General features: G+C 41.9%; 3 protein-coding genes across 5 annotated transcripts; 1 reads left to right on the plus strand and 2 right to left on the minus strand.

The window, feature by feature from the left end:
• The first annotated feature begins 55989 nt into the window (after positions 1-55989).
• MRPS22 (mitochondrial ribosomal protein S22) lies at positions 55990-63183 on the plus strand. Its single transcript, XM_066557015.1, has 8 exons — positions 55990-56089; positions 56299-56459; positions 57204-57368; positions 59289-59432; positions 59901-59984; positions 61128-61273; positions 62669-62777; positions 63008-63183. The coding sequence occupies exons 1-8, from the start codon at positions 55990-55992 to the stop codon at positions 63098-63100; spliced, it is 1002 nt and encodes a 333-aa protein (XP_066413112.1). The 3' UTR covers positions 63101-63183.
• A 535-nt stretch (positions 63184-63718) lies between these two features.
• COPB2 (COPI coat complex subunit beta 2) lies at positions 63719-77509 on the minus strand. 3 transcript variants are annotated; one of them, XM_066557013.1, is made up of 22 exons: positions 77405-77509; positions 75975-76112; positions 75679-75765; positions 74700-74826; positions 74024-74172; positions 72775-72921; positions 71636-71735; positions 71364-71506; positions 70947-71146; positions 70546-70656; positions 70204-70292; positions 70021-70127; positions 69590-69733; positions 68815-68945; positions 68317-68524; positions 67977-68087; positions 66973-67187; positions 66603-66695; positions 66343-66523; positions 66161-66229; positions 64445-64534; positions 63719-64076 (listed from the first exon to the last, which is right to left on the minus strand). In XM_066557013.1, exons 1-22 carry the CDS (start codon positions 77405-77407, stop codon positions 63981-63983), a joined length of 2739 nt encoding a protein of 912 aa, XP_066413110.1. In that variant the 5' UTR covers positions 77408-77509; the 3' UTR covers positions 63719-63980. The 3 variants fall into 3 exon arrangements, with proteins under 3 accessions (XP_066413110.1, XP_066413109.1, XP_066413111.1); XM_066557012.1 differs by having other exon boundaries at positions 64445-64537; XM_066557014.1 differs by lacking the exon at positions 64445-64534.
• An 18578-nt stretch (positions 77510-96087) lies between these two features.
• RBP2 (retinol binding protein 2) lies at positions 96088-105106 on the minus strand. Its single transcript, XM_066556826.1, has 4 exons — positions 105034-105106; positions 102271-102449; positions 97868-97969; positions 96088-96141 (listed from the first exon to the last, which is right to left on the minus strand). The coding sequence occupies exons 1-4, from the start codon at positions 105104-105106 to the stop codon at positions 96088-96090; spliced, it is 408 nt and encodes a 135-aa protein (XP_066412923.1).
• Between the last annotated feature and the right edge of the window lie 16026 nt (positions 105107-121132).

A 121132-nucleotide genomic window follows, 5' to 3' on the forward strand; every position in this document is an offset into this window, starting at 1 on the left:
TGGCCTGAAACAGGCTGGGAATGGAGATGGGAACCCCAGAATTGGCTCACACAGGTCTGTGAGTCCTGAGGAGCAAATGCAATGGAGGAAAAGCTCCCACAGGTGCCAGGAGGAGAAGCTTAGGAGGGATTTGGAGCTTCTGGTGCTTTGCTTGGTGCCTCAGGCAAGAACCACCCTCCAAAGATTGACACATCAGGGGGTGAGGACACCAAACAACCACACCAACACTCTGGCAGTGCTGGAGTTCAGATGAGCTCTGGGGTCACAGACATCTTTTATGAAAAATCCTTTCCTTAGGATTGTTCCTCCTGAGAAGCTGAGAGGCCTCAGGAACAAAATGTACCCAATGGTTATCTGCGGCTGTGGAATGCAACAGGTGCAGCTGGGATTGGGCTCATGGGGTTGTTTCTAATTCATGGCCAATCCACTCAGCTGGCTCAGACTCCCTGTCCCAGACACAAACCTTTGTTATCATTCCTTCTTTTTCTATTCTTAGCCAGCCTTCTGATGAAATCCTTTCTTCTATTCTTTTAGTATAGTTTTAACATAATATATATCATAAAATAATAAATCAAGCCTTCTGAAACATGGAGTCAGATCCTCATCTCTTCCCTCATCCTCACACCCCTGTGAACACGGTCACACCCTGGGCTGAGGAGCTGCTCAGCACAAACCCAGCACTGAGTGCACACTCCCAGGAGCATTCTGAATCCTGCTCAAGTTATTATCTGCACTTGTACCTGGCAGTGGATGTGGTGCTGCAGCCAGGGACATTCAAGGCTGGGTTTTCCATGCACCAAAACCAGGAGCTGATTTCTTGTAACAAAAGTCACTGACCAAACAAAACAGTGTTCTTACTAATTCTCAATACATTTTGTAGACATGTAGCTGAAGATCCTTGCACTTTCTAAAGCTGTTTAGAACTCAGAAAAACTCTACCAGGGAGTAAGGGGAGACAGGCACCTGAACTAACTCTCTTAACTTCAGTCATTGTGGGTGCTATCCTTTATCTTAAGTAGGATTTACCACCTATGCCTACATTCCCTTCCAGTTTTAGTCCAAATTCAGCAAATATTTACAAGCCTGGGTTGCTTGACTCACATGAGTAATCTTATTGATCTCAGTGGAGTTGTACATATGGATAGAGCCATTTGCAGATGCAAACAGGATGCACCCTTAAGCCTGAATTTCAGCTAGAGGTTGGAAACTAAATGAGCATAGCAGCCTCTTGCAGCATTTGAAATGGATTGAATTTGATTTTTCATCAGTTCCATACACAAAGCACGGGACAAAAAAAAGGAAGAGAATTTTATATTATCATAAATATTATAATATATATATTATAACATTATAATATTATATAATAATATATAATTATCAATCGATAATATAATTATTATCAATAATTATTAATATTATATAATAATATTAGTATATAATATATAATAATATAATTATATGATATATAATATATATAATATAATTACATATATAATAATATATAATATATAATATATAATATATATTATTATATATAAAATATTAATATAGAATACATATAATATATAAATAATAATATAATTGTATATAATATATATAAAATATATAATATATAATATAATTATATATAATAATATATAATATATATACTATATTATATATATTATATATAATGATATATATATACATTATAATATAATAATATTGTAATATATATTATAATATAATGTATATATTATATAATATATATAAAATATATAAAATATATAATATTATACTATATAATATTATAATATTCTTATTCTTGCATGGTGCACTGCCAAGAGGAGCAAGGTGCAGCACAAATTCAAACTCTTACAAATCCACTTGAGGCCAAACACAGCAGAACTCATACAGCACAGGTGGATGAGAGGAAGGACAATGGAAGTGGCCACTGCAGCGGTGGCACAGGGATGGACATCCAGGACAAGGCTGCCTGGGGCCCAGCCCTGCAGAGCTGCCAGCAGCAAGGCCTTGAGGAAAGGCAGAGGCTGAGGCTGTGATCCAGGGGTACCCAGTGAAAATTCCCAGTGTCCAGAAATCAATGGATAAAGAGCTCCCAGGGCTGAAGTCAGCACTTTGACCAGATGCCACTCATGATTGTCCTCCTCAAACCTTTATAGTTCCATTTTGAGACTCTGTTTTACTCCTAAACATCTGATGGTTACAAATTCTATTGTACAGTTATTAACTTCATGAAAAAGGGGACCATTTTTTGTCTTAAATCTATTGTCAAAATCACCTGGCAGCACATAAGTCTGACTTTGGGAGAAACAATGAATACACATTCCTAACTCTCCTCATTCATAGTATTTATTTGATATTATTATGATTTTTCTATGAACTTCTGTCATATCTAATGTCTGTCCACAGATTATCTCTTTCAGGAGAGAATTCTACTCTGTTTTGCCCCTCTTCTGCCTTTGGTAATCCTTGTGGCACTATTCCACGCCTTTTCTGAGTCTGCCTCACATTTTTGAGCTGGAATGCCCAAACCTGCATGCACAGTTTAAGAAGGGACCTTATCAGATCAGTAAAATTTCTCTCTTTTGGTCATTATTTCCTTGCTTGGTTGGCAATTGTCCATTGAGTTCCAGCCCAAGCTTCTCCTCTCCCTCTTTACTAAACAAGCACATCCTCCTTTCTCTCTGCTCCCATGGCAGGACAAAGGTTTTAATGATGCTTGGAAGTTAAAATGGCAACTGTCTTTGCTACTTCAGTGCCCCAGCTCTCAAGATGATTCTAATACAATTTATAATGTCAAAGTGGGTGTAGGACTAACAGATTACAGAACTGAAACAAAAATGTATATGAAAGTAATGCTATCAAGGCTGCAAATCCCTCCTCTTTCCATAGTCAGAAAGTTTAGAAAATGGTTAGAAGGGTTTTGCTACAGATTACTGTCTCCTAATCTAACTGCCCAGGATAGAAATTGGGAAAAACAGCAAAATAAATATGAAAAAAGAAGATATCTTGGGCATTATTCCTGTTACTGGACTCAGTGGCATAAAAGAGGGACAAAATATTTTGAAAATTCTGAAGATTTTAAAGACAAATCTTTTCCATTATAAAATAACACCAAGGAAAAATTCAGATGAGATTTAGTCTTTGTGTAATAGAAACAGCTCTGCAATTTAAAAATGCTAGACTAAGTAACTGTTTACTGGTTTTAAGCACTTACATAACTGAGGGTGTTAGATGGGAGCCTCTTGTCTCTGAAAAAGTAGATGTAATGTAGGTAATAAAACACAAAATGGATGAAAAAATAACCACCTCTCACCCAAATGAATCATTCCTAATCCAATCTGAGCCACAGAATTCTTAAGTAATTCTAGGCAAATCACTTAAACCATAGATTTCCCAGAGGATCTCTTGTTTATAGTCTTGCACAAACTCTCTGTGGCTCGAGACAACAGAACAGTTATTGGAACCTGCTTTTCTCAAACTGAATGTTTTTCTTCTTTCTTAGCTGCTTTTTAAGTTTTCAAAGATCTGTGATTTCCTTCTGTTGTTCCTGGGCTTTTTAATCCAATTGGAGGGGAGCAGTCATTGTAGGATTAACATCTTTACCTGCTTTTGAAGCCCAACTTTTTCCAATCTGATAGAGACATAAAATTTGTCACTGAATATGCATGGTTCAGTAGACTCATGTATACAGATTTAGCAGACTAATTCCTCTCTGACCAAAAATCATTTCAGACTTCTACTTCAAACAAAGAAAAAAAGAAGTAAATCTGTCATATTAATTTGGTGCCCTGATGGATCCCTCAGGGAAAGGGCCAGCATTGCTTTTATTTTAAAAGCTCCTAAGATGTGTTTAATTTGGTTCTGTAGTTATTTGTTCAGTATGCAGTGCAAATTTTTCTGGCTGCAGACATGGGATATGGTAAACCTTTGCCTGGATAAATGTCCAACCTCTTTTAAGTTGGGGAGAAAGTTACTCTCTCATAAAGTTCAGACCTGCCAGACTCAATAACTCTACAAAAATGTTCAGATGAAAATTGCTTCAAGCAATCCTAGTAGAAAGCCAGCACCTCACCCCTAGTTTAAAGTTATGATCCTTATCATAATTAATTCAATAAAGAAGTAATGTACTTCAACCTAGGCATAGAGAATAATTTTCTGTCCTGACTGGTATAAACTTTCAGCTAGGGACGTTTAAACTCTGGACCTGATCTTATGGAGCAAATAATAAATTACAGACCTAGAGCCTGCAGATTATAGCTGAAGCTGAACCATCACAAATATGTCACTCTCAAATGAAAAGGTACACTGGGTAGGAGTGATAAAAAGTATAATACTATTTATAAGTATAAGAAAGATGTTCTTTTACTGACAAATTAAACACTAATGATATTTTTGATCTGTGAATGCATTGAAGAGTAGGAATTTCTATGTGATTCTTGTAAACTGACATACCTTGCATCTTAAATTTATGATCAACATTTTCCTGCTGGTGAAATACAGAACTAATTCTCTGTCAAACAAACCGAGATGTTTGAAAGACCCCACCTCAAATGACTGAAGTGTTGAATGGATTCCCTGTACTTCTGCCTCAGTTTCTGCTCTGCTGTCCCAGCGTTTCCTTGCCCTGCTGGCAGAGGCAGGTCCTGCACACAGAGCAGACTTTGCTGCCTGCCCACCGGAGCCGCTCCATCCTTCACTCTGGAGAGGAACATGCCCTGGGCAGAGGTGAGAGCTCAGGGAGCACACCACAAACACCCTGCCCTTGCTCACTGCTGTTTTCTCTTCCCGCTGCTGTTTCCACACGTGCATGCAGCAGCAAGGAGGCAGAGGCTGGGTTTGGACACTGCCCTGGGTGCTCTTTTTTGGGATATGTTAAAGCAAATGGCCATTTGTTTGAACAGCACAGATGCCATGGTAAAGCTGAGTGTGTACTTCTTTAAACGTTAGCTTTGATTTTATCAGCTCATCTCACATTCCACCGCAGTGCATTCGGTCTGTGCTGCAGTGTGACACAGCTTGCTGCAGTGTTAACAGTTCCAAAACACAGAAATTGCTTTTCCAAGACATCTTGTCCAAAACAAATATCCCCTTCTCACTAATTTAGTTTGATAGATAGATAATCTTTATGAGACATACTTAAAATACACATACTACTTTAATCCCATGTAAGAAATGTATTTTTATCCCAGTATGCAAGGATTTGTCTGCTGTTTCTACTGTTTGTTCTTACTGTTACCTACATCTATTTATATTCCATTCTCTCAGTTCTTATTCAATAAAGATTAACCATCTCTCTACCTTTAAAATAATGAGAGGTGCAAATTGCAGAGCTACTAGGGAGCATTTTTGACTCGAGATTTCAATTATATTCAAGCACAAACACATTATAAATTACAACTGCATGTGTGGTTACAACAAGAGAATATGTGTGGTACTCTGACTTGCAAATGCTCACTGAAATGAAAAATTCCCAGTGACTGGGAGGATTCATTTTGTTTTACTGAATGAGGGAGAGTTTGTGGCATTTTAACTCATAAAAACCTCTCTTAACCATACCATTATATTAAAGCAGGAAAAGGAAACAAAAAAAAAATCTTTAAAAGATGCTTTGAGTAGATTTTAAATTAAATATTTTTTCACGGAGATTTCCTGACTCAAAACTGCTGCTGTGGGCCTGGCAGGATAAAACAAAACCACTTTATTCAGCTTTAGGAGCACTTCTCACTTCCATTCTCTGTTGCAGCAGAGAATGTTCCTTATTGTGTTGTAAATTACCTTTCCTCCACTGAGTAGCCTTTACACTGTGTATTTTCTGTCACAGGAATTACAACTCTCAAGCTTTCTTGTGTGCATGATCAGGCTTAGATAACGTCAGTAGGTGTTACCCTTTAGAAATATATGTGTACACTTTTGCTGTTTTGAAAGTAACACCGTATGAGATTTCAGGCTCTTTTACGCTAAATTACCTCCACTCTGGAAGTGTCTTCAATGAATTCAAGCTCACATTTGTGTCCATACAACCACATCTTCTACAAATTTAGCCTGCAATTAAAGCCCTGAGAGCAGCTGAACTGATTGATCAGTTATTTACAGCGTGCACAAACCCAGGGCTGGAGGAAGGAAGTCAACACACAGAGATTGGTTGCTGTTACAACAAATCCCTTTTTGCCAGAATGTTTGACCAACACTTGCAACCCTGCACCCCCACCCCCTTGGAGTCCCCCTTGGATTGATTAAATTGGCTCAAGATGACACCAATAATTGGCTCAAGATGCCGCTTCGACAGACCCAATGATCCATATCTTTGCATTCCCTAAAATCAGCCCTTTCAGCTCTGTGTTAGATTTAGGATGGTTTACATTGGCTCTGTCACAAACATTTTAATAAAGTCCCAGAGAAACCTCAAACTGGTGACATCATTGGATGGTGTTAAAAAAAAGTTCCACTTTGCTGGTTAGTTGTTAGCCTTTATAATCCAATCAGAACCTTTTTTTCCACTATATTTTGTCATTCCTTTATAACTGTCTGCAATTAGGACCATGGTATTAAAAAGAAAAAAAAAATTAATATTAGCTATAAGGAGAAAACAATTATAAGTATTTTGACATCAAGTAGTAAAATGAAAAAAGCCAAGCTTAAACATTTACTGTATCTTAATGGCAGGAGCCTGAAACTGCTGGGTGTATTAGTTTTGAAATATTAGATGAATTAATTACAATGAAACTATTGGCTGTTCTCATGAGACTGTTGTATAAAATAAATAATGTCATCAAGCTCACTGGAAAGGCTAATACTCATTTCAGTACTGGTAGAAAATAAGTTGCAAATTCTCCAGCGTGTCCCAGGACTGTGCATGTGCCTGGTTCAGAGAGCAGGGCTGGCTCTGCTGTACTTGTGTGCATACAAGGGCAGAGAATCTCACCTCCACCACAGCAGCAATGCCAGGCTGGGGCCTGGGGCTGCTCAGAACCCTTCCCAAGCCTGTTGTCTGTATTTCCTGAATGCACAGGTTTTTAACAATTAGGGTTTGCCTCGTTAATTCCCATCCACCTCAAGAACGGAGCTGCCCCACGCAGCATTCCTTTTATCTGATAGCCAGGCTCCCTGAGCTCTCCAGTTCTTTGAGTTTAAACAGATGACAGTCCTTGTGTCATCAGATGTTATTACTTAATTACTTCTAGCAGTGGACTTTATATAAAAAGGATACTCTGAGTATTTTTTTCCACAACAGGCTGGAAAATTTGACGTGCTCTTTTCCTTTTTGAACTCAAAGGCTGATTTCATGTCCTGAATATCCATACAATTGTCCTTGAAGAGATGAAAATCCCAAATAAATGAGAACTGAAGTCTACACCCAATTTAAAGCACAGGAACAGCCTGCCTTGCTGTGATGCCAGGATTTCCTGTGAAATCTTATTTATAAAGCAGTAGCACCCTGACCCTACAGCACAGTCTGACAGCCTCTGTGCTAAAAGCTGTGCTGATCTGAGGGTGATGGCCCAAGCCCTCATCCCACCCTCCATAACTGGAACCCAAACCAGAGCAGGGCAGCAGAAGAGGGAGCAAAGGGATAGGGAATTACTGCTTTGAGGTCATCAGCAGAGGCAGCATCTGAACCCTGGGCTCTCCTCTTTATGGTGGGACATCATCAGCAAATTTCCTGCCCCACATATGGCAGACCTGGCTGTCCCTGCCACGGGCCAGGGGACACTCAGAGGGTCACAGGCACAGAGAGGAGCCCACAGGCACTCCCTGAGCTGCCTCCTGCTCCCGGCTCCTTCACACACAAGGCGCAGAGCAGCAGGTCTGGGGCTTGCCTTGCTCCTTCCTAAGGCAAACCCTGTGTCCAGATGCTTGGCTGGTGCTCAGCACAGCCTCATCCTCAATTTCCACTCCTCACCCAGCACATCCTCATGCTCAATTTCCACTCCTCACCCAGCACATCCTCATCCTCAATTTCCACTCCTCACCCAGCACATCCTCATCCTCAATTTCTTCTCTTTACCCAGCACATCCTCATCCTCAATTTCCACTCCTCACCCAGCACATCCTCATCCTCAATTTCTTCTCTTTACCCAGCACATCCTCATCCTCAATTTCTTCTCTTTACCCAGCACATCCTCATCCTCAATTTCTTCTCTTTACCCAGCACATCCTCATCCTCATCCTCAATTTCCACTCCTCACCCAGCACAGCCTCATCCTCAATTTCCACTCCTCACCCAGCACATCCTCATCCTCAGTTCCCACTCCTCACCCAGCACATCCTCATGCTCAATTTCCACTCCTCACCCAGCACATCCTCATCTTCAATTTCTTCTCTTTACCCAGCACATCCTCATCCTCAATTTCCACTCCTCACTGAGGAAAAGGCAGCCTGCCTGATTCCTCCAGCCACTCCAAGCTCCTTCAAAAGTCAAGCACACAGAAAAGGGCTTTCCTATCAAAACATAGAAATATTTATTTTTAACACGTTGTTAAAAACTCGATGGCATGCTTTAGTCATCTAAAAAATAAACTGGCTTTCAAAACTAAATCAGCTTGCCCAACATATAATGCTTACAACCAGTGTAAGACCATCATGATGCTGCTACACAAATATTAGGGAATTACAATGTTTTATCATTCTGGTTTTTTTCAGCATTCTTTACAACACTGAGGTAAAATACAAATACTTTTTAAAAAGCCTATTTTCTAGAAATATTTCTAGTAAATCTGAAAAGCCTTCCTCTTTTTTTTCTTTTGGTTTTGGTGGGCTTTTTTTTTTTTTCTTGGTAAGAAAAAACACACCAGGATAACTGCAAGCATATTTCCAAAATAAAACAAAAAAGGTGATTTTCCAGGTTTCAATATGTAACAGCTTTTTAAATTATCCAATACGCTGCCTTGATTCTGTACAAATGTTCCCTTCCTTCAAAGAGACAAAAAAGCTTGTACTGCCAGATCTGATTGTATGTTGAGAGTGGATCTGATCCCCTTGTCACTAAGGTTACTAATCAAATTTCCATCCAATATGCTCATGCAGGATTTCCTGATCAAACACTTAAATCTGCCCCCTCTGCACCCCCATTAGCTAACATGTTTTATATGTAGCGGGGTCATCAAAAGTGTAATTCCCTTAAAGAAACCTAATCCTGCCCCCTTGTCAACCAGCAGATAGCTAATAACACTCTCCATCCTACACTTTTTGAACATCAAGAGCATATACCAGAAATTAAAGTCTTATTTTAGTCTCACAGCAAACGTTGAAAACAAAGTTATTGCATCCGTGCATGACATGTATTTAAAAACCATCAGGTGAAGAAATAAGGAAGTTTCAAGTAAGACGAGCTGGGGGCTTGCCAGAAAAATGCCAGGCAGGTTCTTTTTTCTGTTTGGGCTGGGTAAGTGTCCTGCAGAACCCCACAAGAGAAGGTTCCATGGCGTAATTCCCCTGCTGAAGTGACTCTCTGGGGAGCTGTGGAGGCAGCGTGGGGCTGTTCTGGTGGCGCTCACAGCTCCCGTGCTCACCCTCACTTCCCATCCTGCCTGGATTCCTACAGCTTTCTCCTCTGAAGCCTTGAGATGTGTTAGCTAGCGCTGCTTTTCTCTGCTATGAGGAAAAAACCCCAACCTAAAGCAAACTATGAAAACTCTCACATCGATTTCACTGCAAACAGGATTCAGTCCTGTCAGTGAAAGTGGTTTTCATTCTCAAGACCACTTTTTAAATTGTTAATACTAAAATCAAACCTTGATGATTTGGTTCAAGATTTTTCCTCTTGGAAATTCATTTTTAACAGGTTGAATAAAAATTTGCACTAAAGAAATAGAATTCCATGACAATCCTTTTGGAGGCCTGGGTGTGGGTGTATTTTTTCCCTTTCTCTGTTTTTCTCTGAGCAATGGCCACAATCAGAGCAGAAGAAGTGGGTCAGGAAATTTAACCTGACTGGTCGAACTCTGGGCTGAGTCTGGAAGGTCTGCAAGGCCTGCCTTTGTCAGAGCCCTGTGGATTGCATACATCTGAGTGGCAAAACAGATTTAAAATGCTGTCCATTTCTACTTAACATTTGCCCCAGACATTGCTGCATTTCCATGAGCACCAACCCCGCTGCCTCAGCTCTCGCAGCCACCGCTGCTGCTATAAAGTGAAATTGCTAATTGCACGTGTGGCAGGGAATTTTTCTTCTCTGACACACTCTTCTTTAACAAATTTTTCATTTGTGAAGAGAACAAGTGCCATGTGATCCTGGTGCTTTCAGTTTTAGTTAGTGGCATTTTATGAAGCCAATTTCTAATGCTGACAGATCTGAATAATACTGCACGAGGAATTCCGTGGGACCCTTTTGAAATATTTTAAGTGTAACTGAATCATTTCAACTACTGTATATGGTAAGAAAATGTATTTTAAGCATATAAATACCGTTTTGAAAAAAAGTCTGTTGAGTTTCAGGATTTATATTGATTTTAAAATGACTTATTGAATAGAGTTAAAGAAAAAGAGCAGAAAGGGGTGATTTAATTTACTTCATATTTTTCTGTACAATATCTCTAATGGAAAACAAGTGGATGGCTTTTGCTTTAAGTAGACAAAATTTAATATAGTAGTGTGTGGGAACAAATTCAACAGCAAAACTAGCACTTTAAAAAAGAAAATACTTGTTACGCTGAAAATTAATTTTCTTTTTCCAAACAATATTTTTTCAGGTTCTTTCTCTGACGTCTCAGAGCTATTTCTCTGGTATGCATATTTTTAGACACTAAAATGATAATAATTTTCTAGGTGGTGTCTGAAGATGTTTAAACGAACAGCTAACATTTTAGTTCCAGAAACTTAAGAAAGGATTCAGAAGAACTGTTTTAATAGAACAAATTAAATAGCAAGAAAATAAAGTGGGCACTGTAAATTCTTATTTTTATGTATAGAAAAAGAATTTGTTTACTTGTCAACTCAGAATTTTCAGTTTGTGTCCTAGCCTGAGATCTTCCATTTGATACGAATAACACTCTAATTCAATATCTATTATCATCTTCAGCTTTTTTTTTTTTTATTCCCAGCATATTAATGTGCTTCAAAGTTTGAAAAGGAAAGAGCTGAGTAACTTTCCAAACAGTAACATGAGCCTTGCCGAGAGGTTTCAAGTGAAACCAGCGATGAGTTACGCAAACGCAGCTGATCTTGCATCATTCTCTCAAATCTTCTCCAAATTAGCTCCATGGCAGAGGATTCTGCTGGGAGAATGGCTTCTTGTGGAAGTGGGTCAGATTAAAAAGCATTACAATAATATCAGTTTACTGTAAAATCATTACATTTCATTGCAGTGAGCAAAGATTTTAAGTTTTTGGTCGTTTCATTTTCAAGCTGTAGCTCAATTTGATATATTACTTTTAAGAATTGCTTTCCCGATTTTTTCCAACACAAAGCATTTTCTGAGTTTAGTGCACCATGAGCTATAGATATCAGCAGACCTTGCCCAGGTGGCAGACACTTGGAGTGCTCCCAGAAGGAGCAGTTCTTTCATATGAGCTGTGTTAGAATTCCTGAAGTGATTCCAGTTTCTGCACAGGGATGGAGAGGGACGCCAGGCAAACACTGCATGTCACCAAGAGTGTCTGTGACTGAATGGAAATACAACAGAGGGACTCACCACAGACATTTGACAGAACAAATTGCACCTCTTTGGAGTGTTCCTGCTCATAAACTGTTGGAAAATATCAACAAGGTGAGTCTCAGACTTAGTGCAAGTTTTGGAATATGATTGCGCAGTCGAGAAGGCACCACTGGGTTAATGAAGCTCTGCAGTATTTAATCAGTTGCCAACACAACAGACCATAAAAATCAGCCAAAATGATGAACATTAGCAAGAGTTCAGTTCTAACTCAGCTAGAGAACAGACCTAAGAGGTGCAGAAGAAAACCCCTCACCAGGGCTTTGTGTGACGGGCTGTATATGGCTACAGCACTGCAGGGACTGAACTGAGGAGCAGGAAAATGACTTGGATGTAACGGATACACAGAGAGAGAGAGAGAGTATCAAATTCATATTAGAAAAGTTGTGTGTGCATATGTACCTTTGGCTTACGTTTTTGTGTTTCTGTAGATGAGTTTCATAGGCAAGGAATGAATTTTAGATTATACATGCAACCTTTTAAATTATTTTGCAATAACAAAGACATAGCAGTGCAATATAATGATATAGAATATACAATTGAAATGATCTTCAGGAAAGCTTGCTGTGGTTATGCCCTGACCCTGGGAAGGTGTGGGGATGAGGGACACTCATCCCCACAAACCACAGCAGGAAAAGAGCACTGTTACTTCTCTCTAAGCCTTTCCTCCTCTGCCCACCTTAGTCTTTAAAACAAAAAAATAAATCTGCAAACCCCTAAGTATTTAATGTACCTGTAACTCATCCTTACAGGCAGAGCAAGGAGCATTTATTCAGAAGGGCCATCTGCTGAAATGAAACTCAACCCAACTCTCAGGCTGCCTGAAAATTGAACTCAGAGTTTTCTGCTGCACCCTGAAGTGAAATAGAAGCTGCAACCTTTGACTTTTCTTGTGGTGCTGCTGCTGTGTATATTTGTTCATTATTGGAGCTTTCCATATCCAGAAAAACCACGCCCTGGCAGAGGACACAGGGCAGAAGGAGCAGGAAGGGCAGACCACAGCTCTGTGTGTCACTGGAACACTTTTCCTTTGGAAGAAAACAGAGACTGAAAAAAAAGGTGGCACTTAACAAGCACTTGCATCTCAAAATTCCTTGCTCTCTCCTCTTGCACATTGGACATGTAGAGTACACATTTCAAACCTCCTTCCTCACACCCACAGCTACATCAGCCTAAAAAAAGAGGCTTAAAATGCAAATATTCAAGAGTAAAATGCAAGATGGTAAAATGCAAAGATTTCTTGGGAAAGCTGTGAAGAACTCAGTGTCACAGTTCTGTATCTCCTATTCCAGGCCAAAAGGGAAATATTTCTTGTTTGTTGATTATGATTAGAGAACTGAAGGCTTCATACCAGTAGTCTCACATGTTTGGTTTAGACAGGAATATTTTGATTGTGAAGAGGGAGGTTTTGGTACTTGCTGTTAATTGTTTAAAAACAGGCAGGCGGTAGAGTCAGTAGAGAATAAAAACAAAGGAAATTTTCTTCTCTAAACAAGCTTTCCTTTATTTTCTACTTGTTTTGTTCACTGCAAATGACAGGATTTATAATGGATTTTCTTTTCTTGTTTGGCTGTGTCTTGATCAGAAATAGCTGCCTGGCTAATAAACTTTATATTATATAGTTAAACTTTATAGTATATAGTTTAGTATAGTTATATATATAGTATATAGTTATACATTACAGTTATATATTATAGTATATATATATAATAGTTATATATAATATATATTATATATATTATATATCATATATTATATATAATGTATTATATATTATATATATTATATATAATATATATAATATCTATTATATAGATATAATATATATAACTATATATATATATATATATAAAATAGTTATATATTATAGTATAGTTAAATTTTATAGTATAAAGTTAAAAAAAAACAAAACACCAAAACATCTTTAAGAAGTCTCCTATTTTATGTCTAAGGAAACAGACAATTTTTGTTAGTGTTTGTGGAGTAACAATCTTAATATATTTGCTTAGACATTTTCCTAAAAATTTATAAAAACCAAAAATTACCAAAATACAAATACAGAAGAAAAAAGAGAGAAATCTAATCCTGAAATCTCTAATCAAAGAATAACTTTTTTTTTTACATACTGACACTATGGCTTCAGGGAAAACATAATTTATGTTTTGTCAATTACTGCATTTTCCCCACATTTGCTTTTTTAATGGTTGAAATTAAATTAGTCAAATTAGACATTCTGTTACTCCATAAGAAACAAGGTAGAAAGCAGTCTAGCTTCAGTTACAAAATACACAATCAAATCTACTTGTTCTGCCTCATATCATAAATATGGCCACAGGGCACTACGAATGGGCTCCGTGTTGAAAAGAAAAAATAGTAGAAATACTGAGAAATGTGACTCTAGAAAAATAATAATATTCATGTTCCTTCTCAATGGGACTTTCATCGAAGCAAAATCTGTGAATTTCAGCCTTTGCTGCAGCCCTGCAGCATGTGGACATTCAGAGCACACTGAAAACTCCCATCCATGATACCATTGTCAGAAAACCTAAATTGAAATGAAGGTGAAATGAGCAGGGCACCTTGGCTAGGGAGGAATTGCAGGTTCCCTTCAGCAAACACCACCAAGGGTGTCAGGGTGGTGGCAATGAGCAAATTCAAAGCAGGGGAGATCCCACTGGAAAATCTGCCACGAGGCAAGAGGCACTCATGGAACTTAACCCCATCTCTCAGTGCAGAATCATCTCTTGGAGAGAGACAGGAGGAGACAATTCCACATCTGCCTGTGCAAACCTGGATTTGCTGAAGCTCCTTGCCTGCAGAGGGGAGGCACAGGGGTGGTTCCAGCCCCTTGTGGTGCTCAGAGCAATGGCTGAGCTCACAGCTAGGCAGGGAAATGGTTGTGATTCTTTCACTGGCAACTGCTGGACACTGAGCTTTGAAAATGGGGCTCACTGTGCACTCTGCTGCTCCCAAAAGCACTGAACCACTTCATGCTGCTGCAGTTTCAGGCATTTGCATGGAGTGCTGCATGTGTGCTGTATGCAACACCATACATTGCACACAGGAGGTGGGAGCTTTGCCAAATATTCTTCTTTCCTGCCAAAAACTCTGACCCAGCAGTGGCAGAATGGAAATGAATAAACAAGTTACTGAAGACAATTATTAATGTATGTGCTGCAGCTTCACTTCCAATCCAAACTCCCTGTGTTTGGAAGGCGGAGAATTGGAGTTTGGCTCTTTGCTCCTGAAAGCCAATGTGCAACAAGCAGTGATGCTGCTGCACATTGATGCTGCAAACACACAGTGACTCTCTTTTGGTAATGCTTCCATCTGTGCCAACGCCAAAATGAGCTTTGATTTCAGCATTGTGACTTCCCAGCTGCACTGAAGTGTGATGCAGGGACACATCCAGGTCACAAGGGGGGCTGAGGTGCTGTGCAATGAGGGACCCCAAGCACTTTCATTTGAAGTGCGCCTACCTGAGGCACACCCAGCTGAAGAGATGGGATTTATTGATATCATTATTGCTGCAGTAGCTGCTTAGCAGGACCCTAGCCAGAAAGCTTTCCCAAGAGAGAACACTGCTGCCTGTGCAGGGCAGGAACTGCTCAAGATGACAAAATCTTGATCCACGCAGCAGCAGTCCCCAGGAACCATTACTGTGCTTCCTTTAATTCCCTCTGTAGATGAGCTCTTGCTCACTGAAGCCCAGGGGTCTCTCCTCTGTCTCTCATTTCACAGGCAGGGAGGTCCTTTCAATCTCTTCCATGAGCTGAGTGCCAAGGAAGGGCTCAGCCATTTGCTAAAATGTGTGGTTCAATCATCACTCCCTGCTTTTTGCTTTCTGAAGAGGATTTGGGAGAAAGAAGGGCAGTGGAATAAGAAGAGATTGGAAAAGGGAGCAGAGGAGAACAGGAGAACAATCACTGAGCAGTTCTAGGAGGAAAGTGTTTCAGGAGAGGGAGCACCTGATGCTGTATTACTCTCTGAAAAAAGTCAGATGAGTGGTTTTTAAATGGTATTTATAGTCAAGGAGAGGGAAGAAGATGAAGAAAGCTGTTTGCCAATAGGCACTCTCTGAATTCCTCAGTGCAGGGGCTGCAAACCTTCTCCAGGGGATGGACAGGGGGCCAAACCCTGGTACACTGGGTATGAAGGTCCTGATTAGGACAACTCCATCATCCTGCCTTGTGGGAGCTTGGAGCCTTTTCCAATGGGCTCTGAAAACCGAGTCTGTTATACAACATAAAAGTGGGGAGCACAGAGAGCAGCAGCTCTGCCTGAGGAATGATCCTGGGAAATGGACTTTGGCAGTTCTAACACACATTACAGCAGCATCTTTCTAACAGCTATGAAAATCTATTTATTATTAGGCATAGCCACAAAGAAGCATGGAAATATCTTCCATATTCCTGTATTAAATGTTATTTATTGATTTTTTTCTTCATTTAAGGCTTTGGTTTTTCTTTATGGCAGCTAACAGTTTTCATTTTTTTCTTTTTAAAATGAGAACCACACCAAACAGAGTCACGTTGACTGTCAAAGACAATTTGCGTATGCTATAAAAAAGCAGAAATCCTTTTATTGATTAATCATAAACCTAATATTGTAGGTTTCTGCCTAAAAAACAGCTCAACATACCCAGAGGTCAGAAAAAAATCTGACAAAAAAGAGTATGGAAAAAAGGCATACATCTATCTATATCTATCTATTTATATCTATCTATCTAGATACATATATCTATATCTAGATCTAAATCTAAATCATCTATATATATCTATATCTATATATAGATCTATCTATATCTATATCTCTATATCTATCTATATCTATATCTATATTTATATCTGTATCTATATCTAATCTATATCTATATATTTATATCTATATCTATATCTATATATCTATATCTATATCTATATCTATATCTAATCTGTATCTATATATCTATATCTATATCTAATCTATATCTATATCTATCTATATCTATATATCTATATCTATATCTATATATCTATATCTATATCTATATCTATATCTATATCTAATCTATATCTATATCTATCTATATCTATCTCTCCAAAACCAGTTAGGAAATACAGTGGGTATTGGAAACCAAGTCTCTTCTAGAAAGCCAACCATTCATAATTCTGTAGAAATGTCCAAAATGGATAGTTATTATGGGATCTTACAACAGTATTTGATCAATTTATCTCAATAAACACCATCCTGAGGCTTTTTAAAGAACATTTATCTGGTCAGTAACACCTTAGGTCAAGCCCTGCAAAAGCACAAGGTTACTAAAGGGCTCATCCCATTCTGACCCCAAGAAATTCTTGTGACCTGAGATATGTTCCTGCTTAATTCCTTACCAGGAACATCCTGTGAAATGCCAGAGCTGGGTCTGCTCAGTTCCCCACGCTGCCTCACCTGCCCATGAGGTGCTGAAATGTGTTTTATGGGTAAATTGCACAGCACACAGAGCCACAGCACCTCACTCATGTTCTGCCTGGTTCTAACTGCTCTGCTCATGTTTCTTTCTTTCACACTTTAGCTGTAAGGCCTCTGGGACCATGACCAGGGAATACTTTACTCATTATAATTATGAGCAATGAATCATGAATGTTCTGCTCCTAAAAATAATTAGCATTTCTGGTAACAAATGAGAGATCTCCCATCGATTTCAGCAAAGCCTGTCTCTGCCTCTCTTCAGCCTCACTCTGCATTTCTGTCTGAGCACCTGATTGACTGATGCTCCCCACGTCCCTCCCCTCTGGCATTTCATAGCAGAAGGAAGAAACACAGCTTTTCAAACTAAAAATATGCAAATGAGAACAGCTTTGCCTCAGTCTGCTCAGATTTCTCGGGCCTCCTTTTTTTTTTTTTTTTTTTTTTTAGTGACAGCCTGTATTTTTATTTTTTTCTGGGGAGTGTAAAGCTGCAAAACCTCATTGCAGAACTATTGCAATAAAAACAAATAACGTGGCAATTGAGATAGCAATTCTGGCAGCAATCTCTCCTGCCCTGTTAAGTGCAGAATTAAGCACTTTGTGCTGCAAGTGGGACAGGCCTTCAAACGGGCAGATGGCAGAGAACCAAAATGATTCTTTCCTGCTTGACAAATTGTTTGCTTATACAGGCATAAGATGTTATGCTGGAAGCTCTTTAATGGTAGTGTTGAACAAGTGTCTGCTGCTCATCAAAGGCTGAGTGAGGCTGCATTCCACGCTGAGAAAAAGCATTTGAATGTGTCCTTTGGTAGAACAGGCAGGGACACTTCCAGCTCTGTAAGCTGTGGTTCTGGGAAAGGATTTACCCACAAAGAGGCCTGTGGTATTCCAGAGGATCCCTCAGGTACATTCAAACAGGCTGAATTGCACTTCCACTTCCACCTTGGGAAGTTTTTCACTCATTGTGGTTGACAATATCCAGATTTTCTGATCATCCCCTTCCATGCTGTGTTCAGGGAAGCTTTGTGCATGATCAGAAACCATCCTAGCAGAACGAGCTGACCAATGAAAATACACATCCCTACTCCATCTAGGAGATTTCATGTCAGCTCTTACAGACATGATGAAACCTGTAATTATTTAATGAATTTAGCCTATACAGTTCTTTGCTGAGACAGCCAATATTATTATAATTGCTGAAGTAGTATTTACATCAGTCACACAGAAGAACAAGGGGATGTTTCCACTCACTGGAATATCACAAACTGACATTTCAAATGGCCTAGAACCTGCATTTCCACTTCCAATAATCATGGGATTTCACTCTGGCAATTCAATATAAGCATAAAAGATCCTCTTTCTCTGAATTAAGCCTTATCTATCTACATAAACCCTCTACACAAGTGCTCCTGTGACTAAATAAGCACACACAGCTTTAGGAGCTGTTTGCACATTTAGTGAATAGCTGATATGTGTTTATTTTGGGGTGGAATTCTGGACTGCACAGGTCACAAGACAGGGAAGCAGAGGATGAAAAGGCTGCTTATGTCCTCTGAATTAGCAAACAAGAATTTGGTTGTATCAAATGTAGCTCGTGACAGATATGCTTTAATTTTTTATAATTGTTGCAATAAATTCTGCTAAAAAAAGTTATATTTCTATAATTATTGAAAGTAACCTCAGTGAGGATTGAATTTGATTGAAAATACATGACCCTCATTTCAATAGCCACCCTGTCCATGAGAGTTGGAGCAAGAAAATCATTTGTGTAGCATAAATCCCACTTGTGAAGATACTTTAAGTCTTCAGGCCACTTGTGGTTATCTGTGTGGGTGGGAAGTGACTTTAATCCCTGGCTCCCAACATTGCTGCGAAGTGTGGTCCAGGCAGATGTCACTGTCACAGAGCAGCCAGCTGGGTTTGGTTGAATCCAAGTTCATAATTGAAATCTAAGCAGTTTGTTTGGAAAATGATCTTTAGGAAAGGGAGAACTTTTAAGAGAGCTTGGTAGACAGCAATGCTCAGTCTATCTGATCAGGGATAGCCACATTTTGAAAATTTAAACTTTTGATTGTTTGCACTATAAAGAGGCATGGGAGGCCTATGGAGAAGAAAAAAGTCTAAACTCCTCTCTGGGAATCCTGCATTGACATCAGACCTGTGAGATGGAGAAAAAACCTGCAATGTTCACCATACCCCATGCAGATGGAGAAGTTCAGGTGTGCATGGGCTTCATTAAGTCAATAGGAAAGGATTGCAAAATATTTTTTTTTTCCACTTTTAAAGGATATAAGAAAACCTCATACCAAAGGCTGCTGGTGGGAAAAAACAGATCCTGAAGTGCACATGCTTTCCCAGTTTTCTGAAGCCAAGAAGTAACAACATATTTCCTGGTCCAGCCCCTAAACAGCACCAGCATCAGCATGGGATCCTGTTCAAAAAGGTTGTTGGAGCCCAAAAAACATGAAAGTGATGATTTCCCTGACCCCAGCAGAGCAGTGCATTTCAGACTCCCTTCAATGCAGACATCACATAAATTCTGAGAACATCAAAATGGAATTCTCTGTGCACTGTTATGAAATGTGAGAATAGCAACAGGGAAGTGTTACATTTCTGTTGTGCAGTGCTTAAGTGAATGCTTATAAAATAAACCCTGGAGTTTCTCCTGTCACATGTCTGTGTACCAGCTTGTTGTTTCCATAAGGTTTCTTGCCTACAGTTTATGACAAGCTGTGCCTGTGATGCCACTTTAGGCATAAACATGAATATTTTTCTTGAATTGCTTTCATTGCTTCTGCCCCACATCTGCTGGAAGAATTTCATGGACTCATGGATGTGTGGTAATGAAAGGTCCCAAAGTTCTGTTCCATTGTGTTTAACACTTTTGCTGTCAATGTGATTGTAGCTGCATACCTGTGCAGCATTCCCTGCTGGATTAAGGAGTGCTCTGTGTCCACACACACTGACACAAGTTTCTTTCTCAGAAATGTGGGGGGGTTATAGGTTTTTAAAATGCAGAGAAATATCCTTCCTCCACAAATATCCCAAGTGGGATGGAACAGGTGAACTCCTCTGGCCATTTCTCTGCACTGATTGCAGGAAACCCCCAGGCATGAGAAGGAAGCAGCACCAAATGGATCAGCCATCCACACACCCCAGTGCTGCATCCTCCCAGTGCCCAGGTGGGAGGGCACAGCACCAATTCCACCTTTCCTCGAGGTGCAGAACTCGGCCTGAGGTGGATGTGGAGCTCAGCCAGTGCTGGTGGCACAGAGAGGCTCAGGGGCCCAATCTGAGTGTGCATTCACACTTTAGTGCACAACAGGCCTTGAGATGGCCAAAGTTTGACTCTGAACACCTGTCCTGGCTTGGGCAGACGCTTTGGGACAGTGATGTCTGAGATTATAATAGGAATATTTTTAAGAGTGATACAGGTATATGCAACTGGTTCCCACCCCTGAAAGATTTAAGACCAGATTCATTCCTCCTGAAATTTTTTGTAGCCTTTGCATTGATTACAACAGGATTTCAGGGGGGCAGGAGGACCAGCAAAACCATCCAAGGCATTGGTTTTGTACTTTTTATGAACTAACATGCACATGTAAAAATCCATGTCTGAAAGAGCTTTACATGATTTGAAAATCCACGCCCTCTGCAGTCCTTCCAGTCTGTGCTTCTTTACACTGGATATTGCACAGATTTAGCATTAAGACCTAGAAATAATTCAAAAGAAGAAAATTGAAAAAAAAAATAAATCTGTAGAGAATGGCTCCACATCCCAAAGCAGTCTGTGTGGTCTTTGCTCTCAGAGAAGGCATTGCAGATAGAAACATGCAGCCCAACCCATTTCTGAATTCCATATTCCTGCGAATGCATTTTAAAACTACACCTTAAAGAGCCACTTGGAATGATTCTTCTTTTCTCTTTCACAATAACTTTGCAAACAGGGGAAAGAAGTATTCATGACCAATTGTATTGCTAATTCTTCAGTGTCCAGCTGTTTATCTTTATTGCCCTTTGTTTCAGATCTAGTTAACTGCATGTTTTACAAATGAGTGGGTGGACTGGATTCAAGCAAATATTTTAATGTCTTGTTGCAAGTCATTTTTGCTTTCTCTTTTTTAATCCTGCATCTATTACTTTCCACAAGAAAGTCTTCCCAGAAAGAAGAATTTCCTTATGATGAAAAAGATTTCTTTTATTTACTACTCATTATTTTATTCTGCATGGCAAGAACAGGAGATTTCTGTCCTCCAAGGGAGCCAGTTGGAGTTGCACATTCCAGCTCATGAGGCAATTATGGCTAAGTGAAGAGGAAGTTAATAGCAATGTTGTATTTGGGGTGGCTCCAAGCATGCTTTCACAGCTTTGATAGCTGACACAGAGATGGCCATTTTATGCAAGACAAAATCCATTTACCACTGAGGTTCCCCTGCCAGAATTTTCACGCTGTCTCTGGTAATGAGCGAACGTAGAAATGAACGCCGTTATTAAACAATAAGCCCTGGTTAAATCCATGTCTTCTCCACCAGAAATCACATCAGAAATCACAATGCTGGTGCCTCTGAGCCGGGGTCAGCCCCAGGTCCCTGTCAGGCAGAGCTGCTGCTGCCCACAGGAGATGGGCACAGCTCGGGTGCTGCACGGGCGCCGTCCTTCCAGGCACCCCAAGAGACCTGAGGCAGGCAGGGTGGACTGGAACTGGGTACAGAGGGCCCTCGGGTTTTGGTTGTAAATTGCTGCCCTGAGATGTGCAGGGTGTCTCTGCTTCAGCCCGCACAACTGAAGAACGAGTCTGGACTCTTCACTTTTCAGTCTTGAGGTTGTTTATTAATTCTCATCTATAAAATTTTCTTTCTGCCCAGCAGAGATCTGCTCAGCAGGGCAGCCACAGGCACTCTGACCGCCCCTGAGGCAGTGTTGTCCTTTTATACTACAAACTACATATTACATATTTACACTGAATTCCCAATACCTATCACCCATGTTAGACAGTGCACTTCTACTCTAAACCAACCCCAAAGTGCCAACATCACTGCAGAAAATGGAGAACAAGAAGAAGAAGAAGAAGAAGAAGAAAGGCTGACACACCCAACTTCCTCCATCTTGTCCCCACAACCCCCTTACCAAAAATCCTAAAATCTACATTTTCACCCTGTGATAATTTTATTATTACACCATTCAAACCTCTGTGACTTTCAGGTCTTCATACAAAGCTGGTAACTTGCTCCAAGGGTCAAAATCAAATCCCCAGGTGTTCTGGGCTGTGTGCCAGGGTCTCCGAGCCCCCCAACGGGGTCCTTGGCAACTCTGGACACCCAGAGGGATGCACTGAGTTCTGACAGAGAGGGATCACAAAGATTTGTAACTTAGAATACCTGGCAAAGCTGCAAGGCAAGAGGCCAAGCCTTGGTTCCGGGGTCGCTTCATGGGGCTGGAATCTCTGACTGCAGTGAATCCTTACATATGGTTGCCTTTACTGCTCCTACTGATCCTCTTTCCCATGCACTCACTGACCCCTCTGACTTTCTGAATAAATCTAATAGTGGGACTGTCCAAAGATATCCTTGGAAACTTGCAATCTAGTGACACCAGAGGGATATGTTTCCAAATACTGAGACAGTTATCCCTAAGGATACTTCCTATTCCAGGCCTGGCAAGTGTGGAAGCTGCTGTGGTCTTTTTTTATGCTCAGAAAAAATGGCCAAGAAGTGAAGGAACTGGTGCCAAAAATATGCCTTAAAAATTAGAGAATGACAGAGTTAATAATAAGCTTTTGAGCTGGTGAAAAACCAGCTGAGATTCTGTTGCTCAGTGTGATAGTTGGAATGCAGGTTGGTGGATCACAAGAAAACTGGAAAACACACCTGAAAGATTTTTCAATGTCCACCTAAATGCAGACTCTTGGTGTCCAACAGAAATGAGTTCAACACACCAGGCATGAGAATTCCCTTATTTTCCACATAAGACTAACTGTAGGAAAAAGTAATTTTAACTGATAATATACACTCTAAGCAAAGCAGTTTTGTTCTTCTTTCTCTAAGTTTCTAAATTTGCTCCAAGCACAAGGTGTGGTGCATCAGTAGATGGAGAGGTGAAGGGAAACTGAGGCACAGAGCAGGGATGTGATTTCTCATGAAGGCACAGGGAACCAGTGGCAAAGTATTTGAGCTGACCAGTTATCCACATTATCGCTAACCAGGAACATAATTTACACTGATTTATTATGGAAAATTATTTTCCAAAGTTAACATCTGTGGACTTGCATGACTTTTGACTCCAGTGGGGCAAAAGATGTCAAACAAACTTGCAGCAAGATGTAGCAAGTTTAACAGAGTGCACTGGAAAGTGACACAGGCTCTGATGTCTAATCTGATTTTTCAGGCGACTTCAAACCAACCCATACAAAGACACAGAGCATTTGTCTCCCAGTTCCTGTCCTATGAAATACCACACTGGAGCCAAGAATATTAATAATTCCTAAGAACATGTCAGAAAGGATTGAGTTTTTGAGAAGGCATATTTCTGTAATTTGCAAGGACAGGAAGAGGATGAATCACTTTCTGACCAAAAATAAAGCCGAAGCTTTCCTGGAGTTCCACTTGCAAAGGGCTGATTTGTGTGTGGGTACAGCCTGGGATCCCTTGGGGGCTCTTCCCCTTCCCAGGTGTTCACCCCTGGGCCAATACCTCTGGTCTTTGGTCCCAAAGTTGCCTGTGAACAGGGATGTGCTCGCACTGTGATGGGCAATCCTCAACACTGAGAAACCACTGCACAACTGGGAGTCCTGAGGGTGGCATTTCCATGGCAATGCCATCCAAGATGCAACTGCACACACTCAGTGCAGCTCAGATCCTGCTCCAGGGAAAAGATCACCAAATAAATCTGTATATGAATACAGTATTCCCCTTAAATATAGTTTAAATGCTTTGTTTCAGAGCAGGAACATGACATTTTTCTCATGCAAAAGTTACTTCTAGGAAACACATATCAGCTTTAGCTAGAGCCTGACCTGTTATTTATTTCTAAGTTCACACCACCACCTTTGTTCATGTGATAGCCCAAGCTGAGTCAGAGCTCTAGGCTTTACTTAATCACAACACTTCAGAAATACAATTTAAAAAGGAGAAATTTAATTTTAAAAAAGGAAGAAAAAAATTGATCACTGTGATGTCCATAGCAGAAGAAAACATAATATTTAAGGAATATCTGGTACTGTCTGTATTTTCAGTAATTTGACATATATAGTTTGGTCTAATAAGCTCACTCTTAAATGGGCAAGCTATGCTTCCTCTGAAAATCAGAAAATTGAAACTACCTTGCAGAAGTTTATGAAAAATAGAAACTGTTTTGACTCTGTTTCACAAGAAAAGAATTCATTGCACCAAGCTGTCAGTCACTAACACTGAGCCACTCAATTTTCCTGCAAAAAAATGCACAAATGGCTTTCATTATATTTAGCTGCAGCTTTAAGAAAATTTAATCAACTTAAACTGTTTAGTCTTTTTCCCTGATGAGAATCATAAAGTCAAATTCACATTTAAACCTGTTTAAAGTGAAGCTCCTGTCAGCACCTCTGTTTATATTAAATCTATCGGCATGAAATGCATTAAAATAAGAATAATGATATAATGTCCTAAGTGTATAATGTTAACACAGGTCCCAGACAGAAAAGTGGGACAGACAGGCTGAACATTGTAAATTAATTTTTAATGTGTTATATTTATAGCTGTCAACTTTTTAAAATAGTTGCTCTTGTAGCTTTTACACATTCTACTTGTCCATCTGTCTCTGTTAGTCAATGTCTGTCCTCTGCCATCAGAATTTCAGCAGAAAATTGCTATTTCCACATTTCCAGAGTGGGTTGGCACACTGAGCTCTCCTGTGCTTGCTTTCAGGAACAACAATAACACTCACCCAGAATGGGAAACCTGAGATAGCCCAGGCCCTAAGAGAAATGCCAGTGCTCCTCCAACTCTTCAGTAGCCATGGGGCAATAAAAAGGGGAAAACTGCTAGGAAAATACTGGAATTTGTCTCTAACCTGTCTTTTTATGAGCTTCCATCTGATTGATCTCATGAATTTCCATCTGATCAGGAATAAACTACCCCAGAGGTCTCCAAAATTCACTTAAAACTTCGGGGTTTCTTTGGAGCATACTTAATGCTCCCTTAAAATACTGTAGCAAAAGTCCAGAAAACCCCAACTTTACCTACCCAAACCCCCAGAGGTGACATTGGAGACCTTTTTTTGGGCATTCCAGTCCCATTTTCAGTTCCTGGCTCAGGCTGGCTGGAGGGATGCATTGGTTATGGTGGCTCTGCCCAGCAGCTCCCAGGGGAGCACAATTCCTGCTGGTGTGAATATTGCAGTGCTGCTTCTGGGCATGGCCTGGGATTAGCATATCACACTAAGCAGCCCAAAGGGCTCTTTTTGCTTGAAAATTGAGGACAGGACAGTGGACATCAATTGGCCAACTACTGCATTCCAGACACGTCCAGCTTTTGCAGTGACTTTGCAAAAAAAATTTTTTAAAAAAAAAAGAGTTTTGGAAGATCAGGAACCCAGTTTTACATCTCTATTGACAGGGCCACAGCAATGCTTTCTGGAATTTGGAGCCCTGAATGCTCCCAAAGCTCAGTATTTTACAAGGCTTGTGATAAATGAGGCTGGATATGAGTTAAATAGTAGAGGTGCCTTTAAATCATGCTGCTAAAGAAACCAAAAACCTATTTTCTCACTTGCTGTACATAACAAGAAGGGTCAAACATCAGGATCCATGAGAGAAAAGTTCCTGATTCTCACACAGTCCATTTGTGGGAGCAAAAGATGCAATCAGTGCATCTATTTCCTTTCCCAATTAATCACTGGGCACAGTCATTCCTAATTCCTTTCCCAATTAAACACTGGGTTTGCTGGATTCTGACGACTCCTCTGGTCTGAAAAGGAATTTGTGTTTCTTTCTTGCAGAAGAAAAAACACACTGGATGTGGGCAAAGGGGCCTCTGAAGCAGGTAATGCAAAGGAGTGACCAAGACACCTGAGTTCTGTGCCTTGGTTTTGTTTCCAGGTACATTTGTGAGAGGTGCACTTTGAACTCCATACAGTGATACTCAGAATATCATGAATATTCTATGATTTAGCAAGGCTTACATTTAAATAACTTATCTCCCATAATATTGAAATGAAAGGAATTTTTGTCAAAGTCTTCGTAGCATAGCAAATCAGGAGAACACTTCACACTACATTTAATAATTTCAAATTGGAAAGCAAAACTTCTTTTATATGAGCATGCTTGAGATTTTTAATTTAATTTCATAATTTAATACTTTTATTTTTCATGTAAGAATTTCAAATTGGAAAGGAAAACTTCTTTTATATGAGCATGCTTGAACTTCTGTTATATGAGCATGCTTGAGATTCCAGCAATCCTCCCATGTGAAACTGAGATAGAAATTTGAGTTATTATATGCAGATTTTAAAGAATTTTGATTGAACCATTAGCTGTGAGAACAATTTCAAACTAAAAGAATGCTACCGGGTTTAGAAAATACCAAAATAGGCCTTTACAAGGTTTTTCAATTGAAAAGCAAATTTACAATTTATTATTTCGGATGTGTGTGTGTAGGCAGACACGTGGTTGCTGGTGTGCACATGCCAGTGTTGGTCTGAACATGTAAATTCACTCAGATTTCAAACACCTCTTCAGAACTAAAACCAGCTGAACTGTTATTTTCTGGACACACAATGCTCATTACCAGAGCCTGGGAAGGCACAGAGTTTGTAATGAAGATTATAAAACCTCTCATGTATGATAAAAGGTGCTGAAAATGAAACTCCCCTGGCTTTGCTTTTTGTTAAAATGCCTCCAATAAACTCTGACTGAAAATCCAAAGTTAGATCTCTGAGGCCACAGAAACTAAGAGTGGTCAAAGGATCAGTCTCCAAAGAACTTTAGCACTGATGTTAAAGTGATGTGCTTATTTAAGCTTTTATGCTCGTTTACAAATGACTCATTATGATTGGAACTAACAAAAATTTCATTTTGCATTCTCTAGATACCTTCTGCTAACAAATGAAGTAGAAGTAAAGGCCAAATAAATTACACATTTGAATAACTTTAAAATGCAGCAAACTTAATTCTCCAATGCCTTCCAAAGGCTTTATTACTCCTACACCATGTCAGTAACTCCACAGCCATGGAATCAGCAATCACACACCCATTTGAATGACACTCTTATCACTCTGATGGTTTGCTGTGCTACACATACTAGATTTTTCCCTTTTTTCATGTTTTTGGCATTTATATTAGGAACTGGATTTGTCTTCCAAGCCACACTACTTTCTCCTCTCTATTGACAACACATTCTCTGGAAAATTCCCATTTTCTTACACAGCCTGCCAATCTGACCACTAATGTGCTTAAATCTTTTCCCCCAGTCTTCAAGTAACAACTTTTTGTGCATGTTGAATTCCCTTTTCAATGGGATCAGATGTGACTCTCCTGAAACTCAGAATGCACCTCTTGAGTGTCCTTTCCCATTTTACACTCCTTAGTCCCTGTGAATCTTGGATTATTCTCCTGCACCCTTCAGTGCCCACCACCTTCGTGACCAGGCTATGGACCACATATTTAAATACATATGAGCCAGTGGAGCTCCATGGAGGTCACTGGAGCGAGAGTGATTTTAGATTTAGATCTAAAATTGTGATTTAGATCTAAAATTGTGATTTAGATCCAGTGCTCCTAGATTTACAGTTCAGTGTACAAGGAGTGATTTTACCAGTGTTCCCAGATTTACAGATTAATGTACAAGGCAATTCATCCCAGCAGAACTACAGTGAAAAGAAAGAGAGATGAAGCAGAACCTTGTAGTATTGATGACTGTGACTCAGCCATGACAATCAGTGATCTGCCACAGCTTGTGCAGTAACTTCACAAACTTGCAAAAACGTCAGCAGGTTCAGTGCAGGGTTTAAAAGACAGTAAAAAGGCCCAATATTGAGGAAGCTGTTTTTTTTCCTTTTGAACTCCCTGCTTATTTCCAAAAGAAGTAAACACTGCACACAGCACTAACTCAGCCAGCTCATCCTCCACATTCCACCACAGCATCTGCAATACAATTCTCGAGTCTGTTTGGTTCTCCCTTGCCTTGTAAATAGAAATTTCTTGTAAATAGAAAGGGAAAAAAAAAGACAGCAGAGCAGTTCAGCTTTCTGGAAGAGACAAAGAGGTGGGTCCATGCCACATCAGTGGGATCAGAATTCCAAAGAAGAAAGTCATGTCCCTTTTCCCCACATTATCAGTTGCTAACTCATCCCTTTTGGATTCACACAGGACTTAGGTCCAGGTTTTGTGCTGTGAATCTGACCTGCCCCAACTGCAATTTAGTTATCTCTATTCAGTTTTTTTTTTTTTTTCCCAATACAGTTTAATCTTCACTGTTTGTATTTTAATTGCCTGGCAGTGCCAAGTTGTTTTGGTTCAGTGGAACCATGGAGGCGACGTTTATCACAAGCCTTGCACTGGAACCAAGTTCAGTTCTCACCAAAAAGAACTGTTACTCCCAGCAGTGACTTTTTGTTCTGAAAACAAGGCTACTGATTTGGCTGAAGGGAACAAAACAGCCTTTCCCAGCCTGAGATAGCTGCAAGACTCATCTCAGCAGTGAAATGGAGGGGAGGTGCCACAGAACCAAGGATGTTGTGTTTCTGGAGGATCAGGTGCTGATAGAGAGGTTAAAGCACAGAGAAAGAGAGATGCTTCCTTTTCCAACCACTCCTTGTGGATAAAAAATTCAAAGTAAATTTCATTCAATGTGTTGGCCAGACGAAGCAAGTGTGAGGGAGATCCTGGTATTTTTGAGAAGGCAAAATCAATCAGGTCTCTGGTCACCCTGCATTCCCTGTCCTGCCAGTGACACTGGGAGCCATCAGCAGTTTGTCCTGCTCCTTGGACAGCACAGACAGGCTCCAAATCACCACAGCTATTGAATCAAATATCTGGATTGCTTCAATAGCTGTTGAAGAGTTTACTTCAGTTTCCTGTCACCTCAGAGAAAGGGGAAGTACAGCAGCTGTGTGCTGATCCTTGGGGGGGCCTTGTGCTGGGATTCCGTGTGTGAAGAGTGCAGGAAGATTTCCTTGGATCAGCTGTGCTCTGCCCTGAGGTCTGGGCCCAAAACTGGGCAATTTTGGAACTGCAGGACTCCTTGATTGACATCATGGGATGCAAAGATGAGCAACCATCTCTGAAAGGAGCAGGGCTCTGCTAAGCAGCAGTGAACGATGGTTTAAAGCCAGCAGCTAAGGAACATCAGAGGAAACAATGTTGGAGGGGGATTAAAGGGAGGTAGCATGTAATTATCCCAGTTGGAACCCGGCCTAGAGCTGCATTTCAAACTGCTTTTCCTTTTTCAAGAATAATTACAATGAAAACACTTAACCAACACTGTCAAAACAGATGTCAATATTCCATTCAAAATATGTAGGAGCTTTTCATTATTAAAGAGGAACAACACCAGAACAGCAGAAGTTACAGATTTTACACACCTCTTGTCTGTCAGTTCATCAACTGCAAGAAATAAAGTTAATGCTCAGACCCAGCTGCTTAGAAGGAAGAGGTTAAAGTCAGCTGTGGATGAGCAGTAATTAAAAAAATCTGAATAATGTGTGTTTATTCCTAACCAGAGCTCTGTGGCACCACTCAAGGCCTGGCTGTGCCCTTTGACACAAGTGAGGGAGCAGGGATTGCTGCAGAGCAAACTGCTGGAGCTGGAGGGGACACATTTCACCTCTGCCACTGCCACTGCTGAGCGTGCCTGGATCGCTGCTGGGATCCTGGGATCCCCACTGGTGCTGAAAAGCAAAGAGATGGGAGGTTAAAGTGAGGAGCTCAGTCTCTTTCAGCTTGGGAGTAGCTGAGCATGCCTACCACGTTACAGACAGGAGGATTTTCTGAGAAGTTAGTGTCCTCTAAGGGTTTATAGGAACGCCACAAAAGGTTTTTCATGTTCCTTTCAAGGAAAAGAGCAGCTCTGATAGCATCTACTCCTATTGAACTTTTTATTCATTCCAAATTTTCTTTTGTTCTCCAGGGTTGTTTTTTTTCTTGGCAAATACAGGGAATTTACTTGGGTACAGAAGTACATCTTGACCAAGTATTTGGAATTAAAAAAACCCCACTGTGACATTTCGCTATCCCAAAATTATTTCTACCATCTCAAAAGTTCTTCTATGCCAGGATAGGAAATAAAACATAATGGTTTTTGGGCACAGAGGGGGAGATGTATTTTGTTTATTTTTTTATTCTAAAGCAATGAGCTAAACATGAATCACAGCAAATAGGAAGTAAAATTTATCATAAACATCACCAGTGTCTGGGTGTCTGAAATAATAGGTGCTTTTATACTTTCAAGCAACCATTTGAACAGACCATTTCTGACCCACCTACTGGTGGGTTGGCACACACAAAGTCATTTAGAAAGGGATAATGCAAAAGTTAGCTCAAATTTGCACCAGTGGAAATTTCTTGCCATCAGCAGAGCTTGCTCCAGTACAAATTTGGCTTTAGAATCTGAGTTTTTTCCAGAATCAGTTTTCCAAACAGAACTAAATGAAAGAGCTGGATGCAGAGTGAACTCTTGGAAAGATGTCTTGATTATTAAAAGCTGAAACCAGAGAAGCAGCCTTCACAATTAATGGAATACTGATCCAAAGGCAATTAATTTTAACTCTGGATGAATAAGAATGAAATTTGCCAGACTTTAAAAGCTTGCTTTTCCCCATCCTGCCTGCTTTCCTCTCTGTAACTGACACCACACAGTTTGTCTCACACAAAAGCCTATATGGTTATTATGGCACATTGGGGGAAGTTTTACAGTTTGCTATCTATGAGAGAAAAGAGAACAGCTCTTCTCTGTCCTCCTGTGAATGAAATATGGCTGCTCTCAACTGCTGGATTCTGAATTCTGTGACTCAAGAAGTCCCCAGTTCATTTCAGTGCCCAAACTGCTTGCCCGTGGTGAATGGATTTTTAAACCTCAGACTTCCTCCCTACACCATGAGAAAGTTCCTTTTCAATTGCCAAGGAGCCAGGTGTGAGTTCTGCATGCAAAAGGAGCTGCAGGGAGCAGCAATAATGCAGTGCCCAGCCAAGCTGGCAGTGCCAGCAGCAGCTCACAACATCCCCAGAAATCAGCAATCCCAACTCCATTTCAACAAGCAGGTTTGTTCTGGCTGCCTAAGCACAGGCTTCCCTTTACACAGGACAAAGTCATGTTTAAATGCAGCAGTTTCCTTCACCTCTGCTCCAAAAGCAAGATTAGCTTTACAGATCAAGGCACTTTCTTCTAGAATAAGTGAAATGACTCTACTAACCTTAGCTTCACCCTGTTCTGGAAAAAGGGAAAAATTCTTTGAAAACATTTGATAAGCAATTTTAGGGGATCACCAAGCAGCACTGCCCACAGGCATGTCAATATTTGTGGGCATTCTTAAATTGCCCCAGGCATACCTGAACACTTCCTAAACTTTCATCTGATGACTGAAAAAAGGAGACTCAGTAACCACTTCCTTCTGCTGTTGGATTAAAACATTCAGCAAGCCTTAATTCCTTTTAGCTCAATTCTAAGCCAGTACAATTCAGCTGTTCTGGTGAATCTGAACTTGCCAACTTGGAGCCTTGCAATTCGCAAGATCAGGAACAGCTGGAGGCCAGGCAGACCCCAGTTCTTGAAACATGGGCACAATTCCATTCTCTTATCAGTTTGCAAATGCATCATGCAAATGAGATAATGAAAATCAAAATATAGGGTGAGCTAGTGTTGGGAAGGTTATTTTGGGTCTTCATTTTACTTAAGGGTGGCAGTTGTAAGAAGTATGCTCAATACCTGTTGATGAACCCTGACTTTTTATTATGCTGGATTTTTATAGAAAATTCTTTTTTTTTTTACACAGAATATTAATACAAGGAGTATTAGTGTATTAGCCTCATCTGAGATGAAGTGAATACATTTTTTACATGATTTTTATATCTTCATTTGCCTAAATAATTGATCGTCACTTTTTGATGAACCCTGACTTTTTATATACTGGTTTTTTTTAGAAAATTCTTTTTCTTTACGCAGAATATCAGTACAAGGAGTATTATTGTATTAGCCTCGTATGAGATGAACTTTTTATATCTTCATTTGCTTAAATAATTGATTGTCACTTTTTTTCATTTAACTGCTGTTTTTCCACTCAGTGACAATAGAATTCAACTGACATTAAAGTGAAAAATTGTGTGTTAAAGCATATTATAGACCAGATTAGCAACTCTATTCAGTGATCCTATTTTTATATTGTAGTTAATCACTTCTAAAAAAACTACAACTGCTTTCTTCTTCTCTTACTTGTGTGACTGTCAATATTAGCAGTTAGAGAAGTTTTAGAATTTTACCTGTTGTATCTGAACACCAGAAAGACATAACATGAAAAGTTTTTACTCTAGTAGTATTGTTTGATATGCTGACATTGAGTTTATATAACCTGGCCCAAACTTGCTCTTGCTGAAAGCTGTGGCAGATAATGTTTAAAAGTCTGCCTGGGACACAGGATACTTATATTGTATCCAGACTGAAAATGTGGGAGCCAGGTATTCAACTTAATCACAGTATAAGATCTTCCTTGTTTAATCCCTCTTGCCAACTGCCAAGCTGAGAAAAATTAGAAATAATGAAAATAGAAATATTGACTGAGTAATACTGACAAATCCAGTTACTAAATACTTCAGTACTGAAGGGAATGTCACAGGGAGTAAATATTAGGCAGGAATTCACCCTTCTCAGTTATCTGCTGAGGACTGTTCTCAGTACATTTGGTTCTCCAGTTGGCTCCTCTGCAGCCACAGAGATAGCAATTAATTGCTTCCCTTGATTAGAACTCACAGCTGCACCTACAGCAAGAAGGCTCCTTCTGAAATTAACTGAGCTATCAATCAGCAGAATAATTTGCTAGACTGAAAAGCAACTGGTCAGCTGTGCACTTATCAACAAAAGCAGCAAAGTTTCTCTGGGAAAACTCCTCATGTTTGATAAAACAATGCTATGCTGCTCTCCAGCCTTAAACATCAATATAAATCATTGCCCTCTGCACTTGAACTTTCACAACACTTTTGCCAGCTTTCTTGTCTGTGTGCTACTGTGTTTACAGAAGAAATCCTTTCAGGTTTCTCTAATGGATTTTAACATGCAGCACCAATCATGTGCAAGGCATCCAGAGAGACTTTCTGATTCCATTTCTGAATGACTTACTCAATAGAACGATAGGATGTTCTCTTTGGAAATTAGGCAAACCTGAAGTTAACAAGGACCTTGCTGCATTTTACACTAACTACTAACAAAGTTCAGGCTCCAAAGAAAGCAAGCATAAAAAAATTACCTGCTCTGAATATTTTGGAAGAAAAAGTTACATGAAACAGCTTACTACACTTATTGTTTCAGCCATTGCAGCCCACGGTGTACTTTGAGATTTTCTATCACCTGCCAGACAGCACATGCAGTCATTGAGGCCAAAGTTATTTTTAAGAGGAAACTCAAGCTTTTTCTGCTATAGGAAGCCTTGGATCTAACTACATTGGCTATGGTTACCCCTTTAGCTCAAATCCCAGCCTTCAAACAGATGTTCATCAGTTTTGCCTTGTTTATATTTGTTAATTCTGAACTAAGCTTCTTGATGCTGAATTATGATCACTGACAGGCTCTTCTTCCCCCTCAACCTGTGCACAGAAAAAACAAGTCAATCTCTTTTCTACAGAAAACCAAGTCCTCATTGCCTCTCATGTACCTTTCTGACCCTGGTGCCATAGGAGCAATTGCAAGAACATTTATCACAATTGTGTTTCTGCACATTTTCTAAAACCCATGCCTGTGTTGGCTGCTATCCTCTGGGCTATGCCCAGCAGGTAAGAATTTACAGGCTCTATTTCTGAAGTACTTGAAGACAGAGGATCAGCTGAGCTGTGCCCCAAGACCTTTGCAAAGTGATGTCTGGAGCCAGGTTGCTGAAACTATTTCCCAAGCTCACAAAGCTGACAGAACACTTGCAGCACAGAATCCATGCCAAAAGCTCTTCCCTCACATCTCACAGTCTCACATTTACAGCTTTACTATCAATTTAAACCTTAAACTGGTATTATTAAGATACCTATAAGTATTCTACTGTTAGATTTATAAGTAAAAGAGCAAATGCATAATAGCAAATATTTTTGTCTAATTTTATCTGATGACTCAGTGGGATTACTAATGTTTTCTATTTATGCACTTTGAAGGTATCCAGGACTTTGCAAAAGAAAAATGCTGCTATTCAAGGATTTAAAGGGCTGAATTGTGCCATTCAATAATGTGTCAATAATTTCTCCATGTCACACTGCATAAATATTAGTCAAGGGTTCAAGCTTTCGCGGCAGAGCAGGAGTTTGTCCAACATGATGTAGTGAATTTTTGGAGTCCAGTATGTGGTTGGCAAGTGAAATTCCTGCAACAAAGACAGAATTTTCCCTGAGTATCCCCTAAGTGTCAGGAGCTCCAGGTTCAGCCACAACTTCCTCAGCAGGAACATCACTGCCCTTTGAGCTGTGGGAAGGGGAGGCATTTTATTAAGTGCAATTAGAAGAGAGTTAAGCCAGAGATGAGCACATTATAAACCTCCCAAGTGTCTTTCTGTAAATAACTTGGACATTTTTATGTCCCAGGCATATTTTATGCATTATTTCTGGAGGTTACAAAGTACTTCCTGCCACACAAATGAATGCATACGATGCCATAGTGAGTATGCTTGCTGTAAGTCATGACTGTCAATTAAGAACAAAAGATCAGTCATCAGATTAACTTGTTTTAGCAATTAAAACTTCTGGTGTGTTAGAAGTCATTGTCTCCAGCAGTGACCTCCTTTGGGGTCCTCATGATGGAATTTAGAGTTCACAGAATAGACACTGGGCTAGAGCACGGAAATGCTGAAGTGCTTGTGCTTTGAGGAAATAAGAAAATGGAAGTGTAATTTCCTTTTTTTAGTGGAAGATTAACACCATATTTCCAGCAGCTCAAAAGCCAGGCATCCTATAGGCAAATTTTGGTATTATCAGCTCATTCCAAGACACAGCAATAAAACTGGTCTACATTAAATGGGTGTAAGGTGGAGAGCATAGTTAAGATTATCAAGAATCAGAACCAATCACAGGCAAAATATCAGCTCAGTCTATTTTGTACTATTATTGGTATGTTTCAAACAAGTTTGTTAATTCTTTTGACAAAGTAATTGGATGATGTTATGAAATATAAAGGTATTTTAAATTTTAGTTTTCTAAATTGTTTTCTGATCTGTCTTTCCTGCCACAGGGCAAAAGGTTCTGGTGCTACCATTCTCAGAAATATTTCTGTATTCCAGTTAAAGTAGACTTGGAATAACTGGACTCAAGGCAGATATTATAATTAGAAAACTGCATGTGTATAGACCTACATATTTTTGGACTGAAAATATACATCTCAATCCACTCAAAATCCATTTTCAGAGGTAAGAGAACCAAAAGAAATAAATGTTCTCTTTACAGGGCAACTGTAGCAGCAGTTAACTGATGTGAATGTCACTGCAAACTGTGTGTGCTGTATGTTTGAGCATTCCCCTAAAGCTGGAAGAACTTCCAAGAAGCTTCTGGACAGAGGGAAAACACTGCAGCAGGACAGGAATGACTGCAGCAAACATGCTGTGCTGTGAATTCCTTGTGATCAGACAGCCCACCAGGCTCTTCAGGAGCCTTGCAGCACTACCAAGATAAATTTTATTCCTTGGTTTCTTTTAGAATCGGGAATTTTAGCTGAAATCAATAAAGAAATACAGCATTGAATAAAAGACGATGATTGCTTGCCTACAGCTTGGTCTAGATGTTCATCAGGTTAAAAACAGCTTTTTGGGGTTTTAACTCTCGTGGCTTTGATTTGCATTCATTTTCTCCTGTGTTCCTTCACTAATTAAGGTTTTAGGAATGCTTTTTGGGAGCTCTGATCCAGCATCTCTGAGCACAGTACGAGTGAGCTTCCTGTAGGGTACTGACCCATAACTGTGAACAGATGTGCTGCTTTGAGGCAGACAGAGGTTACAGATGTTCTGCTGCCAGAAAAGCAACGCTGTTATTTCAGAGCAGCAAGAGCAGCTCAGAGCACCTTGACCCATCCAAGGAACACCTTACCCTTTGCTTTACTGTGCTGCCAGGTTTTGCTTCTTTTCATGCAATGTCGTGATGAAGCTTTCATGTGTGGGAGACAAGGCTATTGCTGTTTATCAGGCCCTTTGAAATGTCCAAAGGCATTGCCAGCACTGGGAAGCACAAGTTTTATTGAACTGACTCTGCAGTGAACTCTCTACACCAGGGTATTTTTGCTTCCCCCTCTCCAGCCCCCCCCAGTTGGTTTTCTAATAAAGCAGCAGCTGACTCAGCAGGTATGCCCTGCTCTTTTCATTATCATTTCAGGAAGCTTCGAGGACAGGGATGCTGTAGAAAGCAGCTTTTCCAGTAAAGGGGAATGATGGTTTTGGAGGAAGAACATATTAAAAAATCACTTTTTAGTAGCTTTGACTTGCATTGCTTCTGATCTGGTTTCTCCTTCACACTGAGGAGGCAGCAATGACAGCACTGAGGGCAGAAGGAGGATTAAGGGGTGACCCCCTCTGTTATTTACTGCTCCCATTCCCAAGGATATTCCCTGAGAATGCTGATTTTTAAGCCTACACAAATTCTGAGCTTGGTTCTAGACCAAGAAGGTTTCAGGAAGGTTTTTAAGATGGGGTGACTCTGCTAGAAATAACAAATGAGAAAATATCCACTGGAATGAAACTAAAAATGCTTTTTATGATTCCAAAGCATCAAGGAAAGCACAACAGCATTTCTTTTAAAACTGTAAATTAAAAATTAAAAAAAACACACAAATTTTTTTCTTCCCCAGTTCAATTATGTGTAAGGGCTGCTGCTTCCACGTGTGTGAAGATTAGAGAGAGCTTCATCTTTTGTTGTCTGTTTAAAGCATTTTGGGATACACCTGGCAATCTAAGCACTTCTACTCCATTTTTTACTGTCAAGTTCTACATTTATCTTTGCTCACTTTCTGAGAAAATAATGAAACTCTGTTTTCAAAGTGGCACAATAACAGATGTTTCTAGAAGGAGAGTGATTTCCTTTCCAGACAATACTGCACAATTGATTTTCAACATTAAAGCACTGAACACGGGTGGTTTGATAATAAATCCTTATAAAATCATGTAAGCGCAATGGTTAAAAATTCAACTTTAAAAATAATTATTAGAAAAAAGACGAATTAGAATAAAAATGATCAGCACCTGAGGGATGTTAGTACATATTGAGTGAAACACACCCATTTGAGGCAAAGCAATCCTACCACCAGCTTTGGATGATTGCTTTGCAGAGGTGCAGAACAGCCTGGATTATCTGGGGGGAAATATCACTGCAAGTCCATCCTGTCCATGCCATTAAGAATGTGAGGAATCTTCAACTGCAAGTGCTGACATATGAGCAACTTGGCAAACAAGAAACTCGACAAGAGGTGGAATATCAAGCCTTCTGATAAACGCTGGAGCTGCACTGCCTCCCTTGCTGCACACCTTCTCCACCAGCTCAGAGACTGCACCCACCTGCAGGCAGCAGAGCCTCACCTGGGACCTGCTGCTCTTCCCCAGGAGCTCTGCAGCAGGGAAAGCTGCTCTGGCAAAGTGGGGGTGCCCTTGCTGGGGGTGGCTCTGCAGCCCTTGCTTGGTTTGTGAAGCTGGGGTAGGTTTGGGTACACAGCTCCTGGGGTGAGCAACGGGTTCGTGTTTACTGTGGAAACCTGGTATAAACCAGCTCCTTCTTGCCTGGCAGAATTGGATCTGTAAATCAGGAAGGTATTAAGATAGGTCTGTGCTTATCCCTGAAATAGGCACTGAATGCACACAAAGGACAAACAGGAATCAGGAGGCAAAAAGAGCCATTTTAGGCAGTAAATGGAGAGTGGCTGTTGTGGTTCCTGGTGACCAGGTGCTTCCACAGACAACTACAATAAGAATTGAAGGTGGATGTTCTTCACCACTCATATAAAATTGAAATCCTGTGCCTGTGCTAAACGTCACTGATTACATTTTTATTGTCTTAATTGCTACTATTTTATGATATGCATTATTAATTATTTATGTAAATGCTCCATACAAAGCAGATAAGATTTGAGTTTTTCTCATATTTGCAAAGTGGGCATAGCTACATGATGGTTATAATTTTATCTTCAATCCTGAAAAGCATCAGTTAAGTTCCATTTGGGAAATTTAACTGAATTTAAAACATTTATTGACGTCTCAGATCAATGTAGAAAGGAACAATAGAAACCAATGAATGTAATGAGACAAAGAAAGAAACTATGGCTACAGAACTCTCCAGATGCAGCCAGCTGTTATTAGGGATATTCTAATCTTGCCATCAATCCTTAGTCTCATAGAACTAAACAGCTTTCTGACTTCAGAACTATGAGGTTTGTTGATTATGTCTTTGAACTCAGATAGTCCAAGTACAAAACAGCTGTTTTTCACCAAAAAAATGAGACTTACTAAAAACAGCAGCATGAAGATGGTTTCTGCTCACACCACTACTGCATGTAGCCTCATTAACCAGGCAAAACCATGGTAAGCAACTAGATTAAATAGAGGGTAAATTATGAAAAAGATAGAATATTCTGATTGAAGCTGGTTTATATTCTCTTTAACTTGTCTTAATTGCAATCAAAAGAGTGACATGAATTGCTAATCACATCACCTTGGATTCATAAGGCATGACAGAAGTAAGAACAACACTGCAGCTACAGAGACATGTAAGTATTTCTAAACTTCAAAGATAAAGGGGAGGCTAGAGACAACTGTCAAATGAACATGGAGCAGTTCAGCTCTGTGCTATTTAAGAACCACAGCATACTCTTTCTTAAAAGCATACTCAGACTGAAGTTTTACCTTTTGAGTGCTAACTCTCTTAATGCTTTGTAACAGTCTAAGAATTTGATAACCACCTGGGTTAAGACCCTTCCCCTTTACACTGATTTAAGCTGGAGCTCAGTATCTGCATCTGGCCATGCTGATCTCGTGTTCATTAAAGCTCTGTGAGGGAGATGTCATTCCCCTCACCACCATCCTCCAAATCTTCATCTTCATTATCCTTCTGCCTTGTAATAGGCTCAAGTGAACGGTGCCATTCCTCAATTTGATGTTTTCTGTTTTATTTTGCAGGGCAGTATGTGATAATATGTACTGATTCAGAATCAGTACAGATGTTACAGTGGTAGCACTCACCCCAAAGAGTAACTCTTCCCACAACAAAAAGTAATGAATTTTACATGAAAACTATTGTAATCCAGCTGGCTGTCCATGAATCCAGTGAATTGGGAAGGAGGACAGTAAAGGGAAAGGCATGGCTGAAATGGGAGCCAGGACAGTAAAGGGAAGCCATGGCTGAAATGGGAGCCAGGACAGTAAAGGGAAAGGCATGGCTGAAATGGGAGCCAGGACAGTAAAGGGAAGCCATGGCTGAAAGGGTGACCAGCCTGCATGGGGCACAGAGAGCTGTGTGGGGCCAGGCAAGGCCCACCAGGACAGTGGTGAGTGGGAGGGAACTCATCCTGCAGAGGAAAGGATTTCTGCACATTGGTGCTCGCTGCTCTTGGCTGTAGGAGGAACCAGGGGATGTGGAAAAGCACCTGCTCTCTTGTGGACCCACATCTGCTCCATGGAAAAAGCTTCTTGGGCCCAAGAATGCTGGGGAGAGTGCACCAGGCAGGTCTCCTTGGGTGTCCCTCGTGTCAGCACTGGTTGGGTTCCACTCAGAGCAGCTCCCTGCAGACTTGTGCATCAGTTTCTGTGCTGGAAATTAGGCTTTGGTTTTAAACATCTGTAGAGCACAAACCTTCAGCATCCCGCTTATGAGATTGCCCACTGAAGTCTAAAAGGTTTTGTATTCAAAACAATTACACCTTTAATAAGTGATCTAAATGTCATCTTATAAATTAAGAAGAGGGTGTTGTTCACACATAAAACTCATTTGTTCCCGTGTTTCTGTTCAGTTATTTAGCAACAAGAAGATGGAATGAAATGCCATAGCTGTACTGCATTAGAAATGCTGTCAAGACTGGCTGAAGATTACAGATTCTGCTTCAGTTGGAATTTGTACAAGTAATGTTATCTAAAGAAGAACCATATGACAGCAAATCGAGAAGCACAGAATGAAAACTATTAAAGTTTAACCCAGCGGCAAAATAATTAAAAAAAAAAAAAGAGACATTCAGCAATCCATGTGAACATCTAAGATACCCAAAGAGCAAAGCAAATTCCTCCAACTTCTCTTTATCAAGCCCTAGTAAAAGTCAAAGTATGTTCAGAGCATCTCATTTAGTTATAGATCCACTAGTTACTTTCCCTTGCTAGTGCTGCACCTGTTGATTTATAATTCATTGAAAAGGACCAAGGCTTGAGAACAACAGAACATGCCAATTTTACAAAGTGGCACATGCACAAAGGAAAACTACTTATTCAAATAATTTAACTCTATCAGTATGTATTATCTTAGCACAGGCAGTTATTATGTGATATGTACCAAACCTGCTTCTCTGAATGCTATTTAGATTAGAGGTATGAGCAGTTTAGTTTGAAGAGGGTCTCAGACAGTAAATTACCTTCACCTGCAAATACTCACTTTTATTGAGTTTTGCTTGTTTAAATGCTGGAGTAGTGGTACTCAGCATTACCACTACTCACCATACAACAGTGATACATGTTCCCTAAAATACAGCAAAAAAAGAGTCATGGGGTGAACAGTCACAGCCCAACACATGGCAGCAACTTGTGCAGTGAACTGGAGCGACAGCAAACCAGAAAAAGAAAGATATTACTGGACAGCACTTTCCTCAGCTAAGAAATTCTGGGCCTTGGAGTTCCAGCACAAGTGAAGGAGACAGGAAATCTGGGATTTATTCTGAGATCTGTCACAGATTTCCTGCATGGCTTTGAGAAAGTCCTGTGGGGTTAACTTCAGCCATGGGCTCTTGTTCCTGTGAGAGCAGCTCACACCCCTATCTCAACCCTCCTTTACAGTGTCAGCTAATTAACACTAAGGCAGGTGATATTGGTGCAGTTTTGTACAGAAGAAGCAGCAGAGCCGGCTCTAATGCAGGTGAAACTGTATGATCAAAGCAGCCTGGGCAATAATAGTCCAAACAGCAAGGCAGGCAACACCCCCCTGCCCAGGAGCTGGCAGGGAGGGAGCAAAAAGGATGTGCACTCCAGCCAGGGAGAGAGCAGCTGTGACACTACTGGAATCAGGAAACAGAAATTTATCTCCACTGGAAGCCAAGACTTCATTTCCCTACTTTCTTCCAAGCCTAAAAACTAAAGGGGAACATAGAGGGCTTCTCATTTCTTGAATGACACCTCCTTTCCAGTTGTCACACAGAGTACATTCTCCTGGTGCAATCCAGCTGTGGGACACCAAGACACTCATTCCCCTAAAAGACACCTTCACATGCTCAGCTAAGCCAGCCCAGGGTTTTCAGTTACAGAAAGCAGGGTGATAATTTCAGCATTCAGCTTTATTTCTCAGGCCTGTGTGGTTTCATGTGTGAGATTTGAGCAAAACAGAATAAATCCCACGTGCTCCTGTTGGGAGCAGATACTCTTTTGGGTTCTAGCTGGAGAGATGGCTCCACTCATTCTCTGAGGACTACCCAAATTAAGACAACTAATCCACAATAAACCACTCCATGGTTTAGGTCACTTGCCTGGTGCTCTCAGATGATCCCTTTTTACCCCTTGTGTTCTGAGCTATTTTGTTTCTACTCAGTGTTGCTACCTGCAAGGGAAGTAAAACCTCTAGAAGACAGCTCAATGATGCTCTGGTGTTCAGTAAATGAGGATCTGGAACCAGGCATTACCCAGTTGAATTTCCTGCTCTCTAGGCAATGGGGTTATTGAATCACAGCAGGTGTTTCTGCTTGTTTCACGATGTTAATAGATGCTTGGATGCTAACTGAGTTTGTAATGCATTTGCAGCTTTTGGTTATTTATGGAAAATGCAGTCTGGAAAAGCCTTATTTTGACTTTGATCTGTGTGAAGAATTTATCAAACTTCTGTAGTGATTTATTTTAGCATGTGCATCTCAAATCTTAAGCTGAAGAATGACTTGCTTGAAGTTTCATTTTTCAGAGAAAGACAAGACTGGAATTGGACACTTGGGTCATAAAATAATATTGCATCCCAATATATTAAATCATCCTCAAGAAGAAAGATGTGGCAACATAGAGCTGCATCTACATAACCCTAAATCACAGCTTTTGGTACAAATTGTCTTTATAGACAGTTGTGGGATTAAATTTCTAGGAGACCTGAAACCACATTTAACCTCTGAAAATGAGGCATCTGGTTTCTCAAAGACATCCAGCTTAACTGGACCTGCTAGGCCATTGTGAGGAACCCACCACTGAAATCCTAACTGGAAACAAGTGACCAGTGATCCTATTCAGACCCAGAAGCAGCACAAGTCTAGAAATAAAACAGGAAGCAGGATAACAGCTTGTGTCCTGAGCTTCAGGCTCAGCTTTGAATTCAGATTTGATTAGAGATGGAAATGTAAACCTTAAAATCAAAGCTTTATAACAGAAAAAAAAATTCAGCATACAGGGCCACAGGTTGCTTTTCTCCACTGTAAGTCTTCTCCTGGTGTGGAGGCAAATCCCATCCCTACAAATCCTTGCCCTGCATTGAAATGGTTGTGTCTGTCTGCTCACACTCATCCTCTTCCTCCTCAGTCACATGTGCAGCTTCACCTTCCAAGCAGCGTGCAGGAAGCAGTCCCTGAGCCAATTCCAACATCCTGCCAAACACACGAACCTCCTCCTGATCTAGGGCCACTTGTCAGCCCTCTTCTTCTTCACTAGCTCCTCCAGAGGCCTAGAGGAATATTCCCAGTGACAGGTCTAATCACCCACCCCAGGCAGTGAGCATTCCACAGATCCTAAAGAGATGCAGTGTTAGACCACACCAAAACAACTGGCAATGGGCTTTCCCCTTCCTAAGGGCTCCAAGGACCCTAGAACAAAAATACTCTGGACATCGTTTTTCTGTTTAAATCTGCAGTGACTCTAGAGACATTGACAGTGAAAAGATTTCTGACCTGAGGTATAAAACCAACATCTTCCTAAAATCTACAGGTTTAAGTTCTATGGCTCTTGACATTTGCAAATGTCTGTCCTAGTGAAATGCATCTGATTGCCACTTATTGTTCCAATTATTTTTTTCCTCTGATGCTGGATCAGAATCTTTAAGAATCTCCTCAGAAAGTCGAAAATTTAAGTTTAGGGTAAAAATCTCTTCTATGATGGAGTTTAGGATGCAAGACAGTCAAATCTGTAGAAAAATTAAAGATGATGAAATATTTATTTGGCATGAGATGCATTTTGTGTGTTTTTGTATTCTCTTTACCAGAATTCACATCCATCTATCTAAACAAACCCTGCTCACCTGCATCCACGTTTTCTAGCATGAGTTTTGCTACTTGTCCCTATTCTTGAGTGCATGTTAAATGCAGTTATAAATTACCTGGGGCTGCTCTTGTTGGCCTCCAAGGGGAGTTTCCACAGCCCCACACTGTCAGGGCTCAGCTATTCCAGCTGACAGGGGCACCATGGTGCTCCTCCTTTGGAGCAAACACTCCCTGCCTACAGTCCATTACTTCCCAGGAGCACAAAAACCAGGCTCCAATTTGGAAACACAAAATGAGAAAGACTTTTCACATCTTCATTTGAGATTAGAAAAACAAAAAGTCTTTATTTCTTGTAGTTCGAAGAATGACTCAAACTTTTGAAACAAAACATTGAGCGTTGCTCTTTTATAGCCTTGGTCTGTCAAAGCACCTTGGGAAGGCTTCTCCACTCTGTGCTAACAGGAACAACAGAAAAGCCTCCCAGTTATGACTGGATCAAATTTGGGGCATGTCTTTTTCACTGTGTTTGTGGGCCTCTAATGCTGACACCTTTCTGAGAATACAGGACAACAAAAACACAAAAGAGAGGCTGATGGTGATGCTGCATTATGGTTGGGCCATTCTGAGCATGGGAGTGAGGTTCAGCTCGTCCAGAAGGGATGGGCAGACCAGATTGTTTACTACATGAGAAAAAATGCAGAGAGTTTTTAATAAATAGTTTTTCATGCCGTAACTGCATTTTGACAACAATCTAATTTTGTTAAAATATCATAAGAATAGTTTATTACCTCAGAGCATTCCTTCAAAATCTAAAATGAGTTCCACAGAACAGTTCCAGATAATTGACATCAGAACATGCCCATCTGTTTTTCTTCCTAGAAAAGTGGTACTCAGAAATGAACTGAAATTAGCAGTCACAAAGATTAAAAAAAGAAAAAACCTCCTTCAAAAAAGGAAAATGTGTGAACTAAAGACAACACAGCCAATGACTGGATAATATGTGGATAATTTAGACAGGACCATAGTCCTGTCTAAATGACTGGATAATATATGGATAATTTATACAGGACCATAGTCCTGTCTAAATTACAGTATTGTAACTGTTTTATTCTCTTATGTTACAGTTCTAGATAATTTTGTGTTATAGCAGACAGCACCTTTGGAATATTTTAATTTTTTTTCATTTACTATGTCTTTATTGCCATGACACAGACCCTCAGTCAGAGTAGATTCCTGTATATAATAAACTTCAACAGTTTGTAATTTTTGCCAGTATCTTACACTATGCATTTAAGAAATTACTGAAAATCTTACAGAGATCTTCTAGGAAGCAAAGGAAGCAAAATTATCCCTTTCTAATTATTGCACTTTGGCTTCCTTGGATTATTGGTTTATAAGATCTTTTATGAAGATTTGTTTATGTTCACTGATACTTTGCTTAAGTTTATTCTTCATTTATTTGAATTTGCTGTTCCAAGGATATTTTACTGAACACTCCCTGTAAGACCTTCAACTGTGGCCACCCATATCCTGAAATTTTCTCTCTACCTAATCCTGCCTTATGTCATAACACAGTATTTGTTTATTTATTTACACAGTCTATATATATATATATATATATATATATATAATACTGTATTTACAACACAAATTTGTTCCAGCAAAATATACTGAGTATTTTGTATGTTATTTTAAAAAGCTTATGGAGCATTGCACAGTGTGTGTGTATACATAAATATGTGCACTTGCTAACCCCCCTAAGAACATGCACAGAGCTATTGTTGAAGATTTTCATTACAACTGTGTAAAGGAAGTCCATCTGCCACAGCTCAGGATGTCCTGTTTCTCTGAGGGGCTTCAGCTATTGCTTGGCCATTTTCTCACTGAAAACATAAGTAGGAGACTTGAGAGCATTTAATCTGCTATTAAAACAAACTGATTTGGAATGGGTGTTGTGAAGAGTTTTCCCCCACCAGCTGAGAGCCCTGAGGCAGGGACACCTCCCCAGACACAGCACACTCAGTTTTGTGTCCTCTGCACTGGTGCCATCAGTGGGAAGGGTGGGAGGAAAAATTCCTTCTGTAGGGAGGGCATATCATCTGGTCATTGAGATAACCTCAAAGAGCAGCTTTGTTCCCAAGCAATATCTGTGCCCTGCTTGTCTTGAGCACAGCAGGGCCCGGCCAGGCTCTGGGGGCTCCTGGAGTGCTCTGGGCTGCAGCTCCTGCCCTGCTCCAGCCCCTCAGCACAGGGGGCCTCCCTGGCAGAGGGAAGGCACAGAGACCCTTGGCTTTTGGAGCACTGGGGACACAGTTTGGAGTTAGCCTGTGCTCATGGTGTACATCTGCTTGCTCTGAGACTGATTGCTTTGCAAGAGGATGGGGACAGCTCTGTGGCCAGTTTGGATTCTGACTTTATTTTGAATCATTGAAAGAAAACCTCAAAATTTCAAACCTCGGGAAAATTCTTTCATGATTCATTGGGTGTATTTTGTTTTACTTTAGCACTGCTCTCCAAAATGTTCAGCTTTGATTTTACAGTTGATCAGTCTGCAGGAATTCCCAAATCTTATTTCCACTAAACAAGGGCTTTCCTTGTTTGTGTTCCTCATTGAGAAATAAAAGATTGTAGCCATGAGAGGTTTACACTTACATACAGTTGTTATGAGGACCCAAACCAAAATGTTTTTGGTGGGGACTGGTGTCAGTCCCAGCCAAACAAAACCAAATGCCACAGGGATACGCCCTATTGCCAGGAAAAGAAGAGGAGGACAGAAAGAGACAATGGGTGGAAAAAAAGGAAGTGCACAAGGGGTCAAAAATGTCAAAATAAAGCACCAGTGGGGAACATGGAGCAGAGAGACCAACAGCAAAGAAGAGACTGGGGGCAGAGAAGGGTCATTAATAAAGGCCACAAATATCTTCGTTTTCCCATCCAAGCTCCCTTTCCCAGTGCTGGTGTTTACCACAAGACAGCCCTGGATGCTGCACTAGGATGGAGAAAGCAACAAGGAGACCCTGGAAATCAAATGTCTGCTCTGGGCTCTGCCTCTCCTTTTGGGTATGGAAAGCAGCATTGCCTCTGAGAAGAGAAAGAATGAGACAGAATTCATCCTACATTCCAGCAGGAACCACAGGCCATGGATGGCCCTTCAATTCCATCAGAGCACAGCTGAAAGAGCCTTTCCACCCTCCTGTCGCAGAGGCAGACACACCTGCAGACACAAACCCTTCCTGCCCCACAGAAAGCACTCCAGTGCAGGGCAATCCACCATTCTGGGATGCCTTAGGCAGAATGCCCACCCCTGACAGCCATGGTGAGCCCTCACCATTCTAGATTTCCCCCTTGTCTGAACAGCAATAATACTCTCCATGCAAAATTCCTCAAGCAATTATTTCTGCCTGCCTGTCTGCAAAGTGAGATCATTGAGCCTGACAAACATAGGGCACCAGCTTATCTTGATAAAAAGTGACCCTCACAGGCTGGTCAGGAGGGAGACCTAAAGCAGAGGTAGGTTATGACATGGAAAAGTAGAAACACACCTCAAGGGGTTCAGCTTCATTCCCAAAACACACATAATATTTTCTAGACACCCTGTGCAGGATTGGGCCCTTCAACAATTGTCACTTGTGTAAGGTCTGTGGTTTTGAAGCCACTTTTTTGAAGTCATCCAAAAGCATTCAAACACTGACAGAGTAACAGCTGCTGCACTGGTTGTCCTCAGGATGGCTCCAGAGCTCGAAACAGTGGTACAAGTTTCCTATTGCCACCTAACACCTTTTGCTTTTACCTGAGTTTTTAAATGTCCATTCTCATCATTGCCCTGACACCAAGCAAAAGGTTATTTGAGGAGAGAGGGCAGGGCAACATCCTGTCATTCCTCCTTCTTCTTTCATGGTAAGGAACATGCTGATGATGCCAGGAACTGAAAATTCTGCCTTTTGATAGATTAATCAATCAGAGAGCTTTACAGTAGACCAAAAAACGGGCAAATGTTGTACTCACCAGTCTAACTCATTAAGAAACGTTCCCCGTGTAGTCATAACGCAGGAAAAAGGAAGTTTGCAAAGCTTTTAGACTGCAAAAAAAAAGGAGCATTTACACATTATAATTGTTTTCATAATAAGAAGGCAATATTACAAATATTTTTGAAACACGAGGATTCTCTCACGTGTTGAGAATTTGCTGCTGCCGTTGCCTGGATGTCGCACGGCCACATTGCCATCTAGCGCCCGAGGCCACACCCGCAGCGACAGCGACAGCTTGGAAAGGATATTCCAGATTAGTTCACAATAACAAACACCGATCGGTTTTGTTTTTCACAAGTGCAGTACTGTATGATAAAACAACCGCATCTAACAGATGTCAAGGAAGATTTTTTTGTTAATTTTTTTTTGAGGAAACTATGAGGAGAAAGCAAAAGAATGTCTGACTATAAGCAATGTTGAAGTATCGTTAGTAGGAAATATAATAATATTTAGAGAATATAGTAAATTGCACATATTGTATCAGCATTTAGAAGAAGTTTTATTGGGTCTACAATGAAAAAAAGAGAGAAGAAAGGAGCGGGGAATAGAGTGAACAATTAATTCAAATTATGCTCTCTGCTTTAAGGGTAAATATTCAGTCCTTCAGGCAGAAATGTGCATAAAAATGGCACAGTTAATTTTGGACTGGTACAAAAAACCCTCCAAGCAATACTCTGCTTAATTTGCACGTATCAATCGAAAACTCCCCTGCCTCCCTACAAAAGTGAAATTGTCTCAGTGCTGCCAAACTCTCCTGTGAAATACCCTTGGCTCGGCTGCATCTCAGTAAAATACCTTGTAAGGTTTAGGAGAGGTCTGTGCTGTTGCAGAGACTCAAAAGGGATGGAATCCAGTTTGCTTTTCCATTTAAGCTCCCTTTCAGAGTCAGATCCTGAATTTCCGTGTCACAATCTACTGTGTTTTTAATCAAAATTCACAAGACAATTATTGACTCTGTTTAGTGACTGTTATGAAGAACAAAATGCTTTTAGGGAGAGCTTTGAACAGAAGGAACAGGAAAGTCTGATATCAGTTTTGGGCAGATATAAAACTGCATCTTGAGGCTGCAATGACCTGAAAAGCTGTAACAATCTGGAGGTTTGCTGCTAACAAAGTGGGAAGATTCTTCTTCCATTTTTTCCTTGAGAGGATCTGGAACTCAGTGGGTCCCTCTGTAACTCGACTCAGCTCAATAACCAAAAAGAAAATTGATTCATTGTTTCCACTTGGATAATATACTGAAGGTGTTTATGAAAAGATACAATGTGTGTATTTGGAGTGGATATAAAGGGAGGAATCAGACACAGCCTGCCCAGAAACGGGTAAATAAAAGGGAAGAGCAAGACATTCCCTTTTCCTGTGCAGTTGTAAAAAAATTAAATAAATAAAAAGATCTAACCAGACACAAACACTTGGACTTCTAGCACTTTTCACTTTTTACTTTAATTTCCAGTCTACTTGCTTGCTGAAGGGTTCTTTTTTGTCCCTTTCCCAAGAATGAAAGAATTCCCTGCTCTGTGTGTCCCACACTCATCCCTCTGACAATGGGGACACCCTGCACTGTGCACAGGGCAGTCAGGCCTGTGTTTTATGTTTCTGTCACTAATATTTCCCCTGCCATGCTTGGCTGTCTGCTGGCTTTTATTTCTCTTAAAGCATTTAATAAAACCACTACTAGATGCCTCCAGCTGCCCAGCTCCATTGTTTATTAAGATATGAAATATGTGTCTCCACAAAATGCCAGCACTTGTTCTACCCCAGTGTACAAACCCTGCCATGTGTCAGTGCCCACTCCATTGCTGCAGAATGCTGTGGGCAGCAGGCAGGGCATGCAGGAGGAAGCCCTGGGGAAATGCAGGGCTCTACCCAGAAACACACTCTGAAAACCCCCAGAAGCATAAATGCAATTGTTTCCTAAGTGTACAGGCTGAAAACAATTTATGAAGAGCATAAATATATATTTTGATCCAAATACAGCAGGGATAGCACCAGCTGAATCATTTTTTGTTGTGGCTCTTCTGGAAATCATCTGGTGACATCTCATTCTCTAATCAGACAGTTTGTCCAAAAATGGATGGAAGCCTTCCTATTCACTTCACTGAGCTAATAAAATGTCAAGAGGTTTACTTGGAAATAAATGCAGAAAACAATCTGGTAGCTATTTGACCAAATTAATGATATTTCTGTTTTGGTTTCTAGAATTTTCTTGCTTCCTTTCTACTTAGGCAAATCAGTTAGAACAAACACAACTGGAAAGTGTTCTTGTGAGATTGGCTCTTCCCTAAAGAGCTGAAAAACCATTTTTTCCTGGGCCTAAACACAACCTTCATATCAGACAGGTAAATAGAGCTGTTTGATTAGCAAATGAAAATACTTCTGCTTTCAATGAAAATGAAAAAAATGCTGGATTTTACAAGTCTAACAGGAATGGCTAAGATTTTAACTGACACAAAATTCTTTTAGCTCTGCTTCTGTGAGATAAAAATATCTTTTACTTTCTGAGGCTTTTCTTTCACTTATTTGATCCTGAAGAAAAGATAATGTAGATTTATGTGTTGTTTGTCCTGGAGAGCACAGCTGGTTTAGCTTTTCTGTCAGACCCCCAGGATCCTGTCTTTAAAATGACTTTTTAAAATCCACAGTGGGTTTGCCTAAGCAAATTTAATTTGTATCACAGTCTGGATCCAAAGGAAAGGATAAGAAAAAAACAGAAGGAAAAAAACCAAACACACAAACAGATCTCCAGTGCCACCTTTAAAAGAGAGGTGATTCTATTTTAAAAAGTGTGATATTGGTATGAAATAGTTAAAAATGTTGGCCCTATCATGCAGGCTATTTATATATATGATAGCAAGCCAAAGGTACACATTGCCCTTATCAACAACAACAAAGTAAATGAAAAAGTGCAGACTGTTAAATAGCAGACTACAGGAGCTATTTCCACAAAAAATTCAGTTGGGGAAAGACAAAAGAAGAATCAAGGTGACAAAACAAATCCTAATAAACCCAGATGAATTCAAAGTAATATGAAGACAGGAAGGCTTAGGGGTACTATAAAGAACAAGTAAGAGACTTAGAGAAAAAGAATTGCATAAAAAGAGAAGTGAAATTGTAAAAGAATCCCAGACAGATGAGTCTCAGAGGGAAAAAGAACTTGAGAAGGGAATGGCATGCAGATAAGAGTAGTTTCTTGGCATCACTGAGCAGCAAGATGGTTGATGTTAAACTGGAAAAAAATAAACAAACACAATTATAGAAATTGAACTGGTTTTGGAGAAAAAATTAATGTATTTAACTGTTACAAGTCACAAGAAGAGAAATATATTTACTTTCTGAGGCAATTTAGGAGTGAGGTGGTTGCCTATTAATAAAATCAAGAATAGGCTGGAAGAAACAAAACTTGGCTGTTACCACTGAGTGGTATTAAAGCAATTTATAACTAGGAGGATGCCAGGTAAATTCATTGATAAAATAATTAAATAAAAAAACATAAAATGAGACAATAGCCCAGATGAAATTTGGATTAAAAAAGGCAGGAAAACCAGACCTCTAGGCTTCTTTGTAAGGATCACAAAACATAACAAAGTGTAACTAGCAGACACATGGGATTTAGATTTTTATGAAACCTTTGACAACAGACCAGGCAATACCCACAACACACATCTAAGTTTAATTTGGACAGTTTTGGTTTCAGAAGATTCTCTCAGGTGTCAGGTTTCAGTGAAAAACAGATAAAAGTACAATTATGAGAACAAGGTATTGACTACTTGTGTTAGCAACAGGAGAGAAGGAAAATATTATAATTAACCTTTGAATTGGAAGGTGCTGTCTTCTCCTAATTTTCCTGTGCCCAAAGAACAAAACAAACCAACAAATCTGCCAGGATCATTGCTCTTCCTCTCCTGTGAAAACAAAGGGATCAGACACATCCCACCTGCCCACACAAAACAGTTTGTGCTGCACACCCTATTTAGTTCACTGTGCCCTGGCAAGTGCTTGGATTCAGAAGGACAGGACTTGAAATAGTGATGGAATGTAGAGGAAGGTTAAAAACTATTAAGATTGGAAAAAAAACCTCCGTTACTGAAACCATACCTTGCTTTGAATAATAATGAATATATACTATTATTTCTTTCCTTGATAAGTATTTTTAAAAGATAAGTATTACAAGAGGAGAAAGGAATAATAAAATTAATTTGAAAATAGGGACTCCTAATTCAGAGCCCGCTTAAGTTAGGAAAGGACTTTAATGGGCTTTGGCTCAAGCCCTTATAGTGTAGCAAAGAAAACAATATAAACTGAAGTGGGATTTATATCCCTACTATAAATAATGTATGTAATCTCAACTACTGGAGACGGTCTTTGTGTGTATCTAATTCATCATTATTAAAGCGAGATTATGGCAGCTTTATGTGAGACAGAGGCAAATGTGGGTCATTAATGAAAACAGTTTATTTACATTACCCGCTGCAGCTCCTCAGGCACTTCCCTCGCTCCAAGCCCTCGCTCCTGCCCCGCAGTGGCCCGCAGGAACACAGCACAGAGCGCGGACAAGCGTGCCTGAAACAAGGCTGAAAACTGAAAATCAAGAGCACGGATAATCCTTCCTGCTTTGCCATCGCCCTCTCGAATTGGAAATACAGATGTCAAATAGTCACGGCACAAATAAAACCTCGAGGGGCATTTGGTCTAAAAGTGACAGCACCAAAGGAGCAGCTTTGGGAGCCTTTGGCATCACATTTCCTCAGCCCCCTCCCTCAGCGGGCACACAGGGGGAGATGCTGCAGCTGAGCTCCAGCACCTGAGGTTCAGTGGGCAACTCTGAAAACAAGCAATCCTACTGAAAATGACCACTCCAACAATTTTAGCAAAAAATACCCACTCCCTCGATGTACATGGTGAAACAAAACCAGCCATGTGTAGTATTTCATTCCTTTAAAAACTAATTTGATGATATAACAAGGTTTGTGTCATCTCTCTTATGTTAGCACTCTAGGCCTTCTCTGGAAAAAATATTTTTTTTAAAATCTTCAGACTAATCCACACAGGTTTAGTAAAAAGAGCTTCCAGCTTGGTCCGTTGTGTCCTTCAGAAAAATATTCCACAGTATTGCCAGATTTTTTCTTATCAGATGAAGAGAACCAACCATTAACTCTAAAAAGGTCACATCATCAACTGTGAACACATGCACATCATCAACTGTGAACACATGCACAGCTGATGGACACATCAACTGTGGACACACATGTGACACACACTGAAGGACACACATGTTATGTGTCCTTCACATAACAATTGGATGCACAGTTACCAAACCTGACATTTTGTATTTTTCTCTGTGTTTTTTCCAAGAAAGAATTCTTCCTTCCAAACAATGTTTCCCTACTAATTTGACATATTTATGGCTCAGGAAGACTAGTAAACTGCAGCCCCTTATTTTATCAATTAAATAGGCAAAGCAGCAACACAAGGAGCTCCTAAGCTCCTCATTTGTCTCCTCTTTCTCTGAGATGTCACTCTCAGCAGCCATCTGATCCTTCTGCTATCCTGAAGCTGCCAACAAAAAGGAAATTAATGCCAACTGTGCAGGTAATTTTGTATAGACACTTTCCCTGCAGAATCCAGACTTGGGCCACCAATGGGTTTCACCTGGGAAATCCACCCATCATCTGATTGTTGTAATTTTCCAACAGTCAACTGTCCTAGGATGCATTGAAAATAATAACTAAAGCTCAGAAAAATTCTTTATTTAATTATTGATTTTTACACCACTGATTCTTCAAGCTGGTGTTACATTTTTAACTACATCAAAATAAAATATCCTACTTAAAGCTGTTACTTCACTACAAATTTAATCCACAATAAAATAGAACCAATCTACCCATTATAAATGATTCTACTTTATAAATATGTTAACCTGCTATACTTCCATCTACAGTATAGTTAGTTAATATTTCCTTTCATCCCACCAGCCAAAAAGGTTAATCCTCACAGCAGCTGTTACTACTCCAGTACAGACTGAATGTGAATTTAACCTCTCCTGGATATTGCCCAATAAATTCTGTTGTTTTTCTAAGCACTTCTGTGAATTAAAATGGACGTTGGCTTGCCATCCAAAGTCATGAACAGGTCTGAAGTGGCTTTTAGGCATGTCGCCAAATAACTTCCCAATTCCCTTATAGGGTATAGCTCTCACTCCAGAGATCTTCCATGCAAGAATTGAGAAACAACACCTTCTCCATTTCATCAAAATTATTTTTCATTTTCTTAGCATTATTTAAATAAATTCTGCACAAAATTACATTAAAATAATATTAAGGGTTTCATTTGCCCTCTGCAATACCCAGTAATTTCAACTTAGTTGTAGCAAGGCAAATATGAGAAGAACATATCCTCCTGCAACCTTCCCGACAAGGCCAGGATATTGAAAAGCCTGAATAATAAATTCAACCCAGAGCACGTGTTTGGATATAAGGCTGAGAAAAACATGAATACTCCCCAGTACAAAAAAGATCAATTATAAGAAACAATACACTTTTAAAACTTTATTTTAACTAAAACCAATAGATGTTAAAAAGTCTTCATTTTCTCCCAAACTTCAATCATCATTTTCAAAAGTGGTATAACTTAGATCTGGCAAAGCCATGAACAACCCTCTAAAGTTTAAAACAATTGGAGATCTACAGAGCATGAGTGTCTTGCTTGTGTTGCCCCTCCTGGAGATGAACTCTCTCCTGTCTCAATGGGAAGGCAGGAGCCAGCTTGCATTGATGGATGGCTTTGATTTCCTGGAACTTGAGGCATTCCCGGCTCTTGGACAGAGACTGGCCTGCTGATAAGAGAATCATACAATAGTCAAGACTGGAAGAGACCTTTAAGATCAAATTCTGTTTCACACCTCCCTGAGCACAGTCTGTAAGACTGAAATTCATAATAAAAGATATACAGACCAACTAGAATAAATAATCTTCAAGTCATAATAAACTGGCAACCCCCTAAACAGGCCCAGTTTTTAAGAAGTCAGTATCCCCCCTTACACAGACATTAGAGCCAATATATCATAATTATTGAGTACAAAGCTAATTTTGGTTTTATGGTTAAGTGCAGTTATGTATTTTCCTTCCTTTACAAAAGCGTTAAAGCTCCCTGAACACGAGGGCAGCAATTCCTCACTACCTGGGGCAGCGAAGCCGTGGCCGGGCTGACGAGGCCGGTGCCCCGCACAGTACAGGCGCCTCGGGGCACCACGCAGGGCCGGACTGGCCCAGCCAGAGCCAGGTGGGGTTTGATGGGCGAATTCCCAGCGTGTTCCTCCCTCTGGGCCAGCCTGTCCGGCCGCGGGGCCGGGAGCGGCCTGCCCCTCACAGCGGGCAGCGCCGGTGCAGCGCACCCACTGCCGCCCGCAGCCCTCCGGACCCGCGGGTCAACAGCGCTTTAATCTCGCACAGTCGCCTCAATTCCACCGGTTCTCCTACTACAGGGACTCCTCGCTAAGGAAGGAAACCCGCAGCCCTGCTCTGTGTCCTAGGCTGCTGAGGGAGCCGGGCACCCCGCAGCCCTGCTCCGTGCCCGGGGCCGGCTGAGGGAGCCGGGCACCCCGCGCTGAGGAAGGGAACCCGCAGCCCTGCTCCATGCCCGGGCCGGCTGAGGGAGCCGGGCACCCCGCGCTGAGGAAGGGAACCCGCAGCCCTGCTCCGTGCCCGGGGCCGGCTGAGGTAGCCGGGCACCCCGCGCTCCTGCCGGGCTTGTGCTATAGCCGCAGAATGAGCTCCCCGCCCTCACCAGGCCCTCAGCAGCGCTTTAATGGCACAAACGCGCTGGGAGCGCTTGGAGCAACAACGTTCTTGCCCTTTGCCTCGGGGACAGTGCCGAGGGACCGCGTGTTTCTCCCACGCCGGGAGGAGACTCAGGAGACCTCATGTAACAATCTGCAGCTTCCTCATGAGGGGAAACGGAGGGGCAGGCACTGATTTCTGCTCCCTGGCCACCAGTGACAGGACCCGAGAGAACGGCTTGAAGCTGTGTCAGGGGAGGTTTAGGTTGGATGTCATGAAAAGTTTTTGCACCCAGAGTGACTGGGCAGCAGTGGTCACAGCATCAAGCCCGTCTGAGTTCAAGAAGCATTTAGAGAACGCTTTCAGGCACAGGGTGCGACTCCTGGCACACGATGTGACTCTCTTGGCACAGGGCGTGACTGCTGTGCAGGGCCAGGAGGAGCCGGACTCCCTGGTCCCGCTGGGTCCCTGCCCGCTCGGGCTGCTCCGCGGCTCCGTGACTCCATTTCCCGGCGCGCCGCGGGGCGGGAAGGGGCGGGAGCGAAGATGGCGGCGCTGGCGGCGCGGGGCACGGCGGCGCTCCCGGCGCGGCTGCGGCCGCTCTGGGCGCTCCCCGCGCGGCGGGCGCTGGCGGCGGATGCGGGCGGTACGCGAGGGGACCGGGGCACGCCCTGAGCGCTCCCGGCCGCCCCGCGTGTTGGTGTGCGGCTGCTGGGGAGGGATGCGGGTCGGGGCGGGTGTGGGGCCGCGGAGGGTCCGGCGGGGCGGGAGAAGCCGTGAGGGCAGGGGGTGTCCCCTCGGTGACCGTGGCCGTCCCCTCAGCCCCCGGGTAACAGCGTGTGCCCTCTCTCGCAGAGGGAAAGGCCGCCCAGCCCAAGCCCGCCTTCACGGACGAAGCGGTTCAGACACTGCTGTACAAAATGACGGGACTCGACCTGCACAAGGTGTTCCGGCCTGAGAAGAAGGGCCTCAAGCCGCCCCACTACAAGCTGATGACCGAAGCTCAGCTGGCAGAGGTAGGCTGCTCTGCTTCCTTCGGAAGTAAGTGTTGATTTTAGCAAAATCCCTGTAATAGCCCATATTTCTGCCTTCCTTACTGCTGCGTTTGAAAACATTCTGGTTTCTCTTCTTTGTTTCGGATTATTCCTTAAATCAGTGTAAAGCAGTGTTTCTTCACTTGGAATAGCTTGGTTTGTCCAGTTTTGTGCGATTTTGATGGAATATGGAAGAAAATCTGATTTTTTTTTTCTTGAGTGACAGTTTCTCTTAATTAGCCTGTTATGCTTCCTAACTCTGTCAAATACCTTAATCTGATATTTAAGTTATAGCCCTGGGAATCCTTTGAATACTTTTTTCCCCTCTCTCTTCTGGTCTGACTTCATTTAGGATGACAAAGGGCTTGACTTAAGCCAGTTCTGCTGTAGCCACAATTAAAGCTATATGCAAACTGTTGCAGTTTGTGCTTTGGTGGGAAATTTACCACGGAAAACCACCTGAAATAAACTTGTTGTTTGCAATAGTTTGTCCGTTGTAGTTTTGTAACTTCCTCCAGCATTTTGTCCAGGTTTTAGTAGTAGTAAATTGTTTACATGAAATTCACCTACCTAGAGGTGGAATTGGTGTCTCCTTTTTTCTCAACTGCAGAGAAGAAAACCAAGCTTGTCTAAATGAAAATATTTGTCCCCAAATTGTATATTATCTTTCCAACAGGATGATATTTTTAGTTGTAAAATTAAACTACTTTTTTCTCCCCCTTCAAGGCCACAAGAAAAGCCATTGAGGAAGCTAAAACAAAACTAATCATGCCCCCTGTTTTGAATGAACGAGAGCCAATTGATGATGTCTTAGCAGAAGACAAAGTCCTTGAAGGAACTGAAACTGCAAAATATGTGTTTACAGATTTAAGTTACTCCATTCCACATCGTGTAAGTAACGTGATCAACATTGTTAATTTGTTCTCAAAATAAGCTTTAATGCAAATGTAGATGGATCAGTTTCCAAAAGGCCTGAGGAGTCAGTCTGGTACAAGACAGCAGAGAAAAATGTATTTCTAAATACCTGCTTCTAACTGATAATCATAAATTACATTCTGCTACTCAAAAGGAGGCATGGGAAAGCTGTGTGGTAGGTAATTAATTATTTTATAAGCAGGTGCTTGTGATATGCTAGGAGTGCTGAGTTCTTCCATGCTCCTAGAAGGTTTTTGTAGGATTTGATCCCTTTGCAAGATGGAAGTACTCCACATTTGCACAGATCTGGAAGAGGTTTGGAAAGAGCTGTGGAAATGATGAATGAGTTCCCAGGAAAGCTGTAAAGAAAGTCTAATGGAACTGAGGACTATAAGGATAGTTTCCTTTGTATCATGAAACATCTCAGTTGTCTTTAAGTATCAGTAATAAGAGGCCAGAAAAATTCTTAACCACCTTCTGATTCCAAGAACCCTTCATGGTTCAAATGTGCATGTAGTGATGATCCTGTGAAATGAACTGCCCAGTCTTCCATCTATTTCTCTATCTGAGAGCTTTCTGCAGGAAACTGCTGTTTATTCTCCTGCTGCACCATGCTCTGGGTTTGAAAGACAGGTGTCTGCTAGGGAAGGCAGGAGCCTCCCTTGGAATGGAGAATGTAAACACCCCCCCACCTCTGAATTATTATAATTTTGAAATTAAGGGGCTCTCAGGCAAAGATATGGGAATAGAAATAACAGTTCTTTACCAGTATGTGAAACAGGGCAAACAAAAACCAGTAACTGTGGCATTAACAACAAGCAGAAGCAGGGAGAGTGAGGTTTGGGATTCCCAGAGAGCACTCGAAGTTCAGGATTCCCAGAGGGCACTCGGGGTTCCGCATTCCCAGGGCACTTGAGGTTCAGCATTCCCGGGGCACTCAGGGTTCAGGATTCCCAGAGAGCACTCGGGGTTCCGCATTCCCGGGGCACTCGGGGTTCCGCATTCCCGGGGCACTCGGGGTTCCGCATTCCCGGGGCACTCGGGGTTCCGCATTCCCGGGGCACTCGAGGTTCCACATTCCCGGGGCACTCGAGGTTCCACATTCCCGGGCCCTGGAGCAGACGGTGCTCGGTCCCTCAGGGCTGAGCTCCAGCGGTGCCGCTGAATTGTCCCCGCAGTGAGCGACAGCCTGGCCGCCCTCCCCAGCCCTGTCCATTACCTGCCTCTATTGTCACGGGATCTCTGTCCCCCTGAAAGAAAACTCCCAAAAACCAGAGGAGTTTCCCCTCCCTGCTGTCTCAAGCACCCAGCCACCAGTGCTTCTTACCAACTCAGTGGGAAAACATTCCACAAGTAACAAGGAAAGAAAAACCCAACTCCCAACAACCATACTGAAAACTTTCCTGTCCAACAAACTTTCCCATTTGCCACCCTAAAGCTGTTATGCTTGTGAACAGATCTGAGTATATTGTTCAATTTGTTGTATTTTTTGCCTTGCACTTGCTCTTACTTGATTCTAGCCTGCCTCTTGATAAAAGGTACAAAAGTGCACAACACTTGCCTTCCTAATTTTGTATGTGTTATTAAAAGATAAAATCAGGCTAACTCCCTGTCTGGGTGTGAATCAGGTTATCTCTAAACTTCCCAGAGCCATGGCTTTCAGTGTTGGCACACGCACAGTCAGACAGTAAAACCGAGGTGCAAAAGCAGCACTTATTCAGCAAGTAGTAAGGCAGAAATGATGAATCTGGCATATGGCCACAGTCAGGTAGAAACTGGTGTTATAAGGGTGACTTTAGGAGCAGAAGGACTTTGACAAATGAGGGCTTTTTTAGGATGGTTCTGGCTATGATGAGAGAAGGCTTAGACAATGTTTGGTTTTCACCTCCTTTGCAGGAACGTTTCATTGTAGTTAGAGAACCAAACGGGGTGTTACGCAAAGCCACGTGGGAGGAACGAGACAGGATGATCCAGATATTCTTCCCAAAGGAAGGGCGCAGGGTGATTCCCCCAGCGTTATTCAAGGATGAGAACCTTGGGGTAAGCTCTTCTTGGCTTTGAAACTGAGCACTTTTACTTCATTGCAGTCTGATAGTGAAACTCTGCCCTCTGGGCAGAGGAACTCGGAATAAGCCATTCTGCATGGGTGTGTTCAGCTGCTTGAATTCTGTTTTGAACAATTGCCTTTCCTTGTAACTTGGTTAAAATACTCGACACAAAGTTCCAGGTTAGGGCCTGGTAAATCCTGGGTAGGTGTAAATACTGTGTCATACTAGAAATAATTGTACATTTCATCTGGAAATGTGAACTGGTGTTTCAGAATCAAAAATCAAGAAACATTATATTAATGTCATCAAGGCAGTTGCTGTACTTCTGTCCATGTTGTTTTTTGATGAAGGGGTTTCTCATTGTGTTGTCCAGAACAGAGTTGTGGCTGCTGTTTTGATTTTGGAGAGTTGGGATGGTGGGATTACATGATCTACCCCTGAATCCAAACTCTTGTTTCAGACTGTATTTCAGCAAGACCGTCACGAAGATCTCCTGAACATGTGCATTGCTCAGTTTGAGCCAGATTCACCTGACTATATCAGAGTGAGTTCACTTTCCATTTTTCTAGCTAAAAAAAATCCTAGTTTTGAGCCAGATTCACCTGACTATATCAGAGTGAGTTCACTTTCCATTTTTCTAGCAAAAAAAAAATCCTAGTTTTGAGCCAGATTCACCTGACTATATCAGAGTGAGTTCACTTTCCATTTTTCTAGCAAAAAAAAAATCCTAGTGGAGAATTGTAGGGTTTATTTTGTAAACATAAATATTTATCTGGGAGCAGAGGTGTTGGTCATATGTGCTCTAATTTCTCCCACATAGATTATCCTTGTGATGAGTTTTGGGGTTTATTTTTATGCAGAACAGTAAACATTTTACATGCAGTAAAATGGGATTTTGCACAAGTAATTTTTACCAGCCTAGAAGGATACTGCACATACAAAAATAGTCTTTATTCAGGTACTTTTGGTGTCAAAGCAGAATTGATGGTAAGACTTGTCAGGGGCTCTGAGCAGAGTTTTGCTGCTGAAGTCACACTGACTGCTGGCTTGGGAGATGGCAGGACCAGCTAGGGAGCTGACAAAGTGCATTTTGAGAATACTTTGTGTGTATTCTCAGCACTGTGCACAAAGTATTCTTTTTGACAAAGACCAGCTACAAAAATGTAGTTCTAGCAGAATAAAATTAGTAGCTATAGCTGCTGGTAAATGTAAGTCTACACTTGCTTTTAAAATGTTTACTTCTCTTTAAACTGTCATGTTCTCAGTGATTTGAGAAATTGTAACTTGTATGAAGCTTAATAATAGGCTTAATTAAATTAGATTTTTCAACTTTTTTTCCTAAGAAAAGTTTCCCAGCTCTTTGCTCTAGGATTTTTCTCCTGAAATAATAGATGCAGCTTGACAGCAGAGCAGTGAAGGTGCAGAGCTTATGTCCCTGTCCCCCCAAAGCTCAGGAGAGACAGGATTTAGCTCCTTTTGCCATAAGGATGTCTATGCCTGAGTACCAGGGACTGGGCTAGCCGGGTGTTACCCTGAATTACAACAGGCATATGGTTCAGCATGGGGCTTAGGGAAATGAAAAGGATGAAAAACTCTGAAGGGACAGGGGGAAAGCTGCCAGCAGTTCACTGTCAGGCTGCAGTTGTGCCATGAACAAGCCCATGTGTGTGTGTATGTGTGTGTGCAGGTTCACCACCGCACCTACGAGGACATCGAGAAACGCGGCAAGCACGACCTGCTGCGCTCAACCAGGCACTTCGGGGGCATGGTGTGGTACCTGCTCAGCAGGAGGAAGGCAGATGGCTTACTCATAGACATGATCAACAGAGACCTGTGAGTACAGCCTGCCGTTGGGAATCCTGCCTTGCCTGAGGAAAGTACTGCTGGTTGACAGTAAAAGCAGTTTTTCTGTCAGATGTAGCAAAGTTGCATTTACCTGGTGTCTTAGGCCAGCTCTAACAGTTAGCTGTGTAGGTACTGTTAGCTGTACAGGAGCACCAGTAACAGTCCATGAAGTTGTAGGGTGTATATATAGGTTTCTGCAGAAATTAGCCTTCTGTGGTTTTGGGATTTTTGTTTTCCATGTAATTGTCAGAACACTTCCAGCTCTGAGCACTTCTGATCTTAAAGCCTGGCATTTCCATATTGAGTTCAGTTTTGGGGTTTTTATTTTTGTGGTTTTGGGGTTTTTATTTTTGTTTCCCATGTAATTGTCAGAACACTTCCAGCTCTGAGCACTTCTGATCTTAAAGCCTGGCATTTCCATATTGAGTTCAGTTTTGGGGTTTTTATTTTTGTTTCCCATGTAATTGTCAGAACACTTCCAGCTCTGAGCACTTCTGATCTTAAAGCCTGGCATTTCCATATTGAGTTCAGTTTTGGCTTATAAGGTTGATACACTCTGGGTTTCAGAGCAATTCCTAAGTAGCTTAGGAACATGTAGATAAGGTTTCATTTTAAATGGGTGAATTTCTATAAAACGTGGTGCTAAATTTATTCAGAATTCCCTGAAGTGAACAATATTCAATAGTTCAAAATGCCACTAGAGCTGGGAGAAATTTGTACAATCAGAAGTCCAAGTTGCAGTGATAGTGGCATTTATTTTCTGCTGTTTCAGTTAGAAACTTGGAACAGGTGGTCAGAACTTGCTTTTTAACCTGAGCATATGGAGAAATCAGGAAGGTTCCTGGTTTAGAATCAGATTGGTAAAAGGCAAATTCATGTATCTGGCCCATTTAAACAGGCAGAGTTTGGAATCTCTTTTCCTGCCACACACTTCAGTAGTTTTAAACTCAGCTGAGAGCTCTGTGTCACAGGATTTCTGATGCTACTTCTGTAAAACATACTGGTCATTGCAGTCTGTGTTAGGAAGTTCCACTGAACACTCATTATTGGTAATTAATTGTATTTTCAGAGGGATGTCAGCTGTATTACTGTGTCACAGGATTTCTAATGCTACTTCTGTAAAACATACTGGTCATTGCAGTCTGTGTTAGGAAGTTCCACCGAACACTCATTATTGGTAATTAATTGTATTTTCAGAGGGATGTCAGCTGTATTACTGCTAAGCAGGCCAGGAGGGATAGATGTAGGTATTGTGTATTCCATGAACTGGATACTGAGTGGAACCAGCAGTTTGACAGCCTGTGCTGGCAAAGTCCATCACAAAATACACTTGTGTAAGTACTCTGAGAGAGGAATTGCTAAAATGAGCCTTTTTTTGTTCAGGCTGGACGATGCTACAAGTTTAATTACCCTGTATCACATGCTTCACCCTGAATGTCAGTCAGCAAAGGAAGCTAAAGAACAGAAACTTCAAGGAGTTGATCTGATCAAGGTAAGCTTTGCTGCTTCTACATAACCTGCAGAAGAGAGCTTTTAAGCAGCAGAACCCCAGTGAGTAGTGACATTTCTCCTTACCTTAGGAAGCAGATACTTAACCAGAACTGTTGTACGTGCCACGCTGGGGTTTTTGTTAAACTCTACACCTGCAGTTGTGTCTGGCTGATCTGCCACTGGCATGCTGATTCTGCTGTTACATTAACCTCTCTCCTGCCATGGCTGCAGGTATTTGTGAAAACTGAATCCCAGAGAGAAGGTTACATCCAGCTGGCCCTGCAGGCTTATGAAGAAGCAATGGCTACTTCTTCAGCTTCATGAAGTAAACCTCAGCTCAGCAGAAGTTTTAAGTCTGTTTATAAACATTTTCTGTACAGGATTCCACAATAAATACTTGAAAATGACTGCTATAGAATGTATTTTTCTTTACTGAAATACATGTGAATCACTCCAGCAGTTTATTTTGCAAAGTTCTGTAAGTGAACTTGGAGCAGTCCTCATGACTTGTTTTCACTGACACTGTACCCTGAGTTCAATTTCTTTATTGTTGCATCTTGAATCTAAGGAATTGCCCCCAGTTTTCATTTTAGTTATTGAGGTAAGTGCAGGGTCTGGACAGCTTCATTTAGGAAAGGGTGTTACAAACACCACTTCTAAAGCTTAAGCTGTATCACTGCTCTGTTGAGCTTTTAGCTAGAAGTGGTGTCTGAAAGAGTAACTGAGCTGATACTGATGGTTACCAGTGCTAGGTGGCAGCACAGTGACAACATAACCACATACCTCACTGGAGGTGCTGAGGAAAGTCAGGTTAAAATACTAGTTTTCAGCTATTATGCTCCTGTTTCACAGATTTGGAATATACACTATGGAAGCTGGGTTATTCTGAAGAATTTTAGTATTCTTAGTAAATATTACTAGTAAATTGAGAACTGAGGAGCAGAACGTTGAAAAGGATTTATTGAATCGCTTGATAAATGAAAACATTTTTTAGTATGTTCTGGAGCAGGCTTACATCTTGAATTTCAACATACTGGAAGCTGATTCTCTTTGTACAGTTGCTAGCTGTATACTTCCTTCTACATGTACATGGTCCACTTGTGGTACAAAAATCAAAATAACTTGGAGCACACAGTCCACTGAACATCATTCCTCTGGGTTTTGACCAAATTATTTCCTGATTTGGTCATCTAAAAAAGGATGTTCACTCATCTAAGATCTCTTCATCCAGATTGATATCTGTGGTATCAATATCCTCCAGATCCAAGTTATCTAAGTCATCTTCCAAGTCCAGCAGTGTCTAGGGAGAGAAAAGACTGGATGAGGAGGATACCACTATGGTTACACGTGCTGCAGCTTGTGGGATGGATCTGCACTCTGCAAACCAAGGCCTCATGAGGAACAAATGCTAAAGGAGGCTGGAGAGCAGCTGCCTGCTTGGTGAGGAAGCCTCTTCCACCAGTGCAGCTGTTTACCATGTGAGCAGCTGGGTTTGAAGTCCCTTTGTGAGGCCTGCCTGCTGAACTGGGCTGTTACAGTGTGCAGGCACTGGACACTGCTCTGGGACTGCCAGAGTCATGAGTGCAGCTGCTTGAATCACACTCACTGAAGTCTTAGTGTAAAATGAATTGGGTGCTTATACTTCACCTCATAAAACTGTTTGGGTACCTTTTGATCTCTTGCTGGAAGGTTATCAGAATTCTGCACAACTGTCTTCATCACTTCTTGTTTAGGAGAGGGAACTGGTTCTTCAGCCTTCTTCTAATGGCAAAGAAATTCCTTTAGTTTTTTTTTTTTTCAATTTAAATTCTTTCAACAAAAGCAGGTAAACAACAGCAGACCTCTAATGCCCCTTGTCCAGTGGCTCTCTTTCAGCTTCCCTCAGTTAGTCTTGAGCCAGATCTTCACTGTCAGAAAAGATTCTACTCCTCACTCCACTGGATACTATTTCCCTTCCCAGTATATTTGAAGCAGTTGATAATGGAACTGATAAAATGAGAACCTTCAGAAATTATCAGTTCATCTTAAACACTGGAGTGCTGTTAGTGATTTTTAACATCCTCAGCAGGAGAGACTAAGTTAGTTGAGACTGACAGCAAATTTTAGGATTCCAAAATACTGGGCTTAGTGTCCCAGATCCTATAATGGTTTAACACTTTCTTCTTGCTTCACTGCTGCATAAATTTTATATTAAGATAATTCTTCAGTCAGTACTATTATTGAAGCAATGGTACTATTCAATTAACTGTACTTAATTATAGAATTAATCTATCTCTTACAAAATGTTCCATATTCAGCCTCAGCTGTAGGAGACAACTGGGGTTTAGGGCTTCTATGAGAACATGAGCTGAATGCAAAGATGCACTGAGGTCTTGTTTTCAGCTTCTATGGCAAGCTAGTTCTCAGTTCTTTCCATTTGTTTCCATAGGTAGCCCAGACAGTTTGTTTATCATCTTTAACAAACAAGCAGACAAGTTTGATTTTGCTTTAATAGTATTTCCTTTGATGCACAAGAGGCAAAGAGTCACTAGAGAGGCTTGAGAGTAACCTAAGCTCTCTGCTCTGTCAGGGATGTCCCAAACTATGCTCTGTAGTGCAGAGGAAAAACCTCCTATGAGGAAAAACATACAGGCAATGGAGAGCTGTAGCTTTTCTGTTTCTCTTTCAGTTTCCAGTGCAGTTTTGATTTTAGATGTTTAGAGCCTCAAAGAGTTGTGCCAGTATCACTGCCTTTAAGAAACCCTCACATTATGATTTTCACATACAAATGTAAAGTGTATTTGACTTGAGCAAAATTAGAAGTTGTCATCTTCTGCTAAGGCTCTGAAAAGCTTTAAGTTTGTTTCAATCTCTATGCTTATACCTTATACTTGTCCTATTTTCTGCATAAGAATTGGATAACTGAGGTGGTAAAAAAATTAGTTTGTTACTTCAGACATTGACTAGGATCTATGTTCAAGTACCCAAGTAGGATTCCTGGCCAGTTAGTTGTGTTATTCCACAACCATGGAGCACACAACAAAGAACAGAGCATTTGGCATTGCTGTAACAGGCAAGTTTCCATTTCCAGCTGCAGTGTTTGTAAATGCAACTGGAGTTCCTTTTCTGGGGGATGAATTCAATGGAAAGATTCTAGAACTACTCACACTACACAGGGTGACCCAAGGTAAGGAGGAAGCACACAAATAATTTCACAGTCAAGAAGCTGTTAGTAAGTACAGATGTAGATGAAAAAGAATCTGAGGCAAAAGAACATGAAGCCAACTGCAGCACTACAGTCAAGGTAATAAAAGCAACCATTTGTCCATTACTGGTGAAATATTCTCCAGGGTAGAAGTTACTGTAAGATAGCAAAGTTCTCCCTTAGATTCATCACTGACTGACCTGAGATGGCATTATTCCAGAGGGCTCAAATCCTTTTGCTTCTTCAAGTAAGTTTCTTTCTTCATTTGGCTAAAAGTAAAAAGAACCCCAGACACGTTGAAGTGTTGCACTGAGTTGCTTAGAGCTGATTTTACCCAGCACCAAATGTTACTCTTCTAGAGACAGTAAAACCTTCTACTTACAGTGACAAGGGGGTATTCCCTGGCTGGCCTCAAGTCAGCAAGACTTTGCTTAACATACTCTTCAGCAACAAAAGCTTCCTTTAATCCAGGGAAAAGATTTTCGTATTCTGTGGGATCAGCAAGGGACTCAGCAGCCTTCTGGTTGACTTTAGAGAGGTTCTCCCTCCAGAGTTTAACAACCCTGGGGATGCAAACCATATTTGTTAGAGATAGCTCATTCAGAAAACACAACTCATGCTCTGCACATGCTTAGGAATTACCTTGAAACTTGGCTTGGCAAATACGTCCGTGCAAGGAAAGCAGCTTCAGGGAGACGCCCAGTTCTGATCAGCAGTTCCAAACATGAATCAAGCCTAAAAAGATTTCAAAATATGATTTGAACCAGTAAACTTAAAGACAAATTTTTGTATTAGAACAGCTGTTTATTGTATTCCATTCATTTAAGGTGCTTTCATTTCAGACTTTAGCTCTAGCAGCCATGTCCATCAGAATGAGCTTTTCTGAGAAGGACCTATGCTCATCTTTCTCCATGGAGTTTTCAGTTAGCTGAAATGAACTACTTGAAGAACCTGAGGGTCTCTGCACCTGAGACAGCAGAACAGAACAATCAGAAGCTCATTTGCTACTTACTTTCCCTGCAGGAAGTAGCTCATAAATGCCACATTATTCTTGCCATCCTTCTCAGCACCTTCTGCCAACTTGTTCACCATGCTGGCGTTCCCTGAAGCTGTGGCCAGGAGCAGCAGCCCTCCATAGTCCTGGGCATGGTGGAGACACTCCTGGGCTAAGCCAAACTGGCATTTACTGATGGCAAGCTCTGCAAGCTGCTTCCACTTCTGTTCTGACTGATTGCACAAAAAGGGGAGAGGGAGGGAAAGAAAAAAACCAAACCACTCACATTTCTGAACAGCATTTCAAGGTTTTCAGAGCACTCAGTATGAAAATACAAGTTGACTTGTGAAGGTGCTGTATCCCATGACTACACTTGTCTTCCTGTGGAGGTACTGCAATTACTGCAGCTTCCCAGCATGGCACAGTGAGTGCCAAGAGATCCCTACCTAGCTGTAACACTACATAAAATAAACAGCTTCTCAGTAAACATGGAGGGGAGAAGCAGGCATAACTCTGGGAATTTAACTATAACAATCTCTTAAAGCTCCCAAGTTAACTCTCAGAATGCTGAAAGCATCTGTGTCTGTAACTAGGTTAACATTCCTTCTAAATAACTGGATTATTTTACAGCAGGAACAAGGAGATCAACTCTCTGCATAATAATGATGGGACAAATCAGATTTTTTAGTGCAGCAGTCTAAGTTTGCCAAGGCTGGAACAAAGGTCTGAAGGCTTCAGCCCTGTCTTTCCTCCTCTCACTGTTAAGTACTGGAGATTAAGGCTTGGTTCTGGGCTCAGGTTTTGTACTCTCCAGGAGTTCCTGTGGCTTTCTGAGCAGACATCATTCTGTGTCCCTATCCCACAGCTTAGATTCCTTTGAATTACAGGCAGCAGAACTTCACCAAAGGAGTTGGAGGCATTTCAGTTGTGTTTAGGCAGTGATATTGCACCCCCACATACCACTGCCTTTTCTTACAGGGCTCTCAGAATCCAGGATGAATCACCCAAATTTACATCATTACCTCTGCTTCCACTGCAAGCTGATAGGCTATTTTTAATTCTCCAAGTTGAAGAGCAAGTTCAAAACGATGCTCTGGATCTGTAGATACTGCAAGAGCTTGTTGTTTGAAGCCCTAAAATAAAAATCTGACAGTGAAGCTGGGACCTGTCAGGTCAAACATAATCCTAAATACTTTAACAAAAGCACTCTGAACAGAAGGCTGCAGTGTTCTCAAACAAACAGGATAATTAACAAGAGTTAATGCTCACAGATACTATCACTGGGTTTTGCTTAGCAAACTCCATTAAGAATGTGAATAAAGTGATTTATTTAGTTGGATAACTAAGAAGAAGTTTTCTTGCCTGTTTTTCAAGAAAATGTGCGACCCTGGTTCTCTGTTCTTTTGGGATTGTGGGAAGAACTTTGTCAGCCATGCCGAAATCCCTCCTCATGACTGCAGTTTGATATTCCAGCACTGAGACCAGCAGAGAGTAACTAACAATGTTTAGCTCTTTATCACCCAGATAGAGCCTGTTGTCCTTGGGGATATAGCCCAGGAGATACATTGTTCTGGAACAAAAGAGAGAGCACTCAGCTTCAAGAGATCCACACAAAGAGTCTGTACAAAACCATTCCAGTAGCTCTTATGGTAGCAAGGATACTCCCCTCAAACACTGCTTTTCCTGGATGTACTCTGGCACCCAGCACTGTTCATCCCTCACAACTGCACTGCTGCCTCACAATACCCCACTTGTTCCCCCCCTGCTGCTCCAGCAGGGCACAGCAGCAGCTGCCAGGGTGCACCTTGAACCCCCTTCACTGAGAGAACCTTGAACACTTTCAGTGAAGCAGCAACTCACCTGTCCAGGTGGGCAATGGTGACAATCTCTCCTCCAACGTAGTAGTTGAGTCTATTCACAGAACTGGTGTAAATAAAGCAGTCACCGACCCACAGACCTGTTTTCACAATCTCCTGGATCTCACCAAGAACCTGCAAAGCAAATTTGGGGGAATTAGATACATAAAATGGTATTTCTAGGTAGCAGAAAGACTACTGCAATTTAAAATATAATTCCGTATTCTATACTTTAATCGTTGGGCAAGTTGCAAAATAAGTTTAGATATAGATTAGAAGTACATAAATGATAATTTCATTCTACATGCATGCTACCCTAATTGTTAACTAAGCCAATTATAAATCTAGGGAACAAGCACCAAACTAAGCATTAAGCAAGACAATCAAAGGTCACTTTCCTTCTGAAATTTTGATTCACCACTGAGGTTTTTTCACTTCTCAAACTTGAATAACATTTCAAAACTTGAAAATTGTAGAAAAAAATTAATCAATGACCCAACAGTGTGTTTAAAAAAGTATCTCTATAACTCTCAGACAATAGTGAACAGATGAAGAGAAATGTTGGCATCAAGGTCTGTTATGCTGGGATTCAGACAGGGATACACTCCTCATGAATCCCAAAAAAATGATTAAGTGTTCCTCAGGCAGGTGCACAATGTGTGATACTAAAAATGGTCTGGAAACTAACATTTAAATTGGACTATGTTAAGGACTAAGCTTGCTGCACTCTCTTGCTTCTACCATCTCTGATCTCATTCCACTTTTTAAACAGAAGGTACCTCAAAGGCATCTTCAATGCCATCTTCAGTGACACCTTCATGTGTTTCTTGGGCTGCTGCCACTTTTTCTGACAGGTACTTGAGAATGAAGAATGACTCCTCTGTAGCAATGCACACGAGCTCACCCGAGTCAGACCAGAAAATCTGTGAGAGCAGAATCAACAGTGGCAGTGTTACACACCCCAGGCTAAGAATGGGGGATGATGGGGGAATTAAGGGTTAAACACCCCAAGTCTAGAAGCTTTAGGACTGAGAAGTCAACACATACAGGGATTTTTCTGCCCTTTCTGCTACATGACTGAGATAAACTTAAATTATTACTTTATTATTGACAGCTTTGCTTCATGCAAGAAAACCAGTTTAGTAAAAAAAAATAATATAAATCAGTAAATCAGACAGGTAAATATCTTCAGTCCCATGCAGAAACTCACATGTTTGGGCTGGATTTCAATCCTGCGAATCAGCTCTGTGTTCTCCCAGTCATAGAATGCCAGGCCATTAACAGATCTGACTCCCAACAGAAAGCCACCATAGATGCCTACAAGAAAATAAAGGTGGAAGAAATCCACATTGTACAAAAACCATACCAACAGATCTATTTTTAAAGTATTTACCTTCTGCTCCAAAATCAGGCTTGAACGACTTCTTCTCTTTGAAATTTTTAAATATCTTTACAACACTGTTGCTCTCCCTGATTGCATACCTAAATAGAGATTAAATTGTAAATAAACAAAACAATTATTTTGTTTCCAAAGTAGTCAATTATTAAACTATAAGCTGCTACAAAGCAACTGCATTTGACTTATCTTCTAAAACCAGCAGAGTCCTAAAAATCCAAAATTTTCAAGCAGGAAAACTACTGAAAGTTCATTTTACATGCATGTTTCATGGCCTGAAAACTAAAGTAAAGTAGCAGCTGCAAATGTAATACAAAGGAAAAAACTTGCAAGACTTACTCTGAAGAGTCGTGTGCCCACACAAACTCCTGTGCAGAACCAAAACTCTTGTTCCTCAGAGCCATGGCTGTGTAGATGATGTATTCCCCATCACCACACACCACCACAAACCTGGGGCAGGAGAGAGAGGCACTTGTCAGATATCTGTGTCCAGGTCAACAGGCAGCAGCAAGAAGGCAGATTATCTGTAAAGGTAAAGGCTCCCATGCCCAAGGTAATCACTGAAACACAGAGCATGAGCTTTATATATGCCTAAAATGTCATGGAACTCCACTTCCTTCCTGAGTCATGCTCCTTCTGGTCTCCACTGAGCACCTCTTGGACTCTGGATCCCTTTTATTTGAGCCTGTTAACAAAAAAACCCCAACCAGTTCAAGAGAAGCGATGAAGGAATGTGTTACCGTCCATTAGGGTTGTGCTGGATTGTCTGAGGATAGATTTCACAGCTGCCCATATCCTTCACAGCCAGTGGCAACCTCTCTCCATCTTTGATTTCAGCATCTCCCATTGCTTTCAAGTTAGCCTGTTGGACTTCAGAATGTTTAGCCCAAATAATTTTTCCATTTGCATCCATGGACATGGCAGGTTCCTCACGACCAAGCTAGAAAGTAAGAAATAAGTGAGGCTATGGAAAAAATATATTGTTGATTTTCTTTTCAGTTGTAAATATCAAGTGAAATAGCCAATCTCTATGAAAAAATGCCAATTAAAATGCCAAAATGTCAGTATTTTACGTATGATTCCAGAATCAGAAACCAGTTGTTGTGCACACAGGACAGGATGAATCACAATTTCTCACTCCAAACCATTAACTGTACCTTAACAATGATGCTGCCCTCATCATAGCCCAGAGCCACGTTGTTGGAGCCCCTGAGGCTGGCCACACACCACACCCTCTCCATGCCATAGTTCAGGGTGCTCTCCAGGCGGTACGTGCTGGAGTGCCAGATGCGCACCGTGCCTGGGGAAAAACACAGCCATGGATCCCTTCAGCTCAGTCTGAGGGCAGCAGGGGTGCAGCCACACCACCACAAGAGCTCTGCCCTCAGTGCTTTTCCTGTCCTTTCTACACCAGAAAATCCCAAGTTACCGTCTTCAGAGCCGGTGATGATGATGGGCAGCTCCGGGTGGAAGCTGACACACGACACGTTCTGAGCGTGCCCTTCCAGTGTCTGGACACAAGTTTTATTCTAAAAGCAAGAGAGAACACAATGCCACATTTTAACCCCTACTTCTTAAAAAAAAAAATCTCCTCCAAATCCAAAATAGATCTGAAAATTCTCTAGATTTCTTACATTTGCAAGGTGTTCAAACAACAGCAATAAGCTATTAAAAGCTGATTGTATTGAGCTGTACCTCCTGCCCAGAAGAAAGTGTTTCCCCTGACAGAAGTGTTTTCCTCTAGTTTCAGATGTGTTTATGGCTAGAAAATATGCTTACTCAGAGCTGCATAGCACATTAAAGCATGATAGAAAGCTGAGTTCACTGTGAAAAAAAAATCATAACCAAATATTGCATTCCAGGTGAAAACAGATCTAATTTAGGCCTTTGGTAAGAATGTTCATTCACACAGTTGTGAAAGTCAGGCTGCTCTGCTTGAGGTAACTAAGACTGGAGCCTGTTCAGTGTCTCCAGCTGCACATGGGGACAAAATCCCAAGCACTGCTGTGTAATATTCATGACTGCATTGAATGCTTAAATGAGCAGTGCCAGCTTCAACTTGTGGGCTTGGATTTACTCCAGGGCAATAAGTTTTAGTGACCAGAAAGTACCACCTAACAATTTCTGTCTCACCCTTCTGGCCATTCAGACACTTGTAGACAGGGAGAGCTCAGGAGCTCTAGGCTCCAGCAACAGAAGTGAATCCCTGGATTAGATCTCTCTTTCCTGAGGAGCATTCAAGCAGGGCACCTCAGCACTCCTGCCCTGTTTGGGGGTACAAACACTGCATGGGTGTGCATGCAACACATGGGACTGTGACAATGTGCACAGGATGGAACAGGAGAGGGGGAAGCTAGAAAGGATGAAACAGGAGGAGGGGAAGCTGTAAAGATTGAAGAAAAAAAAAAAAAAAGAGGAACAGCTTAATCCACAAACATGAGGTCTAAAAGGCAGGAAATCGATTTGTCACAGGAAAAAAATCTAACGACAGAAAGTTTATACCAAATGTATGAAAAAAATGTATAAATGGCAGCCTGCACAAAGGCTCCTGAAGAGCTGAGCACACACCTGGTAGTCCCAGATCTTCACCAGGCGGTCATCTGCCCCAGAAATGAGGTATGGCTTGTCCCCACCACTGTAATAGTCAATGCAGTTCACTCCTTTCTCATGGCCTTCCAAGGTGAAGTTGGGAGAGGATGATCCAAGCTGCCACACCTGACCAATAAAACACAAACACTTGTACCCAGCCACCTGCTGTGTCCAGGTCACCCTTGGCACACACAACAGGTGTCCAGTGAGAAATAACACAGAATTCCAAAGACACTGTTGTTTTCTGAGGTAAAAACCTCAACAACTGCTCAGCAAACTACAGTCCTTCCCCCAATAAACACAAATAATGTGCTGAATTGCCCATGCTCTCTGCTCATACCTCTAAACATTGAAATTGGTTGCTTTAAACTTTTTTTAAGGACATGAAATCATATAAAGCACTGTTTTTAAGAAGTACCACATGTTTATAAAATTAACTAGTAACTGATTGTTATTATACATGAGTTTCCTCCATGTCCTGAATTTTAATTTTTCCAGCTACACTCAAGAATATCAAATCTCATGTTAAATGAGGATACACAATGAAGCAAGTCAAGTGTAGATATAGTAGTGTTTTCTCATGTTTATCACATCAAATCAACATTTCCATGCACCTGACCTCAACATCTGTGGCCATATGAAATTAGTGCTGGCTTTTTACAGCCAATATACTGATGATGTACAGGAAATGTGAGGAAGTGTCCCTGCTCAGTGGCTGAAAATCTGGAGTCACAGATATTTAGTAACAGGTGCTGTTTAGTAACAGCCATGAGAAGGCTGAAGGCATCACTGGAAACAATTCCATGCACAGACAGCCAAGGACATGCAAGTAATGGGAGAGACACCTTTACCAGGGTTGTTTTTTCTTTTTAGTGCACAGTTAAAGTCTTTCTCTGCTCTATGGCTTTAATGCTCCCAAATCACTCACTGACAGTAAAACCATCACTCCTCTCCCATTACTCCTATCCCATATTTCTGTGCAGTCCAAATGGAGATACAGCACTTAGAAGAGTTTAAAGAACAACTTTCCAATTGTTAGAGACAACAGGGGTAAATTTACTGAATTACTTAGCAGGTGCCTGGAGCAATGTCCAGGTCTTTGTTCAGTCAAAATTCTATTACTGCACCTGCTTTTAAGAACACTGAGCCATCATCCATAACAGGATTATTGCTTTGTGTGCACTGATAATCACTTAATGACTAAAAACCCCAAATACAGCTTCTCTACCTTAATTGTCCTATCCAAAGAGGCACTGGCAAACTGGTTATTGTCTTTTGGGTTTATGACAATCTGCATGACGTAGTGGGTGTGTCCTTCAAACACCTGAGAACAGGACCATTTCTTATCCCAATCCCAGAGTTTGATCAGCATGTCATCTGGAAAAAAACACAAACAACCTCCTTCAAGTGCATAATCCTCCACAAGTTCATGCTACAGGCTGGAAAGGAGGCACTGCTAATCATCTATTTGCATCTATAGCATTACCAGTCCTTCAGAAGGACCAAAGGGAGATGAAAGCTGTCTGTTGCTTTCAAGTCAGATTCCCAGCTGAAAACTTACTCTAAACCACAATGAAATCTTTTTAAAAACACAACCTGAGCTGTTATTTGAGAGTTTGCCACACTAATAGGCACACACACAAGTGTCTCCTCTGGCAGATATTAAGAGAAAAAGCTCTTTTCTCTGACAAGAACACAAGCCATTATATTTTAAATTCGAAGTGCAAACGATATTCCATTAAAAAACCATGAACACATCTACCAAGAAGCAACAAAATGACAACTGTCACATTGGCTCCTTGCTCAAGGACTCCTGAGTCTTCCCAGAGGGTGCAGGCCCTCACCCCACAGCAAAGAGGAGCCTGAGAAGAGCTGAAAGTGAAAAGATGCCAAAGGACTCTCACCACTGCTTGTGAGGATGAAGGGCTGCGTGGGGTGCACTGCAATGCACCGGATGTAGTCGGAATGGGCCTCAAACATGTGAACTCTTTCCAGGGTGTTGTAATTAAAAACTCTGATCTGCATGTCATCCTGGAAAAGGGGGGAAAAGCCACGTGAAAAGAAGTCTCTTGGGCAGTGCATCTTCTGTGCAATGCAGGGGAGCTAGGAGAAAACATTCCACCCCTGAAGACAACAAAATGTTTAAGGAATTTTGCTTGCTAATGATACAAATTATACTTGGATTCAGAAGGTTATAAATTACTGCTGTCTCAAGTCATTTATGAAATTGAAAAAGCAAATTTTCATTTTTACAAGTAACTGAGTCATGGCAGCATATGGTAATGAAATGGAAACACATTTTTACTCTGGGTACAGGGCAGAAGACTAGGAAATGAAAGTTGAGAAAAAAAAACATTTAGGCATTACCTTAATTTAGCCAAAAAATATTCACTCCATAAAGAAAAATGTGTTACCAAAATCAGAATACAATTATTCCTCTCAAGGTAATTCACTGAATAAAAGCAGGCATTTTTTTTTCTAGTGATGAGCAAAACTAAAAATTATTTTTAATATAACCAAGAAAAAAGTAGAAAGCGATTTCAAATTCATCTTACCTAGGACTGTCAATAGTTTCATCTTAGTAAAAGCAGCACCTATGGCACTGAGTCAGAACTCTGTGCTGAGCATGTTCCAGCTGAACTCCATCTACCTGGCATTACCTGCACAGTCAGTCACCTTAGAGGTTGCTCTTTTTTGAAATGAAAATTTAAGCTTCTAAGCTTCCTTAAAGGAGAAAACTTCTGGGAAACTGTAGTGAAGTGTTCCCCTCTCCTCTACAAATTCAGATCAGATCAGATTATTACACGATGCAGAAAGTAATGGCATGAAAATTGATCAGAGAAAGTGCAGCTGAACAGGAAATCACAAGAGGAAACAGCTTACAGCTCCAGTAACAACCCAGTTCTTCCTTGCCACGAACTTGGCAGCTCTCACAGGCAGGTCACACACTTCAAAATTCTTCACCAGAGTCTGAAAATAAAACCAGTTAAGTTTATAGCACTGGAAAAAATACCAACTTTGAAATGAGCTCTATTTTCTTAACAGTGTCCAATACGTCACTTCCTTGTCTACTGATACATTGAGAGCAGCCAGTTAGCAGCAGCGACTGAAGAGCCTGTACAAATTCCCTTTCCAGCACCAGCTCCACAGTTGTGCACATTTCCCAGCGAGGCCCTCACCTGTGTCTCGTGGTTCCAGACACAGACACTGCCGTTGTAGAGGCTGGCCAGCATCCATGGCTCCGTGGGATGCAGGTCCACGCTCTTGACGCGGTCAGAGCGCGCCGTCAGCTTCCGCTTGATGTCCAGGCGCAGAGGCTGGGGGAACAACCAACGGGAGCACCAGGTGACTGAGCAGCAAACTGCCTCAGGAAGGGACAGGGAAAGCTGCACTTCACTCCTAGAATGAAAGGATCCAACCCTGCTGCCCCTGCAGGCAGAAGGTTACTGCTCTTTTCTATCTGTCTGTGTATCTGTTTTTGTAGGAAGGCTTCACATCCCCACCAATGGCAGTGGCTCTGCTGAATTTAATTCTGGAAAATTCAGATTTGTAACTCCGGTAGAGTCAAAAAAAACCCCCAAAAAAGATGCACTCCACATCCTCCTGGTGTCCCTGAACTATGAAAGCAAAGCAAGGAGAATTTGCTCCTAATACAAATCTAGAAAATAAATCTTCCTGCTACTTCACCTGACAAACCAGGAAGAAAAGTCAGTTACCACAACAGAGCACAACATTTGCCCATTGTAGATTTACTTCCATTCACAATTCCAAAATTATGGTTTAGAATGGAACACTGTCTGGTAAAAACTGAGAGCAGGGAAAAGTTTAAGTCTTTCCCTTACAAAGAAGGCTCTGACCTTCCACTTTAATCACTGGCAATGTAAAGCTGTTGCCACAGAGCAGGGGTCGCTCCTGGCCCCTCGCTTCCCCTCACGAGGATGCTGGAGATTGCTGTGAGCTCTCTCCGAGTCTCCCGCAGGCTGAACAGACCAAGTGTCCCAAACCGCTCACACGGTATTTAAAAGGCATGAAGTCTAGCAAAGTGATTTTGTAATATATTCGAGGCATTGTGGATTCCTTTGGACACTCACTGGAGATCATTTAACGCTGCTTTTATCTCAGAGAACTCAGTGGATAATGGCTGACCAAAGAACACTACATGCATTAATAAAACCTGCAGTTACCTATGTTAGACGCTGCAAGGAACAAAAACCACCTGGTTATCAGGTAGTATCTGAACCATGGCTATGACATGGGATGTGCAGATGAGTTTGGGTTCTCTTCTCCTGCTACAAACACCAGGAAGGCAAGCACAGCTACGCTCGGCTCCGCGCTTATCCCGGGAAACGCCGGGAGCTGCAGCTCCCGAGGGCCGGGAAGGGCCGCTCCGAGGGCTGAGTGCGACACGCACCCCGAGCCCCGGGACAGCCGCTCGCTGGGACTGAGAACAGCACGGGCAGCACCGCGCTGCGGCCCCGGCCCCGGTCCCGGCCCCTCATGCGCCCCGTCCCCCGACTGCGGGGCTGCGCTGCCTCGCCAGGGCCGGCTGGGATGGTCACCCTCCCGCAGCGGAGGCGAGGCGCTCCCCGGGACCCTGCGTGTCGCTCACCATGGCGCCGCTGTGCCGAGGTGCCGCCCGGTGTCCCCAGGTGCCGCCCGCTGTCCCCGGCCCCGCTCCGCCCGGGCTCGCTCCGATCTCCGACGTGGAGCTTCCGGGCCCGCCGCTCTCGCGACAGCCCCGCGGGGCGCCCCTCAGTCTCGCGAGAGCGAGGCGCTCCCGCGGGATGCCGGGAGGTGTAGTCGGCGGCGCGGGGCAGGGTGGGAGTTGTAGTCGGCGCGCGCTGCCTCAGGCGCGGGGCCGGCTCGGGGCTGGGGAGGCACCGGCTGGGATGGGACCCGCCGGGACCGTGGAACCCAGCCCCAGGCCCTGGTACCGCACCCCGAGCGGCGCCCCGTGTGTCTGAGAGCGCTTACCAAACCCCTGAACCCTGTCAGGCTCGGTGCTGTGCTCACCGCCCTGCGGAGCCTGTTCAGTGCCCAACCTCCCTGAGAACAGGCTCAGTGTCTCCTGACCCGGCGCTCTGCCGTTCCCCCAGGTCCTGTCGTTGTCACCACAGAGCAGAAGTCCCTACCGGCCCCTCGCTTCCCCTCACGAGGATGCTGGAGATTGCTGTGAGCTCTCCCCGAGTCTCCTGCAGGCTGAACAGACCAAGTGTCCCAAACCGCTCATAGGCATCCCCGCCTTCACCTGCTCGTGGCCTCCTTTGGACACTCCCAAGTAGCTGAATGTCTTTTTCTGTACTGTGATGCCCCAAACTGTGTCCCCTCAGTGTCCCCGCTGTGACCCTGGACCCTTCAGTGAGGAGGTGTGGTGACGATCTCCAGGAGTTCCCGGTGCTGTCCCCCCGGGGCTGTCCCCTCAGTGCAGTCTGGCTGTGCCCGGCGCTGTCCCCTCAGCGCGGTCTGGCTGAAGTTCCCGGCGCTGTCCCCTCAGTGCAGTCTGGCTCTGCCCGGTGCTGTCCCCTCAGTGCAGTCTGGCTGTGCCCGGTGCTGTCCCCTCAGTGCGGTCGGGCTGTGCCCGGTGCTGTCCCCTCAGCACGGTCTGGCTGTGCCCGGCTCTGTCCCCTCAGTGCAGTCTGGCCGTGCCCGGCGCTGTCCCTTCAGTGCGGTCTGGCTGTGCCCGATGCTGTCCCCTCAGCGCTGTCCCCTCAGCACGGTCTGGCTGTGCCCGGCGCTGTCCCCTCAGTGCGGTCTGGCTGTGCCTGGCGCTGTCCCCTCAGTGCAGTCGGGCTGTCCCCTCAGCGCTGTCCCCTCAGTGCAGTCTGGCTGTGCCCGGCGCTGTCCCCTCAGTGCGGTCTGGCTGTGCCTGGCGCTGTCCCCTCAGTGCGGTCGGGCTGTCCCCTCAGCGCTGTCCCCTCAGTGCAGTCTGGCTGTGCCCGGCGCTGTCCCCTCAGTGCGGTCTGGCTGTGCCTGGCGCTGTCCCCTCAGTGCAGTAGGGCTGTCCCCTCAGCGCTGTCCCCTCAGTGCAGTCTGGCTGTGCCCGGCGCTGTCCCCCCAGCGCTGTCCCCTCAGCGCGGCCATGGTGGCACTGCCAGGGGACAGGAGCTGGTGACAGCGCTCCGAGGCCCCTGCCAGGGAGCCCGGCATGCCCATCGCCCCTAAAGGCAAGCACTGAGCCTGGCCAGTGCTGCACACCCCGAGACAGGCAATGGGACACTTTTCTCAATCATTGTGCCAACTAAAATTGCTGCAACTCCAAACAGCATCTCGCAGAAACATAGGGAATGTGAGGGTTTGGGAAGCACCAGAGCATGAGGAACCACTCCTGAGGGAATTTCTCCTACCCCCCCTCCCAGACTGAAGCTGTATCTCTAAAAATTGCATCTCCCACATTTTGTTGTATAAAGGAGAGGAATAACACAGAGGATCTTTATATTTATTGGGATCCAGTTAAAGAAAATTCTCTTTTTGATACAAGTGTTCAGCTGGGGATTAGGAGCCCTGTGTACTCCATCCCACAACACTGCAAGAAGGATTACACTGGCCTGGAGTGTTTACAGTCTGAAGGATATAAACAAACAAAAGCCAGAGAGACAGAACAGTTACTGCAATTCTTGTCATTTTCACTTCGAGGGAGAAAAGACAGATAATTAAATCTTTAAAAAACCCCACAAGTCTGATGAAAAGTGAGAAAATAATCAAGAAAAGGGGCACAATATTGTCAACTGCTATGGATGAATTTAGACTTTCAGCTTCCTTTAAGTCTTGCTTTCCACTTTGAATTCATCACAGTGATGATTCTACAATGTAATGAATGACATAAAATGTTTAAGTACAGAATCTGGATAACCCTGCCTAAAATGAACAATTTGAGTAAAATGTATAAATTTTGAGTGTAGTTCAGGATTTTTAGGCTGAGGTGGAGCACTGAAAGAAGAGATGTAGAGGAAAGTGACCATAATAGAGAATGTAGGTGGTGGGGGATATACAGCACACACTGTGTGGTTTTCCTTGAAAAATTCAATGAAGTCCTGTCCAGAGAGAGATGAGACTATTACAGGGCAATTAGAGATGATCAGCAAGGTAAGTGAAAGATGAAGGAGTAGAGCTTGTTAGTCAAGAAAATAACAGCAGAGAAAGGGAGAAATTATTTTGCTATTAGCTTCTCCTGGGAACTTGTAGTAATAGAAAAGCTAAGGAGGAGAGAAACAGCATAGGGTATAAGCCAAGACTGACCTTACAGGAGGAAAGAAGAAATGAAAAAAAGCAATTAAATTCGAAATAAGAAATATCCCTCACAAGCTGTAAGAGGCAAGTTTACCAGCTGGGTACGAGTTCTGAGTCCAAACCATGATCCATTGTGGAAATTAAATAGGTTTACAGAGGGAATATACTTTGTATAGGTTTGCCTTTCCTGTGCTTTCCCCTGTATGCTGTGCTGACCACTGTTTCACCAGGGGCTGCTACAAAACAGCTGGAACTGTGCTGTGTCCCTGAGAAGCCTTTCAGTGCAGGGATTACATGAGAACACAATCTCTGCTTCAGGTTTTTTGTGTAACTCAGCAGCTATTCCTATGCTTGTTTACTGGAAGATATTTTCAGGTAAAAAACCGCAACACAGTGTTTTATTGCAGAGCTCTGTTCCTTGTGGGCTTGGCCCTGAAGTTCCCCAGTGCCCCTGCCTCACCTCTGCCTGCCTGGCTCTGCAGTGGCACCTGCTGCAGCTTACCTGGAGCAGCACATCTGGGCTGGACTGGGCTCTTTCCTCCCAGGCTTGGAAGAAATCTGATATTTTCTTTACTCTGGAGGAAGGGCACAAACCTGAATTTGCCTATCTCCTGTAGCTATCAGATATCTTACAGGCCACAGGGAAAGGGGAGAGGAGAGGAAATGCAGGGAAATGATGAGATGGCTGCAGATGAGAAGAATGCAGCCACAGGCCTGGCTTCCTTCAAAAACCAGAATAAAGCTGTACAGGACATTTTCAGTGCAGTGGGACTGGCCATTCCACAACTGCCTTTTTGTTAGGAACACATTGTGTAAGTGTGGATATAGGTCTGTCTACAAGTGTATAACAGAGGAACTGCTAATAGGGTGTTGCAGCACACATTTCCTGTAGGTGCAAAGCTACTTTTAAATCTCTTGAAAGTTCTCAGTGCAAAGCATTAAAAAGCATTTTTTATTACCCAAATAATTGTCTCTCAGGAAAGCCAATCCACTCAACCTTACTTCTCTGAGATTTCAGCCTAATTATTTCGGCTACAATATTATTGGTGGGTTTTTGGCAATAAAAAGTTTTTTTTGGAAGTAGGATATAGCATTTTAAGGTTTATAAAAAAGGTACAGTATCATTATTTCAGAGAAAAAGATGAAAACAGTTTGGGATACCAATCACAAGCACTGATTGTTTATTTTTAGTGTACCAAATGAATTTTAACTGCTGTTTTAACAATAAAATACCAGACCAGTCCACTTTCTTTTTCTCTCAAGTAAAGACTAGAGATCTGCAAAAAAAAAGAGTCATATCTATGTGGCACATCCCATATGTGTGAAAATTCCTATTCACCTCTGCAGCGCTGTCAGGTAGAGCCATACCTAAAAATAAATAATAAATGTAATTTATTATTAATATAATAATAGATGTAATAAATAGAATGTAATGCATATGTATTAGATGTAATATTTATATGCAATAAATATGTGTGCTGCTGCTTGCTGCGGTAGGCAGCTCAGTGCTGGGGTCCAGAGTTTCTTTGCCCTGATTGACGTACCCAGGACACAAATTCTTTCTGCAGGCACTGCTGGTTCTCCTCACAGGGTTCTGTGGCACCTCCTGGGATCTCTGCATTTCCCCTGGAGCTCAGCTCCCCAGGGCCTCGGGCTTGGCTGACTGAGCTGCTGTTGGAGATTACCAATTCCCTAAGTGAGCTACCCTGGAACCTGACGGGCTCTACTGTTCTCATAAGGTCCTTGCTTTTAGGAGAAACAGAGGACTCACCTCTTCAGGTCAGCTCTCCAGGATTGTGAAGTGTTTCTTTCATGTGGAATTAATGTGCTGTGCTGCTGATTGCCAGGAGTTAATACTTGCAGTGCAGTGAACTGAAGCAAACTCGTTGCAGCCTTAACTTGGCAGCCAGTGAAGATTGATGGAACGTGGTGGGTTTAGAGGAAAGGTGTTATTAACGTGTAGGAGGCAGAGCTGGGAGACAAACCCTGCTGTAAATCTGAATTAAAGCCTCCCTTGTTAGGACAGCATTTCACTCTGTGGTGGCTCAGGGACAGCCAGTGGTGTGGAATGCACTTTGTCTCCTTTAGTCTGAGCTGCCCAGCCTGTCTCTAACTCTCTAGGAAACATCACAGCCTTGGATACAATCCTGACCCACACACCGAACATTCACCTGACTAGAATAATGAGGAATTTAAATGCCAGTAAAGAAATAAAAACTGTCAAAAGGCTAGAGCTCAGATTAGAAAAAGCATAACCCCATCCCCCCCAAAACCTGCAGCCTGCCTGTAGCAGCCTGATGGTGCATAAAATGATTGTTTCCAAAAATGGTTGTTCCTTCCAATGCAATCATGGATGTGGCACGTGCAGAGGAATGAGCTACTGCAATCAGTAAAGGAGAGACTGGAAGTTTTGTATTTTGTGTCATCTAAAACAGTATTGCCTGACACTTTCATTACAGACCTGCCTTTTCAACTCACAATTCTGCCAAACCTCACCCACATGGGTTTGGATTTTTTGTACTGGGTGTCTTCATCTCAACAAGAGAACTATTTCAGACTGTTTTCAAATTTCAGTAGAAAGGTTTACTATTTTTAAGGGTTTTTAAGTGAGCACAAATACCACCTTCTTTAAAATCAGCGACAGGGTAATCAGCATAATTTCAGCAACATCTGATATGGATTTAATTTAAAGAGAAAATCTAAAGTATTAATTGTGGTAGCACTGGAGTATGTGATAATGCTAATAACAAGGAGAGATGTCTTTAAACAGATAACTCTGAGAAAAAAAAGGTTGTCAGTGAGAGAGACCAAAGTGTTGTACATAATATAAAGACTCCAGTTCTTGACCTCTTGTGCTACAGCTTCTTTGGGCCCATTTGATTCATTAGATAAGTGCTATCTTTATGTCATTCATGTAATCACTTAGCAAGAACCACCCTGATTGACCCGTTAGTGCTCCTGATTTATTAACACTTGCTTCTTGTTTTATTTCCTGGAGGCCACAGTTCCAATCCTGGCATGATTCCATTTCCATTAAGATTGGTGGCAATAGGGCAAGCCTTAAACCACAGAAGTGCTTTGGAAGGCAGCAGTTTATATCCTCCCAGGTATTCCAAGTTTGGAGCTTGTAATTTCTTTCTTTATCAGATTTTCAATGCCTTCCACTATAGTCGAATGTTGGTGCTAATGTTCTTTTACTGAGTTTTGAGGATTCAGATAAACTTATTCCATTTTCTCTGCTCATCTTCAAACCTGCCAAACTGTTCCTAAGATCTGATTCAGTGAGCAGTTTAGTTTGCCCTGAATATAGTCTTGAGATAACATGAACTAGAAATCCTAAAATGATTTCTTCTTGTCTGAGGAGTATCAGTCCAGTAGCTACTTAAAAATTTCTGCAATGACATTGATTTCAGGACAGAGAGATTCTGTGATTTCCATATTTATTTGCTATTATATATTTTTAACTTATTGCTGCTGACTACAGAGTTGGAGCATTCTTGGGAAATGATTCAGCATCAGATTTTCCATAAGCTTGCAAAAATTGTTTATTGAATAGCATGGGTTGCCAGCACCCTGGAAAACTGAGAACACTGTGTTTGTTTTCTCTTAAAGTTACACAAAATTGACATAGAGTTATTTTTTATCTAGATACAAAGTGGTAATAAAAGGAAATTTAAGAGCAGCACTATGGACACTGAGTCAACGTGAAAGGTTCATGGCCAGACTTTGATAATTGACTGTAGCTTGTGAAGGAAGGAATTAGGTTGTTCTTTCTTGATCTGGCAGGTTTGCATTTTCCAGATGCAGAGGTGAAGCTTCAGCTCCTACTGCAACATCTGTACGATGTCCAGAACAATCCAGAATCCGAGGATCTCAATATTCTGTCCAACAGCCTACACAGTGACTGCCTCAAAGGAACAGCAATGATGGGAAAACAGCTTTTGTGGCAGTGCAGTGATATCAGACAATACCTTCCACGTGTGCATTTCATCAGCAAACACAGGAAAGGGTTTAAAGCACAGATGTCACTGTTGTCACCAAGATCCCAAGGCACAAAGTCTTTTCTCTTTATCATTTGATAGCAGTTGTTTCCCCATGGGCTCAAATGCAGCTCAGCCTTGTGGTGTGCTAGGCACAGAAAACCAAACCCTTGGGAATTTACACAGGGGGTCAGAAGAACCTTCTAGAAACCCCAAATGTGACCATAATCCAACACTATTCTCTCGAGATATGCCTGTCAAATGGAAGGTGGCTTTGTCAGCAGGTTTGGAACTTTTTTTAAAATCTATTCTTATTTTTAAATTAGTTTACAGCAGTGTAATATGGAAGTGTTTTTCTAGGAAAGGTCAAAGCCCTCTGTATTTATGATTGGAGCTGCATAGTTGCATGGTTTATGAGTTTGCATTGTGTTCAGAAAACCAGCAGCACACAGGATTCTGTGGCATTTCTGCAGCACTGAATGTGTGTCTTTGTATCAGAAGATTTTTCTTCACAATAACCCAGTAACAAATTGTTTATGTAGGAGAGCAGGCTGTGATGAAAGCTATATTAAATTTTATCCTTGCTCTTTTGCAATAATCACACATAAATAACACACTGCCAGAGGCAAATGTAACAATATATTTATATGTACAAGTCTTATACAAGCACTGCTTTTTTTTTGTTTTTCCATTTCTAGTAGAACCTGAATCATTAATTTTTTTCAGAAATACAGTCATACTTTAAAAATTCAACAATATTAGTGTGTGGTGTGTACCTTCTTTGTGTAGTCTGAAGACTGCAAGTTATCTCAACAATCTCTGCCCATTGTTTGGTTTTCTAAACTCAGACTATAGCAATGAATTCTTTTAGCTTTGAATACCTCTTTTTCAATCCTTGCTCAGTATATTACATTCAGAGAACCTGACACAGGATTTGCAGCATTCAGATCTGGACAAATTCATTCCTAAAGATGAAGTATAAAATCTGTTGATGAGTGAGGATCGGTACAGAATCTCAGTTTAGACTAAAACAATTTAGACTTTTAATGCTAGAGGTTTCTGGTTCAACTCTTATGCTGCAGTTCTTGCCATTCTGTAATACAGTCAGCTTCCCCCTCCCTCCAAGCAGTGATAATAACCATCACCTACACACACTTTTATATTCTTTAGCAATTCTTCCATCGAAAATGGAGATGGATTATTTCTTATATGGCTTTCCTAATTAAAATTGAGGAGTTTTAACAACATGTAGCCAGTGTGTTGTTGGAATTTCATCTCCCCAAAGTAAAAGTACTTGGAAAGTTGTGATGGGTTATGAGTAAAAAAATTATCTTAACAGTTCTATTCTTGAAAATAATTTACAAGGATGTTATTCAATTTTCCACAGAGGTATGACAATAATGACTATTTTTGGTTAGAGGGAAGAGGGCAGTGTGAGTTCAAGATTCACCACTCGATGGCGCCTTGATTCTGTGCATCTCCATTTCGTTTTCCTCTCTGATGTCTGGACACAAAATCCCAAAACTGGTTTTGTAGTACATCTGTCTGGGAAAAAGTATTTATCACATATTTCTAAGAGATAGTTTTTAATGTCTTCTGCAGAAGTAAATAAAAATATTTAATTTTTCACTGATACCTTTTAACTCCAATCTTTCAATGAAAAAAGTTTTGGTTCAGCAGTTCTTCAGTGTAAATATATGTGGACAGACAATGGCATGGGAACAGTTCCTGGCCTCAAATTGGCCAACAAGGCTTTTTTCCTTTGTGATACCTTTTTCTGTGTCCAGGGGCTGCACTACACCCATGACAAAAAACCCAAATATAACAGATTTTAGGATTTTGCTCTGTTCTGTGCACACTTGTCTGTTTTGCTGACAAAATCAAGGCTTGCTGAATGGGTTTGTAACTGGAGGAGGTGCCATCCACTGTTTGAAACTTTTTAAAATTAGTTATTGAATGAAAATGCTGTCTGATTTTCGATGTGAACTATTCAATTACAACTGGTGAATATTGTACCATTCAATGTATTAGAAATTAGTGCTGGAGTTGTTTGAAAGCTCCACTGGGATGGGATTCAGAAGATTGACTCTGGCTGCAAATAGAAGCTGGAAATGTTTATAAAATAACACTGGAGACAATGTCATTCTGCCAGCAGGATCATTAGTGATTGTGTGTTGGCTGAGAGCATTCTGCTGTTTGGGAAAGTAGATTTGATTTGCACAAGACAAAAACGGGGCTTTGCTGGCTGTCATCATGTTTGTGTTTATAGATTTGTGACAAAAGGAGTTTTTTGGCAATAAGCCTTTGCAGTTTGAGGAACTTTTGAGGAAAGTTTTCTATGCTGAAAGACTTTGAGGAAATTTTTCTATGCTGAAGGTCATAGTATAGAAAAAATGTGCTTATTGCACTACACATATAAGTGCTCTTAAAAAACCAAATATCACTAAGTTAAAGCATTTATCTCCAGAGTAGATGCTGCAAATTCTTCTGTGGCTCCAAGTGACTTCTAAAAGTTACAACCTCACACTTTACAGGGAACTACAGGAGCCAAGATTAATTTCTTTTGCTCTCTAAATACTGCCAGATAAGGAGACCTGACATTGAACTGGATATAGAAATTCTCACATGAAATCTTCTCCTACCAAAAGATGTTCTCTAGTGCTTTTTTTTTTTTTTTTTTTTTTTTTTTGCTATATAATCATTATAATGCAGTGGGGAAATAGTGATAAAATCACCTTTATGCTCCTCATTCAGTGGAGATTAATTACTGCTGAGGCAGCTGGCAGGGAAGGATAGGGTAGTAATGGTTTAATGGTTTCATTACCAAAACCTATGGAGTGGTCAGGGAAGAAGGATAAATTCTAACCTTTTAACAAAGTGAGATCAATTGAAAGAAATATTTTCATATTTTGGTCCTCAAGTCCAAGTGGAATCCAGAAAAGTAAACAAGACATGTCCCTCAAATGCTTTAGCCTTGACCTAATATTTGAGAAAATGACTTATTTAAGGGGAAACTGGCTGCTGGGTGTGAGGCTGTGAACCCACTTGGCTGTAGAATTCTATCCAGAGTGGATGGACTGAGAACTCTTGGTTGTTCTATTGCTGGCCATCAAGGCAGAGGACTGCAAATATTTGGAATAAATTGCAAGCCCAGATTATTAGATAAATTGTTGCTCTGTTGTGATACTGATTTATTCTATGAAATAATTGTGATCTGTGTCAATTCCATTAGGAAACAAATTTGCAGGGTGAAGTGAGATATTTGGGTCTTATTGAACCCATCCCAAGGTGCCAAAATGTGTTCAATTCTTCACTGGAAGATTCCAAATATGTTCTGAGTCTCTTTTTATTTAAATTATTTGCAGTAGGACAGGTACCAAGTTCCGTCCCACGCTTTATAAATAAAATCTGAGATCTGAGAAGCTGTTATGTGGTTTTCATGCAAGGCCTTCCTTATATTTGTTTATTTTGAGAGACACAGTGAGCAAAACGGGGGGTTTTGGGTTTTTTTGGTGACCTCAGGACTTTTTCATTTGAAAAAGATGACAAAAACTGTATTAACAGCATCTAGAGATTTATCCTTGTGAAGAAGCCAGTTATAAAAACCTGGAAAGCCAAGCTCAGGCAAAGCTGGGAGCTGCCTGGGCTTCCACTGGGACCACCCTGATGTGGCCAAAGGTTCAGCTCCTCCTGCCACTGTCCCTTAGCCCCAGCCTCTGTCCTTTGCTCTGCTGCAGAACCCCTGTGCAATCAGCAGGACCAGAGAAAACCTGGGGTTGCTTTTCTTGGTTTGGATGACACAAGTCCCCTAAACCAGAAATCCTTCACTTCTGATCATCCAGGGCCTTGCTGTGGAAAACAGTTATTTTCATTTAGCAACTCTGGCTGTGCTAACATTTTAACTAAGTGCTCATGTTTGCTGTGTATTCAGTTTATGCCATCAAGGAAAGCAATTTGCTGTAATGCTACACAAGGCACCCATTAGCAGCAAACAGCAATCTGTGTTTTCAGAGAACCAAGGCTGTTATTTCACAAAGGGAGCAATTCAACTCTGCCTTAATCCTCCAACTAGTAAAGCTCATCCTCCAGGTGTTTTTCCTGACTATTTGACTGCTTTTGGCTTCTCAAAAGTGTTTAGAAAATAAATTAAGTTGTACATGATTATTAAAGAAATACAATATGATACATATGTATGCAAATAAATGTAAATCCTCACTTTTTTTTAAAATGACAGAAAAAAAATGCCATATGTCACATGCCTTTATTTTTAGCTGCTTCTTTTCAATATCTAAGCAAAAAGAAAAATGTTTAACTTAAAACCCTGTCTAAACTTTCAGGAACTTCACTGCATTCACTTATTGTATCAACAACAGTGAATAACAATGCACACTTTTCTGACCCTGATACTTTGAATGCATGAAATTCAGCAGCTTCAGAGTCTACAGTCTGTTTTCAGTAGAGGCCTGATCAGGATCTGATCTGGCTGAACTGAATAAATTATTCCCTGCAAGTGCCCTGACTTCAGTAGAACTACTTGCAAAATAAGCTCCAATATCTAGTTTGACGCCCTTATAATTATTTCAAAAGCTGAAAATTAACTAAAACCATATCAAGAAAAGGTAAAATTGTGTATTTTGAGAACCTACTGTTGTCTCACTTGTTACACAAATGGATTTATTTAAACTTTTATTTATTACAAGACTCACTTTTGTGCCAAAGCTCAATAACCTTTCTCTGCTCAAGCTGGAAAGCATGACTGTGGAGTGGGGGATGTTCAGGCATTGTGTAGAAAAGGCACTCTAAAGTCTTCAGCTGGCCTTTAGGACTGCTGCCCTCTTGGAAGAGCACTGCTTTAGTCTGATCATCAGGAAATTTAAGCAATCTTTGGCTTTATGGCACTCAAGAGAAAACACATCCTTTCCTTATTAAAGTTCTTTTCCCCTACGCATGTGTAGGAAAAGATGAGCAAATTTTGAAAAAACAAGTCAGGTCCTAGAGAGACAGCCAGAAAAAGACAAATCATATCATTTAGCAAGTAGAAAAAATACTAAATATTGTAAAGTAGACAATGAAGCAAGTACTACAGTGAGCAGCAGAACCACCAAAGCTTGGTTTCTAGGGGATTTTATCTCATGGTTGAGTTCATTGGCTTCCAGCTGAAGGTTTTCCATGGTTACAGGCATTTATCCTAAATTATTTTCTGGGACTTGGTAAACATGAGCTCACCCTGTAGCCTTTCCTTTACTGGAGGTGTTCTATCAGGCTCTTAATTTTCACTTAATATTACAGAAATATTACATTTAGAGACTTTATACTTTCCAGTCAAGGTTGCTTGACCAGTCTGCCCTGGGCAGCTGGTTCAAAAGATGTGGGGGTGTAGGCAAACAAATATCATGGGCACCTATGAACCCTGCTACCCCTGGATGTAAATACATGTGTGTAAAGATGCATAAATATAGATATACCCATGGATATGGTACATGTGTGTACCCAAAAGTGAATGAAATAGAGGTGACAGGGGAAGACAATTCAGAAATTACAGGAAAACAATTAATTGTTTGCAGTGACAAAGGCTGCAAGGGCACTGCACATTAAAAGTGTGCCTGTTGCAGCTTTCACAGGGAGCCATCCTATTTAACTTCCATGCCATGATTTTATTCTGAAGTCATAACTAAGTTTACAGGAAAAACCTTTGTGAAGGGTTTATCAGACATTCAGGAAGCCTTTCTTTGAAAGACTGTAACCCAAACCAAACCCTGCAGAAATCCAAAGTACAGTAGCATGAGAACAGGTGAGGAGAATTTCCAATGTTCCTGTCTCTGGGTCTTGCCATACATCAGTAGCTTTTCTCTTACTGCAGGGACGCTGTTGGACCCTTTTCCCCCATAAAAGCAGTCAGAATTGTGATATCTGTGGGGTCTTCTTGCCAGTCTTTTTGCCAGCTGTTGCTGCAGGCACACTGGTAGGTTTGCTGATGGAAGAAAGTGGATTCTGTGGTGGGAGCACAGAGACTCTCCAGTCTCATCTGCCAGTCTCCTGCAGCCCTGCAGCTCTTTGCAGAGCAGAGGCACTGTCTGATGGCCACCTGCAGTTCCCATGCTGCAGTTCCAGGCTGCTCCTTCTTGTCCTGTCCATCTTTTCCTCTCCTGGAGCCTGGAGGAGAGTGTGCCCCTATTCCTTCCATGTTTATTTTCTTTCTCCAAGTGAAGCCATGTTTGCTCTCATGTGAGACAAAGCTCCTCATCTTTCCATGGATTCCTCCACCTTGAAGAACTCTGGAATATCTACTGTCATCTATTGCATTCCCATTTCTATTTAATAGTGACTGAAGCACTGCAGTGTGAGATATAATTAAAGCAAATGTGCTATTTAGAGAATAACTGACAAAATTTTTGCAGCTATTAAAAAGCTTGTCTCATTAGTATTATTTGAAATCTAATTTTCACAAAATGATTTCTTCTAATCCTCACAATCTGCATGAGAAAGAAGTAATCAGCAAGCTGAAATTAAAGTATCTGCAACCTCTGCCCTTTAAGTCAGTCACAAATTAAGGAAAATAATATCTTCTAGTGGGAAAAAAAACTTGCTAAAGAAATCCTTTCTATCAATCTCTCCCCACTAAAGGAAAATATATCCCCTTGCTTAGAAGAATACAAATAAATCTTACTAAGTAACATTTTTTTGTTTAATTTTGTCTCCATCAGATCTTGAAGTAAATGCTGATTTAAAAACCTCAGACTTCTTGCCAGATGGCAGTGGAGTATCTCTGACAAGCAGCAGAGCATCCAGGATATCCATGGCAAATTCAGAAGGCATTCTGTGCATGTTTGTGACCCTCCAGAGCTGCAGAGGAAGGCAGCACTGTGGGGCTTTGCCACAGAACACACCTGGTAGCAGCTTTAACAACATTATTCTACAGCCTCTGCCTGCAGTGTTGCTCTCTTCTTTTAGCAGTTGGCAATAAAATGCTTAACTTTATGGAAGAAAAATTGGCTCAATGCAGAGCCAGCTGGCTCAATGCAGAGGTTTTTAGAAATTCCACCTTAAAAATTTGTTCCACACAGCTTTGTCATTGTCATTTGAACAGCCCAGTGACAGGTAATGGTACTGGTTGTTTCCCCAGTACTACATTCATGAGGAATTGGTCTTGAGTTGCTCAGGCTTTTCTGTTCAGGATTTACTGGGTTTGCATGGCCAGGCTTTGGCAGGGTGGAGCTCCAGGGTGGCTCCTGTGAGCAGCTGCTGGGAGGTTCCTCTATGTCCAGCAGAGCCAGCCCGGGCAGCTCCAGAGAAGGACGTGCTGCTGGCCAGGGCTGGTCACTCAGAAATGGTGGGAGCACCTCTGGGACAACAGATCTGGGAAGGGAGAAACAGGGAACTGCACAGCTGTGGCCAGAGAAGAGTGGGGTGAGAACGTGGGAGAGGAGCAGCTCAGCAAGGGCAGGGAGGAAAGGGGGCAGGAGTGCTCCAGGCACCAGAGCTGGGATCCCTCTGCAGCCTGAGGCGAGGCAGCTGTGCCCTGCAGCCCATGGAGGGGCCAGAGATGCACCCACAGCCCGTGGGGATCCACCTGCAGCCCATGGAGATCCATCTGCAGCTCATGGAAGCATGGAGGAGCCAGAGATCCATCCACAGTCTGTGGGGATCCACCTGCAGCCCATGGAGGACATGGGGAAGGCAGAGATCCACCCACAGCTCATGGAAGAAGATCCACAGGGATGCAGAGATCCTCCTACAGCCCATGGGGATCCACAGGGATGCAGAGATCCACCTGCAGCCCATGTAGGAGCCCAGGCTGGAGCAAGGGAATCCTGGAGGAGGCTGTGATGGACTCACACTGGAGAAGCTGAAGTTCCTGGAGAACTGTGTCCTGTGGGATGGACTCACACTGGAGAAGTTCCTGGGGAACTGTGTCCTGTGGGATGGACTCACACTGGAGAAGTTCCTGGAGAACTGTCTCCTGTGGGATGGACTCACACTGGAGAAGTTCCTGGGGAACTGTGTCCTGTGGGATGGACTCACACTGGAGAAGTTCCTGGGGAACTGTGTCCTGTGGGATGGACTCACACTGGAGAAGTTCCTGGAGAACTGTCTCCTGTGGGATGGACTCACACTGGAGAAGTTCAAGTTCCTGGAGAACTGTCTCCTGTGGGATGGACTCACACTGGAGAAGTTCAAGTTCCTGGAGAACTGTCTCCTGTGGGATGGACTCACACTGGAGAAGTTCCTGGAGAACTGTCTCCTGTGGGATGGACTCACACTGGAGAAGTTCAAGTTCCTGGAGAACTGTCTCCTGTGGGATGGACTCACACTGGAGAAGTTGAAGTTCCTGGAGAACTGTCTCCTGTGGGATGGACTCACACTGGAGAAGTTCCTGGGGAACTGTGTCCTGTGGGATGGACTCACACTGGAGAAGTTCCTGGGGAACTGTGTCCTGTGGGATGGACTCACACTGGAGAAGTTCAAGTTCCTGGAGAACTGTGTCCTGTGGGATGGACTCACACTGGAGAAGTTCCTGGGGAACTGTGTCCTGTGGGATGGACTCACACTGGAGAAGTTCAAGTTCCTGGAGAACTGTCTCCTGTGGGATGGACTCACACTGGAGAAGTTCCTGGAGAACTGTCTCCTGTGGGATGGACTCACACTGGAGAAGTTCAAGTTCCTGGAGAACTGTCTCCTGTGGGAGGGACCCCACGTGCAGCAGGGGAAGGACTCCCCTCCCTGAGCAGCAGGAGAAGCCACGGGTGAGGAGCTGCCCATAACCCCCATCCCTGTCTCCTTGCACCACTGGGGCAGGAGGTAGAGCTGGGAAGGAGGGAGGGGTGGGGGGAAGGTGTTTTCAAGATCTTATTTTGCTTCTCGTTGTCCTGCTCTGTTTTGTTAGTGATAAAGTCAATTAATATCTCTAATTAGGGCCCATTTTGCATGTGATGGTATCTGGTGAGGGATCTCTCTCCCAGTCCTTATCTCAGCCCATGAACCCTTTGTTGTTTTTGGTCTCCCCTGTGCAGCTGCAGAGAGGAGTCAGAGAGAGGCTCTGGTGGGTTCCAAGAATCCATCCAGGGTCATCCCACTACACTGGATCAGAAGGTTGCTGATAAATTCCCTTCCTGGGGCTGTATTTGAGCAATATTCTCTGTGAGGAAAAGAATAAAGAAGCCATGCAAATGGTAATCCTTCAAAACACCTGAGACAGCACTGTGTGCCAGAGGGCTGAAAGAATGTGAATGAACATTCTTTGATTTACCAGCAAGGTCTGTTCCTCCAGCACAAGTATTTAATCTGCTGACAAGGAGATAAGGGACTTTGAACAGCTTAGAGACCAGCCTAACATCACAAATATGATGCAAACAAGGATAACTTTGGAAGGAATTAGAACGCAACAGAATATCTCTGTCTCCAGCACTGTGCGTGCAGTTGTGAAGGAGGCTGCAAGTTCTTGTGTATCAGTCTGTGCAAAAAGAAAATGTTGTTTTGGAGAGTAAAAAAGCTTGCATATTTCCTCACTTCCTGTTAAAAAGTCAGAAATTTTCATTTTGGAGCTAGGCAAAAAAAATAGGGTCAGATCCAGTTTCCTCCCAGTCAAAGTCTACTTGTGCTCAATTGCCTGCCTCCTTTACTTCTGAACCATAACCATTAGACAGAACTAGTGAGCATAGTAAGAAACCAGTTGAAGAATGTTTGCTTTCCCTCTTCAGACTCATCATTGATGATAGTTCCTTGTGATATATGAAAGGTTTTCTTTGGATTTATGATTTGGTGTGAATTTACAAACAGGGTTACTCCTGGCAAGAACCAGCCAGGAGAAATGTCACTGGTTATAACGTGCACATTTTGTTTCCTAGTGACTACATTCTGATAATAACTTGAAAGCTTAATGAGCTGTGGTACTTTTTTATCCTTGTAACTAGCAGAGACTGAGAACTATGAATTGAAAGCATTTCTACTGAAAAGTCCAGGTCAGGGCTGAATAAGACAAAATAAGGAGTTTACTAACTCCAAGTGCAGTTTCTTCTGTGCAATCTAACATGAAAGCATTGCCCAGGCAATGGACACAGGAAGTTTGATACCAAGTCAACTTTTATCAGGAGAAGCAAAGTCCAATTCATAAAAATATCCTGACATATGCACTTCTATGCCTGTCGTGATTTAATTCCAGCTGGCAACTCAGCACCACAGAGCCAATCCCTGAGAAAACTCCAGGGCTGAGCTAATGACAGTTTAATGGGTGAAGAAAAAGCTGCTTGCACAAGCAAAGCAGAACAAGGAGTTCATTCTCCACTTCCCAGGTGGGTGTTCAGCCATGTCCAGGACTGTGGGGTCCATCTCGTGTAACAGCTCCTTGGGAAGACCAAGGAATTATTGGGGAATGCCATCCCAAACACAACAGTTTTCCCCTTCCTTCTTGCAGATTTGTGTGCTCAGCATGATGTTCTGTGGTGTGGAATATCACTCTGGCCAGTTTGGGTCAGCTGTCCTGGTTCTGCTCCCTCCCAGCCTGCTGTGCTCCTCCTCACAGGCAGAACAGGGAACCCGGAGTCCTTGGCTTGGAGGAAGCGCTGGTTAACAACAACTAAACCATCAGTGTGATATCAACATTATTCTCATACTAAATCCAAAACACAGCTCTGTACTAGCTACTAAAATGAAATTTATCTCAGTCCCAACTGGAACCAGGATAGTGGCCGTGGCCATAGAAGTATTGGTGGTACATTAATCAGATTTTTGCAGATGTGACCTAGTTCAGCTGGGAGACTCCCTCCTTTCCTACCCTGAGCTATTGACAGTGAGTGGGCTGAGGAGCAGGTGGAGATGAGGAGAAAGCATATGCTCCTCCATTTCTGCCAAAGCTTTTTCACATATTTTCTGTACTTCCACTGAGCCACTGATCTGTTCAGTGGATTTTCACTCCTCCCATACTAAACAGAGATGGGAGCCTATGGACAAGAGGGAACTTAACAGTGCTAAAGCTGATGTGGAAGTTTTTATATCTGAAAGGCAAGGTTGTAGGAAAGACAGTGTATTTTATTAGAATAATTCATGCCATTGGAAAAAGCAGATGAGCTTTTGGGCATACAAGCTCTTCTGGGGAAGGTGTGCACACATTTTGTTGAGTAATAAAAGTTTCTATCTACTGAAGTAGTGTTCATCATCCATGGTTATCTTAAACTTGCCTTTAGCAAAGAACATGAATTCTTTTGAAAAACCCTGAATAAAACTGGGAAGAATTGCATGGAAAAGATTTTTCTTTTTACAGTGTCTGAAAGGGGGTACAAGGTGAAGATTGCAGCATGCTGGGCACTCTTTCTGCACAGGGTACATGCAGACTGTGTATACTCTGCAGTTTTCCTCTCACAGTCCTAAGTGTGCCTTACTTTTCACACCATGGAACAACTCTTCAATGCAGGGTTTGCTTCAAACAGCAGATTTCCCCACGGGGATGGTTATTAGGCTGCCAGTTCTAACTGGAAGTTACAGCATTGTCATTGATCCATGTTAGGATGGTACTGAGGAGCTGCAGCACTTCACAAAGGCCGTGAGATATTGATCAGGTGATAATCAGCAGCAGCTTTTGGCTGGGCCAAATCCAAGGGAACAGTCCTGGTGTGACAGGACATGTACTGTGCTCAGTGAGGCATTCTGTTGCCTGAAACTGTGGACTTAGTGATCCAGGACTAAATTAAATAGAAACAGTCCAGTGAATATCCAGTGTTAATCAGTCACCCAGAGACATTATGATAATACAGCACTATGGAGACACAGGCTGTGACTGAAATAATTGTGACTGTTAATTTTCAGCCTTGTTGCTAATGGACATTCCTCTGGAAGTCATTATAAAGATGCAGGGAAACATAATTTGAAAGACAATTACTTTTATTTAACTTGGACTGAAAGGTAAAGGAATTTATGAGGTATGTAACTCTTTGATGTTATTTCTATAAAATGTGTTTGTTTCCATAAACAGGCACATAATATCTTCACACAGAAGTGTCAAAGGAATGAAAATCTGGCTTCATTCTTCTCTTTAGACAAAACATAACAGCATAACATTGTGATGAAAATCTGGGAGGTTTTCTGCTCCATTTTAGTTCTTCTTCTTAAATGTCTGATGGCACACCTGGTCTTCACATGTCAGTTCCTACAGTATTAAAACAATTAGTTAGTATATAGTGGTAGAAGTTTTATTTTGCATAGATATCAGATCCCACCAGAAATTGCTACAACTGAGCCACTGCATTAAAAACTTATGCTTATGAAACAGAGAACAGTAAGAAAAGTGCATTATATGTAACCAAACAGCAGGTATGCACGTCATGTTGCAGTAATTAGTTTTTGATACATGAATTGAACTCTAAGAAGAATAAACATGAACAATGCATTAAAATTTTGCTTCAATTCAAGGCTTTTTCATGTTCTGTTATTAAAACAATATACCGTAATAGTTTATAATTCATGTTACCTCAAAATTCATGAGATGCACTGAAACAAGGAAATAAATAAAAAACCAGGAATGCTTTCAAAAGCTGATTTGCTTCAGAGGTGTGCCCAGCTGTTTCTCAGGGGCCAGAGCAGTGCACCATTGCTGCCCAGGGCTGCAGGGACCCCTTAAAGGCTGGCACATTGCAGCCAGTTTGGCTGGTGCCATCAGGCACCATTCCTGAGCCAAACAGGGACTGGAAAGCTGGCCAGCAATGCAGGGCCAAACCTGCAGGACAATTTCTGGGGACTGCTGTAAGGATCTGCTTGGTTTTGTTTCCACCAGCCTCAGCCTAAACCGTGGTGCCAGCATGCAGAACTTTCCAGTTCAGCTTTTGGATGTGTGCTCAGGCAGAGCTGCAGAAGTGCACTGGACAGGAGATTTTAGTTGGGTGGCACTTTGTGGTTTTGAATTCCTGTCTTTGCCCTTTCAGGCACAGAGATGGGAGCCACTGTGACTGCCCACACCAAGCATGTGTAAAGCAAACCTGTGAAGGGGCAGATTGCTTGCAGCAAAGCTTAGGACAGAACAATGGGCTCCTCTCAAGAATCTCTCTCCATCCACCTGCTGTGCCACCCAGTATTGTCATGCCCATTTCCTGATTGCTTTCCCAGGAAACTCTGTAATCATTATCATTATGAAAAATGTTCCAAAAAATAAGTAGATGTGGCATTTTGTGATAGGGGTTAATGGACATGGTGGTGTTCAGTCAAAGTTGGGACTTCTGTGATCTTGGAGGTCTTTTCCAAATTTAATGATTCTGTGATTCTACAATACTGTCATTTTGAAATCCTTCTGCACATCACTGATTGCTGAGTTCCTGCACAGGCTTTTCTGGCTTCTCTTGGACTCACCACATCTATCTTTGGGCTACAGCTTGCTCCTTTAGGTGTTTGAATTTATTATTGAACTAAGAAAAAAAAATTGCAGTATAGGTTGTTTGTGGGATCCTCTTGAATATTCAGGGGTTTCTGATCTATATTACAGTGCAGTGTGCTAAAATTTCATATTGCTTGGCTCAGAAAAAAAACCCCAACCATTTATCTTGCCATCTGGTTTGGTTTGTTTTTTTATTCTCCTTTACCAGTGATTGTATAAGAATAAGATTATGTTAGAGGTGCAATGTAACAGGAAGGGTTGAGGGCTGGAGGGAAGTGGACTGGAGCAAAAAAACCACTGTAGGGTTATGACTTAATTGGGAGCAGGTGGACAGAAATTGAGCATTCCTGAGTTGAAACAGAGGAGAAATTTCCTTAGAGTTCAGAGATCAGAACTGTCTAAAGACCTTTCTAACTAGAAAAAAAAATAACAAATCCTTTGAAATGGAAAACCTGAGTCTATGCTGCAGCCTCAGTGATGTGCTGTGGGTGTGTGGAGCAGCCCTTACCAGATGCAATATGTCTCCTTCAATCCAGTGCTTCCAGCCCCTGTTGTTCTTTTCACCTTTCTGAACACAGACCAGTTTGTCACCATCCCAGGTCACCAGGGACTGCATGAATCAGATCATTAACTCAGTTACATTCACCAGAAGTTTATGAACATATAAAAATAAGTTCAAACAATGTGAATACGCAATTACAGTTGCTTCCTATCATTCTCCAATTTCCTCATTAAAAAAACCCCAAAGCATTTAAACAAAACCCAGATGCATTCAGGATGACAGCAGTGTGACAGAGGGAAGCTTTTGCAGTGCTTTCTTGTCATTTCCATGTGTTTATTCACACACATGAGTAACAAGTGTTCACACTAACTGGTGAATTGTTGAGTGTGTTCACAGCTACTGGTGCAATATATACAAAATGCATTTTTTTCTTGCTATTTAAAGCCATTAATGAAAAAAGTTATTGGGTTTCACGAGAGAAGACTTGAAGGCTTGTACTGCAAAGTGCAGTGCTAACACATTTTCTAGCTCTGCATAAAGTAACAAGAGGAACAGTATGTTACTATCATCTCATCCACTAAATTTGTTTGTTTATTTTAATGTACTTTCTGAAATGTCTGACGGCACACCTGGTCTTCACATGTCAGTTCCTACAGTATTAAAACAATTAGTAAGAAATTTAAAGACATGTGATCATAAGCCAGACAATGGGCTGTAGCTGACCCTGCCTGAGCAGACAGGCTGGACCTGGTGCCATCAGGAGATCCCTTCCATACTCAACTATCTCCAGGCTGGACCTGGTGCCATCAGGAGATCTCTTCCATACTCAACTATCTCCAGGCTGGACCCGGTGCCATCAGGAGATCCCTTCCATACTCAGCTATCTCCAGGCTGGACCTGGTGCCATCAGGAGATCCCTTCCATGCTCAACTATCTCCAGGCTGGACCTGGTGCCATCAGGAGATCCCTTCCATGCTCAACTATCTCCAGGCTGGACCCGGTGCCATCAGGAGATCCCTTCCATACTCAGCTATCTCCAGGTTGGACCTGGTGCCATCAGGAGATCCCTTCCATATTCGGCTATCTCCAGGCTGGACCTGGTGCCATCAGGAGATCCCTTCCATGCTCAGCTATCTCCAGGTTGGACCTGGTGCCATCAGGAGATCCCTTCCATACTCAGCTATCTCCAGGTTGGACCTGGTGCCATCAGGAGATCCCTTCCATACTCAACTATCTCCAGGTTGGACCTGGTGCCATCAGGAGATCCCTTCCATGCTCAGCTATCTCCAGGCTGGACCTGGTGCCATCAGGAGATCCCTTCCATGCCCAACCATCTCCTGCTCTGCCATGGTTCAGGCTAGCAGCAGCAGACAAGGTCCTGGGTGTGCTGATTCTTGTCCAGGAGCAAGAGAACCCTCAGCAAGGAAAAGTTCTCTGTACAGGCTGAATTATCTGTCTACAGATGTGTCAGGGTACATTCAAAGCAACTTTGTTGGAATTGCTCTGCATTTGAACCACTGTCCTTTAGGGGTGTATTTAACCATGTATCAGACAACTCCGTATTAGACACCAGTTACAGTCCATGAAAGCTCAGTTATTATAAAGCTCCAAGCATATTGGGAGCTTAATTCATTTTCTAGTCCAGCACTGGATGATTTATTTCTCTTATGAGGGAGCTTTCCATTAATAATGAGACAAAACTCATTCCATTTCAGTTAATTTCTTTCTTATTTACGGAATTTTCAAGCTACATGCTCTTTAAATTATCCATGCCCTCTTTACATTTAAATGTTGCCTACCAATTTTATTACCTTCATCTAACTTTAATGTGTTTGAGGCATTGTTTTGTTAATGAAATGACCAGAAAATACTTTTAGAGCAATTCAGAAAGTAATGGCATGACATGTGTCCTTTTTCCTTCTGCCCTCTAGAAACAAATAACATGATTCGTTTAGAAATTAGTATTGTAATTTAAATTAAATCAGGTAGGGTTATAAATGCACAATTCCTTCCTTCCTTCCTTCCTTCCTTCCTTCCTTCCTTCCTTCCTTCCTTCCTTCCTTCCTTCCTTCCTTCCTTCCTTCCTTCCTTCCTTCCTTCCTTCCTTCCTTCCTTCCTTCCTTCCTTCCTTCCTTCCTTCCTTCCTTCCTTCCTTCCTTCCTTCCTTCCTTCCGCCACTTCCTTCCTTCCTTCCGCCACTTCCTTCCTTCCTTCCTTCCGCCACTTCCTTCCGCCACTTCCTTCCTTCCTTCCGCCACTTCCTTCCTTCCTTCCGCCACTTCCTTCCTTCCGCCACTTCCTTCCTTCCATCCTTCCGCCACTTCCTTCCGCCACTTCCTTCCGCCACTTCCTTCCGCCACTTCCTTCCGCCACTTCCTTACTTCCTTCCGCCACTTCCTTCCGCCACTTCCTTCCTTCCGCCACTTCCTTCCGCCACTTCCTTCCTTCCGCCACTTCCTTCCTTCCTCCACTTCCTTCCTTCCGCCACTTCCTTCCTTCCTTCCGCCACTTCCTTCCGCCACTTCCTTCTGCCACTTCCTTCCTTCCTTCCACCACTTCCTTCTGCCACTTCCTTCTGCCACTTCCGCCACTTCCTTCCTTCCGCCACTTCCTTCCGCCACTTCCGCCACTTCCTTCCTTCCGCCACTTCCTTCCGCCACTTCCTTCCTTTCCTTCCTTCCGCCACTTCCTTCCTTTCCTTCCTTCAACCACTTCCTTCCGTCACCCCCTTCCCTTCCCTTCCCTTCCCTTCCCTTCCCTTCCCTTCCCTTCCCTTCCCTTCCCTTCCCTTCCCTTCCCTTCCCTTCCCTTCCCTTCCCTTCCCTTCCCTTCCCTTCCCTTCCCTTCCCTTCCCTTCCCTTCCCTTGGCAGAGCAAGGTTTTTGTAGTGGTGATGAGCACTAGAGGAGCACTAATTGATGGATTTAAGGGGTGATGAAACTAATGAGTCCTTAGATCCTTAGCAATGCCTTCAACTGATCTGAAGAGATGTGGGAGCAGTGTTTTTAAGCATAGACTTTGTCACAGGAATTAGTTCCACTCAGTGCCCACTGGAGAAGGAGACAGAAAGAAAATTTAGATATAGGGATGTTCAGGATAGTGAAAAAAAATGGGTCTTACTCTTTGATGGCTTGCAGTGCTGTGAATGAGAAATAATTCGGAAGAAATCATAGGAATTACACTGCACAAAGTTATTTTGAGAATTAAAAGTGGTCTGTGGTGAGCAAGCCATGTCTTCTGCTAAATTTGTGCCCCTCCAGTGAGGGATGATGTGAGTTCAAATACAAACATGTCCTTTATGCTGCCACTCTCCTGTGGCAATTGCCAAAACAAACAGGTCTTGTTGACAGAGAGCTTTGATCTCAGCTTCTCAAAGTTTGGCAGCTGGGAGCTGAGTGGCAGAACAGAGGTGTGGAGATGGAGGTGTGGAAATCAGCAGGGCTGAGAACAGAGATTCAGTGAGTGATGACCAAGGGAGGAAGGGGATGCTGGATTAGCAAGGCTCCCACAGGTACAGCCAATGGAAATTTCACATCTACTGGCCTTTCTACATCTGAAAGTGTTGCTTAAGCTTTTAGGGTGAGAAGAAAACAAAACAGAGGCAGTATTGATGCAGAAACACGAAGCTGAATTCAGGAGGTGAATGGGTGCTTGTGTGTATTGTTTTCCTCCCTGAGTTCTCTGAGAGAGCCTTGCTTGAATCCCCCAGGAGCTGATTCTGCCACAGGAGGTGGGGCAGGGGCTACAACATGGCCCTTACTACAGGTGCTGGCCACAAAATCCCCTGAAAGGTGTCTGAACAAATGGACAGGAGCTCAGGTGCCTCCAGTTATCCCCAGGGCAGTAAAGCACCCAGTGCTGCCCTCCTGCCCTGCAGTGCCCTGCCACCCTCCAAGCTTTGCCTCACATCTTTGCCTTGCCCCTTCCCAAAGCTCCCCTAAGAGTAAAAGCTGAGTGCAGGTTTATTTTTAACAATGCCCAACTGTTAAACTGCCCAGCTGAGAGTGATCAGTGCAAAGCCAGCCATCCCAAAATGAAAAGTGCTATTGATGGAGTCCTAAATTCCCAGGGATCAACCCCCAGTTTCCTTAAGGAGGATGCATAGGTAAAAATACAATTTTGCTACTTTCTAAATATATATAAGGTGTATCAGAAAAGCTGGAAAAATCCCCCACTAGAAAAACCTAATTAATGATTGTCCTCACATATCTCAGTAGCCATCCTGATTTGCATTTCTAATAAATGCTTGTAGCAGGAAAGAAAACTGTCTCAGGATGCAAATTACTCCTGCTTTATAAAAATCCTCTGATGTCTGTAAAATATTGGGGTTTGACTTAATGCATTCAGCTGATTTTGGGAACTGCAGGCTCCTGGAGCTGACTGTGGTGTGAGCAGACCCCAGGTTTTTACCTTCACCACTCGGTTATCCAGTCCTTTGGTGTGCTCCTCAAACTCCACCCCCACAGTGTAGTCCACATCATAGTTTCTGAAAGTGCTGAGGGTTTTGGTTTTAAAATTGTCTCCATTTTGAACAATCTCCTTTGTTTGTTTCAAGTGTTTCGCAATCTTACGAGTTGCAAAATCAATACCTGTCAAAAACCAGAAAGGAGAGTGAAAATTCCAGTATTTGGTAATGAAAATAAAACCCCACAGCATTTATATTTACACATTAAAAAATAAAGTAAGTCAAACATAGTTCTCAAATGGTGCTTTTACTGCAACATTTTTCAGAGAAAAACATTATTTCAAATAAAAATCATCTTGTGCTTACAAGTACACTTTCAACTTGAGGCTCTTCCACTGATAATAAATTTATTTCTTAATGGGATATCTGTGGGAATGCTGTGAACATACAACATAGAACCAGGGGTGAATAGAGGCTGGTGTGTTTAATCACCTAAATGTTTTTGAGAATGTGAAACAAGAGGGGCTATTAAGCCTGACAGTGCCTTTTTTGCCTCACTAAAGAAGGATCTCAGAATTATATTCCTTATCAGAGATTTAGCATGTTAGACAGGGTATGTAATCAAGGGAGAATAAGTATGTCATCAAGAGGACCTGGGCAGGTCACTTTTATGATGAACCTGTAGTCTGGGAGTATACAAGAGGTTAATTAATTAGTGTAAAAGAATGAAATGAAAAGAGGAGCCATCAAATAAAAACGTGAAATCCATTATTGTTCAATAGCAGACAGACAAATAAATTGCAGTTCAAAAGGAGACAAATTCAAAGTCAAAAGTCAAAAAAGAGCATTTGTGTAGAGCATTTGACAGTTTCTGTTTCATATTCTGTCAACATTTCCTGCAGTGCTGATCTCCTCGGCACCCTTATTTTGTTCCCTGCACACCCTGCTTGGCCCTGGAGCTCTGCTGCCTCCATGGGGAGAGCACCCCTGGCACCATCCCAGGCTGCCCAGCAGCTCCAATCACCATCTGCAAGAACCATTTCTGACCAGGAGATGTGACTGTGCTGCTGTGGGCACATGGCACCACCTCCCATGCTCCTGCAGTTCTGGGAGATGGGTTTGGTTTGCTGGCCATCCCATCCTCTGGGGCTGTTAATCACTGCCAGCCCAGCAATGCCACTCACTAATGGAGCCCTTTGCTTCTGCTAGATTCATTATCCTGCTTGGGAAGCACTAATTGAGCTAAGCAAGAGGATAGGCTTGGAAAAAAAATGTGACTTTTAAACATGGGGAATAATGGTCTTGTTCAGTATTTATATGCAAGACTTCTTGGGTATATTTTATCTGCTCTGGTGGATTAAAGGTATCTCTGGGGCTGATTTATAGCCAGGCAACATAAAATTTAGTTCTCTCTGAGGGCAAAAATGTCTACACCTCTAAAGAAATGCTATTTCTGACTAATATATTTGTCTTGTAGCTGCTGGAGAAAAACAAGGGAGGTTTTATTAAAGCATGGTTTTCATAACTGCATTTTGAACAATATAAGCAATAAAAATGATATGTAGTTCTATTATAGTATATTTAAATACTTTGTAGCATGCTTATGATAAAATCAAACTTTCTGACTTAGAGGGCAAACCTAATCTTTAATTAAAGTATAGAAATGTGTATGCATTAATTAAAAGGACAGATGAATTAAAAGTACCCCTCAAAACCTGTGTGCTTTGAATCTGAGCATATTAATACTTAAAATATCAGCAAAATGGAAAATGGGCAGAAAAAGAGCAGAAGAATATCTTTTCACCCTTTCCCTGCCACTTCTTTCTGAGACTCACCAACAGCATTTGCATCTTTGCACTGGTTTTGGTGTTGGGTTATTTTTGCTTATTCATTGGCAGTTTAAAATTGCTATATCTGATTGTGTAGATATAACTTATAGTTTATATATGCACATATGCACAAAAATCACTTCAATTAATGTGTATCTTTCTCCTGAAATTCAAGACATTGTCCTAATCATTCTCATTTTCAAGCACTCTCTCTTTTTGTGCCTCACAAGTGTCTATACATATTATCTACAGATGTCCCTGAAGTTATTGAATTCTTTTCCACAAATGCAAAAGCTAAAAACCACGAGTAGTGAAACTTGCCTTTCTCTCTTAAGAGAGTTAAAGCTTTGGCAAAATTGCAACTGCTTTCAATTGTTGATGAATAATGAGGAGAGTTTATTTTTATGTATTTATATATTTCTTCTATTTCAGTCTGAACAGATCAATCAATTAGGATTAAGGTTCTTTGGTAAAACTAGTAGAAAATCAGTTAAAGCATCAAATTTTTCTTCTCTGTACCATAATTAATTCAGAGCACTAACTAAATAATGGCATTATTGTTAATTTACTGCTATAGAATATCTTATTCCTCTTTAACCAACTTGTGGCAAGTTACAGTAAGAATATACCAGGAGTAAAAAAAGAGCTTTTAGATCTGAAAATTTGTTGGTTTGGGGTGTTTTCCCCCACCTGTATCTGTTTTTTCATTTATCTAAATAAAGAATAACATCTTTGGCTACCAGTCTTCAATTGCTTATATATTTAGATCATTGCAATTTTGAAAACAATTACTTGATTTCTAACGTGATTGGCAGTAACCCTTCTGCCACAATGTACATTGCAGAAAAACCTCATTAATTTTTAGAAGGATTTGACTTAGAATGGAACGATTTTCTCTTGATCTAATTAACATTTAATTAATATTTTTGCTTCATTTACCTAAAGCAACCATGTATCCTTCGAAGTTTTCATTGGTCTGCATCTCCCAGGTGCCATTGTAGTCGGCAGGCATGGTGGCAGAGCCCAAAGGCAGCTTCAGCTCAGGAGCACAGGCTGGACACGGCCTCTGCTCAGGGAATCTTTTATAAACCTTTCCTGAGCTTTTTTTCCACTCAGGTTTATGGTTTTGTAGATAATGCAGTTGAAGGGGCAGAGTGATAACCCTGGAAACTTTGCTTTCATTGGCAAAGTTCAGTTGAACAGCTGGCAGACAAGGAACAATTTCAGAAATATGGAGTAATACAGGATATGATTTTACAGTGACCTTTGTAGAAAACTGCTGGCTATTATGGGATACCTTTGAAATGTATTGAACACGGTGGCAAATTGTACAAGCCAGTTAAAGTGTCCAAGGTGAATTGGTTTTTAGCTCCTTTCTATGTGTCACTTTTCCCTATGAATCTGAGTCTTACAGAGCTGACCCATACTGAACTCCCACTTAAAGCTTCAGGAAGTCTTGAATGTGAAACAAATGTTAGGGCAGGAAAGAGAATACTCCTGTTCAAAATATTTTTGGCTTTTTTTGATTTTCAATATATCTGCCATATACCAATAGCTGTACTTAGACCAACTACACTTTCATTTTTTTGTTTTGGTTTAAGAGCAAGTTTAGCAAATGTAAACTAAATCAAAATCAATCATAATTAGTATCAATCCTGCCCTGAAAATTATTTCGTAATTCCTCTGAAACATGTCAGTTTTTATTGGAAATCTATTTTATACATAGCTGGGGAGAAAAACATGGATTTCAGTTGTGCAGATAAGCACATTCAGAATGTGTCAGAACAGAGAATGTGCAGTCAAATTTTATTGGAATTTAAAGTAAGTAGTAAAAGCAAATTAATTTAAGATAAGGTTTCATGTTGTGGCTTTCATCAGACAAGATAATGTACAGATGGCTCTATGGAGACAATAACTGAAGTGGCCAAAGGTAAATCTCTTGAACTCCTTGCCTTCCTCTCCTTTTTTTTTTTTCAAATGGGAATATTATTTAAAAATTTGCTAGAAAATGTACTAAGGTCTAGATCTTCAACTCAGAAATAAGGGAAGAGTTACTGATCCTATGATTTCTCTTCTGTGCCTTTACTTTGTTTAAATTTAACCAAGTTAAAATTCCACAAATGCTGAAAATTTGTACAGGGATTAAAAAAACCCCTCAAAACAAACCCAAAGAAAGTTGAGAGTTTCTGGGGGTTGAGTTCTTAAAATGTCTCAACTTCAGGAGCCAATTTAAGACAAGGAAAAGAAGTGTCCTGGTCTGCACTTGCAGGAGCCCTGCAGAGGGTTTGCAGTGGGGCAGAGGCAGGGGGAGCTCAGTGACTGGAAGCTGGAGCTGAATTCCTGTGGGAATGTCCCCAGGAAATGTCCTGCAGCCCTGGCAGTGCCTGCAGAGCAATTGATGCAGGGAAGCTGACACCTTCAGCTTTCTGAAACCTGCAGCTTTCTGAAACCTGCCTCATCTCCAGCACAGTTTATTGGGCTGACTGCACCCACTGCTGATGTGTTTGTTTCCACGCTGAGAAATTCCAGATGGAACTCTGTGAGTGATGCCACGTTGAAAGTGAAAATTCAACCCCTTTTGCTCTGTAGTGTGTTATGTAACACCTCTGCAATAATTGGATTTTGAACATCTTTGTGTACTTGATTTCTTAGCTTCTGTGCTGCATCAATGTCAATAATACATTATTACTATTTACATATTATATGTGCATACAAAAAGGTCCTGTAAAAAGAAGAATATATCAGACTGTCTACAATCACCTCCTGGAATGAGAGCATGTGCTAGAAGCTCAGGGTGGGATATTCCAGATGCTCACTGAGTTCAGTTCTGACACAGTTTACCTCCTATGTGACACTAATTTTTGTCAGCTGGGGAAGAGACTGAAGCTGTATGGTGTGACCATCAGCAATTAATGTCCATTAACAACTAACAGAGTAACAGGAGGCTCCATTGCTGTAGATATGCAGAGCTAGGCACGTTCTGAGAGAATTAATTATGACATGAATGCATCCTTTGCACAAAATATCATAGCTAGTTAACAGCATAGACATATACTTGTACAGCTTTTCCCCACAGTGTTTTGGTTATGCTCATCTCTTATTAATTTTTTTACATTTTTCCCCAATATATATATGTATTTTCTAAGCACGTGTTTATCCATCAGACTAAATTAGCATTTTGAGCCTTTTCAGGTAAAAATACAACCAGGAGGTTTACAGACACTACATTTAACCAACCAGAGAACTGGCTAAGTAGGGAATTAAAACATGAAATATTGACTTGACAGAGTTCTGTGATGCTTCATGAGCTTTAAAAGAGTGTTGCACTAAGGTCCACAAAGAGAATATTCAGTTTATGAATCAATATCTTGAGAGACAGTAGAACCTCCAGCACAGCCAAGTGGCTGCCTGAATCACAGGGTGCACAGGGACTGCTCACACTATTGCCTGACAGCCCAGGGGAAACAGTTCCAGCTCCCAGCTCTGCCTTGCCAGTTAGACTGACCTGCCTCTCCACAAAGTTTTAAAATTTTGACTTGAATTATCTACTTGAAATCTTAGAAATTATTCTTTGTGCTTTGTATTTATTGCTTATGCACTCCATACACAGAGACAAAATTTCAAAATGGCAAAACAGTATTACCTGCCCATGGAAAAAGTCTACATTTGGAGAAATGCAGGTAAGGTGCCCTCTCCTAATTGTCATGGCTGTCTTGTTCTCAGCACCCTTTGCTTGCAAAACCACTTGCTAAAAATGAAACACTGAGCTAATTTTTTTTTCAACATAGGAATAAGATTTATGGCTGAATATTAAGTTCTTGGAAATAAAGCAAAGTCAAAAAAATCAACTTACTTCTGCTAAAAGCCTAAGTAACTTTTCCAGTCTTTATTTGTGTGTGAAGAAACAAAGATGGCATTGTTTGCCTCGTTCCTATGAGTCAGGATTGATTAGAGGCAGTTTGAAAGGAAAAGCTGTCATGGAAAACACCCAAATGCTGTTTGTGTGGAAGAGTCAGCAGTCATGGGTACTGCTTCCAACATTTCCAGTTCCTCTCATTGTGTCTGAGACCTGCCCAAAGGGAAATTCTGTCTGGGTAGGTGAACAAAGTTCAGCCTTTCTTGCTGTCTGAAAGAGCTGCAAGTGCATTCCCCTTGGAAAAGTTCTTCTGTCAGAGCTCTAGATAAAGCACAGAAGGACCAGTCAAATGGAATTTTCCCTGTAAACTTCTGGGGATGGTGTTTTGAAGAGTCTGTAACATGCTTCCCACTCTGCCCTTGCCTCGTTTAATTTTTCTTTGAAATTATCCAATCTGCAGATATGACAGAGGAGAGAAATGCCTGGTACTCCTCCCCCAAGCAGCCCCTACACTCCTCATGCTTGACAGCTGGGACTTTTGCCTGTAGTGATTTGGTTGTTGTTTAACACATGGGAATATGGCAAACTGCATAGGTTGTTCTTAGCAACTGAATCCCCCTGAAGGATTCAGACAGAAGCAGCATGGTCACAGACACCTATTATTATTTTTAACTTGTTAGCACATTGCACTCACTAGGTTTATTTTAACTTTTTTTTTAGAAAATTAATCATTTGCAATGCATTCAGTGATGGCTGCTGCTGCAAAAGCTGTCAGAGGTGCTGTCCCACAGGCTCTGCTCTGCACAAAGCCCAGGAGCCACGTTCTGAGCACCAGGAGTGCTCTGGAAGGAGGCCATGGGCTCCTTGTCCATGTGTGGTTGTCCTGCAGCCTCAGTGCTGCCCAGGGGCCCAGCAGGATGGGCAGGAGCAGGAGGAGAGGTGTGCACAGCAGGAGGGGGCAGAATGAAAGGTTTGATTTGCAGAAGGGGCTCAGCAGGTACAGTTTGCTGGCCCTCGTGGGGCTGCCTGGCCCTGCTCTGCCTTGGCCATCCCTGGTGATCCCAGCCTCTCTCAGTACAGGCAAACCCACGCCAGTGCCTTGGAGCTGCAGGCTTGCCTGGGACTCCTGGGCTTTGCTGCTGGGTTCAGCCCTGCAGAGAGGGAATGGGAGGATTCTGGCCAGTTGTACAGAGAGTTCTAGTTGCCCAAACACTTCTATTTGGTGCCCTGCCAGAGCAGAGATCCGCAGGGACAAACTTGTCTGACACCTGATGACAAAGCAGGGACAGGCTGCAGACGCTGTGGGAGGATGAGGGTGTTGATGCCAGTCTGGGTTTTGCCTTTTTTTCTTTTCTATGTTCTCTGTATCCTTTGCACATAGATCTGTGGCTCTGTCACCTATTATTATAAGTTTTCCCAGTACTTTTCCACGGCCTTTCCCTGGGCAGAAAGAAAAAACAAATTCCAGAGCTCCAAGCCTTGGGAGGCCCCTGTGCTGTCTTGGTTCTTGCTGGGAGCAACTCTTGGAGATCCATGTCATGGACAGAGCCCAGCCAGTGCCCAGGGGCCTGACCTGGGGGGCATTGCATCACCACTTGTCCTCCTAATTGGTGCTTTTATCAATTATGCTAATTTCCTAAAACCTGTAACTGTGTACTCATCTCTGTTGGGGAGGGCCTTTTGTGGACATCTTTCCATAGTTGCCCCTGAAGACCTTCAAATAAAGATCTGCTCTGACATTACTAAAATTATTTTGAGTTTCATTTCCAGGTTGGGAAAAAAGGCAACAGTGTGCACAGGGCACACAGAGGTCAGATATGCCACTTCAGCACATTTTTGTGTTTACCTTCAACTTCAGCAAAGATGCACAAAATATGCTTTAAATCACTCTTAGAGATAAAGTAATTGGTTTCAGCCATTGAGGTTTTGTCTTTTTTCAGTCATTTCCACCTCTTCTACTCCATCTGATTTTGCTGATGTTACAAACATTATTAATCAAAAGCCTCCCTCCTGTCTTAACTGAGGACTTTGGCTTAGCTTTTAGAGACTTCATAATGTCACTTGTGATTGTGTTACTGATAACATAAAAAATACAATCCAGTGGACTCTATTGTCTTGAGAACTCACTTTTATTAAGGTGGTTTACTTTTTGAAATATTATCCTCTAGACAACTATTAGCCAGTGGATAAAACTGACCGACCTTGATTTTCGAAATACTGAAATGAGGAATGGGGAATACTGAATTTATTTATTTATTGGTTCTCCTGAGCATTTATTCAAAGCTCTTTATTCAGGCTTCGAGGAAGCAGATAAAAATCATCAGCCTTTGTGAAATCAGAAAAACTGAGGAGACAACATGGTTTGGCCATGGTCATGGAAGAAGCCACCAGGCAGAGCAATCATGAGCAGAACCTTCACATTCTGCACTGAAGCCTGGGCTAACTCTGGGCTAACTCCAGCATGGATGGAAAATCTGAACCCCTTCAAGTGCTTTGTCATTGCCACTAAGGCTGCTTCAATTTTCTCTTAAAAGATTTTTTCAGGATGTGAATTCCCTGCATGAACTATGCATTAATATCTGTAACTGTAATCTCTACCTTAATTGTATTTATTCTGTGGCAAACTTTTGTAATTGCAACTGCCACTTCTTATCTTTATCAGATAAAGGTTGTATTACTTAGACATTGAACTGGAATACTGATGATGGATTTTAAATTAGAAGAATCTATAGAAAGAAGTCTGAGGTTTTTTCTTTGATACTTCCACAACAATTTAGTATTTATGTATCTCCTTTGGCTTGTTCATGCCTGACATAAAAGCTGAAATGTCATTTCAATGCAGGGTCTCTCATCCATTAGAAGAATATTTTAAAGATTCAGTTTTGTCAGACAGAAACAATCCTCTTTACTTCATCTGAATAACACTTTTAGAGATACTTTCAAATATCTAAGACCTCAAATTTCCACATAACTCATTAAGTGATAGAATTCAATGATAGAAAGATTTTGCTCCCAGTTCTAGAATCCTGATGAAGAGAAGTGGTTGTATCAGCTGTTCCAATTAGTGCCCAATTTTGGGTTCACTGTAGCCATTGAGAAAAAGGTGAGAACCATTCTTGTGGCAACTCAAGGACTTAAGGGCAGTGTCCCAGTGTAAGCTGGCTCCAGAGCTACTGATGGAAATCCCAGCAACACTCAGCCTGTGCTCCTTCACTGTGCTGCTGTCAGTGCAGAGCAGTTCAGAACTGTTACCCCTCTCCAGGAAAATTCCTGCATAGGTGACTGGATCTGTTTCTGCTTTTTTTTTTTTTTTTTTGCTATAAATCCCTTTTAGTGCTTCAGACAGAAAAAAATAGCAGCTCAGGGAGGCAGCAGCAAATCAGGGTAACTGTGAGTTCCCTCATCCTGTGCTGCTGCACCTCTCAGAGCTCAGGTCATTATTTCCTGATGATTAGGGATGCTCAGTGCAGTAAATCTCATTCATCTGCTCCTCTCACAGGGCTCTATGGTTAATTCTTCTCTGCCTGCATCTCCAGCCCCACAGCAGCATTCCTTCTGTGGGAAAGGCTCTGGCTTCCTTCTGCCCCATCCTGTTTGAGGAATGAACAGGAGCAACTCTCCAAGGCATCCTGGAACATTGGAAAATAATTTTTTGTACTAACAGTGGCATCTAGATATCTGTCTGATATTTTGGTGAATTCCTGGCTCTAAGTTGGCAATTTGATAGAAATAGCGCTTAGGATGAAAATTGAATATTTAAAAGAAACTCTAAGTTGAAAAATCCTGATATGGTCTGCAGTAGTTCAGTGAGTTTGTCCACTCAGAGTTGTTAAAATGCAGCACATGTGACACTGCAAGCTGGCTCCTAAGGCATGAGTGCAACCCATCAGTTACTGGGGATGGGCCAAGCAAGACAATCCACGACACATTGCTGAAGTTAAGATTTCTCCCAGACACATGACAGGATTGGTTCTTAACAGCAGGGATGCCAGGTGGTTCCAGTTACTGGATGCACATGCATGCAAAGCAGGGGAAGGAGCATTTATATCTGATTTATTGACATTGCCACTGGAAAACTGAATTGAAATAAGGAATTGATAGATATGGTAATTTCACTTTTCAGTAAAATGTACCAAGTATATTTAAATATAGAAGAAGATAAAAGAGAAAAGAAAGTTTTTTAAATTCTGTGTTTCAGATGAAAATTTATAGATTTAGATAGAGATTTACCTTTCTCTCTATATATCTATATATCTATATACCTATATTTCTATATCTATAGATATATGATATAAGAGAATGGCAAGCTGTGTTTCACTAAAAGAGTAAAAGAAAAAAGAAAAATGATTGAAACTTGAAAACCTGAGACTTAAATATAATCTCAGATTATGAAAGGATTCCCCAGAAGTTCAGAGTAATATTCATGATGTGTTTCTCCAGTTTATATGTGGGAAAAAAATAAAAAAAAATCAATCAATTGATGAGGAGAGTTACTGTAATGTAGAGGGGGTGGGTCAGAGACAGAGACCACACACACCCAAAGTCCATGTGGCACCAATTTACACTAAAAGCTTCAGAGAAACTGCAGAACTACACAAGTGAAATTTTTTATATAGAAGGAAGTGGCGGAAGGAAGGAAGGAAGGAAGGAAGGAAGGAAGGAAGGAAGGAAGGAAGGAAGGAAGGAAGGAAGGAAGGAAGGAAGGAAGGAAGGAAGGAAGGGCTAAGGGCTCAAGCACCTTGGAAGGGTGGCAGTGACCAAGGGCAGCGTGGCTGGAAGGGCTGGGGGCTCTGTCAGCAGAGCTGGGAGCAGAGCCTGGTGCCTGCCACCCTTGGAATGGGTGAGCTCCTGGTGGCCTCGCCAGGCTGATTGGCCATCTCTGCCCAACAGATCCTGCCCTCACAGCTCAGGGCTCTGGGGCTGCCTGGCAATCAGCTGTAGCTGGAGTTTCAAAGAACACATCCCATCATCATCACAGCCTTTCCCTGGTGGCTGTTACGCACACACTTCCCAGAGCCAGTCTCTAATTGGATGCTTTGGAAGTTTAGATTTATCAAAAGCAGCCCAAGACTGTTCCTTTTCCCCCCACTAATACATTTTCATTAGTGTCTGACCAGCAGCTGCTGGCTAATCTCCCTTTTATCTCCTCAGCACATCAACACAGCTTTTTCCTTCCTGTCAGTGATAGCACTGTGCTTTCATAGCTCCCATATCAAGGCAGAGATCTCAGTCCCTCGCAGAATCCATTCAAGGGCATTTGCAATGTGGACAGTAGGTTGAATTTAGATTTAAATAGGACAAGGAAACATATTTGCATTAATCTTAACATGGAAGTTAATTAATCAATCTTAAACATGGAAATACCTACTTTTGAAATCCTTGGCAAAATTACAGGTAGTTCTGTGGTCCTGTCAAAAGATAAAAAATAAATTAAAAAGTATTATTTCAGAAAGAACTTTCATTGTGAAAAGGCAAAATTATAAGCAAATAAGCACCAAAATGACCTGTGGTACATCTTAAAAAACCTGAATTTTATAAAATTAAGGAGTACTTAATAGGGAATATGAAAAAAGGAAAAATCTTGTTCTGCCCAGCTGTTTCATCAACAATTATTTTTTTTGTCTGGTGGAAGACACCTGCTGCACAACAAAGCAAAATGCACTCCAAAAAAAGTTGTAGTGGGTCCAGGAAGAGCTTTACTTCACAAAGAAAGATCTCTTATGAAAAGGGCCCTTTTCTGTGCATACCTAGTACATTTATTATTTTCCTCATGATCCAGTGTCCTGAGGCTTGGTGCTTAGAGATGAGCTGCAATGAACCCTTGGTCATCTCTGGGATTGAAAGCTGTACTTATTTTGCTATTGAGAATTTTGCTGTTGTGAGGCCTTTTTGTTCCTTTCCATTGTGCAGGGGGGACTTAAAAGAAGAACAATATTACTTGTCTGGGGAGATCTGTTCTACATTTACCTTCACTTGACTAAGATTTGGACATTCCCTTTCAAATTTCTAGTGTCTAATGGGTCCTGAAAACCAATCACTTCAGGGGAGGACATGACTGAGAAGGACCTGAATGTGCCTGAACTTACACAAGCTGCAGTGGGAAGTACTGCATGACATTAATCAGATTTTCAAAGCTTTTTTTTTTTTTTTAATTGTGGCTGAAAAGGCAAAAAGGGTCTCCTAAAAATATCCACAGGATTTTCAAGCAAATTAGGTACTTTTTAACTGTTAATTTTACCTCAAAGTTAAGCACCTGGTAAGGTTTTTGAGTGACCTTCAGCAGTTTGAGTATGCCCTTGTTTCTTTGGTTCTCAAAATACATTTGGAAAGACAGTCAAAAATAGATGGTTCCATGCTGAGAGGTAGAACCAGAAATGGAATTTTGTGTAATGTGATAATTCAAATGTCTGCAAGGTGGACTCGCTGTGAGAGAAAAATACATTTTAAAGGGTTGAACATATGTTGAAAAGAAATATTATCTGAAATAATTCTGCATCTGTGTTTGGGAGACATTTTCCTTGTGTTCAATGGCACAAAAGATGACAAGGAAAGCTTCTAGTGGAATTTTGGGGCTTTTAGTCCATAAGGAGGAGGAACTGGACTGTTCACAGGTTATTTTGCTAGGCAACTCTGATGTTTTACTTCTTTTTTGTTTGGCTTGATAGGGAATGAATCATCAGTTTCTGCATCATGCTGAGGTGTGAAACCTGGTGTGCAGCTCCTGTTTGTCTGGCTCCTGCAGCCCCCGTGTCTCAGACTGGCTGAGCTGGGCTCAGGCAAGGCTGGGGTGGTGAGTTACTGCTGCAGAGCACTGGGACAGCCTGCCCTGTGCCTGGGGCTGCTTTTTTAGCTATAATAGGTCTAAAACTCCCAAGTAATTCTTTCAGAGTTGGAATTTATTACCAGTTGCAAAGAGGACCTGAGTGTCTGTGTTTGTAGGTGAAATAATGAACACATTCCAATAATGTTGGAATGGAGCAGTGGGGATGGCTTGGCTTTCCAGCCAGGGCCACTTCAGAGCATGTGCTGCCCTTAAGGACTGTCCTGAGTAATTAAGAGTCTCTGATGAACATTGGCATCAGTGTGGCACTGCAGAGGCTGCATTACCTTGCTGTACCCAAAGCTGGGTGTGTGGAGGAGCTGCTCACTGCTGTGTCTGAGCAAGTTCTTTCTGTGTTGTTGCCACACAAATAAAATGGCAATTTTCTCTCATTTTCCTCTGATGTTAGGAAGGATGAAAGTTTGACAAGAAAGTCTCACAGATATGGATGCTTAGCAGAAAGATTTTTAAATGTGGAGTTTGATGAAGGAATAGAGTTGGAAGCAAGTTTTGATATAGAAGAAAAGAATTGCTGAGCCAGTCTCACTGGGTAACCAAGGAGGCAAAGGGTGTGTTAGTTAGAAGGGGTTTTATGGCTTAGAACACAAGATAAACCCACCCCAAACAAGAAGATGTATTTACCAAGCAGAAAGAGAGCACAGGCAAACAAGGCAGCAAATGCTGCAAGTAGAAAAAAGGTCTCAGGCTTTTCCACTGCAAGAAAATTGAATAACAACTTCCAGCTTAAACTGTAATGTACTGACTGTTAGTGATTGGAGAACAGTAACATGAATATGGTAATTATAGCAGTTATGATAGGCTATAGAAAATAGTTAAGGTATAGATTGGTTCTGCTGTATTGAGATGCTCAGTAAAGAAAAGTCTATAATGCATTGTAACCAAAAGAAAAGTCTATAATGCATTGTAACCAAAAGAAAAGTCTCTAATGCATTGGAACCTAAACCAAAGGGTCTCCAGGCCTGCCTGCAGCTGGAGCTGACAGCTGTAGGCACAGCTCTGTCACCCATGACCCTGGGCTGCTGTGACACCTTGGATGGAATAAACTGCATTTTGTATACACTAAACTGCATTTTGTATACAATAAACTGCACTTTGGAGAGCTGCCTGGAGTCCCACATCCCTCATTTCAGCTCTTACACTCTACAGAAATAACCTTGGAAATGCCAGCATCAAGAATGGCAACATGTTTGGTGGCAGGATGGGTGAGAGATCACACAGTCACTTCACAGAAGTTCTATTGAGTTGTGTTAACCTCCTCTGCATGCCCTTGGCATGCCCAGCTGGAGAGAAGTGTTGGAAATTGGAATGGTTATGGATGACAAGCATCAGTGCCTTGGTAAGAAAATGTAACTCGAATCATGGTGATTTCAAATTAGAGAAGGGGAGCAAGGAACTATTGTGAGCCTTGTTGCTTGATGGAATGTTAAATTCCAGTGAGTTCTTCCCATGTGCTGTGGTTCTAGGCCTCACCAAATTACAATGGTGACTGCACTGTGTTATAAACTCTTCCTTTTTGTAGTAAATCCTGGCTTGCATGAGAGAAAAATTCAGTGGGAATATCAGGATGGAGAGGAACCTTTCTGCTTAACTCCAAGTTTCTGGGCAATTTTGCATTAAGGCTTCATCACTCCTTGTGTTTCACCTCTGCTCTTCTGCACTGTTGCCTTTTGTAGCTGGAAGGGGAGGGGAAGGAAAGGCACAACAAACAGGCACAAGAAAGCTCTGGGAGTGAGGCTAAGAGCATTTAAAGGAGAGCTTATCCTTGCAGTGTGCTGCTGATGCCCATGGGCTGTTCTGCACTTGCATACACAAGTTTTAAATGTTAGCTGCTCTGTAATGCTGATGGACACATAAATAACTGCTCAGGCTTCTGCTCCAATCTGGAAATGCCAAATAGCTGAACATTTAAGTTAAATATTTTAGATTTGGAGTGCTCTTGTCACAATATTGACTTTTATTTGCTCAGCACTAAGATCAGGGTGTACCACAAGACAAATGGTCTCTTGTTATGTAAATAAGTGTAGAGTCAATAATCACAGCCTGTTTCCTATCCTTCTTTCCTCCCTTCCTTTAACAAGAATGTTGCCATTGAAAGGGGGGATTTTATTTTGCCTCCATGATGCAGAAACTTAATTGCCAGGCAGTCTTATTGAAGGATTTGGTGAAGAACTGAAATACTATTTTGCTTAATTGTTCAGTGTGGATTCTTATTATTAGCTACTAATAAAAAGAAAAAGCTTGCCCTGGTAATAAAATACATGGTACTGAAGGGACTTTACTTTTGTGTGCACTTTTGCTAGACAGGAGCAAATTATTTAAATAAACATTTGCTTTGAGGTGAAAAAAACTTCTTAAACTAGAAATAGCTGCACCACCTAGGTAATAATCCAAGACAAATTAGAGGGTGAAAGGATGAATAGCTGGGAATCTGTTCTGTGGTTACAGATGAGGCTGTCCAAATGAGAATATAATACAAAATGATACATTCTAGGAAGTTTTATTAATGTTGCAGTGGTGAACTCTTGCTTTTTACTGTCAAATTTCCTAGAGGAGAGCCAAGCAAATGACAGGCATTGCTGGAAGTGGATGTACCCAGAGGAGCACATCCATGCCACACCAGGGCTCTGCTGTGCCCCAGAGCTCAGCCCCATGGGACACTCTGGGAATCTGATGTGGGGAATTTGCCATTCAGCCCTTGGTTATTTTATTTTACAATCAAAGTGTTACACAGATCATCCCAAGGGGCTCCTCCCCAGCCTTCAGAGCTGGACTGTTGCACAAATGTAGACTGGAACCCCAATTCTCCTTTCAGTTCTGGTTTCCGTGGCTTAGCTTGTAAGAGATGGGACCAGCCAAGTTTATACCCTGGAAGGGGTAAAGAAAACCTGAGTGGCATGGACAAAACAGAGAATGGCTGTTTGGTGGGAGGAATTACACTGCAATGGCCCTGCAGGATGCAGGTTCACCTTAAGAAAAAGTGTTTTGTCAACAATGGGAAAAGTCTGCTTTGTTTACACTTTCCATTCACGCTGCTCCTGCAGGCACTGGGCTTTCCTAACAAAACATAAGATGTCCATTATCTGAAGGTATTGTAGAAATACAGAGTGGATATTGGCAAACCATGGCTGAAATTCTGTTGAAGATCAAGAAAATCAATATGAAGCTTGATTCTTGAATCACAAGCAAATCTGGATATGAATTCCCTGTGAAGGTCTTGGTTACTAGGTAGTTATGAAATAGGGAGGCAGATGTTTGTCAAATAATTGTTGAATGCTATATATTCAGTAAGTATCTATTTTATGGAGGAAGTTTTAAATTACATTTCATGATAACAGTTGTTAAAGGTCCATGGAAACAGCATGGTTAATTTTTACACACATTAATTGGAAAGCATTGTCATGGAAGCAATGGATGAACATCATTTCCTTTTCCAAGGGAAAGGGTTGCTGCAGTGAGAGAAGAGGTTACAATTATAATGACAAGCAATTGAGATTATTTGAAGAGAATCTACTGAAAGTTAAACATTTCTGAAGTTTCTGTATTTTCCATCCATGAGCTGTGGAAGTGCTTTGTGGGCTTGCCTTTCCTCCATAATTAGCAGCAGGTTACATTGCTTCTGCTTGATAAGCCATTAGTTATTAGTATGGTGCTAAATTTGCCCTTGTACCAAATGACCCAAAGGGGAAAAGCTGTCTGTTTGACTGCAATAATAATAGCTTTTAACAATTGGATTTACTTAGCTAGATGTTAATTGATCCACTTACAACCTTCTGCAAAAAGAGTTTGTGAATGTTACACAAGACTGGAGAGAACTGCAGGCAAAAATTAGAAGACAGCTGGTGAATTAAGGGTTATGAACTGCCAAGTTCTGTTGAAGGAAAACTACATTTCCAAAAAGGTCTTTGTAAGTGCTGAGCATTAAAAAAATCCTGCCAAGTTTATCTGGGGATGGAGGTGTGAGCCATCACTTTATTACAATACAGTTACTTGTTTATTCTCTTGCTCTCCTTGGGGCTGAAGAGTGGAAAGGTGCTTGGAGGGTGTCCATGATTATGAAATCAATAATTAGAAACTTTAAGGAAAAAAGTTTCTGTGTCCAATAATCTTCCAAGAAAAACAACTGACTGATGTGCTGAAATTTGGCAACTGGGATATCCTCAGCCTTGTGTAAGATGATAAATAGCATTTTAAATAGGCAAGGAGTTGCAATTTCCCTTCAGCAGAGCAGCATTTTAGCCCAAGATCCACAGGTTTCTGATCCTTTCCCTCTCTTACAACCTTTCTACTTTATTTAATTGTAACCAGTTTTGATCTGCCCCATTCCAAGTAGAAGAAAACTCAATCCCCATGAGCTGGTGGTCTGTCTGTCTGTCTGTCTGTTGGGATATCCATTTAGCTATGGACACACAGCTGGCTGGCTAACACACTCTTCCAGGAGAGAAAAGCAGCTTCTGCATGGACCTGGTGATCAGACTCAAGTATATTTCCCTCCTTAGCCATAAGCATTACCAAGAAAAAATAATTACAGGGGAACTTAAATAAATAATTTGATTGCATGTCTGCAATTCTGAGTGGCACAAGAATTTACATGGACAGGGAGTATTATTGACCTGTTTATCACATGGGGGTGCTGAAGTCTTCATGGGTAATGTCTTCTGGGTACTTTCTGAAGTAAAGCAAACCCCAAAACTTTATAAAATGGAATTAGATGTCCATTACAGCACATCTGGTGCTACACCAATGAAATAACAGAGTTCAGAAAGTTTGCCATCCCTGCTGTGCTAACTTGAGAGTCTCCAATGGCTGTTTCTGAACCTCCTTTTCTCCATGCTGTGTCCCTGCCCATGGCAGGCAGCTTGGATCTCTGAGGGCCCTTCCATCCCTGGCCATTTGTCAGTCTAGGATTCCATGTCAGACCAGGCTCCCAGCTTCCCAAAGCAGGATTAATAACAGTGCCTGTTTTAAAACAGGCTCTGGTTAGAGAGGATGGCAGCATTTGTTCCATTTACAGGCCTGAACTGTCCCAGTCAGCACTGAGCCCCTGGGGAAGGCAAAAGCAGGGCTGAGCAGAGGAGCTGCAGCAGAGCAGGGAGAGGGATGGTCCAAGAGCAGAACAGGGAAGGGATGGTCCCAGTGCAGAGCAGCAGGGAAAGGGATGGTCCCAGTGCAGAGCAGGAAAGGGATGGTCCCAGTGCAGAGCAGCAGGGAGAGGGATGGTCCCAGTGCAGAGCAGGGAAAGGATGGTCCCAGTGCAGAGCAGGGAAAGGGATGGTCCCAGTGCAGAACAGGGAAAGGGATGGTCCCAGTGCAGAGCAGGAAAGGGATGGTCCCAGTGCAGAGCAGGGAAAGGGATGGTCCCAGTGCAGAACAGGGAAAGGGATGGTCCCAGTTCAGAGCAGGAAAGGGATGGTCCCAGTTCAGAGCAGGGAAAGGGATGGTCCCAGTGCAGAGCAGGAAAGGGATGGTCCCAGTGCAGAGCAGGGAAAGGGATGGTCCCAGTGCAGAGCAGGGAAAGGGATGGTCCCAGTTCAGAGCAGGGAAAGGGATGGTCCCAGTTCAGAGCAGGAGAGGGATGGTCCCAGTGCAGAGCAGGAGAGGGATGGTCCCAGTTCAGAGCAGCAGGGAAAGGGATGGTCCCAGTGCAGAACAGGGAAAGGATGGTCCCAGTGCAGAGCAGGAAAGGGATGGTCCCAGTGCAGAGCAGGAAAGGGATGGTCCCAGTGCAGAGCAGGAGAGGGATGGTCCCAGTTCAGAACATGGAAAGGGATGGTCCCAGTGGAGAGCAGCAGGGAAGGGATGGTCTCAGTTCAGAGCAGGCTCTGCTGTGGTGATTTCCCCACTGGCTGAGTCCCTGAAAATGGCTGATAGCAGCTGTGACAGGAGACACCTGGAATTCCAGGTTACCTGCTAAACCTTGTGAATTTAAACCTTTTAGAATTTGATGTGAGCTGGTGGTGCTCACTGTACCCAGTGTGTTGATGGACTGAAAGCCTGGCAGTGTTATTCCTCTCACTAAGGTTTAATCAGTGTTCTGATTTCATCTGCCAGGCCAAGGCTCTCAGTCTGCACGAGAACATTGGGACTATGATGGGCATAAAATGATACTGCACAAAGCAATGCTGGTCTCATCTTCTGTGTGCTGTGTGTACAGCTACAGACAGTTTCTAGCTGTGACCTTACTCTCAGTGTCTCCAGAACAACAACAATTAAAAAAATGCATGGGCAGATATTGGTTAAAGCATTTGGAAAAGCATTGCCCCTTAGCCATGCTTTTGTAAGCATTGTTCTTTCCAAAATCTTGATCCATGAATTTACTAGCTTTGAGAAATCAGATTTTTATT

Source organism: Molothrus aeneus, chromosome 10 (genome assembly GCF_037042795.1).
Source record: "Molothrus aeneus isolate 106 chromosome 10, BPBGC_Maene_1.0, whole genome shotgun sequence".
Lineage (NCBI taxonomy): Eukaryota > Metazoa > Chordata > Aves > Passeriformes > Icteridae > Molothrus > Molothrus aeneus.

What these genes read in the sequence shown, in the direction of transcription:
- MRPS22 (XM_066557015.1), top strand. Translation starts at nt 55,990, where the DNA reads ATGGCGGCGCTGGCGGCGCGGGGCACGGCGGCGCTCCCGGCGCGGCTG. An exon ending in TCAAGGATGAGAACCTTGGG is followed by an intron (nt 59,433 to 59,900) that starts GTAAGCTCTTCT and finishes CTCTTGTTTCAG; the next exon opens with ACTGTATTTCAGCAAGACCG. An exon ending in ATTCACCTGACTATATCAGA is followed by an intron (nt 59,985 to 61,127) that starts GTGAGTTCACTT and finishes GTGTGTGTGCAG; the next exon opens with GTTCACCACCGCACCTACGA.
- COPB2 (XM_066557012.1), bottom strand. An exon ending in ACTGGGTTGTTACTGGAGCT is followed by an intron (nt 74,827 to 75,678) that starts GTAAGCTGTTTC and finishes CCCCTTTTCCAG; the next exon opens with GATGACATGCAGATCAGAGT. An exon ending in AGGGCAGCATCATTGTTAAG is followed by an intron (nt 71,147 to 71,363) that starts GTACAGTTAATG and finishes CTTACTTTCTAG; the next exon opens with CTTGGTCGTGAGGAACCTGC.
- RBP2 (XM_066556826.1), bottom strand. Translation starts at nt 105,106, where the DNA reads ATGCCTGCCGACTACAATGGCACCTGGGAGATGCAGACCAATGAAAAC. An exon ending in AGGATACATGGTTGCTTTAG is followed by an intron (nt 102,450 to 105,033) that starts GTAAATGAAGCA and finishes GGTTTTTGACAG; the next exon opens with GTATTGATTTTGCAACTCGT. An exon ending in TGGATAACCGAGTGGTGAAG is followed by an intron (nt 97,970 to 102,270) that starts GTAAAAACCTGG and finishes TGATTCATGCAG; the next exon opens with TCCCTGGTGACCTGGGATGG.